At 45.0% G+C, this 144,179-nt stretch overlaps 1 protein-coding gene across 2 annotated transcripts; it reads right to left on the bottom strand.

Annotated features, from left to right (window-relative positions):
* Window positions 1–34,754: 34,754 nt before the first annotated feature.
* CIMIP1 (ciliary microtubule inner protein 1) lies at window positions 34,755–91,835 on the bottom strand. 2 transcript variants are annotated; one of them, XM_083145426.1, is made up of 4 exons: window positions 91,610–91,835; window positions 41,445–41,526; window positions 35,718–35,813; window positions 34,755–35,131 (listed from the first exon to the last, which is right to left on the bottom strand). In XM_083145426.1, the coding sequence occupies exons 1-4, from the start codon at window positions 91,639–91,641 to the stop codon at window positions 34,976–34,978; spliced, it is 366 nt and encodes a 121-aa protein (XP_083001552.1). In that variant the 5' UTR covers window positions 91,642–91,835; the 3' UTR covers window positions 34,755–34,975. The 2 variants fall into 2 exon arrangements, with proteins under 2 accessions (XP_083001552.1, XP_083001551.1); XM_083145425.1 differs by lacking the exon at window positions 91,610–91,835 and adding an exon at window positions 47,359–47,507.
* Window positions 91,836–144,179: the final 52,344 nt, after the last annotated feature.

Genomic DNA, 144,179 nt, shown 5'->3' with positions numbered 1-144,179 from the left:
AGCCCTCACTTCACAAATATGTCAAGTGCCATTCAGATATAAGAAATGAAATGGCACTAGTATAACATGCAGTACAGATGTGTAACATGTTTCGCTTCCTCTGCTGATGAAACGGTTAATCTCTCAGAGTAATTTCCTTGCTGTAATACTTGGGGGCAGGTATTGTCTTTATTCATTAAACTGTAAAATGTAAAACTTGTCACTGTGACCGGAAGGGTTGAGATAGAGAGGAGAAAAAAATCCAGAAAGGCCATTTTTATCTCAGGGGACGGAATTTTAATTTTCTGCCTGTCAGAAAGTGACACTTCACATATTTTACTGTTCTGCCTCCCAAACTTGAGTACTAAATTTAAATGTGATTGTCCTCGGGATGGACCATCGTCTCGTGCACTGAGTAACAGGCCCCCAGGATTGGTAGCGTGCCATTGCAGATTCTTCCCGGATCGAGGGTGCACAGTGGCAGCTGTGTGCCAGGATGGGTCTTTTTTGGGGGAGGGAGGTTTACAGTAGTTTACATAAAATGCAGTGAATATTAAATATTCTAAAGTCCTCTGTTTGCTACAACAGTGATGTGTGATTCTTGGGTCAGGTGGCTCATACCTTTGGTGACTGCAATGCCAGCACCCCCCTGCTGCCGCTCTTCCTGGTCCATGATGACAGTGGCTGGGACTCACACATGCGCAGTACCAACCTCTGTACTGAGCATGCGGCCAGCTTCTCTGGGCTGCTTCGGCAACAGCTCATAGAAGTGAAATCGTGGTCCCGGCGCCTGTACAATACAGATGACAGGCACTGGAACCAGTGCATGACCAGTACCGATATAGGCACTGTGCATGCACAGACCCCGTATTTTATGGATTGCCGCACAGCCCATAGAGAGGCGTCACTGAGAGATGGAACTCCTCCCAATGGGACTGCCTTGGTAACAGGCAGGTTGGACTTCCAATAGGAAGTCACTGCCAGTCACAGTGAAGCCAGTGCAGTCTCACAGACTGCACTGGCTTCACTACAGTGGCAGATTTTACCTGAGGGGGCTGCAGTGTTGCAGCTCATAGGTTAAAACCACCACTAGTTAGGACCCAAACAAACTGTCCAAATCTAGACACTTTATATTTACACTGCAATTTTATATTTGCTTTTAGACACTTCCCCCTCACATCTAATCTCTGTGGGCATTTTAAATATCCCCCACCTGCAGGTACACAGTTACTTTCTTTTATTGCTTTACTCCTTACTCCATTCCCAGTATGAGCAGTGTGACTTATTGTATTCATAGAGCACTGGGGTACTGCTGTACTATTGGCTGTTTGAAAAGTACATCTAGCAAAAACCCTGGCCAATAGGAAACCTGGAAGAAACATATCCATGGAAATGGACTCTCTGCAGCCCTTTTTAGATGAGCAAAGACAATGACAGAGGCCATTGTGCTCACAGACTGGCCATCAATACCTAAAGACCTATATGTTGCAGAAGATAGACCTTTTCCAGGGACCACCATACACTGCAGAGGGCATATTAGTGACCACCCCACAATAGAAAGAGCATCCTAGTGACAACCATTCCATAAACAAAACAGAGACCACCCTAGTGACTGATTTACAATACAGAGCATATTCTAGAAACAGCCACATAATATATGGCAGGTATAAGGCAAACTCGGATACAGAGATACTGCAAGATTGGCAATATACTGACATTTACCTTTCTTATCATGAATTTCCCCCATGTTGCTTTGCTTTCCCCTCTTACATCATCTAATGGCTGTTTTCCTCTCAACCTAGACATATAGCTAGGAAGGTGTCATGGCACCTAGATAAAACACATGCATTAATGCCCCTCTAATATTAAACCCATCTGGCCCCTTCTGTAATCAGTTCCACTCTCCCAGATTCTGAGCCAATGCCTAGCATAAACTTCTGGGCTCAGTGCTGGAGTCTCCAGCTCTCAGTTTGCCAATGAAAAGATTCAAGTTTGAGGCCATGGACAGCGCTGGTTACAGACACTGTTTTATTTAATGGCTTTAATGGTCAAATTTCTGGCAACTCCAGCTTACAATATATGCGTGTATTTTTGCTTGACCTTCTATTATTATTATTGCATTCCTGTGTCACTGTTCTGGGCATGACCAGTGACTATTTTTTTTTAAATTAGGGAAAGTATGAAATAAGTGCCAACATATTTTTATAATGAGACAAGAAACAGAAAGAGGGTACAGATGCCAAACAGTATAGCCTTTGTGTGTACCAAGTCACGAGTGTAGCATACCTCCACGTCCTTGAATTACGTGAAGCCATTGAGCTGAGCAGTGTGCCCAGTCTGAGTGTCTCACAAGATTAGGAAGTCATCATCTCTGAAGAGTAAAAGCTCCACAGCTTTATTTTTGTATTGACAGACAGCCTGAAATCGGATTGGTTGCCAAGCTGTCTGGAATGTACAGTAATGCACAGTATTGGGGCCGCCCCTTGCCCATTGTATCATTGAGTAAGCCTATGGTCACGCAGACTGGATGGTAGCAATAGTGGCACCATGTTTCTCTACGTATGTGATTGCACCTAAAGGCAGATCCATGCAGCAAAATTGTCATGATAGGAAGAGCAGCTGCTATGGGGCCCAGATGGTAGGGGCCACCTTCCCTGTCAAAGATACATGTTAAATACATTTTTCACCATTTGTAGTTACAAACTTTTGCCTTGAGGTCTACAATATATCAAGTTATGCCACTGGACCTGCTTATTGTAATTTGGTATACAATGAACTGATCGGCATTATGTCACATAATATGAATAACGGGCTGTTTAATGTGGCATAATATGAATTGGGGACACTGTGAATTTGAATTGGAGGTACTGCATGGCATAAAGTGTACTGTCAGCCCTACAATGTGATATAACATGAGCTAGCGCACCATTATGGTACAGAATATAAACTAGAACACTGTTATGGAGCATAACATTAATAACTGCTGTTTAGAGGTGTCTCTCAAGAAGCAATGGAACAGGGGTACTGTCAATCAACTTGCATATGGCTAGCGATCAAAAGACGCTGGTATGTATCACTGTATGGCCTTGTGCATGTGCGCTTTGCATGAGCAATCGTCGTCCTGCGAATTTGTAGCCCAGCAATCTGGTATAAATAAGCCCCACATCCAGGAACCATTGCCATTGCAATGTTGTGATATGTAAACTGAATTAGATCAGTACAATGACATAAAGCCTTCTAAATAAACATTAGAGCTTACAATCTATCCATGTATTTCACCGACCACAATCATTTATATTAAATGTCAGTAATTCTGTAAGTAATGCTAATCTGTGCCTGTTTAGATGCCTCTGTGTACTAACGCAGAGAGCCGGTGTCTCTCACAAGGGCAGAAAGGACTCAGGGATTTGTACTGCCTGTCAGATAAAGCAGTGACTTATATTTGCAGAGACTGCAGCACCCTCCCACTGACTGCCCGATGCTTGCTGTTGTGTCTGGCACAGGCGGAGAATTTCACCGCATTAACCATCCTGCATCTCTCGCTTGTCTGGAGTGTGGGGGAACTATACAGGCTGCAGAGGGAAAGGCTGTCAGGTAGAGCACAGCAGGGTATGTTAGCCAGACTGGCAGCCTGCAGGCATTGAGGAGGAGGCTAGACTGACGCTCTGTCACACATCATAAATGTCCATAAACTCTGTGACCTTTAGCAGGGAACACTCTGGGGATTCAGCTCAATACATCTGCAAATGACCCAGATGAACTTGTCACAATTGCACAATATACCTGCAATGGCTGTATGCAAGAAACAATGTACATATTATACATGATGACAAATCATGATATCAGTATTAATAAAGCATCAACATAACATACATTCTATAAGTGGATAAAAAATGTAAAAGGAATTCAAACTTTTTGTGGTGATAATATAAGTTGACATATTAGGCCACTAGGACCAAACTGATCCAATATGATAAAACATTTACAGCGCTATAGAATTGGATTGGAGTTTGTTGGCTAACCCAGTGGTTTACATACAAATCCTATTACACGTGCAGAATGGGTGCTGCGAGATTGTGCGCAGTCCCATTAGCCGCAGCATAATTGACCAATCAGCTACTGGGTCCATTTTACAAAACTGGGGGCATGGCCTCCTTGTTTTGTAGGTGTGTCAGTTCTGATGAGTAAAGGCCCATACACACTGGGCGATTTTGAGCTGAAAGCCGCTCAAAACAGCAAGTTTGAGTGGCTTTAAGCTCAATGCCGCTCAGTGTGTATGGCCCAGCGATGAAGGGTGAACGCTGCTGCTGGCTCCCGCATCATTGCAGGTAAAGCTGCTCATCTGCTGGTATTACCATCAAATGTGCGGCTTTGTGGACAGATTTGCATAGCGCTGCGCTATGCAAAGCTGTCCCCCCCAGCTGACAGCTCTGGGCAGGGGGAAAGCGACTCAGTATGTATGCACTGAGCAGCTTTTCCCCAGCAATGACAGGGGTCATCGCTGCCCATACACGCTGGCCATAATCGCCCAGTGTGTATGGACCTTAACTTCCACTTATGCAGACTAGCTGAGTGCTATAACCATCCTAACAGATGCATGGTGATGCTATTTCTTTGGATGCAGCAGTCGGACCTTGTAGATGCTGGCAGGAGGTGTCTCTCATCTGCCATCATCTGCGAGATGTGTATGGTATTGTTCAGCCGTGGCCCATGGTACGGATTCAGTATTAAATCCCGGCGGTCGGGATCCCGGCGTTCAGAATCCTGATGCTGGAATCCCGATCGCTGAAATCCCGACAAGTGGGGGACGTGGATCGCCCCCCCTTGCGGGCTCGCTGCGCTCACCCGGTGCCTCGCTACGCTCGGCACACTAATTTATTCTCCCTCCGGGGGTGTCGTGGACACCCCCGGAGGGAGAAAGTGTCGGGATTTCGGCCGTCGGGATTCTGAACGCCGGGATCCCGACCGCCGGGATTTACACTGCATCCCCATGGTACAACATACAAACATAGAATTTTGACAGCAGATAAGAACCTTTGGCCCATCTAATCTGTGCTAAGTACATATACAGTCACACACTTATACAGTAGAGAGGAAACTGGAGAGAAAGAAGATACCTCAAGGATACCAGTGGCAATTGCAGGATTTTTAGAAGGGGGTTTCCAAATGTAATCCAAAATCTCCCACTCTGCAGCGCATTGGAGTAAGTACGGGAGTCTGGGGGGAGCGTTAACAGTCCTGAAAATTTATTTATTTTTATTTATATATGGGAAGAGGGGGGCCCTAGACTGCACACCCTTTTTATTTATATACACTGGGTACTGTATGGAATACAGTAGTAATATTAATAATTAATTAATTATTGATATTAAACAATACAGATGGTCTATAGTACAGGCTGTTTCAAACATTTAGTGGTTAAACATGTAATAAATAAATAAATAAATACATAAACATAATAGAACCAGTACTGCACTTTATAAGCTCACAATCTCCCACTATATGGTAAGGCTCCTGTCTCTTCCTTCTGGCAGCTACTCTCTGGTCAATTGTGATGTTTGAGAGCTCATATCCACACATACAGTAAATGTGGTAGAAGAAGCTGGTACACTAGGCATGTGCAGCAGCTTTGCTCTGTACCTTACACTGCATGATGTGGTGGCGGTTCTATTGATTGTATTATATACCAATGTCATCATTTAAGACACTTGCCATGTGGAGCAGGGTTTCCAGGCAACCAGAACCACCTTTACGTTTGCCTATGCATACCCATGAAACCATGGGGAGAATATACAAACTCCACACAATTAGGGCCATGGTGGGAGTTGTGCCCCTGACCTCACTGCTGTGAAGCAGTAATGCTAACCATTACACCGTCCGTGCACTGCAAATAGTCTGTTTGGTGGGTTAAACAGCAATGAGCTTACAATATTCCTAATGACATCATTGAGACACGAGATGTAATATGTGGACAGTGGTACTATTTGATTTTGTGTATAATGCAGGAGACACTTGAAATATAGGAACACTTTGTAAATCATGGGAAAACTTTCCATATGATTTACCGGACCTAAAAGCTGGATAATTAGGTTCCATAATCTGTATGTTCCCAATGCAGAGAGCACTCCCATACTGGCTTCCATCATTTCCAAATCTAATGATTTCATTGGATATAAATATTTTTGGAGGAGTCACGGTGTTGGCCACTTCTGAGGACAGGGCCCATTCATTATTCCTTAATATTACTTTACGATGACTTTTCTTCTGCTTTTATAGGAAGGATGTAATGAGGCCATTCATTATAATGGTAAAGCAGAAGATGCTGTAGAAAAGTCATGTTTGCCTTGTTGTCCAGATATAGGGGGTTATGCAGACCTGAGAGCTGCCCTGCTCCCAATAAATGGGCGGTTACCACTCACAAACCCCCACTTCCTGTCAAACGACTTGCATATGACTAGCGATATAAAAAGATGCTGGATCACAAGATGGCCTCGCACATGTGTACTGCGAGCAATACAAGGTCATTTCATAATCACCGGGCCTGCTAATTCACACCCAGAGGTCAGGTCTGAATAACCCCTATGATCTCCTGTCCCCATAAACTAGGGTTATGGGTCCTAGGGTTGATAGTAATTAGCTTGGTAGTCAATAGGTCAACACATGTGTCGACCCTTTGCCTGTCGACCAATAGTGGTCGACCTATTGGGTGGTATTTAATGCCGTCGGCGGGGGGGTTTGTACGGCGATGATGGGGTTTTCAAACCCTCAAACTGCGAGGTTCACTGCAAATGCAGCAAGTCTACCACATTTTGTGGCGTGCCCCACTATTTTAATGGCCACACTCGCCGTTTCCACCTCGCCTCAGGCAAGGAGGCAAACGGCGAGTGAACCAGATTTGTTGAATACCTTGATGGTGAGCTATCAGCACTTCTATGTGCCCATAGCTCGCCGTCAGGGCATTGAATACCGCTCTTTGACTGCCGACCTAATTACTGTTGACTGCATACCCTAAACTAGCATGTGGACCAACTGAATATTCATCAGACTGCAGGAGCCCCTCTTCGTTCCTATGGAAAGGAAGTCAGGGCGCAAAGAGGAACCCTTTGACTTCCCTCTAGCCCTGCATCTCCTCCAGCAGTGCACATATCTGAACTCAGTGCTAATTACTTCTAGGGTTAACATTGTTGGGAGCCAGTTAACCTACCAGTATATTTTTGGATTGTGGGAGGAAACCGGAGCACCCGGAGGAAACCCACCCAAGCACAGAGAGAATATACAAACTCCGCACAGTTAGGGCCCAGAGTAGTATTGAATTACTTCAGTAATTTGCTATCTGCCACCACAGCTTGTAGAAAGTTGGATACTACAGTAATGGGGGAATATTGACCATAGGCTCGTCAGTAACTAGATCATCCCCAATAGGCTGAAATGGGAAAAAGGTCATACAGAAATGACTGACACATGAAAAAATTGACATGAATTTTTTGCATATTTTTGGTGCTAATTTCTACATTGGAGCCCATGGACATCCCCACACTTTGGCCAGTTATTCAGTTGTAGTCCATGTGGATGGCAAAGAGTGAAATAGTTTTCTATTGATCTTTCCATGTGTCGACCATTAACATGTCAACCTTTTGCTTGTGTCGACCTATTGCCCATGTTGACTAATGCTGGCCACACATCAATATCAGCCTTCCTCTGTCAATATCTGTCTGTTATTATCCAGTTTTGTTCTATTACTGTTGTTCCAGTTGTAAAGTGCAACAAAATATGCTGTGCTATATAAGAAACTGTCAATATAATAATAATAATAATAATAATAATAATAATAATAATAATAATAATAATAGTGATGAAATATTGGTGCTATACATTTCATTTTACAACCAGCAGGTGTCACTGTTGTTACTACTGTCTGCGAAAATATTTACTCTGACTAAAAGCTTTGGGCCTTATTTTGGTTCATTCTTTCTGACAAAATCCTTCTTAGATGGACAAAACCATGTGCACTGCAGGGGGGCAGATGTAACATGTGCAGAGAGAATTAGATTTGGGTGAGTTATTTTGTTTCTGTGCAGGGTAAATACTGGCTGCTTTATTTTTACACTGCAATATAGATCTCACTTTGAAGTAAAACCCCACCCAAATCTAATTCTCTCTGCAAAAGTAACACCTGCCCCACCTGCAGTGCACATGGTTTTGTCCATCTAAGAAGGATTTTGTCAGAAAGAATGAACCAAAATAAGGCCCTTTACCACAGATAAGGGTCATCTCTTTCTTGCTATTTGTAATACATTTTTGTCACAAAATATATTGCTAAATTGGATTTTTGTTTAGACATGGTTTTAAGAGTATTTTAGGGATGCTTATCATGCCGTAAACATATTTGACGACTGAATAAGTTGCAGAGGAACAGGTAGTATAGTATGAAAATCAGTGGTCCCAATATAAATGGGATAGAGTTCCTAAGACCATGTCTAATGTACCTACAGTGTATACACAAGTTCATAAAACTCGTAGGGGGCTATTTCTAAATTTAATCTTTGCAGGATGTCACCTGAAAACACCCATTTTCATTAGAGATGTGCGGCGGCCACTTTTTGGGGTTTTGGTTTTGGATCTGGATCTCCCTTCGTGTTTTGGATCTGGATTGGTTTTGGCAAAACCACCCTTGTGGGTTTTGGTTTTGGATCTGGATTTTTATGAAAAAATGCTAAAAATGGCTAAAATAACAGAATTTGGGCCTGTTTTTGCCCCTAAAGTATTATTAACCTCAATAACATTAGTTTCCACTAATTTCTAGTCAATTTTGATCACTTCACAGCTTACAAAATTGTTTTCATTTACTGTAGTTGGGCCAAAAGGGTATACCGAGGTAGCTGGATGACTAAGTGACAGCAGTGGGCATCACATACTGTACATGTGGACCTTACACTTCCAACCTGGCACATCTTGAAAGCAGAGCGGCACTGCAGGGGCAGACAGGGTGGCAGTTTAATAAACTATCCCAAAAAAAGAGAAATGCTTTAAAGAGCAAAAAATACAAAGAGGTATCGACCTTGTCATGACTGGTGGTAGCAGCTTCAGCACTTCTATCAGGTTGCTGATCTCCCACTATTTTCTCCTCCATCATCCTCCAAAAATGTGTTTTTATTTTATTTATTACTTTTATTTATTTTTCTTACTTACACTGGACACAGCCTGTCACACTGGACAGCCCCTTGGACACTGGACACTGCCCCTGGACACAGCCCCTGGACACTGCCCCTGGACACTGGACACAGCCCGTCACCCTGGACACAGCCCCTGGACAATGGACACAGCCTCTTGACACAGCTCCTGTACACTGGACACAGCCGTCACACTGGACACAGCCCCTGGACAATGGACACAGCCTCTGGACACAGCTCCTGTACACTGGACACAGCCGTCACACTGGACACAGCCTCTGGACACCGCCCCTGGACACAGCTCCTGTACACTGGACACAGCCGTCACACTGGACACTGCCCCCGGACACAGCCCGTCACCCTGGACACAGCCCCTGGACAATGGACACAGCCTGTCACCCTGGACACAGCCTCTGGACAATGGACACAGCCTCTGGACACCCCCCCCCCCCCCCTGGACACAGCTCCTGTACACTGGACACAGCCGTCACACTGGACACTGCCCCTGGACCTTGCCCCTGGACACTGGACACAGCCCGTCACCCTGGACACAGCCCCTGGACAATGGACACAGCCCGTTACCCTGTACACAGACCCTGGACACAGCCTCTGGACACCGCCCCGGGACACAGCTCCTGTACACTGGACACAGCCGTCACCCTGGACACTGCCCCTGGACACAGCCCCTGGACACTGGACACAGCTCCTGTACACTGGAAACAACCCCTGTACACTGGACACAACCCCTGTACACAGCCCCTGTACACTGGACACAGCCCCTGTCACACTGGACACAGGCCCTGTACCCAGCCCCTGTACACTGGACACTGCCCCTGGACACAAACCCTGTACACTGGACACAGACCCTGTCACACTGTACACAGGCCCTGTCACACTGGACACAAGCCCTGTCACACTGAACACAGCCCCTGTACAGCCCCTTGTACACTGGCCACTGCAGCCCCTGTACACTGGACTTGTGTACAGCAGCCCCTGCAGACCCTAATCGAGGGAGCAGCAGCAAAATAATATATTATTATTATAGCACAGCACACAGCACAGAGCACAACCACCCTCTTCCCTCTCCTATGCTGGAGTAAAGATGGCGGTGCGCGCGTGCGTCTTATATAGAATCCAGATCCTGCGAGAATCCGACAGCGCGATGATGACGTTTTGCCTCGTTTTCGGTCCGGAATTTAGGCCGGAACTCCCGAGCCGGCTCGGATCCAGACTCGGATCGCGATATTCGGATCTGTCAGATCCCGGAGATCCGGACCCGCTCATCTCTAATTTTCATGCGTTACCCGCAAATATTAAGGATCCCTGGGATTTACTTTGGAGTAATCGGATATCTATGTCTATCCGTTTCCAACCTAAAAGCGGCCCCCATAGATTTTTATATGTATCACATCTGCATAAAAAATGTGAACTGTGATAAATATGCCACATTGGGGCAGATGTATTAAGCCTTAACAAGTGATAAACGAGTATATTCAATTAATGCCGGATCCATTCTGACATTCTTTTGCCGGAATGGATCCGGTATCCATTATTCATTTCAGTGGCCAAATCCGGATGTTGGATTTGGCCGATGATTGACACTCACCCGGCCAGCGCTCGGACTGGATGAGCGCAGCAGCGGGAGAAGGCGGGAGAAGGTGGGAGATGGCGTGAGGCAGCGGGAACCTGAGAGGAAGTCTGGATGGAGCCGGGTGAGCTGCTCTCACCTGGCTTGCGGCGGGTATGTACGGGAGTCGGTGGGAGGGTGTTGGAGGGATCGGGCAGCGGCGCGAGGGTGCGGGCTGCAGCGTACTTGAGCAAAGACGGCAGTTTTTGCTGCTGCTCACACGGCCCCGTCCTCCCTGCCTCGATACGGCATCTTGTTATGCCGGATTGAGAATGATGGAAACACAGCCAAAACATTTCGACATGCGGGGAAAAAAAGAGCTATGATTGAATAGATCGGAACCCCTTCCATAAACGTCCAGCCAATTAGCTAGGCTTAGTACATCTGCCCCATTGACACAAATTGGAGTTCTACAGTATTTCACATGGGATGTTGCTATGGGATCCAACATCCCATGTGAAATAGAACTACCATCTTAGTACATTTCCTCCATATTTTTGAATGAGGTTTAACAGATAAAAGCATTTCCCACACTGCTTTATCAAAATATATATATTTTTTTGGTTCTTGAAGTGTCATATTTAAATAAGTACTTTGTAATCAAATTCCAAGAATAAAACACAGAAAAGCTAATGTAACTGCTACAAACAGAATCACTGTAAAAGATTGGGCCATTAACTGATTATAATATCATAATCATTTTCCTATAAGGGCCATTTGTGATTGGCTAGTGGCTAGGGGAAGTCTGTTGCCTTGGTTATTCAGTGACCGATGCTTAAAGAAAGCAGTTGCTTCACTTCAATTTTGTGTTTGTTTCTGTCACTAGATTTTAAACAGAAGAATTGTACAATATGGCAGGAAAAACAATTTTTTAGCCCATATGTACTGTATGTATATAAAAATACATGAATTCAGGACATCAAGGCAAGTTTTGATGCCATTGCTGGGGTTTACACGCTGTTGCAATGGTAGCTCACTTGTGTGTGTGTGGGGGCAAGTTAATTGGATTGACCCTTAATGCCCCCCCCCCCCCCCCACACACACACACACACACAGTAGAAACCGGGACATCAAAAATTTACACTGTAATGCCAATTACACATTATGCCACACTTCATAATGCCCATTACACATTAGGTCACGCACCTTAATGCCCATTACACATATTAGGGGCCTTATTTTGATTCACTCTTTCTGACAAAATCCTTCTTAGATGGACAAAACCATGTGCACTGCAGGGGGGCAGATGTAACATGTGCAGAGAGAATTAGATTTGGGTGAGTAATTTTGTTTCTGTGCAGGGAAAATACTGGCTGCTTTATTTTTACACTTCAATATAGATCTCACTTTGAAGTAAAACCCCACCCAAATCTAACTCTCTCTGCACATTTTGCATATGCTCCCCTGCAGTGCACATGGTTTTGTCCATCTAAGAAGGATTTTGTCAGAAAGAGTGAACCAAAATAAGGCCCCTAGGTCACATTCCGTAATCCCCATTAAACATTATGCCACACATGAAGTTACATGCTCATTTCTAGGGTGAGTTACATGCCCATTGTTAGGGTGAGTTACATGCCCATTGTTAGGGTGAGTTACATGCTCATTGTTAGGGTGAGTTACATGCTCATTGTTAGGGTGAGTTACATGCTCATTGCTAGGGTGAGTTACATGCTCATTGCTAGGGTGAGTTACATGCCAATTGCTAGGGTGATTTACATGCTTGTTGCTAGGGTGCATTACATGTTTGTTGGCCATTGAGGAGGGACATGCTTGTTGTCAAGGGGACTTACATGCTCATTACCAAGGGGACTTACATGCTTGTTGCTAGGGGGGGACATAAAGACTCATTGCCAAGGGGACTTCTCATTGGCCAGTAGGGTTACATGCTCATTGCCAAGGGGACATACATGCTTGGTGCTAAGAGGGACTTACATGCTTGTTGCTAAGGGGACTGCTCATTGCCCAGGGGGGAGTTACATGTTCATTGCCAAGGGGACTTACTTGCTCATTGCTATGGGGACTTACATGCTTGTTGTCAAGGGGACTTAAATGCTTGTTACCAAGGAGATTGCTCATTGCCAAGGGGACCTTCATGTTCGTTGCAAGGGGGGACTTACATTCTCCTTGCCAAGGGGACTGCTTGTTGCCCAGGGGAGTCCTTTAACAGCTCCCCAGTCAGCGGCGTAGCTACGCCCCCCGCCGCCCATTCAAACCCCCCCAATCCCCTGCAGCCTTACCTTTCGCGCTGGTCCCGGCGGCTCCGTTCTTCTGCTGAGGACCACCACAAAATGGCCGCCCCCATACAGCAGACAGTTTCAGAGAACTGTGTGCTATATGGGGGCGGCCATTTTGTGGTGGTCCTCAGCAGAAGAACGGAGCCGCCGGGACCAGCGAAATAGGTAAGCCTGCGGGGATTGGGGGGAGGTGTAACTATAGCACCGCAGCCCCTAGCGCCCCCATATGCACAGCGCTGCGGTGCTATAGTTACGCCAGTGTCCCCAGTGCTACTGGGATATGCATTTCCAGGTAGCGCTGTGCTGGGCACGCTGTGCTCCTCTGACAGACACTACAGGTAATGCCGACCTCTAGCGTTTGTCTCCTATCATCTTTGAAGTGGCCTCTGCAGACAGATCACAGCGCCTGCTCCCTGCAGCTGCCTATCAGGGTGATTGAGCAGGGAGTTGCTCATTAGGGGTGATGCTCATTGCATATGTTCTGACAGATACGATGAGCAATGTAAAGGGCAGCTCTTCCGATAAGAGTTGTCCTTTGCAATCCCTGCAACTGTACAGACTTCCAGTTCTGTGAGACACTGGCGACACTGGAGACACATGTCAAATTGCAATCATACTCCATTCATACCCTCTTAACACTAAAATAAAAACACAGACAACTGTAAATGCGGTGAAAGGGGTCAGCTTATTTATTTTGTGAGGAAGGCCTATTTGAAACTAAACTAAAATACAAAATTTCCTTCTAACTAATGTGGCAGGGAAAAGAACGGTTGCATAAAATTATAGAACTGTAAAAACAAATGTTACTTGTGTAGTTTCACGGCGACAGCTTACCTTACGTTTGAAGCTAGGCTAAAAGCGTAGCCCAACGGCTGCCTTACTTGTGTAGTTTCACGGCGGCAGCCTAAGCTACAGATGGGTCTTGTCCCATCTTGGCAGGGGATGGCGCTGGCGTCGCCAGCCGCCATCCCTCGCCAGCGCCATGGCGATGGTGAGAAGGGGACGCGCGCGCACGAGAGGCGCGCGCGTCCCCTTCCGACGGCGCTTCCATCCGTTCCCCCGGGTCCCCGCCGGCTTGCCGGCGGTAACCCGGGGTCCCCGCCGCCTGCCCGCACCCCCCCCTAACCCCATCTGTACGTTATCAGCGTAGGCTGCCACCGTGAAACTACACAAGTAACTACCGTAGTGTTTCCGGGAACTGTATCTCTGTCCCCGGTGTCCCTGGCAACTCTAGTCATCGCCTCTCTCACACCGCCAGCGACAGCCGGTGGAGTGGGGATCATGCTGGCGCCGGCGGAGAGGCACTCCATCTGTTTGAGACACAGGAGCGTCTCAGACGCTCCAGCAATGAGACGCTCCTGCGTCTGAGTAGCTATTGCGGCAGGGTACAGCAACCCTGCCGACAGGGTTAGGGGTTCTGTAGCGCGTGTGTCTCCTGTCCAAAGAGGGTGTGCGGACGCAAGTGCGTCTCATTCACAGTGAAGGAGGCATTTGCCAGTGCTCAATGTTACATACTGGCAAATGCCTCCATTTGAAACCCCCACTATCCACGGCAGCCCAAAGCATGGGAGGCATTTGCCAGAGTTCCATGTTCCATACCGGCAAATGCCTCCTTTTCAAACCCCCACTATCCACGGCAGCCCGAAGTGTGGCGCGCGCAGCGCCCCCCCCAACCTTTTCATACCCCCACTATCCCAGGGCCGGTGCAAGGCACCGGAGCGCCCCAGGCAAGTCGGGGTGGGGGCGCCCCGGTGTCTGCCGCCCGGGTACCTGTCCTGCGGCGCTGTGCATATATAAAGCTGGTGGCGGCAGCGGGGGGTCCCTGCAGTCAATAAGAAATAACGAGCGCTATCCGCCGGGCTATGCGGAAGCGCTTCTGTTTTGGAAACACTTACCAATCAGCATGCGGCCAGTGTTTCCAAAACAAGCGTTTCCGCATAGCCCGGCGGATAGCGCTCGTTATTTCTTATTGACTGCAGGGACCCCCCGCTGCCGCCGCCGCCAGCTTTATATACGCACAGCGCCGCAGGATAGGTACCCGGGCGGCAAGGGGGACGAAATACCGCCCTCCAGTGGCCGGCGCCCTAGGCAAATGCCTAGATTTGCCTAGTGGTGGCACCGGCCCTGCACTATCCACGTCGGCGTGGAGTTGATTTTATAGTGCATTGAGTGTATTTAGAGCCACTGAGCCCGAAGCGTGGCGAGCGGACGTGGATTACATGTAAGGTCATCCGTGTCCGCTCGCCGCGCTTTGGGCTCGGTGGCTCGCTGCGCTCGCCACACTTTATAAAATCAACTCCACGCCAACGTGGATAGTGGGGGTATGAAAAGGTCGGGAGGACACGTAAGGCGTCCCCTCACGGGGCTGGCTGCGCTTGCCACGTTTTGGGCTGCCCTGGATAGTGAGGGTGTTTCAGGAACACATTCACACCTGCCATATCATACATCTGAGACAGTAATGACAAAATGTGTTGACTTGTAACTGGATTTTGGTTAATAATAATAAAAATTAAAGTAACTTAACACATTACGGTACAATCATCAAGAATAAATAACATCAGTAATTAATCACAATCAGCATTGACAGAAACTGCAGCAGAGGTGGATGCAGTTGTCTCTGCATCTGTGTCATCGCCTTTGCCAGTCTGTGGGAGCAGAGAAAGGGCATAAAGAATCCTTTCGCCAGATGAATACCTGTAAGTAGGAGTCGAGATTCTGGTGCGCAGTTCCCCTTTGGCGTTTGTTGCGCCACTTACAGGATCCCCAAAGGCGTTCGATGTTCTGTGTGTGAACCTCAGTCTCCGGATCAACAAAGTTGTACCTGTGGTTCACCCGAACATGGTGGTACCCTGCCTGCTCCAGCCAGGGCTGCTGACAGGGGGGTGCCTGGGGTGCAACTGTCCCAGGCCCCCAGCCTCTGGAGGGGCCCGGGCAGCTGCCCACAGTGGCACGGCACCTCCCCCCCGCCGCACCCGCACAAATGCCCCCACCCGGCACCGGCGGCCAGGCTCGCACAATACACATTGCAGCCTGCAGAGCGCCGAGCCGAGGATACAGAGGGGCTCGGCGCACTGCAGGCTGCACTGTGCAGTGAGTGCTCTGAGCACCGAGTCCTGGGAGAAGATGCTGCTGCACCGCCGACACCACCACTGGTGTGCGCGGGGGGGGGGGGGGTGCCACTGGGGGCCTGGGCTGAAGGTCAGTCCCGGGCCCCAACATTAGTAGTGGCGGCCCTGGCTCCAGCTGCTCAGTGTTATAGGCACGCCAGAAATCAGAGTAGATAGTTGTCCCCAGTTCAATGTACTGGTTGATGGCGGCCATCAGGGTGCTGGCGTCACGCCTTTCTACCGGTGTCACAAAGCACTCACCAGTGTCTCTGGAAATGCCTCCGAATATCAACTGTTGACGCAGCATCCATCCCACATGGCTTTTCCTCTACACAAAGAGGCTCTCATCAACCTCCACAATATTCCCTAGACCGTCAATCCTGCCTTGGGGTTTAGACAAAACATGATGCTGGTTAATTCCTCCGCCCAACAAAACACAAAGCGTAGAAGCGTCATGAATGTGAGATGGCTTCCAGTAAACCACTGTGCGGCCTGGACGCTAACCTTTTTGCCACAGCTTCTGATGTGGCAGTGTCACATCCGCTCCTTCACATTCAGATGCATTGGATGACCATTAGGACACGTCTTGGTCTCAGGGAGAAAGTGGTGAAGCTGTAAATAACTCACTGACTCCTCTGTCTGCAGCAGGTTAAATATAGTTAATTTGTCGGAAGCCATAACTCATATAATGTTCTGCTGACTGACTACAATACCGCTGACTGACTACGGATATTGGTCTGACAGGGACGCTTAAGCGGCCGCGGGAACACTACGCTACTTCTGACTGAGTGCGCTAACTATGCTGCACACTACGCTAATTCTGACAGGGACGCTTCGCTGACGGCATAACAGCCGCCGTGAAACTACACAAGTACCAAACAAACTTATAATGAAAATAGGAAAAATTCTAAAATAAAAATATCTTCAGGGCCTCCTGCCCTTCATCACAGTGATGGACCTACTACCTCCATCCCCAATTCCATCAGCAACTTGTAAGTGCCAAGTTCTCCACCCTGCATATATGGGGATCACTCAAAATCAACAGTTTGGACCAACCGTCCAGCTTCCTTAACTTAAGGGACAACTACCTAGGGACCCACCTGGTCCAGTGATGTCCCTAGAGGTAAAACTAGCACTAAAAACTTTAACCACTTTCTTCAAATGAGCTGGCCCTCAGGGAAAATTCACTAGACCAAATCGGATATTGACTGACTGTTCTGAACCCAGCCACATCAAAGCCGACACTGAAACAACATCAACCACTACACCCCACTAAGGGAGGAAGGGCAAAAGCCTACTGGCAAAGAGGCATAATTTCTCAGCTGCTTCCCTGACCTACATCCATGTAGCTCCTCCCCTCAATATCTACCAATCAAAAACCCTCAAAAGAAATGATGCATTCCTCCCAAGTCAAAAGTTAACCTCCCCAGGTATACCTTGAAAAAGGGCCAATTGAGGCCCGAAACGCATCGGTTTTTAAGGCTGACTACCTGGCATCACCCATCCTTAAGCTTTATTTCAACTTGGAGTTACCACCTTCCTATAAAAACCTGGATGAGTGGAGGTGTTCTGGATGCAGTGATGTTTGGGGACCATCCTTCTTTTTCCTTTTTATTGATATTTGCTTGTCAACATTTTTAATATTTTGTGGACTTTTGGAATAAATTTTTACGTGTCACCAAGTCTGGATTCAGAATGCCTTATCTGCGGAATTCTAAAGAAAAGAAACCTTTCAGTTAAAATAGGGCATTGCCTAAAAGTGAGCTTACATTGCATAGGAATTGAAACGCATGATGTCCTAAAAGATACCTTTATAGGCATATAGGGCCTGTGATACAAGTCAGTGTAAAGAAATACCCTTTCCATCAAAGAATACTTTAAAGTGGAATTTTCTTTTGATTTCCTTTTCTCTCTATTTCTTCTTGGTGTGGGTACTCACCTGTGGAGAAACATCCATCCGACAAAAGAGGAATAGAGGCCATACTTTTAGTTACAGACAGCGCATCAGTGTCCACCTTCTGGCTTTTTTGTATACGTGTATGTGGGGTTGGTATCCCTTGGTGGTACACAGTGCAACAGCCTGTGTTGGCGCGGCTATACCTTTACAGAAAAATTGTTTTTGTTTTTTTCATTTTAGCCACTGCCAGGAGGTTTATGTCACGTCGGTGACATGTGATTGCTCTCAGTGATCTTTCTTTAGTACATCCCACCCTCTGTGTGGTGTTTCAATAGGTGAGTTTCTATATGGAGCCTGAGTTTGGCATCCTTATATTTGTTGTCTGGTACGGTGAGTTTCAGAAGTCCCTGCTGGCCCAATGCGGGAGACTACAGAGGCTGTGGGGCCGGGGTGTGGCTTGTGAAGCGAGGACAGTGCAGCAAGAAATGCTGAGGGAACTGGTGTGCTGGGGGAAATGCTCAAAAAGCCTGACTGCAAGGACATGGGGCCTAATTCAGATCTGATCGCAGGGCACATGTTGTTTGCAAATGGACAAAACCATGTGCACTGCAGGTGCAGAGAGAGTTAAGTTGGGTACACACCTACCGATTTATTTGTCTCTGAGCCAGCCCTAACCAGTTTGATGCCCTAGGAAGATTTTGGATGGTGCTCCCTACCACCACCTCTAGTTCCGCTTTGATTCAGCACCCCTCTATCAGTAAAGCACCCATCACAGAGCAGCTCACAGCAGCCAACAACACACCCCACAACCATAGCAATCCTCATTTTGGTGCCCCATGCCAGCAAAAGCATTGGTGCCCTCACCCCGATATTTGAAATAGGGACAGTGCACGCTGAAAACAAGCGGGCCTAAAAGGGGTGTGTTCTTGCTGGAAAAGGGTGTGGTCACACAGCAGTAACCCAATTCAAAATATGCCACACAATAATGTAATCTTATTCACATATTATTACATGATAGTATCCATTATTCACATTAGGTCACACAGTAGTGTCTGTTATTCACATTACACCACACCATATCACCCCTTATTCACATTGCACTACACTGTATCACTTCTAATTCACATTACACTGCATTGTAGTTACATGCACCCCGTTTCGCCACTTATTCACATTATATAGCACTGTATCACTCCTTATTCACATTACGCCACACCGTATTACCCCTTATTCACATTATGCCACATTGTATTGTTCATTATTCACATTAAACTGCACTGTATCACTTCTTATTCACAATACCTGCCACCATATCACTCCATATTTACATTGCACCGCACCGTATTGGCTCCTTATTTACATTGCACCACATCTTATTAACCTTTATTCACATTGCACATTCCAAGTGAAACCCTCTGCTCATTTAGGGGTGCAGTGAGTAGCCCATAGGCTACAATATGCTACATCATTTCAAGATGGTGGTAACTCCAGGGGCAGTATCGGGATATTGGTAAATTTGCCAGCATCACATCCCCCATAGAAAGTTATAAGGGTTGCAACTGGTGGCAGTAATGGAGGGATCACTGCTGTCCCTCTGTCATACATACCAGTGGTAAATAATATTTGTGGCTAACCCCTCAAAACTGATGTTTTTAGGGGGTATAGACACAAACATACTTTGATAAATGGGCCCCCCATGTGGACAAACGTAAAAACCAGTGCAACCCCCAACTTAGACACCCAAGCACACACAGTACATTTACCTTCTAAAATACATCAATCTCACATAGCACAGATGCTACTTACTATTAGTCACAGTGTGTGCATCAGAGCTGATTGGTGGCTGTCTGCAAGGTGCGTGGGTCAGAGTGTATACAATGCTGCTGACCGCTGGACTCGGGCACTGTCTCTCCTGGCCACCAAGTTATGCCCCTGAGAGGCTCCGCATGCTGCTGCCATCACTGTCAGGGGTAGATTTATTAAGCTCAGTGAAATGATAAAGTGTCTGGTTTTTATCACTGGCTAATCAGCTCTAACCTGTCATTTTTCAAAACAAGCCTGTAACTTCACAGTTAGGAGCTGATTGGCTGGTGATAAAAAACAGAAACTTTATTACTTCCCCACGCTTAATAAATCTGCCCCTCAGTCCGGGGCTTCTGCTACTGCTGGCCCTGGGTACTGCCTCTCCCGGCTGCTAACCCATGCCCCTCAGATGCTCTGCAAGCTGCTGACATCACACTGTCCGGGGCTTCTGCTGCTGTTGGTACGGAGTACTGTCTTTTCCGGCTGCTAAGCCATGCCCCTCAGAGGTGCTGCACGCCGCTGCCTTCATTGTTCAGGCCTTCTGCCGCTGCCGGCTACATGAGCTGGCCCTGGATCAAAGCTCAGAGCACCATTCACGGTAGGAAGCCACTGACACCATCCCCAAAACCCTTTTATTGCAAGCTTAGCTAGCCTTAGGCATGGAAGGCATGTCACTAGGCATTTGCCTAGTTACCTATGCCCAGGGCCGGCTCTGATTTGTCCAACCTGTCTGGTGAGAACAAAAAACTGGTAATGTAAAGGAGCATACGACAAACAACCATTTGCTCCCTAATGCTGAAGAATGGATAAAAATAATTGTGATAAATTTGTTAAATTAAAGGGATTTATCCAATTTGACTGAATACCTATGGTTTAATTTCCAGTGTTTGGGAGCAAATGTTGAATTCTCATGCCTAGGTCGACCACTAATGGTCAACAGTGACGGTCAACACCTAAGAATGGTTGACATACCCTAGATCCACATTGACAGAACACAAGCTTAACCCCTTCCCGACATTTGACGTACATTTACGTCATGGTCGGGATGTACTTCCCGACACATGACATAAATGTACGTCATGCCATTAAACTGTCACCGCGTCTATAGACGCAGTGACAGAGGGACGATATCTGCTGTCCCTGACAGCAGACATCTTCCCTCATTGCCCAGGGGGGGCAGCGATGCCCCCACCCATCGGCGATCGCTGTGATTGGCTGTTCAATGTGAACAGCCAATTACAGCGTTTTCTGTGTACCGGCGAATAACGTTCGCCGGTGACACAGGGATCGGTGGTGATTGGTGCTGTTAAGTACAGCACCAATCACCACCGGGTGTAAGGGTGTCACTGGTGGTCACCCCACCTCACCCCACCTGCCCCCAAAGGCTGTGATTGGTCCGTCGGACCGACGGACCAATCACAGCCATTTCACCTCAAATGAAATAACGGAGACAGCCCTGCAGCCGCCATTCCGGTCAAGAACAGCGTGCAGAGCGGTCTCCGTGCCCATCTGTGCCCTATACTGACCTGATCAGCGTTGGTGGCATCCGTGCTGCCAGCTCCTGCTGTGACTTCCTGGTGCTTGTGCTGTTGGTGCTGCTGCTGCTGCTGCAGCAGCGTCATTGTGTCAGAGATTTATAATTGTGTGATATAATTTTGTATCTGCTGCCCCCTGCTGCCCTCCTTTTGTGCTGATCAGTGTAAACTAACTGATCAGCATTTTTTTTTGGGGTGCAGGTTTTTTTTTTTATATATATACCCTGTCAGGTTGCACCCACAGCTGTGTGCCTGCTGCCCCTCACTGCTAATCAGTGTTGCATCACTGATCAGCAGTTTTTTTTTTTTGAGGGTGCTGTGGGTTTTTTTAAAAAAAAAATTTTTTACACCCACGGTGATTTTGTGGGTGTCCTGTGGCCGCAGAGCGCTGATCAGTGACGTACATCACTGATCAGCATTTTTTATCTAATTTTTTTTTTGGATCAAATTCCTGTTGTCTTTGACTCATCAGAAGTTTTTTTTAATTTTTTTTTTTGGGAGGGTGCTGTGGAGTCTTTTTTTTTAAATTTTTTTACACCCACGGTGCTTTTGTGGGTGTCCTGTGCCCGCTGAGCGCTGATCAGTGACGTACATCACTGATCAGCATTTTTTATCTAATTTTATTTTTTTGGATCAAATTCCTGTTGTCTTTGACTCATCAGAAGTTTTTTTTTATTTATTTTTTTGGAGGGTGCTGTGGAGTCTTTTTTTTTAATTTTTTTTACACCCACGGTGCTTTTGTGGGTGTCCTGTGCCCGCTGAGCGCTGATCAGTGACGGACGTTACTGACCAACATCTGTGCTCAATTTTTGGCGCAGGAGCTTTTTTCTTTTCTTTTAACTTACACGTGTTAAAGCACTACATACACACTACATACCCCCCGTGTTGAAATAAAGTTTGTACCCCCCCCTACACTATACACGCATACACAAAAATAATAAAAATGTCCCAATCATCGCAAAGACAGTTTTCAGCGGAGGAGGCATATGCCCTTATTGCCTCTGACACTGACACAGCCAGTAATGCAAGCGATGAATTTGCATTCGCCTTAAGCTCCTCTTCCTCCTCTAGTGATGAGGGACCCCCTCAAAGACGCCCCCGTAGAGCAGCTGAGACCCCCCCCCCCAATGATTGATCTCGTATGGACCCCACCACCAGACAATTTTGAGCCCCAGGTTCCTGAGTTTTTGGCCAACCCAGGAATCCAATTTGATACTACAGGCCTCAAAGAAATTGACTTTTTCAAAGTCTTTTTCTCTGATGATTTTATAAATTTAATGGTGGACCAAAGTAATTTATATGCCCAGCAGTTTATTGCCCAAAACCCCACGTCATCATTTGCTAGGTGGACCCCTGTAAATGCAGTAGAGATGATGACGTTTTGGGGTCTGGTGTTACATATGGGCATAGTTAAAAAGCCAGAAATTAGGCAATATTGGAGTACAGATGTTCTGTACAGCACCCCACTTCATCGTATGGCCATGACCCGGACTCGTTTTGAGACGATCCTTAAATTTTTGCATTACAACGATAATGCACAGTGCCCACCCAGAGATGATCCCACCTTTGACCGGCTATTCAAAGTCAGGCCGGTCATTGATCATTTCAGCGCCATATTTGCTGAGATGTACATCCCCCAAAAATTCATTTGTGTAGACGAGTCACTTATACATTTTAAAGGAAGGGTTAAATTCCGCCAGTACCTTCCCAATAAGAGGGCAAGGTATGGCATAAAAATGTATAAGCTGTGCGAAAGTACCTCAGGGTACACCCACAGGTTTAGGGTATATGAAGGGATGGACACAAGAATTGAACCGCCAGAATGCCCCCCCTCCCTCGTAGGTGTTAGTGGAAAGATTGTCTGGGATTTAGTGCACCCCTTCCTGGATAAGGGTTATCACCTCTATGTGGATACCTTTTACACCAGCATCCCCCTGTTTAAGGCCCTTGGTTCAAGAGGTACAGCAGCTTGCGGTACTGTGCGCAAGAACCAAAGAGGCCTCCCAAAAACGCACATTGCCCAATTACTGAGAAAGGGTGAAAGCAGGGGAATATGCACCGAAAATATGTTGTTGGTCAAATATAAGGACAAGAGGGATGTCCTTATACTGACAACAATTCACGGAGACAGTACCACCTCCGTCCCTGTACGAGGTACCAGTACCCACACCTCAAAACCTATTTGTATCCTAGATTACAATAAGTACATGGGCGGAGTGGATCTTTCAGATCAGGTACTGAAGCCGTACAGTGCCCTGCGGAAAACAAAAATATGGTATAAGAAGCTGGCCGTGTATATCATCCAGATGGCACTGTATAACGCTTACGTACTATTCCGTTCTACCAGCCAGACGGGGACATTTATGCACTTTCAAGAGGAAGTCATAAAGGGCCTAATATTTGGGAACCAGCAGGCAGAGGGCCCCAGTACCTCTAGTACTGGCCCCAGTACTTCTAGTACTGGCCCCCGTATTGTATCAGGGCAGCATTTTCCTAACGAAATCCCCTCCACTGGAAAAAAGGGCCGGACACAAAAAAGGTGCAAAGTTTGCTATAAAAAGGGAATACGAAAGCAAACTATTTTCCACTGTGAAACTTGCCCCGACAAACCCGGCCTATGTATGAAGGAGTGCTTTAAAATATACCACACATCTAAGGATTATTAGGTTCATCATTTCACCGTGCTTTGGGGGTCTTGCTAATGCGACATAGCACCCACCATTCATTCCACCAGAATCTGTGCTGCAAAATCCAAATATCACTCCTTCCCTTCTGAGTCCTGCCATGCACCCAAATGGTATTTTTTGGTCACATATGAGGCATTGCCGTACTCTGGAGAAATTGGGGCACAGATTTTGGGGTGCTTTGTCTCCTTCATTCCTTGTGAAAATGAAAAATTTTGAGCCAGAACTGCATTTTTGTGTAAAAAATTTAATTTTTCATTTTCACAGCCCAGTTGTACCAAAATTGGTGAAACCCCTGGGGGTTTGCAATGTACACTATACCCCTAGATGAATTCCCTGAGGGGTGTAGTTTGCAAAATGGGGTCACTTGTGGGGGGGTTCCACTGTATTGGTGCTTCGTGGGTCTTGCTAATGCGACATAGCACCCACCATTCATTCCACCAGAATCTGTGCTGCAAAATCCAAATATCACTCCTTCCCTTCTGAGTCCTGCCATGCACCCAAATGGTATTTTTTGGTCACATATGAGGCATTGCCGTACTCGGGAGAAATTGCGGCACAGATTTTGGGGTGCTTTGTCTCCTTCATTCCTTGTGAAAATGAAAAATTTTGAGCCAGAACGGCATTTTTGTGTAAAAAAATGTAATTTTTCATTTTCACAGCCCAGTTGTACCAAAATTGGTGAAACCCCTGGGGGTTTGAAATGTACACTATACCCCTAGATGAATTCCCTGAGGGATGTAGTTTGCAAAATGGGGTCACTTGTGGGGGGGTTCCACTGTATTGGTTCTTCGGGGGTCTTGCTAATGCGACATAGCACCCACCATTCATTCCACCAGAATCTGTGCTGCAAAGTCCAAATATCACTCCTTCCCTTCTGAGTCCTGCCATGCACCCAAATGGTATTTTTTGGTCACATATGAGGCATTGTCGTACTCGGGAGAAATTGGGGCACAGATTTTGGGGTGCTTTGTCTCCTTCATTCCTTGTGAAAATGAAAAATTTTGAGCCAGAACGGCATTTTTGTGTAAAAAATGTAATTTTTCATTTTCACAGCCCAGTTGTACCAAAATTGGTGAAACCCCTGGGGGTTTGAAATGTACACTATACCCCTAGATGAATTCCCTGAGGGGTGTAGTTTGCAAAATGGGGTCACTTGTGGGGGGGTTCCACTGTATTGGTGCTTCGGGGGTCTTGCTAATGCGACATAGCACCCACCATTCATTCCACCAGAATCTGTGCTGCAAAATCCAAATATCACTCCTTCCCTTCTGAGTCCTGCCATGCACCCAAATGGTATTTTTTGGTCACATATGAGGCATTGCCGTACTCGGGAGAAATTGCGGCACAGATTTTGGGGTGCTTTGTCTCCTTCATTCCTTGTGAAAATGAAAAATTTTGAGCCAGAACTGCATTTTTGTGTAAAAAAAATGTAATTTTTCATTTTCACAGCCCAGTTGTACCAAAATTGGTGAAACCCCTGGGGGTTTGAAATGTACACTATACCCCTAGATTAATTCCTTGAGGGGTGTAGTTTGCAAAATGGGGTCACTTGTGGGGGGGTTCCTAACTTTTAGCATCTTATGGTGCCTAGAAACCTACATGGTCCCTAAAAAATAGTCTCATAAAAAGGAGGCTCCAAAATCAAGTAGGTGCTCCTTCTATTATGAAGCCTGTGGTTTGGTCAACGTGCACACTAGGGCCACATATAGGATATTTATGAAAACAAAAGACTTGGGGGAATCAATTTTTAGTCACATTTCTCTAGTAAAATCTACTGTGTACTGTGTATTAAAATTGAAAATCTGCAAAAAAAATGAAATGAAATTTCACCTACACTTTGTTTTAATTCCTGTGAAACACCTAAAGGGTTAACAAACTTCCAAAATGCTGTTTTGAATACTGTGAGGGGTGCAGTTTTTGAAATGGCATCATTTATGGGGGTGTCTCACATACAAGTCCCTCAAAGTCACATCAGAACTGAACTGGTCCCTAAAAAAATCAGTGTTTGAAATTGCTTTTCATATTTTAAGCCTCCTAGTGTCCAAAAAAATTAAAAGGAGGTTGAAATAATGATGGAAACATAAAGTAGACATATGGTCTATGTTAGTTATTAACTATTTTGAGTGGTATGATTATTTGTCTCACAAGCAGAAAATTTAACATTTTGCAAATTGCAAAATTTTCAATTTTTTTACGACATTTTGGTATTTTTCACAAAAAAACACAGACTGTATCGACCAAAATTTACCACTAACTTGAAGTACAATGTGTCACGAGAAAACAATCTCAAAATCACTGGGATAAGTAAAAGCAAAAAAAAGTTATCCCCACTTAAGTGATACATGTCAGATTTGAAAAAAAGGGCTCTGTCAGGAAGGCAAAAACAGGCTGCGTCGGTAAGGGGTTAAGGTCAACATGACATGGTCAACAGGAATAAGGTCAACATGTGGTTTTTACGTGTTTTTCTTAAAGGTGTTTTTTTCATACTTTACTATCCAAGTGGGCATAGAGTGGGAACTGCAGAGCCATGGGAGGGAATGCAGTAGGTGTCCATGTCGCCATAGACCAAAAAAGTGGAAAAACTTGCGTCGCCATGTCCATGTTGACTTAAAGCTTGTGTCGACCTTCTGTCAATGTTCCAATTCCAACAAAAGTGTGTAAATAGGTTATTGGTGATGTACAAACAGACAAGTAAAGAATAGGTTAGCCTTATATTGACTGACATGAGAGTGATGAGAGTAGTAATTATTACAAAAAGTAATAAAGAGAAAACAAAGAGTGAAAATGAGAGTAGTAATTATTACAAAAAGGAAAATGATGTACAAATAAATAGTCAAAAATATCTAAATTGTTATAGTTTAAAATAAGAAATGATCATAGAATTTTGTCTGCTAGACACAGTGGAGGTAAATTTCATGGACCAAATCAACGTTCATAAGAATGCTGCCTCCGATCTCACAAATGTTGTTTATTTATTAACAGGATTATAAATTGCGCAGCAAATTCTGTTGGGCTTTATAAATGGAAACAGTGATAAAACAAACTAGGAAGGCCCTGCTCACAAGTTTACAGTCTATAGGGAAATAGGCATTGATACACAAGGATAGGTGTTATCTATTGCATAGTGCTCCAACAGATTGCAAAGGTTCATGCTAGGCTGTATGATACAGCAACAGTGGCAAACGCAGGATTTTCAGAAGGGGGTTTCCAGAGGGGTGGAGCAAAGCACGGAGATGGACACTTAGGTGACCCAGTATATGCCGGGTCAGTTAAAGTATTATAGATAGACCAAATGTATATAAATAATAATAATAATAATAAAATAAAAATTTATATATATATATATATATATATATGTATATATACATACATACAGGGGTGTCAACAGCAATGTAGACCCCTGGGCATAGCAATGTATTGGGGCCCCTACCGATCCTCCAGCGGTAGGGGTGGGGGAAGCTTTGATATCCTGCGGGTGGTAGGGGTTGTTATATCAACCGCTCTGCATGTAGGGCCTGGATCAGTAATTTCCACTAATTACCCCTTTACTGCACAGATGGTGGGAGATGGAATGGGAGAAGGGGGCATTGGGCTGAATGAAGGGGCCCTGATACATAACTTACAGGGTGGTAGAGGATGTTTAATATGCAGAGGAGGGGTGTATAGTGGAGTGGGCTTATTATTCATAATTTTCTGGTGGGAGGACAGCTTGCTTGACTGCAGATATCTCCAGTATCCGGAAATAGATTTCTTAGATTTTAATGGAATTAAAAACAAGAGAATCCCACCTACCAAATGATATTTGGGACCAGGGGATCAAAGTTCAGGAGGTAGAGCAATCCGCCAACGAAAATATAAAACTACATACCAGGTGTGTGCAGCTGGAGCAGTAACCAGCTGCTGGAAGGCTGATATCTCTGGTTTTGGGAAAAGTAGAGATAAGCTACTAGTGTCCCTCAAAGGGGGAGAGTCCCAGCTTTTGGAATATACCCTCAGAAAAACTCTAAGTCAGAGAGAACCTGAAATATCTGACTGGGAAGAGCAATTAACAGGCTTGGATGGGGACCACTGCTTTGAAGTCAGATATCTCCGGTTCCCAAGGGCCGATTTTTACAATTCTTTCAGCTTTCAGATGAGGGCCCTTAGACTCCTGGGGGGGGGGGGGGTTCTGGGTACTCAGAAACCCCCCCACCTGTGTGCGCTACTGAGCAATGTTGGCGTGAGGACAGGAGGATGGAAAGGTGAGAGAGAAAAAAATGAGGTATATGTTTGGTCTGTATAGGGGGGAAGTAATTGATAGGAAAGATTTATGAAGGGTATTTGGGTGGTACTGGAATTAGGTAAACTTGCCCGAGGAGAGGAGTTTACAAGGAATGCTTAAAGGTTTGCAGACTGGAGGAGACTCTACACATGGGAGATATTCCACAAAGTCTGCAGCCTCAAGAAAGTCCTGCAATAGTGAGTGGGGGTAAATAATGAGTGTGGATGAGAGACATAAATCTTGTGATGAGTAAAGAGGTTTGGTTTGGAGATATTTTGAGATAAGCGAAAAGATGTACGTTGGTGTAGTTCTGTTATGGCCTTATGTGTAAGTAAAATTATTTAGTATTGAGTACAATAGAATACAGGTAGCTCTTGGGGTAGAATTGATTGTTGTGTTCTCAACAGTCATAGATATATCAAGTTGGTAACTAGTATTGGTTTGTGGAAATTTAATTAATTATGTTTTTTAAACATTAATTTTGAGGTGGCGTTTTGACATTCAAGGTGAAACAGCAGAAAGTCATTCAGTGACATGGACCAATACATATGGTGATAAATCTGTAGAGGATAGGTAGATTTGAGTATCGTCCACATACAGTTGTTACTGAAATCCAAAAGAGATGTGGTATAGATTGAGAAAAGCAGAGGACCCAAGACAGCCCTGAGGTACTCCAACTGATAAATTCTCTATTCAAGCACCTTGGGAAAATCTGAATATTTTGCTGGAATATTTACAGAAACCTTTTTTATATATTTGCCGTAAGAAACATCAACTATAATAAAGTAGAATTTTATATTAATTCATGCTAAAACTTCACAGCATTTTTTGGCTTCCTGATTGTTCAAAAAGAAGAAGATTCTCTTTAAAGATATATTATTGATCAGTCATTTTCTCCCCGCATGTATTTTCTAAGTTATTCTAACAGTTGATGTTTACCAGTATAAACAAATCTTCCTCCAGGCTTCGTCACGCAGGAGGATGAGTGAGACACACACATTATTGTGTTTTCCTGCTCTTCAAACAAAACGCAGGAAAACTGCCGAAGATATCAGCAAAATAGCTTCTTGCTGTGTGCAAAGGAAAGAGATTTCTAAGAGGAAGGAAACACAGAAGTGCTCCAGCGTTCGCAACCTTTTATCGAACCAGCTACCGACTGAGGAAAAATAACCCACAAAAACGAATTTGTACTGAAGAAATTAAAGTTTCTGTCAATTAATATTTCAAACAGTGTCTTTACTTTCTTTAGAGAAGATGGTAATTCTATATGCCCTTACTATTTCATTCCATGGAGAATTGAATAAGGGGGTTGATAAAGTCTCTATTAAAAACTATATAATGATATATATATTACATGCAAATTATACAACATTCACGGTTGCTGTGTCACCCCAAAAATATTTATTGTTGTGTAACATTGGTAAGGTAATGGGCAGGGGCAAATTGGTATCGATATTCGGGCCGGGAAAAATCCTGAAGCAGCCCGGGGGTGGGAGTGGTGGTGGCAGGGTGTCTAGGGGCACGCGGGCTACTGCCCAGGAGGGGGGTGGGGTTTGCGCTACTGCCTGGGAGGGGGCGTGTTACTGATCGGGCTTCATGTTTCTCAGGTGACGCCACCCACCAGCGGCCGCAACCTGATCACATAGAAGGGCAGCATAGCCCAAAACAAATATGGCCATGGCCACTGCATAGGATGACACCAGCACTGGTCCTGATAGCACCGGCCCGGCCCGGTTTTCCGGCAGGCCAATCCGCCCCTGGTAATGGGATATCTCAAGAGCTGGGTCTCACATTTTACACCACAGCAGAGAGGCAAGGGTATTTTACTCACATACAAACAGTAAATAAGACAAGAGTGCTGTAAATATTTGCTACAAACAAAGCAAAAATATCTAGATATATAATAGCTAGATGGTATATTTGTGATCAGTCCTTTTTCTATGCATAAATATGATAAATCCTCATGATTTTCAATTAGCCATTCTATTTGTAGTTATTAATAGGTAAAGTAAAATCAATCTGTATTTTTTTAAGTCATACTGGTACCTAACAGGACTGTTGGGGAAGATGATGATTTTGACAGCCTGGTGAAGGGGTTTTAGAGAAATATTGGGCAATCCTTTGGGGTTTCACTCAGCATCAATTGGATTTCCCCATTCCCGCCTCCCACCCCCCCGTGTGTAGTGGCCGTGTAGGTCAATACTTACTCAGTGGCTGCGATGATCCTGGAGTCTTCGAGTCCAGCGTTGATGTCAGTGATCCTCTCTTGCAACGGCCGGGTCGGCCTGCGTTTGTCGTCACTCTCAGAAAACGGGCAGGTGACGCCTCAAAACCGGTCGGCTGTCAATCATCTTGCGAACGCCCAGCGATAAAATGCCATTGCTGGCTTTGTTCGCATGGGGACCTGGTACCGTATGTACCGTGCACATGCGAAGTCTCCCAATAATCGACAGGGCTGCGAATTCACAGCCCTGCAAATAGGTCTGAATCAGGACCATTGTCTTTTGTGCAATACAAGTGTATTTGTGTATAGTTGCATCTCACCCAACAACAGGTTTCCACAGAGATGCAGCTCTCCTTCTAGTACAATGGACATACCTGCCACTGGAACACTTGCACTGGTTGTGGCACTACAAGGAGGTATCTGGAAATACTGTAAAATGAAAGCTTATTTCCTTCCATGCCTTCAGTGGTCAGAGAGCTTGTTCCAAAGCAACCGGCCACCACACAGCTTGTGTTCTGCCAGTTTTGAGGTGATGTTGATGGGAAAGATATGCCCCTGAATGCAGGGCCGGTGTAAGGCTTCTAAGCACCCTAGACAAAACTTCAACCTACTGCCTCTCCCACCACCCCCCCCCCCATACTGCCACCAATAACCATTTTCCAACCCCGTAATGCATACTTGCCTAACATTCTGGAATGGCAGGTAACCTCCCAAAAATGTTGTGGTCCACCCAGCCCCCCAGGAAGGTGGGTAAGACCCCTGCTTTCCCTGGAGGCCCCCAACACCCTCCCCTTTGCCACACATAACAGAGTACAGGAAGAGAGGGCAGTAACGTAGGGAAGTATGCCTCAAGAGAAAGTATGGAGATGAGGTCTTAGAGGTTCCACAGCAGCCACCTGCATTAAGTACAACAAGGATCGTCACTGACATTCTTGATTTTTTGATAGGCAGGCTTGGTGGCGCCCCCCTAGATCGTGGCGCCCTAGGCAGCTGCCTAAAGCTGCCTAGTGGTAGAGCCGGCCCTGCCTGGATGGTGCTGCTAGTAATGTAACCTGTGGATAAACCCTTTATTTTATGTACATTGTTCTACAGTGTTACCTGGGTTGGCTGGAGAGCTACATGTGATTATCTTTAAGGTGCGTACACACGGGTGCAATTTCAGCACATATCGCTGGGAATATGGTCGCTGAGCATAGCTGCAGACTGGTCAGGGTGTCCATGTTGACCCCCAATGCCAAAAGCTCCTAACATGGGCAAGTACTCATCAGATGTAGACCATGCAAAAATGTTATAAGGTTACCTAGTCTGATGACTGGCTCACAGCACTGAGGTCATAGGTCCGATTCCCACCATAGCCCTTCCTGTGCGGAGTTTGTATATTCTCCCTGTGCTTGTGTGGGTTTCCCTGGGTACTCAGGAGCCAATTAATCTACCATCTAAAAATATACTGGTAGATTAATTGGCTCCAACAAAAATTAACCCTAGAATGAATGTGTATGCTGTGCATGTATATGTGGTAGGTAATGTTCAAACATTGTCTGTAAACTGCAGCGGAATATGAATATATATATATAAACTGATCAATCATAACATTAAAATCGCCTGCCTAATATTGAGTAGAGTGTACGTCCTTCTAGTACCACATAAATAGCTCTGGTTTCTTGAGGTAGCTGGCACCAAGTCCTGTAGTTGAGAGGTCGACCATACCTACATGACTAATGGTGTGTACACACAGGTACAATCAGCATGAGATTTTGACTATATATTGCATATAGATCGCACAAGTTTTTTACCTTGTGATCCCGGTGCGCACTCACGTGGCGGCACAAATCGAAACTCAGATAGACAGGGCAGCAATGAATTGTATGTAAATAGTACAGAGTTAGCAAAGATTGCATGGCACTCGAATCTAAAGTCAAATAGCAAGGGAATCTCACCGTGTGAACACACCATAAGACAGAGGGCCAAATGTAATAGGGTGAGAGTTTCAGAAAGTGAGAGATTTTGGGAGAGTTTTCCTATGTTTTTTAAAGCAGCAATCAATTGCATGGCAAAATCAACCTGGTTTTGCAGTGTAATTGATTGCTGCTTTAAAAAAAGGGGAAAACTCTCCCAAAATCTCTCACTTTCTGAAACTCTCACCCTATTACATTTGGCCCAGAGTTTTTACAGTACATCCCTCAGTTACCAAATTGGATTGAGATCTGGGTAATTTGGAGGCTAAGTCAACATCTTCAACTCTTTGTTCTTGTTCCACAGTCAATTCCTGAGCAATTTTTGCAGTACGAAAGGTGTGATATCCAACTTAAAGAAGCCACTGCTATCAGGGAATACCAAACAAGCTGCAATTCATTGTGTGTGTTCTGAAACCTCACAGCAAGCAAAAACTTCTGAGCAATTTGTACTCAAGTGTGTCAGTGAACCTTTGGTATCTATAATTTGCATGTCTCTGCAGTATATCTGCAAGTCTTTCTATATTCCACAAGCAAAAAACCCTATTATTATTGGCAATGACAGATGGTATGTGATATCATACAGATGCAGTTGGCCTTGTCCAGCGGGGTTCTGGCGATCGGATCGTCAACCGCCAGCCGCCGGAAGGGGCCGCTCTCGCGTTCCCTTCTAACGGAGCCTACTGCTGCCATCCGCCACCTCAACGCCGTTCCCCGCAGCCCCTCGCACCCCCCTAACTCTGCCCGTCTCCCTGAAGCGGAGCCGAGCAGGGTTTCCGTCCCCCGCCTCCGAAAACCTGGGACGTGCGGGCGTGTGAGATGCTCGCACGTCCCAGTCAGATATAGCACCTCTCCGCCGGCAATTGCCAGTGGGGGCATTCTGGTGATCCCCGGTGCTGAATGAGAGGCGCTCCATCTGTATTATGGCTTCATTTGCATGCTTTACTTTTTCTTAATATACTAAACCAGGCATGTCCAACGTTGGCCCTCCAGATGTTGTGAAACTACACATCCCAGCATGCTTTGCCACAGTTTTGCTATTAGAGAATGCTAAAACTGTGGCAAAGCATGCTGGGATGTGTAGTTTCACAACATCTGGAGGGCCACCGTTGGACATGCCTGTACTAAACTATAGTGTTAGCCACGTCCTACAGTATGTGGGCTGACAACGGGCAGATGATTAAATGACTCAATACAGTGTTGTGGCACCACACACACATACTACTATGTGGGCCCCTAGCCATACGCTCTTCTGGTGGGCACTTTATATCTCAGTCTGACACTGGCAGAATGCCACAGCCATGCTCCTAATGCAGATAATGTGTTTTTGCCAAAATACAACTACACCCACACTTTGCTTATCAATTGGTTCAACAAAGCTAATCCTGATCAACATTTTGTAGGGATATATAGTATATAGATTGGGCTAAAACATAAGATTGGGTGGGTGATGATCACAATAACGGTGCGCCCTGTTGGATACAAGTTTATGGCCAGACTCTGGCAGAGACCTGGCCATTTGGCATTGTTTAAATTCAGACACACAATCCATATATAAAAAGCTAACTACTCCTCACCTCTATGAGGTGAAGTATCACCACTGACCACTAGAGGCCACTCAAACGTACTCCTTTGTGAACTAAAAGATGTCATAACAGAAAGCAAAATCAATTTTGGGAGGGACACTGATCTGTTTCACACGTGCTGTATGTGGAGAGAGGGAGCTGTGAAGACAGACATTGGAGGTAGGAGCAGATAGAGACTGGGGTGGGGTGGGGTTGAGAGTTTGTGGGCCACAAACGGTCACAGCTCAAAGTGAAAGCAAAAACGGTCACAGCTCAAAGTAAAAGTACATTGCAGAATCCGATATATTGGCAGTCGTTTAACTAGTCACACACATACTGTAAACTAAAGAAAAAATAGTTTTGTATGCAACTGGCCAAACATAACTCTTCTGATCATGTCATGCTAGGCAACAGCTTGGTCAAACTAGTGCTGCAATATAAAGTTCCTTTGTTTACAGCCGGTTCCTGGGGTTTCCAAGAAGTGATACTGAACACAGAATGTGTAGGCGCACATGAGTTAATATAATCATGTGTAGGGTTAGTAACAGCACTGATACTGTTATTTCCTTGGAAACACATTTCTGAATATTTTGACTTGCAGGAGACAAGCGTTAAACTCTCCGCTTGGAGCTTCATTTCAATCAACATACAGCTGTACTAACCTTTAATGCGATAATGTAAATAGTACAAAATAACAGGCTGGAGGCGAAGCAGACCGTAAATCAGCTTTTATGGTACAATGTTTGCACTCGGTACTTATTTTCTATGCATAGCTTTAACTTTTAGAGATAGTCTTAAATTTGTTTTTCCCATCTTGCTGCCGACAGAGCAAAAATCCTGCTATTTCCATTTTAACCTAATTTTTTACAACTTCTCCAAAGTTTGTTTGGGCTGACAACACATGGTGGAGTCTGTGCTGGCTCCTTACAGGACATTAGTCTAACCCTTCCGCTGGCCAGTTCATTGACTTGCAGAAGTCTCCCTTCAGGTGTTTGGGTCCGCCATAGCGTTCAAGTTGCAGCTCAGCAATGGTGGATCTCCATCCTATTAAGCCCTGAGTGGTTTGGGGAATAGCTGGTGATGGGCCAATCTAGGAATGGGTGGGATAATACAAAAAAAAAGTATTTAGATGAGACAAAGAGAAATATTCATGAATAAAATGTGCATCAGAATTTAAGTGCCTTTTTTGTTCATATGCCACAACTTAGAATTTTCCTTAACATTTGGGGCCTTATTCAGATTTCATCGGTACTGCGCGCATTCGATGTTTCTGCGCATGTGCAGGTGCATGGTGCGTGCACCCACGGCGACCTTTCGGATCGCCGGGTGCACGCACCCATGGCAGCAAGGGGGGGGGGCGGAGATGGGCGGGGAGCGCTGGGCTGCTCCATTACCATATGGGAACGCCCAGCATTCCATGGGCGTTTCCATGAGAACGCTGGGCGTTCTCATGGTAATGAGGCAGTGACGCGGGTGTGGGGGGCGGGTGGCTGACATCACCGGATGTCAGCTGCCCGCCCATATCACGCCAGCGTGCACGCAAATGTAAGTAACTCAAAAGTCACTTATATAAGCGTGCACGCTAAACATCATTCGATGGTCACCGAAAGGCTTTGTTACATAAAATGCATTTCAGTGTTGTCATCGGTATCTTCATAGCTACACAGGTGTCTGACCTTGATGTAGGTTTCCACTGGGGTCAACGGACGAACCTGAAGGTGTTCTGGAACTTTTAATTGGACCTTATTTTCTTCATTCTTAGTTTCCACAAACTGAAATGACAAGCTATGCATTAAAATACAGCTAATTTCCTCTGTTGGGATGCAGTCAAAATCCCGACGGTCAAAATCCCGACGGTCAAAATACCGACAGCAATTGACAGAAAGTCAAAATCCCGACATGGTCAAAATCCCGACATTTAAAATCCCGACATGGTCAAAATACCGACAAGGTCAAAATACCGACATTTCAAATCCCGACAAGTTCAAAATACCGACACATAGAATGTAGACAGGTGAAAAAGTCAACATGACTTTCGGGCGACAGGTCGCGAGGTCGACATGGGTTTTTCACTGTTTCTTGACCCGACATGTGCCGACAGGCGGTATTTCATGCCCTACCATCCACTAGGGCGTGGTGGGAGAATAAAATAGTGTGCCGAGCGTAGCGAGGCACCGTGCCCGAAGCATTGCGAGCGCAGCGAGCTATGCGAGGGGCTGCGGTTGACTTCCAACTGTGTCCATGTCGACTGTGTCGACATTCAGGTAAAAAAACTGTGAAAAGCCCATATCAACCTCGCGAGCTGTCGCCCGAAAGTCATGTTGACTTTTTCACCTGTCTACATTCTATGTGTCGGTATTTTGAACTTGTCGGGATTTTAAATGTCGGTATTTTGACCTTGTCGGTATTTTGACCATGTCGGGATTTTAAATGTCGGGATTTTGACCATGTCGGGATTTTGACTTTCTGTCAATTGCTGTCGGTATTATGACCGTCGGGATTTTGACCGTCGGGATTTCATACCGAATCCCCTCTGTTATATATGTCCTAAGTAATGGTAACACAGAACAGAACAGTAGTATTTTATTTATGGTATACCCCTAAAATGATCAGATGATGTGAGACATCAGCATATAGTTATATTTAAACTAGCTACTTGTGAGCTGGAAATGCCAAAAAATTCTAAACATTTGAATTATGAATCAACATAAAACATTGCCCCATATCGGTTAATATACACGCCCCTTTCAGACACAAATTCTGGGTCCATCCGAACATAATGAATATGTCACCATGAAGATGAACAATGGTTCCGGTTGGTCAACAGACAATAGGTCGACATGTGAAAAAGGTTTACATATAAAAAAAGGTCGACATCGAAACACAAGAAAATTGCCACCATGTTAGTGACTGACACCTGAAAAAGTCGACATGCATTTTTCATTATTATTTTTTTCTTTAAACCGACTTTTTCTTACGTCTCTATTCACGTTGGCATAGAGGGAGAATAGAGAGAGTGTGCCGAGTGTAGAACCTAAAGCGAGGGGACATGCTACACTCATTGGGGTCCATGACAACATATGTCAATGCAGACAAAAGTTGTGGGGAAAAATTGTGTCAACGTTTTCCTGTGTTGGCCATTTCCACCTTTTGCTTGTGCTGACCTTTTCTCTATGCCAACCTATTGCTTGTCGACCTTTTCCACGTGTCAACCTATTGACTGTCGACCTAGACGCTGTTGACCTTCCACACTGCACTTCTGTCTGTCCTACATAATCATATTGAGTCATTAAAGGTGGATCCAATGAGCTCCTTGGGACGTAACCTGACCAGAATAACCAGGGAACACCTTTTCAGACTGCAGCCGGGAAAAACCTTGGCAGAAGCAGGGTCACGAACCCAGGTCATGTGACCTGGCTTGACTCATTTACACTGTCATGACATGGATTTTTCTGGGGGCTGTCGGGGTATAAGCTAATATATCAAAGATTTGGCTTTCACATCATTAATAAATGGAGTCACTGCTGGCAATAGCTCTACTGGTACTATGGGCCTTGCAAACAGGTCAGCGCCGCCCCGCCAAATGCCCCCTCGCCCACATTGCCCGCATCCCCTTGGTAGCAAGTGGCCAGACCATGTTACACAGTGGCGTAACTACCGATGGTGCAGGGGGTGCAGCTGCTATGGGGCCCGGACTGTCCCAGGGGCCCGCTGCATCCCCTGCACCCTGTCACACCAGACCAGCGGGCGTGCAGAGCAGAGCGCAGGAGCGTGCTGTTGAGGGGTCCGGCTAGGACATGGAGAGACAAGCCTGCTCTCCTGCTGCAGCGCACAGAACGCTCTCTGCGGCAGGCTCAGCACTGTAGGGGGAAGCGGTATTAGAGGAAGATTTGGCGTGAAGCAGCAGCGGGGCCACTAAGAGGAGCCAGCCCTCAGAAGATGGATGTGCCGTGCCGGTAATTTGAAATGTTAGGGCAGCAGCAGCGCGGACTGGACTCCAGTGCTCAGCGTTTTTTAAGCTCTGTCCACTGACCGCAGGACCTGCAGTTAGTGGACAGGGCCTCTAATGCTGAGCGCTGGAGTCCCATCCATGCTGTTGCAGCATTGTTAATGTAACAAAGCCTTTTCTTAATACTCAAATCTCCACCGTTTTCATCCGCTTTATTAATATGTGCCAAGTGATTCCTCATCCCTGCAGTTAAAGGCAGGTGGCACATAAGAGGTTAAAGACGGGCAGGGTACCTTGTTTATTTTGTGATAATTGCAGTATTGGGCAATAATGTATTTTATGTTGGTCTGTCTCTATACCTCACTGTCTGTCTCTCTCCCCTTCGCTGTTCCTCCTTCTGTCTCTCCCTGTTGCTGTCCCTCCTCTCTCTCTCCCCATCTCTGTCACCTTCTCACCCCATCGCTGTCTCTCTCTCCCCCCAATGCTCTCACCCTCTCTCCCCAATACTGGACCTCCCTGTCTTTCTCCCCATCAATATCCCTCCTTCTTTTTCTCCCCGACATTGTCCCTGGGGGGGGGGGGGCCCTTTCAGTATTTAGCTATGGGGCCCATGAAGTTCTAGTTACGCCTCTGCATGTGCATATACGCGCATGCGCAGACCCCCTACAAACGGGTCTGAATTGAAAATGATGAGGTAACCCGCAAAGTAGCGAAACAATGGCTCTGCCATTTAATTATAGCGCTAACCAAAGAAAAGCACTGGAGGAAATATATCGCTGAAACAATTATCACAGCTGGTCTTTTGTAAATTATAAAGAGTTCATTATGTTTCTGTGATCTACTGTACTGTATCCACTACTTTATTACTTTCATATTTGCTAACTGTTCCGGAATGTACAGGTGACTTTCAAATTTCGGGGCATTCTCAGGGACTCCCTGGAGAATCTGGGCCATGCTCACTACCTTATTTAGATGAAGCTGTAATTCATAATTGACTCTGCCATATTGTGACTGACACGATGGCATTGCACGGTGGCGGGCCGGGGACGTGCTGACCTGCACTTGCGCTTTCCATTTTGGGACAAAAGTAGGCAAGTATGATTTTCATGTATTTATAAACACTGTTAAAAATTAAAAGAGTCTATATATAAAATTTGGGGCCAGACGTACTAAGCTTGACAAGTGATAAAATGGAGAGTGATAAACCACCAACCAATTAGCTCCTAACTTCCACGTTACAGACTGGGTTTGAAAAATAGAGCTGTTTAACTGGTGGTTTATCTGGATATACAGATGGAGCCACTCTCATTAGATCGGCTCCTGATGATGCCTTCGCCGTCCGCCAGGAAGAGGAGTGCGCGGATGAGACACGTCCCCACTCCCTGCCCGTCTCCCCACTCTGCTCGCTCCCTGCCCGTCTCCCTTAATGCAGCAATGGGGAAGTACCCAGACCCAGCTCCCTGACGCCCAGCTGATGCGCGAGTGAGTGGGACATTCACGCCTCCCTGCCCAGCCATCTGCTGTCCGCCAGCTCTGCCAGAAACATTGCCATAGCGAGCTGGCAGCATGGCTGAGAGGGGCTACATCTGTATATTTGCTGCTGCATCTATCAGTACATATACATTCTTAGCTGTAAGCACAGATAAATAATAATAAGTGACCCTCAACATTCACTTAGCTGACACCTACTATAGTGTATATTAATACATAGATAGATCTCACATCACGCAAGGTGGCAATAGAAAATCTTATCACTGCATATTATTAATTAGTCCTCGCAGTGTGACTTGTTCCCTATTCATCAGGGTTGTTAAGCAACGGCTTCTCTGCTGCAATAAGGCTTTCATTACTTTGCAGTACAGTCATTGCAACAAAGTACAAAACTAGCGCTAGTTCTGGCTGTCTGCCAGGTTGTAGGGTAATATTTGGGGGGGGAATGTATACAATCTTTGCAAAACTACAACTGAAGTAGTGTACACACGGTGCGGTTTAATTTCTATTCAATCCCGATTCCTGGCGCCATGTGTACATTCGATTTAGACTATACAGATCTGTACTATATAGCCTTCCCTTCACATTCTATTTTTCGATTTTGATGCCACGGGGCCACACATCGGGATCGAAAATGATAAGCAAAGTCCAGAAATACACTACATCGAACAATATGTACAGTGGCGTAACTATGAAATATCCCCCCCCCTGTCGCAAATTTTGGCAGCGCATGCCGGGTCCTACTTGCCACGCTAAAAAGCAAACACTTTGCTACACAGTGAAAATGCTCAGATGTTTAGGGTAGTCCCCTGCCTGCACAGCCTAGCTGTAAAGGCAGGTGCAGAACCGCCCTGTGATGTATTGGCCTGTACATATACTGTTGAATTATAGCCATTTTTGAAATTGCCCTGTGCTTTCCAGCCATGCATTATGCAGTTGTTGGATACAGCTTCTTACTAGATACAACTTTGGCCTAATTCAGAACTGCTCGCTAAACAGTGTACACTCACTAAGACACCATCAAATAATTTCTCCTACCATCGGTAATAAAAGTCAGTCTAAACTTACATTTATTACAGCCGCTATCCGCCGAAAAGGAATTGGGCGCTGACATCATGTGACGTCAGCCGCCCGCCCTGAGCAGAGATCGGCCCACTTGTGCTCCCAGGGGAAAGCCCAGCGTTTTTATGGGGAGGCTCATAAAATGCTGGGCGTTCCCCTTTTGCCACCCCCTGGTTTCTCCCTCCCCTACCCGTGCAAATGCTTCGGTGAGTGTGATACTTGCTGAGGCCATTTGCATGGGGGTCTGCACATGCGCAGACCCCCCACCATCGGAACGGGGCCGATTTCATTCCCGTCCACTGGGACCTGAATTAGGCCCTTTTTTGCAATGTAGAGAACAGCACAAAGTTGTACATTTTCCCAAAGCAATGACATTAAGGGTAAATAAATATATCATTTTTATTATAGAATTAAATATTAATGTTTCATTAACATGTACTACAATTAGCACTACCAATTTATGATTTGAAACCAATATTACAGTATGTTCTAAATAATATATTTATCTAGGTTTACAGATAAAAAAGAAGTGTAACTTAGAAACTTATGGCATAGGCTGTCAGGATCCAAAAATATCTTTAAACATTAAAGGCTCTGGAAGTTTGTTTCTGTACATTTCAGCACAAATGAAACCCTGCAATGCATGAATAATTCAGATAATCAGTGGGGCCCCTTGACTTTCCTGGCCTGCTTCGTTATGCTGTCTGCATTGCTTAATGACCAGCGCCCCCTGCTGGCTTTTCTATGGACAAGTCCATTGAACCAGCCGTGACATCCAGCTGTCTAAATTGAAGATGGTGGGTGTAGCACTTTCTTGAACACCATGCATCAAAACAGCCCTAGACAATATATACATTAGAACAATATCTGCTTTACATCGTTTTCATATAAGGATGTGTACCTCGTTAGGAGATGTTTTTAAAAATCCCCAATTATCAGGCCACAGTTTGGCAGTTTCCACCTCTGACTTGACATGTGATTTCCTAAAACAGATAACACAAAGAAAGCATTAGAGTTTTATTATTTTAAATTGTTTCTGTTTAAAAGTAAATCTTAACACAGGTAGTGGGTGGATATAATGCTTACATACAGTACATACAGTATACTGTATTGCGAGTGCGACAGCCACAGACATTTGCTTTGATTTGTTACAGCACAGCACTGTCCACTTTTAAACGATGATTAAGGGATATACATTTGCATATATTATCCATGTCTGACTTTCACTTCTGGAATAAAAGGTTTAAATGATTTGTCCTTAGATGTACTCTAGATGAGAATACAAGTGTCTCTGCAACCCCCGCACAGTGGTCACTGCTCGCATTCTGCAAGTTACCGTGGGTACTGCTAATGGCAGGGTCGTCAGTACACTGTGGTTCTGCTAACTGGAGCCTTTGGTGAAAAAAAACAAAACCTAATACACAGCAGTTCTGTTCTATGTTCCTTTTTACATAGTTACAATCTCCTATAAACAGATTGCAATGTTTACTCATAAAAAATATATATTATTGCAATAGTAATGGTCAAACCGTTCCTCCCAACTACCCATAGTTGCCTACCCTCCTGCATTCTGCAGGAGACTCCCTGAAATAACACCAATCTCCCTCTCTCCCTCATTAGTCTACCAATCTCCCTCATTTCACCTAGCCCACATTACATGGTTACATTTTTTGGGGAAAAAGGAATGAGAGATAGATACATTTACATTGAATCATCAGTACCATTTCCCAGCACTTTACCAAGTATAGTAGCTCTTACTAACTGCTTTGGGGCTCATCTACATTTGGATATAAGCCATTTTAAAAGATTCCTCTCAGATGTAGCAGTACACACCCACACTTCTTGATGCCTCTTTGACAATCTCTCTTCACAATCTCTCCATATTTGGAACAAGACACGCCCTTTGGGTGGAGCATGACATGCCCCCTCAATGAGGCGCTGCGCAAAATTATCCTACCAATTCTAATCTCCCTCAAACTAGTTTTCAAAAGAAGGCAAGTATGCAACTACCCCATTTCTTGTGACTGTCCCACTGTGGGTCCTATTCAGTAACGATCGTTCCCAGGCATATTCGCACTGGGGATCAATGTTTTTGCTCTGTGCGTATATGCTAAAATGTGCATGGCTGCTGTGTGGACTTCTGCAACTTGCACAGTTTCCGAGGCAATTGCATGAGGGGTGGGGGGGGGAAGGATGGAGGCAGTCAGGGGGGTGGCTTATGGGGGAGCCCAGCTTATGCTGGATGTGCCAGCAAAAACGGTAGGTGCTGGACTTTCCCATGCGAGCACAGACAGGCGTGGGCGGCTGATGTTGCATGATGTCAGTGCCCGCCCCATTCTCAGAGCCGAACACCGCAAATATAGGTCAGTCATGACTGACATATTTGCGAACAAGGGAAAAAATAATTAAATGGTCGACAACCATCAAATGATTTAGTCCCTTCTGTGCGAATATGATGTTTATGCTAAACATCCATTCACAATGCGGCTGGGATGTTCACGTGGAGGTCAGGCATTTGCTCGCTTAACGCTAGATGGCTTTCTAAGCAGTGAATTTACGCTGCTTACGAGTCAATGTGAATCAGGCCCAATGTATGTAGGTTTGGTGGGGGAAGCGCCACCACTGCACTGCAGATCAGCATATGAATAAATGGCGTGTCATGTGCATGGTATCTATTTACAGAGCAGTGAGCACCTGGCGGTTGCTCAGCAGCCCGAGAGCGATTGGCTTGCCCCCACATTAATGGATACAGTGGTTTGACATGAGACAACAATCCTTCAAAATGAAGATCCACCCCATCACCTCGAGCCCATGCCCCCATTTAGTGGCGCATACGTCTTCGGCAAAGGGGAGATGATGCTTTCATGATAAGCAATGTTGGGAGGTATGGGCAAACCCCTGCAAAATGTACTGTTATACATGCACACGTTGTGATGTCATTTGTGATGATGGCATTATTAGCTTCATGGCTTTAGGAACTTTTTCTGATATTTTGGGTCTGATTTAGAGTCACACACAAAGCAGACTTATACACAGTCACACATCTACATGGGTGTCACTGCAAGGTAATGGGGTGTATGCATAGGACACCAATATAATTGTTAAATAGTGTTTAGGCCACACAGTGAACCTTAACCAGGCTTATTGTGGAGTAGCAGTAACAGTGGTAAATGCAGCAACATGTACAGGATCATAACTACAGATGGAGCGCCTGTCAGCCAGCGTCAGCACGTCCCAGTCAGCACGGCGGCGGGGAGTGGATTCCCTGCCCGTGTCCACTTCAGGGAGACAGCAGGGCGAGTGGGGGCTACGGGGGAGCCGTAGGGAGCCGGCAGGCTCCGACAGAACGGGACACACGAGCGTCTCATGCTCACGCGCCCCCTTCTGTCGGCGATTGATTCTATCATCAGGAGCTGCTCCATTGAGAGCTGCTCCATCTGTAGGGTGGAGCAGATGGTGCTTAGAACATGGCATATTAGCCATGCGAGTGCACATAGATTGGGCCTGATTCACTAAGCTGCTTATGATTGCAGCCTAGCGAACAGGTAAATGCTGCCCACTGCCTGGCCGAACGCCTGCCCCCCCCACCGCGCGAACCCCTCCTTGTACGGTAACACATGGCCTAGCATGTGGCTGCACCGCCGAAATATCATTCGATGGTTGCTCCCCATCAAATGATTTTTCTGCCATTTGCTAATAAATGTCAGTCTAAACTGACTTTTATTATGCCCGCAGATCGCCAAAAATGGGATGGGCACTGTCGTCATGTGGCGTCAGCCATCCTCCCCGAGAAGGCTTCTCCATGCCTGCGTGTGCAGTGGAACGACCAGCGTTTTAATGGGGGCACCCATAAAGCGCTGGGCTGTTCCCCTGCTGATGGCCTGTATGCCTGCCTCCTTCCTTTTCTTCCTCAAACAAATGGCTTGGCGAGTGTGAAACTTGCGGAAGCCTTTCGCTCAGGGTTTGCGCATGTACAGACCCCTGAATTCAGACCTGAACTAATGGGTCTGAATTGGCCCCATTGTTCACTGACAGTTCTCCCGACGCCACACACACGCACATACACATACACACTGCTCACACAACATTACCACCTGGGGGGGGGGGGGGGGGGTGTGTGGAGCTCTACCTTGTATAATGGGGGTTATTCTATTTTATTTGCAAAGGCACAATCACTCTCTTATGGACAAAACCATATGCACTGCAGGTGGGACTGATGTAACATGTGCAGAGAGAGTTAGATTTCGGTGTTTTATTGTTTATGTGCAGGGTAAATACTGGCTGCTGATATCAGTTTGAAGTACAAATCCCACCTAAATCTAATTCTCTCTGCACATGTAACATCTGCCCCACCTGAGTGCATATGGTTTTGTCCATTAGAGAGTGATTGTGCCTTTGTGAGTGAACCAGAACAACCCCCAATGTGTATAAGGGACTCTTCTGTGGCATAATGTGTAACAGGGTCTATGCAGAGAAGATCATTGGGGCAGACCTTCCCTCTTTCCAGGACCTGTACCTGTCCAGAGCAAAAAATGCGGGCAACGAAGATCGTTAAGGACCAGCTACATCCTGGCCATGGCTTGTTTAACCTGCTGCCATCAGGCAGAAGCTACAGGGCCATTCCCACCAGCTCCTCCAGGGAAGTTTCTTCCCTCAGGCGGTTCACCTGCTGACACGTGAACTCCTGAACAACTCACTGTCTAGTCACGCTATAACCCTCTGCACATAATCTAACACTGTGTCCCCTCGGAATATCTTTCTGTATGACTGTCTGTGTCCCCCCACATGTTTATATTGTATACTGTATACTTGTAACCCTCCTGGCTGTTGCTCAGCAAACTGAAAACAAATTCCTAGTATACGCAAGTATACCAGGCCGATAAAGCTGATACTGTGTACACTGTGTGGTGTAATGTGAATAACTATTCACCGTGCGGTGTAATGTTAATTGGCACTATTCTGTGGCATGCCCCTTCCCCATAAAGCGATACCTCCTATATTTGTGACGAGCACCATTAGTGCACACTGTTCGGATTTTAAATATGTGGTTGGAACCAATTATCTTTCTGGTGCAGGGCACCAAAATGACTGCTTATAGCTCTGGTACGCAGTGGTAGGACCAACCAATATTAATGGTTTCCCAATGCAAAAGTGACCATTGATGATCACTTAAAATTTTGACATTGATGGCAACCATCGATAGTGAGAGCAATCTAAAAATGAAGTGGGGATGTTGCCCATAGCAACCAATCAAAGTCTACTTATCATTTCACTATTGCCTCCTAGAAAATGGGTAGAGCATAGAAATAATCTGATTGGTTGCTATGGGCAAAATCCCCACTTTTCACTTTTGAAACCTTTGGTAAATGTATCCCTTAGTGAATGTGCAATTATGATCTATGCAAATGAGTTTAAGAGTCTTTGTAATAAATAAAACCACATCATTATATGTATATCATTACTGACATTTGTCAGGGCTGGGCACTACAATTCTCCTCTTGACAGCTCCTTGCTGACATTTTTCAAACACAGGGCGAAATGCACTAAACAAAAAATGCGTTAAACCCCCTGGTTTCTCGGTTTTTACCGCATTTTCATATGCAGTAAAGCCCCAACTTTGCTGCAGGGGGTTACGCCAGCTCTAGCTGGCATAACCCCATAGAAGCCTATTGGCTTCCTTTCGCATTCCCCTGCCGTCCCACCCTGCACCACTCCCTCCTCACCTCTGTCCAGGCAGCCTACTGCTGTGCTGCCCGGACCAGTGACCTCTTCCTCCCTGCACCTCTTCCGGGTGCAGGGAGGAGGAGGCGGAGCCTGGCAGCCCCTGCAGCCATCTCAGCATGGAGCTGCAGGGCAGGAGAATGGGGGAGAGCCACCAGGGACTGCACACACGTCGCCGGGCACATCGCAAAGGGAAGCTGTAAACACAAGAGATGTCCTTTGCATTAATAATGGCATATGTTAGTGTATACTGTATGCGATTATTAACAATGCGAATGCCGACGATGTGTGGGGGAGGACGTTAGTGCATCCCGCCCACAGTCTTTGACTTCGAATCTTATTACATCATACTATTTCATGTTTTAAATATTCCTACTGTTTAAATAACATACTACTGTGTTTCCCCGATTATAAGACCTACCCTGAAAATGAGCCCTACACTTGGTTATGGAAACTGGTCCAAAATAAGCCCTAAGCCGAAAATAAGCCCTATCAAAATCCCCATTATCTGAGTCCGTGCACTAAATTCAATTCCGCTGCAGTAATGTATCACCTCTGGGACCCGCTCCCGGTTCCAGGGATGCATTGCGCCTGATGTCACCGCACACATACATGCGGCTTCTGTACACAGGTGGGAGTGCAGTAAATCAGCAGCAGTGGAAAGCATGAAAAACTAGTGAGGAGCAGGTCTGGGGGCATGGTGGCTATAAAAGCATGACTGGGGACATGGTGGGCATGTAAATTAAAATAAGCCCTACCCCGAAAATAAGCCCTAGGGAGTTTTTTGTTAAAAAAATAACAGTGTCTTATTATCGGGGAAACACTGCAAAAGGCAATTAAAAGAATAAACAAATAATTAATTCTGTACTATACATAAATAGAGATATTTCCTAGAACAAAACACTATATACTGTTACTGTATACACAAATCATCCTAAAACGCTTTATAAACAGAGCTATCTGCCTTCTGTGAGTACAGTAAATATGTTTTACGGTCTCTATGTACACATATAGAATCCACTGAACTGTGTGCATACACTCCCCCTGCATGATGTACACAGATAAGATGTAGCATTAGAGACATAGGAATTTACCAGATCATATCCTGTGCCACAAAGTTGATCTCTTTGGCTGGCTGAGGGCTGTGCTGTGGAGCTGCCATGTATGTAGGTGCACACTGCTTCTTGTTCCCTGCAACCTAGACAGCTGAGAGGTGTTTACAATCATATTGCCAGGCAACAGGTGTCAGGCAGCCACATGTCAAAGGGGAACTCATTGCGTGGGTGGGCTGTGCCATTTATGTTTTTAGATACTTTTATTTAATTAGCTGTGAGGTTTTTATGAACTGCATACCTTTCTAATTATTATTGTGAGTAAAAGCTATACAGTTATTTCACTTTGTTTTTGTGAGAGCAACGACAACACTGATTTTGTTGGTTCAGGTGTCATTCAATAGGGGTTGTGATCTATATGTGAAATAAGGTTGCAGAATTCTGATACGTTGTCAGGTTGTTGGAGAATAAAGTGTCAAAGTTGTCGGACAGAGTGGGCGTTATATGGGCATATTGAAGGGCGTGGTTATAAAAGTGGGCAAAAGTGCTGGGCGGTGACCTCGCTCGACTGAGAGAGCTTAGGGCCGATAGACCTCACAAACATTCGGCAAAAAAAATAGGTATTACATCTCAAAACCTAGCCAGCTCTGCTGGTCTGCATTCGCTCGGACAATCCGCACTCACCATAGCGAAAATACTTTCACCTGTATGCAATACTAACCCATGCAATGCTCAATTTGCTCTCATTAAACAAGTAAGCAACTGCAAGCCACACACACCTCAAGGTGCGTACACACGGGGGCGATTTTGTGTAATATCGCGGGAAATATGGTCGCTAAGCGTCCATATTGCCCGCGATGGGAGTGTGCACCGGCGATATATCGCCGGGTGCGCGCTCCAGTTTTTACCCCTGTAGTGATCGCTGGTCGCAGGAACATGCTCCTGCGACCAGCTGATTACCACTGCCGGGCTCCCCCGGCAGTTTCTTTTTCATCAGCGAACATCTCTGGTCGCTGATGAAAAGGAGAAACTGAGCAATATATTGCTCAGCCATATATTGCTAGCAATATATGGCTGAGCAATATATCTCCCCCGTGTGTACGGGGCTTTACACCACACATTTCCTGGTCAATTTTACACAATTGTTTCCACTGGCACAATTACAGTCAAAACTTTAATAGGACACAGTGTGATAAAACTATATTAAGTGTAGTAATGCATAACTTTAGAACATTAGTGCAAGTCTCTCTTTGTTTACCCACTATATCATTGGTACTCTTTACCTAGCACAGCGCCCATCGCGGGCATCGCGGCCCTCGCATGCACTAAAAAACGGGTGCGACGCGATGGACTTCCCCCTGAAGTCTGAAATGGCCCCCACAATTGTTAACGCCACCCCACGATCAACGTGAACCCGAAGCGTGGCGAGCGCAGCGAGCCCGCGAGGGGCGGCGGTACGCGTCCTCCGACCTTTTCATACCCCCACTATCCACGTCGGCGTGGAGTTGAGAATAGAATAGTGTGGCGAGCGCAGCGAGCCACCGAGCCCCGCGAGGGGACGCGGATACCTTCACAGGTAAACGCGTCCCTTCGCGGGCTTCACAGGTGTCCGCGTCCCCTCGCGGGGCTCGCTGCGCTCGCCACGCTTCGGGCTCGGTGGCTCGCTGCGCTCGCCACACTATTCTATTCTCAACTCCACGCCGACGTGGATAGTGGGGGTATGAAAAGGTCGGAGGACGCGTACCGCCGCCCCTCGCGGGCTCGCTGCGCTCGCCACGCTTCGGGTTCACGTTGATCGTGGGGTGGCGTTAACAATTGTGGGGGCCATTTCAGACTTCAGGGGGACTATTAGGGCTCTGTCGCCCATTTAACATTGTTTCCTATGGACAAATCGCGGGCATTGAGGCATTGAACACAAAAATCGCGTCCATTGACACTTTTAACATTGATCCCTATGGGAAATCGCGGCCATTGCGTCGCACCCGTTTTTTTAGTGCATGCGATGGCCGCGATTTTTTACCCCCAATGACCGCGATGCCAATCGCGGGCGCCGTGCTAGGTAAAGAGTACCATATCATTAACTATGCATGCTCCCGAGCATCATTAGTGACCCCCCCCTTCCCCTGTCATCTGTACATGCACCTCAATCTGTCAATATAGTAAGAGCGTGTGTAAGGAGTGGAGGGCGAGTGACATCATGATATTGGTCAGTGTGTATGCGCTATATCGTTCTTTCCGCCGATATTTTTTTTACAATATCGGAGGTGCCGGGGATCGCTAAGGGTCAGATGTATCAAGCTTCAAAAAGTGATAACATGGAAAGTGATAAACAACCAGCCAATCAGCTCCTTACTACCATGCTACAGGCTGGGTTTGAAACACAACAGATAGAAGCTGATTGGCTGGTTGTTTAGCACTCTCCACTTGTGAGTGTGTACCCAGTTTAGTCATTAGATGAACGCATTGTAGAACACACAATTGTTTTTTCCTACCTTTACATGTGAATTTGCCCTTTAATATATGTAAGTGGATCAGCAATGTATGAAAGCCTTTGTGCATTAGCTCAGTTGTAGCAGCAGTGACAATTTCTGCCAGATTTGTGGTGAGCACCTTCTGCAACTGGAAACTATTAATTAACTTATTTATTATCCGGGCCTCTCTCTGTTGGCAGCTGTGCAGCATTATAGAATATGAGCCCTAGAGGTCCCCACACATTATGGCGTCTTCTCCCCTCGCAGAAGTTGCTTGCAATGTCCCCTTGAGCCAGGAGCAAGGATATCATGCGGGTCTTTTGCATACGATATATCCAGGGAGCCGATAGGTTGTCCAGGCCCCTAAAAATGGAGCATGGCCACTGGTGTGGGAGAGGCCACACCCCCAGGAAAAAATAAACAAGAAGAAGAGAGATGGCAGGCTGCCGTTGCAGCTGTCTCTCTCCCCAGCTTAGAACACGGCACTGAGCAGCATGTGCTGAGCTGGGGAGAGAGGCTGTGCTGCGGCGGCAGCCTGTCATCTCTCTCCCCACTGCCTGGCTCCCTGCAATGGAGGAGGGGGAAGCGGGACCCAGGCCCATCCAACAGACCCAGGCCTGTGTAAAAATTACACCCTCCCCCCTCGATGCCACTGGATATATTGCATACAATCCCAGCCAAGCCTACCAGGCTTGGAAGCAATCCTGCAGATTGTTTCTCTAGCTGGTGTGACTCGGAGCTGCGGTGCGCTGCACATGAGACCGTGCATCACATCAGACCTCCTGTTATCACCTGCAGTTTGGGCTCTTCTCCTGTGATTGATTCCTGCAATTGCAGGAAAAGAGCCCAAATTGCGGGTGAATGACCCAGTGTATGGACTCTAAATGCACATATGCAAAGCTCCAGAAAGATGTTGGCATGGACCCAATGAGTGTAACGTGTGTCCTCTCATGGCTCGCTTCGTCATGCTTCGGGATCACATGGATCGGAAACTACAGTATGAACAAATGATCTGAGTGAGAAAAATTGTGACACACTCATGTAAACCCTTTCATGCGTCGACCATTGACAAGTCGACCTATTGACTGTGTCAACCTTTTGTCAGTCAACCAAGTGCATGTAGAACTTTTGCCTATCGATCAATAGTGGTCGACCAATTGACTGTCGACCTAACAACCAGAACTACGTGCCAGATGATTATTGGGACAGTAGGACAGTTTCCTCAAATAAACAATTGTTATGCACTTATACTGCAAAAACAAAACTGTAAAAGCTGTGAAACTTCCATAGGACTAACCTAATGATTTTCACATATATTCACGTTCACATACAGGACCAGATGCTCTAAGCTTCAAAAGTGATAAAATTGAGAGTGATAAACAACCATCCAATCAGCTGCAACCTGTCATATTTCAAACACAGTCTGTAACATGTCAGACAGGAGCTGATTGGCCGGCTGTTTATCACTCTCCATTTTATCACTTTTTGAAGCTTAGTGCATCTGGCCCACATTCTGTATAATATTACAGATAATTATATGACAGTTTCAGTCTTGACTCTTCAAACTAATGAAAGAAAACTTCTAATTGGTTTCCATAAGAGATCACTTTCCTTGCTAAAGTCTAGGTACATAACCTAACCACATCTATCTTTCCAGAGCTGTTTTCTGTAAATTCACTCATTTCCAAAAATCCTAACCCCTGATCTTCTCTTCTTTGTTGAGGTAAACACATTTATATGTGCATTGTGCAGAAATAATTACCTTTCTAGCCAAGCTTCCTTTAGGCTAATGCCAATCATGCCTAATGCTAAATGCCAGGCTTGGTTGCTATGGGTTACGACTCAGCATGCTATCTGTACTGACATTGTACATCACGCTTGGCTGAGACTGCATATTCTTTTGTTGAAGGTACAAAATCTTAATAGCTTAAGAGCACAGGAAAAATGTTTTATTTATTCAGTAGACATCTGTGCTCCTGTGTGCTCAGAGATAACAATTGTAATTACTATTCAGCATCTTGGAGATCAGTAAACCTATTTCAATAACACAGAACTTGTTGTTTTCACCCAGGTGCTGTGACCTATTGGAGTTTCAATTACCAATTAGCCAGCAATTAAATTAGTACCGTCTCTAATCGGGCTCAGCAAATGTTATTCATTGTCCTATTTATGTGATCGCGGCCATTTCTTGGTGGTATTAATCTTGCAAAATAGTTTTTAATATTTCTTAAATGCTCAATAATGAAATGGGATGTATTATTGAAAAAGATAATTAAATCTCTTGATGAACCAGAAAAAAGGACGTGAAACTTTTGTAATATATAGATGTGGAACAGGTGCTACCCCATGGGTATTCCGGGTTCCCGACGGCCACCGGCTATTTTCCCTCGTGGGGGTCCACGACCCCCATAGAGGGAGAATAGATTAGGTGCCCGCAGCGTGGCAAGCGCAGCAAGCCCGCAAGGGGCTTAGTTGCGCTCACCATGCTGTCTGGGTCCGGCCAGTCGGGATTCTGACTGTCGGACCCCTGTACCACACCCCTACCCTATAGTGTAGGGTACTCTACAGGTAGGGAGCAGTATAGTAGGACAGGGCAGGGCTGGTGCAAGGTTTTTGGGCACCCTTCAGCTTACTGCGCCTGCCACCCCTACACCAATACCGACTTTCCAGAACCTCAGGTGAAAGTGTGGAGGCGGCGTCTTAGAGGTTGGACACCTGCCATTTGCATTAAGTTCAACAAAGTTCTCTCATCCTTAATTTTTTGATAGTCAGACTTGGGGACACCCCCTAGATCCAGCAGCCCCTATACAGCAAAGCTGCCTAATGGTGGAGCCGGCCCTGGACAGGGACTACAGTCTTATAGCCCCCCCCTTAGTTTGGGGAATTTTACAGTTCATATCACTATCGTTCACTATTGTTCTATTAAAACCCTATGATTATAGCCAGGGGTATTTTGATTGGCCCCTACCCCTGGGTCTGTTCTGTGCTTGTGTTAGGTAGCTGGCAGTTCCCTTGCTAAGCAGCAAAACCAAATGACCCTTCACCCCCTTAATGATTAATGGTTTAAGTTGCAAACAGAAGAGTCCTGGGGCTGGCTTGTCCTGATGGGACTGAGCTAGTGAAAATTAGGGACCTGGGGCAGTCTTACTAGTGGCGGAGGGGTTGAAAGAGCTTTGGCTGCAGGGTAGAAGGAAGCACTGTTGGATAGTACTGACCTAAGTACTGGCTGATAAGGACTCTGAAAGGCTACCAAGGAGTCCCCTTCCCCAAGTCATGGATTTACACCATCTGGCTGTAGGGGTTTGGTATGAAATTCTTGCAGCCGAGGTCAGAAGACCAGTAGCGGGATCCCAAAGACCTGAATCCCAATGGATCTCAGTATTATCAGTAACAGTAAGTATTTTTACCCTACCCCTAAACCACCCCTCCAGCCTCCTAACCTTAACCTCCACATCATAAATCTAACCCTAACCTTCCCCCTAATGCCTAAGCCTAACCCCTAGGCAAATACTTATCATCGGCTCCATTGGGATCCAGCTGTCTTCATTCTGGTTGTCAGAATTCTCCCAGCATCCTGTCAAAAGACAGATGTTGTGGTGACCCTAGGGCCTGGTTTCCTTGAAAGCCAAGAAAGGAATGGCATTGGCTCTGCACAGGCCAGAATCCCATTGGCTTCAAGACCAGCAGCACTCCGTCATTGGACTACAGGATGCAGCACCCTGAGGAATCCAAGGGTTCTAGTGGAGAGCTATAATGTGATGTAGATCTAGTGGAGATGATGATCCCCTGCTTCTTGTTCTGGACAGTGCAGGCACTGGTGATAATGGCTTACTGGCTTCAGGATCCAAGAAGAATCCCAATACAGCGCAGGATTAAAAGATCTGGCTGCAGAATGTTACTGAAAAATCCCAGAGGGACCCCAGCAGAGTAGATTGTAGGACCTGGCTCCAGGAATCTGAAGGATGTCCCAGCTGTGACAAGCGAAGCGGCAAAGGCACAGATACAGCATACTGAACAATGGTGGAGGACTATAATCCTCACATTCCTACTTAGGTTCCACTCAACTGGCATGGTCGCATAAGTTGTGATGGTAGCCAGTTGTGCTAATACTGACAAAGTTGCATCCTATTGTCCTTCAGCTCTTAATGAGGACTTATTTGTTAATTTAGGGGTCCAGTAGAAAAAAGCCAAATACTAAATTAACATGGGCCCCTTTTCAACTAGAAATGTCTTGAAATATAATACCAGGGATTTATATTTTACGGCTGGAGAGAAATGGACAAATGCAACTACAGTATGTTAAAAGTTAGTGGAGTAGACACTAGATGGTAGAAGCTACTTGATGGCAATACAAAGTAAAAATCCATGGAGATTTGGTATGCTCCTTTATTCCACTAAGCCTCAGAATTTATATACGGGGCACTTTTTTCTTGAAATCGCAAAAGCAGCCTCCATATAAAACTTTGAAGTCTGCATATATGTCTAATTTACCAAGCATGAAGCTTTATTTATTTATTAACAGTTTCTTATATAGCGCAGCATATTCCGTTGCGCTTTACAAAAGGAGACAGTGATACAACAAACATTGTATTTACAGACAATCAAAAGTTAGTGCTGCAGATCACAGAAGGTACATAAAATGGATTTGAAAGATTCCTCCCTGGCACCCTCTACTAGTGCATGAGTGATCAGCATTAACGATCACTTCTGCTACAGGTACACAACGAGCACTGTGCCGGAATTTTGCCAGACTAACAGTGGTTAGGTAATACAGTACTAATTTTGTAATACGCCTCTGAGCTACTAACTATGTACCAACAGCATTTCTAAAGCATTGTAGATTAATAGAAATGTTTCTGCAAGCCATAACTGTGTGTCATTTGCCGGAATGTTCAAATTACTACAAACGCCACCCAACACCACCAAGTGGCCACGCAGCAACCTAAGCTGGGAAATATGTCTGAATTAATAGAGGCGTTAGACCGTAAATTGCCAGAAAATCAGTTGTGTACCTGTACTTTAGTACATTTGGATGATCTTTAATTCCTTATTGTCATGATAAGCATTGAGAATAAATTATAATTATTGGATCTAGAAAGTAATAATTAATGAATATGTCCATTATTCTTTTAAGAAGCCAGAAGCAATGTATGCATAGAGATTTCTACATCAGAACTAAAGTGGAATAATTTGAAAGATGTAAGTAGAGACACTGTACCTCCCCCCAAGGAGAAATAAACAAAGTAACTGGGAGGTGTGAAGTACTTTGATACTTTGATAATTGGCTGGAAAGTGTACATAATTAGTATTCAAGGGAGCCTGGTAAAAGCGTACAAATCTAGATGCAAATGTTAAACTCAGGAGCAATGCTCTGGAGCATTGCGTGCAATGGTGTAGCTAGGTGCCACGGTGCCCGGAGCAAGGGCATGTTTCGCGCCCCCACCGATTTGTAGTAGGCGGGGCTCTCGCACGGCAGCCTAACATTATACCACACACCGGGATGCCCATTGCACATGTTAACAAACTTTGTAATACCAATTACATAAAGCCACACACCATAATGCCAATTACACATAAGTCCACACATGATTCCCAATATATACTATATAACAAACTGTAATTCCCATTACACATTTGACACATAATTGCCATTTACCTACATGCTCATTGCTAGAAACTTCATGCTCAATGCCAGGGGCTTCATGCTCGATGCCAAGGGGCTTCATGCTCCAAGCCAAGAGGGACTGAAATAGCTCGTTGCCAAGAGGGACTGAAATAGCTTGTTGCCAAAGGGTACTGAAATTGCTCGTTGCCAAGGGGGACTGAAATAGCTCATTGCCAAGGAGGAATGCAGCCCGTTCCCCCGCCCTCCCAGCTCTCCCGCTCCCAACTCCCTGATGTGCCCGGCTGAGCCAGTGTCCGTTGCTATTTTCAATTTTCAAGTCTCCCGCTGGACCGCTAGCCAATAGGTGTTCGCAGTCCAGCAGCCAATGCTGCTTCTGATTGGCTGCTGGACCACAAGTGCCTATTGGTTAGCGGTCCAGTGGGAGACTTTAATTGAAAATAGTGGCGGACTCCAGCCGGCAGTCTGGCACAGCGGGGAACAGGGAGCGGGCGAGCTGGGGGAGGGGGCAAGCAGGGGAGTGGGTGAGCAGGGTGGGGGAGCTGGCGGCAGGGTGCACGGCTCCTCTGTAATATTTCAGCACTGGAGCTCGTGCTCCGCCGGCTCTGCCCTTCCTACACCGCTTGCGTGTGACTTCTCGGGGGGGAGAAGTCATCACAATATATGGGGTTCTTAATAAATATCTGTGTACACCCTGAGCAAGACTTCTTTGCAAGTCGAAATAAATAGGTGGAGAAGTGTGGTAGGACTTGTGGATCATTGACATCTGGCATCCAGGGAAAGTGTTGCTTAGGACCTGGGACCTTTTCCAACACTAACTGCTGATCAATAGCCTTGATTATGAGGCCTTATACAGTACCAAGCGATTTGCTCTTCATTGTTGTTTCCTATGTCTAATAAATGAAGGTTTTACACGGAATAATTTTTTATATTTCTGAGGTAAATTGGAGGCCTGCATGTAAATATATTTTCCAGGAGACACTCCAGAGGAGTTTTCGATCACACACTGTTTTCTTGAGGCCTAAGGGAAGGCTCCAAAACAGCACAAGTACTTACACCACTCACTGTCATTATTCTTCATCGACACGATATGTGTTACTGCTCTGCGCTATGAGAAGTGGTTTTGTCCTTTTTATATTTTTGAGGTATTGAACCTGATAAATGATACAAGTTTAGTCAACATCTTCCAAGAATAAGGACACTAAAATTGAACTTTGGAGATGTTTTTGATTGTATGGTAGTGAATTATTCCAATTTGGGGAGTGCAGGTTCTGTTCTTTCTTTTTCACGTTCTATATTCAATAGATGGTGACTACTTTAGAACAGGGCCGGATTAAGGGGGGGGGGGGGGCACAGGGGGTCAGTACCCCTGGGCCCCCCTCAAGCAAGGGTCCCCCTGTGGTCAGCATGTTTTTTTTAATTAAAAAAATAAAACTTTTTTCTTTTTTTTATTTAGCTAAAGGTTTTGTGCATGGAAGTGGCGTAGTGCTGCAGCTTCACCTATCTGCCAATGTGACAATGATTAATGGTGCTGAGCATCAGGAGCTGAGGCACACTGACTGCAGTAGTGTGCAGTGTATTACTGGGAGTCAGGGCTGGTGCTAGGGTGTCTGGCGCCCTCCTGCAAACCATAATTTTTGCGCCCTTTCACATTGCCATTGCAACAAGCTGCAGCCCGATTGTGGGAGTGTATGCAACATGCGATCCTATGGAGGATCTCGGGTGCATGTACATGTATGCATACACCATCTCAGTGCTGTGTCCGCAAAATGTTGCAGGCACTAAAGGTGCCCATACACGCTGCGAGAATCGCATACGTTGTGGGCTAGATCGCATCGCACGGCATGCATGAAATGTGTGTGATGCGATCCGAAAGCAGTACAAAAAGTATGTGCAGCACATACTTTTTGTACTGTGCGATGCGATCCCCGCGGGAGCGCACATCGTATTGCACGCTTCTACTGCAGGAGGCAGTGACAGTGAGGGCTGAGGCAGCTTTAGCAGAGCAGGGAGGGAGACAGCGCCTTTTCAGCATGGCGCCTCCCTGCTTTGCAGGAGCTGCTGAGTGGGTAGCGCCGGCCCTGCTGGGAGTTGACTAAGTTCAATGACACTTTGCACAAGAGGGCAGAGGCTGAGAAGTTTGCACTGAGCTCTAATTGGTGGAGCTCATCACATGCTTCTCAGGTCCATGGAGGACAGCAGCAGCAGTCTCATCATTTGTTACCCATTGACCAATTTTATACTGCCTTTACTCTAATGTGACCCGGGTCCCCGTAGGCTTAATCCGGTCCTGCTTAAGAATCTAGCTCCCTATTTGGAGCACAATGATCAACTAAAGTGACATAATTTCTCGGCAACAGTAAACATTTGTGTTTGTAACTTAAAATGTTTAATAATTCCTGGTTTCTCAATGTACAGTCACTTCCATAGTTTGATGTAGTTTTACACCATCCTAGTAGTTTCAGGAGATTGACTAATAAAGGTCCATTATTCAGCATAAAATTGCTTGGGTTCTCCATTTACGTGCTAAAATCCGAGTTCATGAAAAAAATAAGTTTTTGTTTTGTAAAAAAGATCTTTTGTTTGAGAAATCGTTTGTTCTTTGTCTTCTATGTGCAATTAACAAATTTGTCGGAATCATTGGAATCCAGGATCTCAAACAAATTGCCTCTTGTTAATTTACTTTTATTCCTTGTAAATATGACGAAATGGTTTGCTCTTTTTAATTTAATACTTTAACTACAAAAAATGAGTTAAAGATTAGCAATAATTTTAGATTAGGAATAATTAATTGCTAAGGATGAGTCCTATAATCTTATGTGACACTCAATTGTAAATCACTTTAATGACCTCAATTTCTTGTGATGTACTGTATACATATGCTACTTCTACAAATGTCCTCTAGTAGAACACTGTAAGGAGAAAATTAAATCCCTTTAGTTATTCTACTCCTTGTAAAATGCCTGGCGAAACATACTTAGTGCAGTAATTTAATATGTAATTAAGTTGTCTGTACTGAAAATCAATGTTTGCAAACTGGATGAGATGTATTTCCCATGAGATATTACACAAGTACGTATAAACAGGATTGTCAGTTGGTGACAGCTCAAACCTGCAGATCTGCTCTTTATTGCAGGGAACTGATACACAAAGGTATCTCCAAGTCCAACATTTTCTTTAATTTCTTTCAAACAGTGGGATTACATTTTAAATGTCTATTATTCATGACATGCTGCTCATAACTAGCCTTTAGTCTGAGGCGTCTGGCTGGGGACAGAGGAGGAAGAGGAGGCAATGGAAACGCCCCGCTTCTCATTGGTTTCCTTCAGAATGGTCAAGGCCATGCCTCCTGAATCAAGCCATGCCTCCTGCAACATGTTGGCCCACTGCAGGGTAAATTTACTAAGGTGGGAGTCCTATTGAAGATGGGATGAACCAATCAGATCTATCTATTATCTTCCAGAAGGGGCTAAATAAGTATAAAGTAGAATCTGATTGGTTGCTATGGGCAACATCCCATCTTCAATGGAATTCCCATCTTAGTAAATCGCAGCCATGCAAGTCAAGCAGAATAAGGGTCACAGTGGGAAAGAAGCATATATATAATTCAAAACCGACTTCTGCTTTTGGTCATCTTGTCTGAGTGACAGTGAGTGATCAATTTGAGTGTTGTTTATGTTTTGAAATAATCTATACCTAAAGGTACTGCATCTGCTATTGGCAAATTACCCCACTTACAGTACTTGGTATTCCTTGGTGGTCTCCCTACCAGGTACTCACCAAGCCCAACACAGATGGGTTTAGGCCAGGGATAGGGAACCTTGGCTCTACAGATGTTGAACTACACACCCTGGCGCTTGCATGCAAATACACAGCATCGGATGCACAACGGTCGCTTCACATGGTTGCTGGAGTGTCTGTCAGAATATTGTTGATGGGGCCAGTGAAACTGCTAATAAGGATGCAGTGGCTGGCTGTGACATGCCCACAAAATGGTTACCCCCAACAAATGGTCAGCCAACTGCAAAAAATATCAGAAATGCACCCTCCTCTGAATGAGTCCCTCTATCTCTATTTGACTGCTTCAATTATGTGATAGTCATAGACATAGGGGAATATAAGGGGTGGTCCAGGGGTGCACCAGACCACCCATTAGACCGCCGGCCACGCCGCACACACAATTTAAAGAAATGACAGCCGGGCAGAAAAGAGCTGTGCGCTGCCTGGCTGTATATAGTCACTGGCTAACTAAGTTCTAGCAAACCAGCAGCTCTGTCCCCGTCAATACTGTCAATGCTCCCACTGGACCGCGAGCCAATAGGAGCTTGCGGTCCGGCAGCCAATCAGGAGCAGCGACCAATACCACCAATGCCGCTCCTGACTGTCTGTCGGCTGCAAGCTCCTGGCTCGCAGTCCAGCGGGAGTATTAAATGAAGATATCGACAGGGACGAAGCTGCTGCTTTGCTTAGAAGTTATACAGTGACTATACAGCCGGGCAGCGCACTGCCCTTTCTACCTGGCTGTCATATCTCTATAAATTGTGTGCACGCGGTGTCACTCCCCCTTGACAACCAGCAATACCCTGCCCCTTGGCAAAGAGCAATTCCCTCCACCTTGGCAATGAGCAATTCCCACCCACCCTTGGCAAGGAGCAATTTCACTCCCCTCTGACAACGAGCAATCCCCCTCCCCCTTGGCAATGAGCAATTCTCCCCCAACGAGCAAATTCACCCCCCTTTCGCAATGAGCATTCAACTCCCCCTAGGCTAGGAACAATTCACTCCCTCTTGGCAACAAGCATGTATTCCCCTTTAGCAACAAGCAATCCCCACTCCCCCTTTGCAATGAACATTTAACTCCTCCCTCTTGGCAACAAGCATGTATTCCCCCTTGTCAATGAGCATGAAGCCCCCTTGGCATAGAGCATGAAGCCCCTGGCATAGAGCATGAAGCCTCTGGCATAAAGCAAGAACCCCCTAGCAATGAACTTGAAGGAAAACAGCAAGTGGAAAGTGTCAAATATGTAATGGGCATTACGGTTTGTTATATAGTATGTAATGGGCATCAAGATGTGTGGCACAATGTGTAATTGGCATTACGGCAAGTGGCTTTATTTGTAATGGGTATTACGGAGTTTGCTAAAATGTGTAATGGGCATTACGGTGTGTGGTCTAATGTGTAATACCACGCCGCTTTTTGTGATGACATGCCTCCTTTCCATAAGGCCACACCCTCTTTTCGCTGAGTGGCTTCACCGCGCAAAGGTCCAACCTGCTTCAGTATTTGGATCCGGGACCAACCATTACCATATTTCTAGATTTGCCTTTGGTCATAAACCATGCTCCTTAAGAGGGCTCCAATTTCTGGAAGACTTTTGTTGAATCACCACCCCGGATACTCAATTTTGAATGCAGATTTTTGTCTAGTACTGAGCTGGAGAGCTGGGTTTCCACCTTGGGTATTCAATGACAACAACCTTTGAGGTGGGAGACATCTTGCCTATTTCAGGCAAGATTTAGATTACAAGGGTGGAAATGAATTACAGTATATGCGAAGGAGGCGAGTCAGTTGTTTCAATGTATATAAGTGTAAGTGAATCCTCCATGTGCCTAAGTGAACACCCACCCCCCCCCCATAATGAAGGTATGATGTCTACTGTCTGTGACATCTCACTTAAGTTTTGATTATTAATGGTCTGATAGCAATGGTGATGGTTTCACCATTAATAAAAGGCCATTTATTGTAAAAGTTGGTGGCTGATTCCCATGGCCATAATTAGTGGGGTGCATAGAGTGAAACCGGACATAGTGATGCATGGTAGGGGTGCTGTTGCAGACAATTGTAAATGATCTACAGTATTTGAATTACTTTCACTTGTACAGTAGCTTCCATCCTCTTTGATGCCGTACATCTCCTGACCACCTCTTTCACCTTACCCACCCCTTCGTCACCAATAACTATACAATCATCATGAATTTAACTTGAGAGCTCTTTGTTATTCCAGCACACTTTTTTTTTTTTTTTACATTTTAAGATGCTGATATAATTGAGATTCGAACCCAGCACATGTGGCATTGCAGACTGGATAAAGTCCTCAAGTAAAGTGGATGTAAGCGTAGTATAAAGATGATTTGTGTACAAATTTGTTTTCTTGCAGTGTTCTATACATGTTTGGGTTTAATATATATATATATATATATATATATATATATATATATATATATATATAATGTGGGAAGGGGTATTATAGCATGGGCTTTCTCTGGAATCAGATTTGTCATGCTCTAATGGACATGCACATAGACAAACCATCAATGTCTCAACCGTTAATGGTTTCTTTTCAATGATCTAAAACCATTGACCATCAATGACAGAGTAGTCAATGGTCATTGATATTTCCATGTACATTTATTCCTGAATCCTTGCATTTGTTTAAAGTAAACTGCTGTTACCTGCTCGTCTCATTGCATAATTCTGAATAACAGTTACCTGTTAATTTCAATGCAGAGCCTGAACTACAGATACTGTTCTTATGTATACACTGAAGACTGGGCTGTGTTTTGTTGTGGACACGCAATAAAGTTATTGGGGTAAATTTACTGAGATGTGAGTTCTGCTGAAGATGGCAGAATTAAAAAAAATTCTATTCAAAGGACTGGGCGGTCGCTGATTGGCTGTGAAAGCTCTGTCAGCCAATCAAAGGCCTCCTATTCGGGTGGCCACTGATTGGCTTTGAGAGCTCTCTCAGCCAATCAGCAGACGTTCAGTCTTTTTAATATGTTTTTTAAATTCTCCCCATTGCACCACATTCGCCGGCTGCCGCACCCCGATCCCCGCCCACTGCACCGTATCGGATGCAGAACATTGCTGGTGTTTAGCATCCACGATGTTCTGCTGATGGTTACACAGAAGATTCTACTATATCTTTTTAATTGCACCTGGGTCTCTCTCCTTGGCCATTCATATTCTGCTATAACTTTTACATTTGGAATCCTCAGTCTAAAATCCTGTGCTTGGCCCATAATTTTGTTGCCTGGAAAATCAGAAGTTAATGCCTTACAGAATTTCAAGACCTATTTAAGGCTAAAACACATCCTGCTCATTCTATTATGTGGAACAATGTGTCTGCAAAGAAAAAAAAAAAATCTGCATTACACTTAATGCTTTAAATTAAAAAGCACGGGAGGCAGGGTGCCTGAGAGACTTTTAATAGCCTGAACGTTCTTCTCCCAAAATACATTACACCGGAACAATAGTTTGCTACGCAGGAAAGTTTTCTGGGATGATTAGAAATGGATTTAAAAATGTGTTTCAAGTTTTAATTTTATGCATAGAGAATTAATGATCAGCACTCCTCAGAGACTTACTGTCAGCTTAACATATTCACAATGATTTAAAACACAGATGTTATTACGACTAAACCCTTTCGCTATGATAGGAGCAGTCATTTTTTTTTTCTAGCGAACATGTCAAGAGATGGATTTTGCTGAAAAAATAAAATAAAAAAAGAATCATTTTTGTTCACTCTGAGAAGTGAGTCTCCTGTGTCCTGAGAGGACATCTGATAAAATGTGACGATCGTAAAAACTTCAGCTTTATAAACCTCTATAATCTTGGAGAAAATATCAAGGATAGTAAACTCACAAAAATATTAAGGCTTGCCACTGCAGCACTATTATTGAAGTGTCATGCTATCATGTTGTTTCGCAGTGGTTGACACAATCTTTCTTGTCCTGGGATAAAATAAAATAATTTTTCCTGGAATCCCCCCCCCCCCTCCCCCCCTAAGATAACTGCATAGATTGTGTGAGGCACTTTAGGTGCATACACTCTAGATCAGGAATGGGGAACCTTGGGTCTCCAGCTGTTGTTGAATTACACATCCCAGCATGCCCTGCTACAGTTTTGCTATTTGGTCATGCTAAAACTGCTGCAGGGCATGCTGGGATGTGTAGTTCAACAACAGTTAGAGAGCCAAGGTTCTCCATCCCTGCACTAGATGATATATTAAACGCTATGCACGATAACAATCATCGTTAACAATATTTTTGTGCTAGTGTGTAATATAGTGTAATATTTGTGTGGTCTAGTGTGTATATGGAGTATTTAATTAATGATGCACGCTTCTGCAGGTTGATAATAGTCTGTACATGAAGGATGTTGGACCATATTGCTAGCGAGAGCAGCATGGCCATGCTTGTCGCCAGTGCTTAAAGTGGTCCAAGGGAGGTGGTGGAACTCACCCCTCTACACCCACCCTTGTGGGCCACACCCCTAGCACCTCCCACCTGACCAAAGCCACACCCATAACTCCACCCCTTTAAGTATATTCATTGTTTACCCATTTGCTGTTGGACTTTAAATTATATCCACGCAGTATGAGGATCCCACACTACCACAAAACTCGGACTTCAATACAGCTTACCCTTTGTGTGGGTATGCATAGGTATTACACACCCAATATAGCTTTTAAAACACTAGCAGTCACCCACAAATAAATAAAATACACATCACCCATTTAAAACACACTAAGGGCCTTATTAAGGTTCACTCAGAATGAGGTAAATTTGGTGCGTTTCCGATGTGTGCTGTTAGCTTCAAGGAGGGACGGCCAAACAGGACAGCAGGAACAGGGCTCACCTATGGGAATGCCCTGCGTTTTATGGGTGTCCCCATGAAAACTCTAGGCATTCCCATGGGAACGCAGGCCCTGACTTCTATATGCAAAGGCAGGAGAAATCATTTAATCGTCCATGATCATTAAATAATTTCCCCTGCTAGTGGATGCATGTAAGGGTATGTGTTCAGGGCAGTTTATCAGGTGCTCAGTAAGCTGACCCCTCCCTGACCCCTCCCTGACCCCTCTATACCCAATACTACATTACTAACCCCTCTATACCTCACACTACATCACTGACCCCTCTATACCCACCACTACATTACTGACCCCTCTATACCCTACACTACATTACTGACCCCTCTATACCCTACACTACATTACTGACCCCTGTATACCCACCACTACATCACTGACCCCTCTATACCCAATACTACATTACTGACCCCTCTATACCCGCCACCACATTACTGACCCCTCTGTACCCACCACTACATCAATGACCCCTCTATACCCAATACTACATCACTGACCTCTCTATACCCACCACTACATTACATACCCATCTGCACCCTATGCTACTGAACTCATATACTGTACATAGGAACACATAGTGTATATTAATATATATATATATAGGTACGTATATAAACACAAACACTCATATATTGGAATGTACAGATTGTACAGACATACAATGATCAGAAACACATATACAAATGGCACATATACACACACACACACACACACACACACACACACACACACACACACACACACACACACACACACACACACACACACACACACACACACATAACTATACCAGATATATATAGCTACAGATGCTAATGCTAATACTGATACTGTAACAACAGCCCCCCCCCCCCCACACACACACACAAAACACTGACATGTATTTTTCCACACAATCACATGCAGACGCACACACACACACACACACACACACACACACACACACACACACACACACACACACACACACATTTAATGAAAGTAACAGGGCCCACTCAAATATGAACTTAAGTTACACATAGTCCATTCCACACACATTAATAAAGAGGAAATTCCCCCAGCACTGATACATGTTTTTAACATAACTATTATATGGCATATGCCCAACCATGTCCCCTCACCAAAGCACTTACCCAGGCCAGCAGGCAGCTCCTGCGTGATAATTGATTCAATCACTGGATCATGGAGAAGGGAGGAAGCAGGTTTGAAGCTGCCCGGGAGGAGAGAAGAGGAGGAGCCTGAGGTCAGGTCGGACACAGGTGGGGAGGGGCTAGGCTACGTGAGCACAGCTCATTGGTGGCTGTCCCAGGGAAAGGGACTGTACAGCTTTGTAGGCTGAGGCTCCTGTCATGCCTGTGTGCACTGTGCACTGTGTCTCTCCACTGTCGGCTGTCAGAGCAGTCGGCAGCACACGCTGATATGCCTCCCGGCCACAGGTACATATGCACCAAACAGTTCTATTGCACTGGCCTAGGGGGGCAGCTGGCACCCTGCCTAGCCCACCACTGACGCTGACATCCCCGCCCCCTGGCTCATGGAGCCGCGCTGGCTGCTGCTAGTGCTAGAGGAGTAGGCGGGGCAGCATCGGAAGAGGAGGACAGCGGGCGGGAGGAGCCTGCATTCAGCAGCGAGGCAGCTGCTGATATATTACACGGGGAGGAGACTGTACTTCGGCGGCCTCGCTATGATCGGCCTCCCGGGAATCTTCCCGGTGGAGGCAATGGCCAATCCGCCCCTGGTCTCACGGCACTGACGGCAGCACCCGCATCGGTGCATCAGTGTGTCCCCCCGTCCCCGCATTGAGAGTTCCAGATACAGGATTCTCGGCGGGGAGGCAGCAGCAGCAGGCTGGCTGAAGGAGGCGGAACTGAGTTCCGGCTTCAATTTGAACTGCCGGAACTCTGTTCCGGCGCGTTCCGGCCCACTTTAACCCCTGCTTGTCGCTCTTGGCATCGGCAAGTGTGTGCGCACACAGCAAGTGTGATCACCCCAACCAGCAGACTAGGGTCCAAGCTGGGCCCCTTTACCAAGTCAGGTAATTAGAATATGCACCCCCTCACTTGTCTGTCCAGCTTACAGTGTCCCAAATGCCACAGCATTTTGTATATACTGCTGCCAGTTAGGGTTGCTGATGGGCAGGGGCGGATTTAGGGAGGAGGGCGCCCCTAGGCACAACAATAATGTTTACTAAGTAGGACAGTTTATAGGGGCAGTATCTGCATGTCCTATCCATTTACACTCTATTTAAGATGGAATATAGTACAGTACAGTGGATATTTTGCAGTTATTGGTACATTTTGGGCTGACAGTACTATCACAGGCATCCAAGTGCCGCCCCCAAACATGTGCCGCCCCTAGGCCGGTTCCCTAACGTGCCTAATGGGAAATTCGGCTCTGCTGATGGGGAGTGTTCAATAAATGAGGGTGTCTGACCAATTTTCTGGGCATGCTGATGCTATTGGCCGCATCCGTGGACACAGCTACCCTGGCATCAGCAGGGTGATTTCACCAGATATCCTGAGTAACCCAACGGTCGTGTAGTTGATCCAATGTTGCATCTATGGATCAGGGAAGCCAGCAGTGGGTGTCTCTTTACTTACAATGCCTCCGGCATACAATTTCACAGCAGCTGAGCTACATCGTATACTTTCGACTCAGCCCCTGATATTTGCATTGTCACGTTTGAGGTCCATCTGGGGGAAGCAGTGGCGTAAGTTCGACGCAGTTGCCCGGAGGCAAGATAAAAATTGGTGCCCCCCCCCCCCCAACACACACACACACACCATCTTATATAAATATATGTATGCATGTATGTATGTTATGGATATTATGTTTAGAATAAAGAGAGTGTGACAATTATGACCCTGCTCGGAGGAGGAGTCAGCCACAGAAACGATATCAACGGCTTTCAATTAACTTATTCACACTTACAGGGGAGGAGAGGTGCCCCCCTGGGAGCAGGAGCCCGGCGGCAGATGACTCCATTGCCTCCCAGAGTTCTGCCTCTGCGAGGAAGCTTCATTTGGGGTTTAATTTCACACTTTTTTTTTTTATCCCAACATTGCAGAGCTTGCAGGTTTAATGTGGTTTTACTTATTGCCTGAGGGATTCCGTAATCATTTGGGAGATAATGGGAAAACTAATCTGACAAATAATACAGCTTTTGGGCATACCGGTCAGCTGGAAAAGCAAAAGAGCACATCATGACACCTGTTATCTTGACAACCCACTGGCAGTGAATGCATATTACATCTAGGTGATTGATTGGAGGATGACTGTTACACTTATCTATCCATAGAATTTGTCCATCCACACTTTCAGCAAAAGCTCAGTATATTGCTACATTTGTAACAATAAAGTAAATGGAAGAGACAATCCATTCATAGCTCTTCAATAGAACCCACTTAATCGGCTTTATAGGATTCAGCAATTAAGACACATAAGAGACATACAATCAATTTGTATCTAAAACACTATTGAATCTAAGCATGACATTTACTTTCTGACAACTTCTTGAATGTAATGCTATACTTAGCTTCAACAGTCATTTGGACACAAAGAATGTATCCTGCAATTATCTGAGCTTAAAATGTCTCTATCTATACATCCATTTGTCTGTCTGAGCTAGTATTGAGAACTGCTGGATATATTTCGATGTGGTTTTCATAGTTTTATAGAACATTTGTTGAGGAAAGTTGAGGTGCATAAAACATTAATCTATGACAAAAAGTGAGCTGAGCAATGATGATTTTAGTAAGCATGACAATTTCAGAAAGAGAAGAGTTGTAGTGCTCTATAGTGTACACAATGGCCAAGAGCGGTACTTCAGTAGTGCACTCAAAGAAGGCTTCAAGCTTTAGGCTTGAGGAAATCATCACAACTAATCCCTCACATATGTCCCTGCCCCAAATGGGTACACTGCCTCACCTGCCAAAGACTTTTTACTCCACAGTTTTGACTATAGCTTTTATTAGAATAATAAAAATAAGATTTTTTTAAATATATTCTTTGTATTTTTTACATACTTTACAAACTCAAAACTTCGACGTATACATAAGTATAACAGGAAACACTGTGCCTCACCCCACCGCACGCATCTGTTCCCCACACCTTCGCTGCCAGTGTAATCCTGGATGTACACGTTATTGCGCGATGGTGTCAGATGTCTGTGACGCACTGCATGTGTGATGTCATCACTGCCGGCATTGGCCAAGCAACAATATACACTCCCCCATGAACATGTGACATGAAAAACAACAATGTAATGTTTTAAATATCATAACACATACTGTAAACCATTGAACAGTAAATTCTACATGGATCCCTTCTCATCCAGCACGTCTCTGATAATGCTGGCAAGGATATACTAATCTGGGCAACATTTCCATTATTTTCCAAAATAGAGATCTATTATCAATATCATTACACTCTATGAAAACCCCAAAAAGTTGTAGGTTACAATAATTTGTCTACACTCAAACCTAATTCCCAAGTCCACACATGTTTAATAGTTTTGTTTATACAGAAAGTACAATAGAAAATAGAAAAAAAAAGTGATTTACTATTTTATTTTATTATTGAATCGAAAACTGGCAGGAAGGTGGCGAATTAAATGGGTCTGTTCTCAGCAATAAGTGCAGATATCTATAATCTTAGGCAAGATAACAAATATTTCTCTGGGAACATTTAGTCTGCTGGAAAGCAGCATTAAGAAGGAACTGATGTTTCCTAGTGGAAATGGATCTGTTTCCCCCCACCTCTCTCCCCTTGTGTCTGCCGTACCGGCTTTTTAATGATTTAACAGATGGATGCGGCACATGTGAGGTCTGCACGATGCGTCTGTCTCATTTTTCCAGTCTGCGGATTTTCTAACAGCATTAGGAGATGGGATTGTAGCAAAAAAAGCATTGGATCCCAGGGAGGATGTGGCCATCTAATGCATAATGTCTGTTCAGCAGGGGATGTGATTCTCCCAGCTAAAGGTTGAGCAAAGGGACAGAGCATGAGCTGAATGTGTGGAAGGGGAAGAGGTCTGTTATACAGCTGAGCGGCTGATATTACATCAGCATATCAATGGTTTCCGGATTTACAGAATATCTGTCTAATCTAGGGCAGATATTGTTCGCTCTGGGTGGCCAGTCCATGGAAACATTTTACCAACAATTTTGGAAATAATGACTCCGTGAACTCATTTCTAGTGACATAATATTCATATAATGTAAAAATAAATCTAAAAGTAGATAAAAGTCCATATAAAAGCATTAACAAAGCACTATCTACCCTGATCGTAGTATGCAGACACATGGTGGAAGGTGAAATGAGGACACGTTCGAAATCCCAACAAACCACCATATTGCAGGATAATGAAGCTGTAGGATGATTAGAAATAATAAATGCATGTGCTTTGTTAATCATATCTTTAAAATGAACATGGAACAGACAAGGATGCACTCTAGAAACGGGAAAATGTTGTCAACCAATATTTTAACCATTGATGTATCTACATACTTACGCCTCCGAAGCAATGTTCCCTCTAACGAAGGCTGTGTGTGGCAAAAGATTTTGGCTGTGCAACTTTGGAAGGAAATTTAATTATTTGTGCGTCACTTATATATAACTGGAAAATGACGTTCAGCATTTGTGTTAACTTTACTTCAAAATGATATTAAACATTTAAATATTCAAAACACAGCACACAATGTAGTTAATGGGTGAAACACACATTAATTGAGTCCACAACTGCAAAAAGGGACCACTGCTGCTTTGTGCGCTCTGTTGTAATCTCTGTGTGCACGCTCGTCGAGTTGTGTGCGTGCGCACGTGCGCACAGCTTAGAGGGAACACTGCTCCGGAGTCCCATGTCAGTGCTGCAGAAATCACTGGGAAAATGGTGCTACTTTATTAGTGATTTACACATGCATAATATATAAATCACCAGGAAAATGGCATGGGCGCCATGTTCATAGAGATCCTCACATGCATAGTAGACTCTGGCACAGTGCTAGAGTCTACTCGCAACTGCGCAGTGGAGAGAGGAGGGGCCCGCATGGAGGCTGTGCATTGGCTCCATCCACTCTTCAGCTGTCTCTAGTATTAAAAAGAGCAAACAAAAACTATTAAGGCAATGGCGCCCTTGGCTTGCCCCTCCTGGGAGTGTTGAAAGACTAGGTTATTAAATATGCTGGGTGAAGTGCAATAGGGTGTGAGTGTTTGTGCAAGTGCAAACTCGCACTTTATTGTGGATAACCTGTTAGTAATAGACTCTCTGGGGGCTATCCATTTAGCCCCGAAAAGCCGATGGCGCTCCATGGCGCCTCAGGCAAGCAAAGCAAAATCCCAGAAAGCAGCCCTGTTTTCTCGTGCCACTGAACCTGTGTGTTTTCGGGAGTGCTACTGCATTATATCGGGTGATCAAAATAGGATAAAAACATTGGTAAATCTTTGGTAAAAAGTGGGAAGAACAGTAGTTTTTTGCACTCTGTGTTTTATAATAGGATACTGCTGTCTTTGTGAGATTCAGGGTGGTGCTGTAACGCACACGTGACACAATGGGAGATTTAAGCAGTATAGGTACTGTTTCTTGACATATTTACTAAGCTTTGGAATGTGACGCATTTTATAAAATAGCCCCTATTGTTTGATGATGCCAGGTTTGCACATTATTTTCATGTAATGTTTAACTTAACATAAGCTTTCATTACACTGTGAGATTTCAAAGCAGCAAATGCAGGTTACCAACAGTTAGCCCAAAGGCTATTAGAAGCGCTGGTGATATGTATCTAAGATCCCTTGTTGCTATACACTTTTGCAGCCCCTTGTTAGAGGTTGTGTACCTCAAGCAGAACAAGGAAAGGTAAAGCTCACGTAGTTTGCACTAACATGGGCTTCCAAGGGGCGCAGTTGTGTTAGCTCAATAATAGACAATGATTTCAATAAAAATGTATTTTTTATTTTAAAAAGGAAATAACAATATCCAAATACGAAGTGCACTTCAATGATAAAACAAGACAATACAAGACAAGACATACAACATATAAAAAACAGAGGCTAATTCAATTAGTTAGAAATATCTGGTATGAGGCTTAAACTAATCAGGCATCCATCAATTGGTTTTGATATACAGGCATCTGCAGCATATATATAGTTACCAGTCCCGCATGTGTATTCGAAAAAACTGCTGTCTTGGGAACTCTGGGCTCCTGTGATGGACAGTCCAACCTCTAATTCAATGGAGGTGCTCCCCTGATGTATAGTGGGAGGGAGACAGTTCCTCAGATTTATCAATGGCCGTTTTTTGCTGGGTGGCTTTTTCCGGCAATCTTTACAGCAATCACTGAGTGCAGGTACTGTGGCACAGCAACAAAACGCGTTTCTCCGCCTGGATCAAAGTCAGTGGCTTCCTCAGTTTTGCTGTCACCTTCAACAGACTGCCTTTTTATAACAGTCCCGTTCGCGGGGTTTCATTCCACCGCGCTTCCGGGTTTGCGCTTCAAGCCTCGTTTTGGATAGCTCTTATTTATACATTTCTGCGGCCATCTTTATTTTGCGTTTCAAGCCTCGTTTTCGACATTATGGGCTGATAATCTCTTGCGACCATTTTTAAATGTGTTCCAAGCCTCGGTCTCATGGCTGGTATTTCACAGTCTTTCACGGCCATGAGCATTCCAAGCCTCCGTTTCCGTTTTTTATATATATTTATATCCATAGACCTCAGCGGCCATGTTTTTTCCAATCTCCAAGCCTCATTTTTGTTTCTGTGAAGCAAGCCTCATACCATTATTATGCATTTCAAGCCTCATTTTGAAAACGCTGTTTTACCACAGCTCTTAGGCTTGGAACACATTTAAAAATGGCCGCAAGAGATTATCAGCCCATAATGTCGAAAACGAGGCTTGAAACGCAAAATAAAGATGGCCGCTGAAATGTATAAATAAGAGCTATCCAAAACGAGGCTTGAAGCGCAAACCCGGAAGTGCGGTGGAATGAAACCCCGAGAACGGGACTGTTATAAAAAGGCAGTCTGTTGAAGGTGACAGCACAACTGAGGAAGCCGCTGACTTTGATCCAGGCGGAGAAACGCGTTTTGTTGCTGTGCCACAGTACCTGCACCCAGTGATTGCTGTAAAGATTGCCGGAAAAAGCCACCCAGCAAAAAACGGCCATTGATAAATCTGAGGAACTGTCTCCCTCCTACTATACATCAGGGGAGCACCTCCATTGAATTAGAGGTTGGACTGTCCATCACAGGAGCCCAGAGTTCCCAAGACAGCAGTTTTTTCGAATACACATGCGGGACTGGTAACTATATATATGCTGCAGATGCCTGTATATCAAAACCAATTGATGGATGCCTGATTAGTTTAAGCCTCATACCAGATATTTCTAACTAATTGAATTAGCCTCTGTTTGTTATATGTTGTATGTCTTGTATTGTCTTGTTTTATCATTGAAGTGCACTTCGTATTTGGATATTGTTATTTCCTTTTTAAAATAAAAAATACATTTTTATTGAAATCATTGTCTATTATTGTGCTAACACAACTGCGCCCCTTGGAAGCCCATGTTAGTGCAAACTACGTGAGCTTTACCTTTCCTTGAAATGCAGGTTACCACTGACAGTCCTCAGCATATCAACAAGAACCCCAGGTTCGCTTTAACAGAAGAGGTTGATTCGTGTGCAAAAAACGGGTTGGTCTTGGTCCACTCCCCTCCTCTCCATGGAGCAGTAAGCTCTGCCATTGTGCCAGAGTGTACTGTGCATGCGCAGGTCTCCGGAAATGTGGCGCCTGCCATGTTCTGGAGACTAATTTCATGGCATAAAAAATGTACTGGAAATGTACCGGGCATTTCTGGACAGTGATTGGATATTGGCTATTCAGAAAAACAGAGATGGTCCATTTTATGTGTGTGTTATGGGCATATCGGGGGAGTGTTGCTGTAGTGGTTGTGCACACACATGCTTAATTGCTCACACTGAAGGCCATACTCAGATGGAAAATCCTGACGCAGCATAGGGCTGCTGTAACTCAATGGTGTGACTGCTTGTGATGGCTGCAGACACTGGTTGGAAGACAATCAAAGTGGGCATCTTAGTCTTAGCAGAGTCATACATATGTTTGTACACAGTGGCGTAGCTTGGTTTGTGGCGCCCCCCCGCCGTTAATGGAGGGGCGCCCCACTGGTCGCCTGTGCCCCCGCTCATTGCCGCAGGCTTACCTGTCTGCGCGTCCCGGCTCCCCTCCTGGCTTCAATTAATTCTATGCAGACGGACCACGATAAAATGGTTGCCCCCATACCGCAGACAGTTTCAGAGTACTGCGGGGGCTGCGGTGCTATAGTTACGCCACTGCTTGTACACCAGTGAAGGGCTGATACCAGCAGCAATAGAATAAGCATAGGCATGCTCACAAGGAGTACTGGGGGTGACCAGGCAACCCCTAATGACCAGTACACCTAGGGTGGGACCATCCGTTACATGGACTACACAGGAGAGTAAGGCGCCAAAGTAATCAGGGCACTGACCATGTCCTCTCCATTGTTCCCTGCGCCCTGGTTACTATAGCACCTTTCTGGGCGCTGCCGCTCATGGTAACAGGGAGACGGGGACAGCCGGGCACACCGGCTTGTGAACCAATTGGAGCTTTCGGTCCGGCAGCCAATCAGGAGCAGAAGTATTTGCTCCTGATTGGCTGCCAGACCACAAGCTCCAATTGGCGCGAGATTTGAAATAGCAATGAATCTGCTCTGATACAGCTGGGCTGCCCACTGCTCTCTGCCTGGCTCTCACCACTCTGCGAAAATGTAACTCCCCATGGCAATGAACATGTAATCCTCCTTGGCAACAAGCATTTAACTCCCCTGTGTCAAGGAGCATGCAATAACCCTTTGAAATGAGCATTTCACTCCCCTATGGCATTTAACTCCCCCGTGGCAACGAGCATTTAACTTCCCCATGGCAAGGAGCATTTTACTCCTCCATGGCAAGGAGCATTTAACTCCTCAGTGGCAATGAGCATTTAACTCCTCTGTGGCAATGAGCATTTAACTCTCCCATGGCACAGAGCATGTATTTCCCTGTGGCATTGAGCATGAAACCTCTGGCAGCGAGCATGTAACCCCGACATTTATGTGGCATAATATTTAATAGCCATTCCTATGTGTGGTATAAAACGTAATGTGCATCATGGTGTGACAATGTGTGTAATGGCATTATGGTGTGTGGCATTATGTATAATGGGCATTATGGTGTGTGACATTATATGTAATGGGCATTACAGTGTAAAATTTTGCAGCGCGCCTTTGGTGTGCACGGTCTCTATTTCTAGTGTTTGTGTGTCTGTGGGGGGGAATAATTAATTCTGAACCTCATATACATAAATAAGTCACCTTCTATTTAGTTTGCATTGATGCCCAATAGGCGGTGAAAGACACGTCCCTCCAATGGTGCACCCCTAATAAAATGGGCTGCGCATGCCTATGACCATAAAGTCACATACATGAATACAGAAATGTTCTCTATGTTGTCCACAAAGCACATTTCATTGTGCACACTTCTTCATGGTCTATGAAAGCACGTATATAAAAACAGTGTGAGCTTACATTTACATTTATAGGTTGTGAGTGGACGGAAAATATGCAGTGTGGAAACGGCAAAAATATCACACTGAAATCCAAGCTATTACCATTTAGGGATTTACTAAGGAGTGTATTGTCATAGCCATTGATCATCAGTGGCTATGACAGATGGTTGTAAAATGGCAATAGAAATAAATGCTAAACCAGCCTTGCTTAGTATTAATTGCCGCTCTATTATTATAAATCAAAACCACCAATGATCTGCAACTTTGACTACCAGCTCATTAGTACATCCACCCCTTAAGGACCACCTCCATTGTTATTTATTTAAGCTTTCACATTTTTCTGCTGTCAGAAAAGATTGTATCTAACTGAGCAGTATAAAAGCCCTTCCCACAATACATCATACACCTTCCTGTCATGTTAGCCCTACCCACTATACACCATCCTGTCATGTAAGCCCTGCCCACAATACATCATTGCGTCATGTTAGCCCTGCCCACAATGCTCAATCCACCATCCCATCATGTTAGCCCTGCCCACTATACACCATACACTATCCCATCATGTTAGCCCTGCCCACAATACACCATCCCGTCATGTAAGCCCTGTCCACTATACACCATACACCATCCTGTCATGTTAGCCCTGCCCACTATACACCATACACCATCCTGTCATGTTAGCCCTGCCCACTATGCACAATACACCATTCTCTCATGTTAGCCCTGCCCACAATACACAATACACCATCCCATCATGTTAGCCCTGCCCACAATACACCATTCCGTCATGTAAGCCCTGACGACAATACACCATACACCATCCTGTCATGTTAGCCCTGCCCACTATACACCATCCTGTCATGTTAGCCCTGCCCACTATACACAATACACCATCCCGTCATGTTAGCCCTGCCCACTATACACCATACACCAGGGCTGGGAAACACCGGCCCTCCAGATGTTAATGAACTACACATCCCAGGATGCTTTGCATTAGTTTTGCTATGTGGCCATGCTGAAATTGATGCAAGGCATGCTGGGATGTGTAGTTCATCAACATCTGGAGGGCCGGTGTTGCCCAGCCCTGCCATACACCATCCCATCATGTTAGCCCTGCTCACAATACACCATCCCGTCATATTAGCCCTGCCCACTATACACCATACACCATCCTGTCATGTTAGCCCTGCCCACTATACACAATACACCATTCTCTCATGTTAGCCCTGCTTACTATACACAATACACCATCCCATCATGTTAGCACTGCCCACAATTCACAATACACCATCCCTTCATGTTAGCCCTGCCCACTATACGCCATACACCCTCCCATCATGTTATCCCTGCCCACAATACACCATCCCGTCATGTTAGCCCTGCCCACTATACACCATACACCATCCTGTGATGTTAGCCCTGCCCACAATACACCATCCCGTCATGTTAGCCCTGCCCACTATACACCATACACCATCCTGTGATGTTAGCCCTGCCCACAATACACCATCCCGTCATGTTAGCCCTGCCCACTATACACCATACACCATCCTGTCATGTTAGCCCTGCCCACAATACACCATACACTATCCTGTCATGTTAGCCCTGCCCACTATACACCATACACCATCCTGTCATGTTAGCCCTGCCCACTATACACAATACACCATCCCATCATGTTAGCCCTGCCCACAATACACAATACACCATTCTGTCATGTTAGCACTGCCCACAATACACCATCCCGTCATGTTAGCCCTGCCCACTATACACCATCCGCTCATGTTAGCCCTGCCCACAATACACCATACACCATCCCATCATGCCTTTCAAATGACCTCTCCCCAATTCTGTTTTAACCTTTCCATTGCGTCTTAGTTAATTATTGCGGCCCCCAAAGTGCATTTGTAAAGGATGTAGTTAAGTATCGTACAATATCGAAAATTGGTAAATGCAGTATAATTATGAATTTACATTAGGGGAATAGACTTTGTGAAACCCCTGTTCAAACATTCTTATTTAGACTTCGTGCAAAAACTTTTTATTTAGTGGCGATAAAATGGTTAACAGTTCTGAGGACACTTCACAAATTAATCATGGTTGATTTGTAATGTCTGAGAGCTCAGCGCTCTTCAGTTAGTTAAAAGGAAAATAAAATACTGTACACGACGATAACACCAAGACAGAATTAGGCCGGATAGATAGTACATTTAAAATATTGGCATTTTTATGTTAGCGTTCAGCCTACGTGCCTAAAATAAGAGTAGCAATTGGTAAAACCTAAATACATTGGATGCCTTTTAGGTTTATTAGCCATAAAATAAAAGTCTAATCTTTTTTTTCAGTAGGTAATCTGAAATGGGCCATTTGAGCTGTTTATTAAGAGAGTTCGCTGTTCCTATCGGCACATTATTACACTCAGATATCCTCGAAGAGAACACAATCTAGAGGTATTAACTGTGGTCTGTCACTAATATTTATATAAATGGTTTGTATTTTAACCATGCAAATATATTGTTATGTACTTTACCATTATTTTAACTGATGGGCCTGTTTTTAGAGACTTTGGTAAACAACTGCAATCTTGGTTCAATAATGCACTTATGGGCTTAATGCTGTTTCATACAATGTAAATACTTCTACGTCTGTGGGGCTTTTATTAGCATATGTCAATAAATAGATGTGATCACTTAAAATGTATTATTTCTAGAAGGTGATTTTTGGTGACGATCCATTTTTCTCCCTTCCCTTCATACCAAAATCAATAAATGAGGGACCATTTTAAAGATTAAGCGGGTTATTCTGGTTGGTTTGCAAAAGTAAACTCCTTTAATGGAGAAAACCATGTGCATTGCAGGTGGGGCAGATGTAACAAGTGCAGAGTTACATTTGGGTGATTTATTTTGTTTCTGTCTGTGCAGGGTAAATACTGGCTTCTTTATTCGGTACTCTTTACCTAGCACGGCGCCCATCGCAGGCATCGCGGCCATCAAATGCACTAAAAAACGGGTGCGACGCGATGCCCGCGATGCCCGCGATTTCCCATAGGGAACAATGTTAAAAGTGTGATTGGACGCGATTTTACTGTTCAATGCCTCAATGCCCGCGATTTTTCCATAGGAAACAATGTTAAATGGGCCACAGAGCCCAAATAGTCCCCCTGAAGTCTGAAATGGCCCCCACAATTGTTAACGCCACCCCACGATCAACGTGAACCCGAAGCGTGGCGAGCGCAGCGAGCCCGCGAGGGGCGGCGGTACGCGTCCTCCGACCTTTTCATACCCCCACTATCCACGTCGGCGTGGAGTTGAGAATAGAATAGTGTGGCGAGCGCAGCGAGCCACTGAGCCCGAAGCGTGGCGAGCGCAGCAAGCTCCGCGAGGGGACGCGGATCCCTTCACAGGTAAACGCGTCCCTTCGCGGGCTTCACAGGTATCCGCGTCCCCTCGCCGCGCTTCGGGCTCGGTGGCTCGCTGCGCTCGCCACACTATTCTATTCTCAACTCCACGCCGACGTGGATAGTGGGGGTATGAAAAGGTCGGAGGACGCGTACCGCCGCCCCTCGCGGGCTCGCTGCGCTCGCCACGCTTCGGGTTCACGTTGATCGTGGGGTGGCGTTAACAATTGTGGGGGCCATTTAAGACTTCAGGGGGACTATTAGGGCTCTGTGGCCCATTTAACATTGTTTCCTATGGAAAAATCGCGGGCATTGAGGCATTGAACAGTAAAATCGCGTCCAATCACACTTTTAACATTGATCCCTATGGGAAATCGCGGGCATCGCGGGCATCGCATCGCACCCGTTTTTTTTAGTGCATGCGATGGCCGCGATGCCCGCGATTTTTTACCCCCCGATGACCGCGATGGACATCGTGGGCGCCGTGCTAGGTAAAGAGTACCCTTTATTCTTACACTGCAATTTAGATTTCCGTTTGAACACACCCCACCCAAATGTAACTGTCTCTGCACATGTTGCATCAGCCCCACCTGCAGTGCACATGGTTTTGTCCATTAAAGAAGGAGCATAGGTGTGCGCAGCACATTTTATTAGGGCCTGAACCGTCAAAGGAGTGTGTCTAGCACCACCTATTCTGTGTGTCTAACACCGCCCATTGGGTGTCTAATCGGGCATGTCTAACGTCATCTATTGGCACTTACTACAGTATAAAACATCTCTCAGCCACACCATAATCTCCTGCCTATTTCAGTTCTAATCTTCTAATTACTCTCTGTAACCGAAAAATAAACTCAAAAACATACATGGATGACACAGGTATGTAGTAATATGACAATGGTCTAGTACAATTAACAATGCAAACCACACATAACTGATTGATGTCCACTTCTTTTAATGGAATACAGTTGTAAAAAGCAAAAGTCTTTGATGAAAGGTACTGTATACAGAGGCAGAACTCTGGGAGGCAATGGAGTCATCTGCCGCCGGGCTCCTGCTCTCAAGGGGGCACCTCTCCACCACTGCCAGTTTAAATCCATTAATTGAAAGCCATCAAAATCGCTTCTGTGGCTGGGTTCGGAAATATATATGTGTTCTCCCTCTTTTTCTGTATATACATACAGCATATAATATATATTTCATAACAGACTATATATATTTTGAATAACGTTGTGTGAGTGTGTGTGTGTGTGTGTGTGTGTGTGTGTGTGTGTGTGTGGGGGGGGGGGGGCACCAATATTCATCTTGCCTCTGGGCAACTGGGATGAACTTACGCCACTGACTGTATAGCTGGTATTGCTAGTGGCAGAGGTATTTATAAGTTTGGGCACAGCATTAGAATAGTGCCTGTGCACCTCTAATACCCAATGTGCGCACACTATGAGAAGGAGTTCTCCACTTCTGATGAATTAAGAATTGCACATTGTATTGTTTATTTAAAAATAGAAGTTAAAAATAGACTTTTGGCCCTAGACCTCTTTCCCTGAATGCATTGCTATGGCAAGGCTAAGATGATCAGTATTTCCCCACTACTTGAAATGGCTACAAATGAACCGGTGCTTCTTTTATCCTACTACAAACCTCCAACCTCGCTATAAAATTGATCTTATTTTGGGCCTGATTCAGTACACTTGCTAAGCATCGGTCGTTTGCTTAACGCCGCCCGCCGGGCAAAAGTACACCCACCTCCCGCTGCCCTGCAAATCCCCTCAGTACCATGCTAAGGGATGTACGCGAACACATCCCCTCGCATGCGGCCAAAGGGGAGAGAAGTAATTCAATGGTCGCCGGCCATAGAGTGATTTCTCTCACCTTTGGAAATAAAACTCAGTGAAATCTGACTTTTATTTCCTGAAGACTGGGCGGGTGCTGACATCATGCAGGGAATGCCACTCCTGTTTTCCCAGGGGAATGCATACCATTTTCATGAAGACGCCCATAAAACACTGGGCGTTCCCCTCCAGCTGCCCCCTGCCCACCCCCTCCCTCCCTTACCCGTGCAATTGCCTTGGCAAGTGTGATACTAGACAAAGGCGTTCACACGGAGGGGCTGCACATGTGAAAATACGCTCATGCACATGCTCAGACCCTCCACCATCTTAATGGGGCCGAATTATCAGCATGCTAAATTTTCACACGGGCCACCTAGTATACTGTAATATAGAAAGAAAAACAAGTTTAACCTACAAATTAGATTTCCTATACAAATACTTGCCTTCTATCCTGCTGTCTGAATTTTGTGGATTTTCCCAGGAATCCCAGTAGGCCGCACTCCTTCAAAATACTCTAGTGAAGCTGGAAGGCTCTTGATGACATGGTGTACTGTGATGTACATACACCATGTACAGAACATGGACGCTCAAGCGTCTCACATGTTTGTGCGTCCATTGCTGAGAATCGGGCTTGCAAGTGTCATCTGTTTTAATCATTTTGAAAAATGAACATGCATGTCACATGGCACATTATACTGCTTAAGTAGCCATTAGAAAAATGTACAGAGAGTGGCCATAAATCATGCACATTTCAAGTTGTTAGAACTAGTGTGTACGGAACCCTGTTGTGGAAGTATACTGTCCTGGTGGCCTCCTGCAGGCTAAGGCTTCACCTCTAACAGCCACGTTTGAGGGGCTAAATTAGGTTCACCCCAACCCAGGTGCCGCCAGGACTTATGGATGACAAGGCTGCTGCAGGAGGTAGAGAGCCGCAAGATGGGAATAAACAGGCTTAGAGAACACACACCTTACCAATGCGGGTTGAACCTACTAATGCAACAATGCATATGATGTTACCTGGGAAAAATCCCAACTGACTGAATGTGTAACAATACACAAGCTGACACAAAAAATACCTAGAGAATGACTATCAAATGCAACAATGCAGAAAGATGACACCATCAAGAAAATAATATACAGAGGCTGTTAACCCCTGACTTATCTAAGATAGAGGACCACAGACCAGACCAGTACAGGTGTGAGTACGGCAAGCTGACAGGCAGGCTGGGACAAGCACTAGAGACCACCAACACGCTGACTGAGGCACCACCGTAGGAGGGCACACAGGATGCTGGAACTCCAGGAGCTGGCAGGCAGGTACGAGACACTAGATTAACAGGAGCAAACGAACCAGGGACACCAGGGGCTAGCTATATAGCTTACAATCTGCTATCACCAGTGTCTTTGTGAAAGGCAGCCTATGAGATAAAAGGACCATTCCCAATCAGAATAGCTAAGGCTGACAAGCTCCCTTAATGAGGAGACTTACAACAGGTGAGCAGCCTGACACACAAGGCCCAGGGCTAATGGTCTAATTATACAGCAGCTGAACTGCACATTGAGGACACAGGAGTCATGCTGCAGCTCCAGAGTATCAAAACCATATACGGTATGCAAACAGACAGAAATACGTAACAGGAATGACCCACTGCTGTGGCTCATAACACAAGTGAAAATTCCCTAAACCATTAGACCTCCTCCAGCCTGAACCATTGACACAAAGCAGAATGGATCCATGGATTTATCCACTTTAAAGTTAACCCACCCCAAAACGCAATCACAGTCAGAGACGCTCTACTCCAGTCCTCAACGGTTCCCACTAAAATCCTCCATTCATACTGGAGTCTAAACTATTAACAAAACTGGCATTAGACATCGCTGAAGAAGTCTTTCCCAGAATGAAATGCTTGGAACTGGAATGCTATCTCCCACAACACTAACTACCCACCCACTCTGCTACCTTGCTGAAGTGCACTTTTTGATGCCAGCTGCCACAACGTGCATCTGTCAACTTGTATGACAGGCAGTAGCACCAACAGTGTGAAGATCATCTGCTGATAATGTCCTCGTCACCACACATCACATTGGGCTTCCCTTTACAGAGGCTGAGTGGTATCGGCAAACTTACTGCAGCTGTTACATTTGACAGTTGTGGCACAGATACCACCAAGAGTAACATAAAGCGATGTGCGTGGGCGGTGTGGTAAGTCATGAGCATGACATGGACAGCTCAGGGCTCGGTACTCGGGCCAGTAAAATACTGTACTAGAGTGGTACTGTCACATTCTGCACTTTGCCTAATATTGACTCTGAGTGCTGTTCTATCTAGTAGCAGGAAGCGTAGACAGAGAGCACAGCACTTGATGAGTATGCCACCTTCCGAGTGCAGCAGCTGTCAATGAGGGGTATGCAATGCGGCTGGCGAGGGGGTTTGTACGGCGAGGATGGCATTTCCATGCCAAAAACAAGCCATCTTCGCCGTCAAACCCCCTCGCCGTTCCCTCCCCATATTCATGGTATGGGACAAATCCTTGCCGTGAGGATCCTCTTAAATGGTGAGGTTCCCCTCAAATGCAGCGAGTCCCCTGGTTTTACTGCACAAACATTTCCACCTTGTCTCAGGGAACAGATGCAGCGAGTCCACCGCATCTGTGGTGAGTCCCACCGTTTTAATGGTCATGCTCGCCGTTTCAACCTCACCTCAGGGTACAAGCGAGGTGGAAACGGCGAATGAATGGGAGTGAGTTGAATACACCGATGTGAGCTATTGCACTTCTTGCCGTCATAGCTCACTGCTATCGAAGGCGAGAAGTGCAGATAGCTCGCCATCAAGTATTCAACTCACTCCCCTTCACTTGCCGTTTCGACCTCGCTTGTTCCCTGAGGCGAGGTGGAAACGGTGAGTGTGGCCATTAAAACGGTGGGGCTCTACACAAATGCGCTGGACCGTTGAATATACCCAATTGAGTGTAATAGTCATCAGGAAACAGTCTGGCATACAGTGACATGTGTCAGTAAGAATGCAGCAGCAGTATGTACGAAGGTAGGCACATACTGTAGCTGTGGTATGAATATTCTCAGTGCAGAATAGAACCTATTTCATTTCCTTGAAGGACATATGGAAAAGTCGAGAATAAGTTTCAAGAATGGTGAAATGGATTTTATATACTTTTTTTTTTTACATTTGTGAATTGAACAGCTGGGTTTGCAACTACAGCTGCTTTTATACTGTAGCTCAGAATTGAAGGCATTTACATGAATGAAGCGCTCCCATCTGTCTCTGTGTGAAACTGATCATCAGGCCAAATTCAGACCTGATCGCAGGACAAATTTGTTCTCAAATGGGCAAAACCATGTGCACTGCAGGTGGGGCAAACTTAGCATGCAGAGAGAGTTAGATTTGGGTGGGGTGCGTTCAAACTGAAATCTAAGCTGCAGTGTAAAAATCCAGTTGATAAATCTACAGTAAAGAATAGATAGGTCGACCCCACATAGTTGACATACAAAAAGTCAACATTGTTAAAAAGTCAGCAAGGTCAAAAGGAAAACAGTGCATAAGGTTGAAAGGTTCAAAAGGTTGACAGGTTTAAAAGATAAACATGACAATGGTCAACATCCAATATTGTTGACACAAGTTTTTTTTTAATACATTTCTTAAACTTTTCCATAATTTATCATCCATGTGGACTATGATAGGAAATAGTAACTTATGCCGAATGCAGCAAGGGAAGCATGTCCGTGAGGTTTTGGCATTTACACGACTTTGGCTCAGATATGGTGAAGCACACAATAAGACAAAAAAACATGAAAAAAATATGCGTCATTTTTGTGTCGTCTATTGTCTTGTAAACATTTTGACCTTGGGCCAGATGCACACAGCTTCACAAAGTGACAAAATGGAGAGTGATAACCAACCAATCAGCTCCTGCCTCACATTTTTCAAACCCAGTCTGTGACATGGCAGGTAGGAGCTGATTGTCTGGTTGTTTATATAGTAACTCTCCATTTTATCAATAATATGTTCATCTTGCCAGGGCCGCCAATAGGTGGGTGCTGTGGGTACAGCTGTCCCGGGCCCCGGCCTCTCGAAGGGCCCCAGTAGCTCATTTTTCCCACCGCAACCCCCCCTCCCAACTGAATGCAAAAAAATGTGTATTTGCAGGGCGCCAACTAAGCAATTTGCTTAGTGGGCTATTCTGCGTAAGAAAATCGCATCGCATCCCATGTCCCGTTTTAGTGGCGTGCAATGTGATTTTCCTATGTAATTTATTCACTGCTCTCTTGCTGCGGGCGGAGGCAGAGGCCTCCTCTAGCATCCTTAAAAACGGTCTGCTGTATAGGGGCAGCCATTTTCTATGTGTCACTTTTCATTAGCAACAGAAGCCGGGAGAACCGGTATCGGCATGATGCCGAGGGGTAAGGGGGTTGGGGAGTTGTGAACCGTACTGGGAAGTTGTTAACCCTACTGGGGGGGGCGCTGCCAAAATTTGCAGCAGGGTGGCGAATATTTAATAGTTACACCACTGGTTAGATATTCTGGTCATAGTGACACAGGGTGGGATGCTCTAGACCATAATGCAGTAAAAGCCCAGTTTTCCATCGGGGCAGTGCTGCGGTGGGATACTGTGGCTGGGCCGTCACTCTGTGTATGTGCAGAGGGACTCCCAGGTCTCAGACCTGGAAGACTGGGGACGGCAACGCATCGCAAAGGACAGCTCTTATCACAAGAGCTGTCCTTTACGTTACTAATCGCATATGTTAGTGCATATGCGATTAGTAAGAATGCAGTAGCCGGTGGAAAGGGGTGGCGGATCATAGAGCATCCCACCCACAGAGTGGTAAGAGTTAACTTACTACTTTGTCAACACAGACTCTTCATAAATCTGCATGCACAGTGACTCTGAAAGCTTAAGGTGGCCATACACACACAGATTTATCTGCAGATCTGTCTGGTTGGAACAAAAACATGGTTATGGATGAGAGCAAATGACAGTTGACCATTTGCTTGGAAATGCTGGAAAACTGCCAAACTGTCACTCATCCATAACCATGTTTTTGTTCCAACCAGCCAGATCTGCAGATAAATCTTACTAGTGTATGGGCACCTTTAGATTTGGGTTTTTTAATTCTACTTATGTGAAGAAATAAAAGATTTATGTATAAATAATTTTAAAACTTTTGTCCATTGCAAAAAATGGGTTATTTATTTATTTAATGTAATTTATTTTAGCTTGTAATCAGCATCCTAATTGTGGTACTGTAGACTCACAATTTTGAGTAATTCTTGGCTTCCCCAGAAGAGTGGCCAGATCTCCTCATCCCACCTGTAATGAAGCGGGCAGGATAGGAAGATAACACTGGGAGACATGATAGCCTTGTCTTGACCAAGAAGTTGCCTACAGCATTTCCCAAAGATGAGTCTGTAAAAGTATGTGATAAAAGAAATGGTGGCTCGTACCTTGCTGTAGCCCGATGCTGGCACCCCCCCTTGCCGCTCCTCCTTCTGGTCCCTGCCGTTCCTCCTGATCTCCTCTCCTGGACTCCCCGCCGGCGCCGATGCTGCAGTCCTGGTGCCTGTACAATGATGACAGGCACCGGGAACAGCGCAAGCCCAGAATTGATCTCTGTACTGCGCATACCCATGCGGCCAGCTTCTATGGGCTGCTTTGGCAGCAGCCCATAGAAGGGAAATCACAGTCCCGGTGCCTGAACAATACAGATGACAGGCACCAGGATCGGCGCATGCACAGTTCCAACGTAGGCACTGCGCATGCCCTGGGCATCCCAGAGAATGGGATCACCTCCCAATGGAACTGCCTTGGGTGACTGGCAGGTCAGACTTCCAATAGGAAGTCCCTGCCAGTCACAATCACTTAGGCAGAGCACAGTGGCGAAGTTTACCTGAGGGCAGCCCATAGGTAAAAACCACCACTGGATAGCACTGGTATTTGTATGCGGTACATGTAACACTGTAATGTTTGGTAAAATAGGCTTTTTGTGCTGCCACAAATTCCACAACTCCTAAGTAGAAGCTGGCATATGGATTGGGGTCTGCATTTAGCCTTCTTTGACAAGGCACATATTTTACAGAACATACAGATGGGGTAGGTCCCATCCTTGCCGCCAGGCCGCCATGGCGGAGGTTCTGGCGCTCCGATATTCTTCTTGCGCCGGCGTCCGCCAAGGGGCGTGGGTTCACGCCATGCAATACAATCCGCCACCACTGGGTGGCTAATGCTCCATCAAGCTAGAGTCGGAGTGGTATACTGCAATGTGCCAATGGAAACCAGCTATTCGCCGTACGGAGCGCGCTTACAGTATGAGACGCTCGTGCGCGATGAGCCGCTCATAGGAAATGAGACGCTCGTGCAAATGAGTCGCTCGTGAACATCGGAGCGCGCAAAAGGGCTGTGTAGTGTCATGATCCTATACAAACATTTACCTTCACGTAGCCGATGCTGAATATTTTGAACTGTTGGTACTGTGCATAATGTGTATGCAGCTGAAGTCAACTGCCTCCTCCCTTTCCAGGGGTGGAGGGGGTCGACTTGACCTGAAATACAGTACAGTACATCAAATCACATTACAGCGCTAATTCATTAAAGGACCGTCTCAGACGCTGCCGGGACTCGGGTTTCGCCACTGGGGCTGCGGATGCCACAGATTATTATATCAGCACTCTACCGACCATACACATCACTGTGTTGCGTAGTGTACTGTGTAGCTGCACGCGTCTTCATGCAGGAGACCCGTGTTCGATTACGGTGTCAATTTTTTTTTTCTTTTATTCGAATATTTTGTAGAGTGATATTTCTTAAAGCTAGACCATGAAATGTAACAGTTTTAACAAAACTAGACAAATAAAACAGTTAATGTTTTACAGGTCTCCTCACAGATCATACTGTAAGTGAAGTAATTAGCTCCACCTGTGGATCATTTATAATGTGTCAGTCAGTAACGAGTACACCTGTGCCCCAGCTACTGTAGGTGTTCATGAAGTGTTGGTACTGTAGAGTAAGAGGACTTGATTTGGCTACAGTACAGTACCATTGCACTATTGTCTCTTCCAGGGAGTAATGTGTACTGTATGCTGCTGAAGTCAACCGCCTCCTCCCCTCCCCCCAGGGGTGGAGGGGGGTTGAACTGACCTGAAATACATTACAGGACATTACACTACACCGTCTCCTGCAGCGCTAATCCACGATTAGGGGCGGGCCGTCTCAGACGCTGGTCTCGCCAAGGGTAATGTACTGTACTACAGTATACAGTAGCAGCTGAATGACCACTGATAAAAACCAGACATTGTATAACTTCAACGAACTTACTAAATCTACAGTTCCACTGTATACTGTACATGACTGTAACAGTACTGTGTGTAAAGGTAAAATGATCCCTATACGAATCAGTAACTACTGTGAATGTCATAACGGTACTTCTGTAGTTTCACGGTGCCAGTATGGTGCCGTGCGTCGTCATTAACACCAAAATGTGGTGACCGTTAGAACATATACTGAGACGCATTAGCGTCCGTGCCGCTCCAGTATAGTACCCGTGCAGACGCTCAAGCGCCCATGCAAATTTAGACGCCAAGAAAGCCTTATTGGTAACCGGAATTTTTTATGTGTGTTAAAACTACAATACTGTACTAGCCAAAGGCCAGCACCTTTCAACAAAACCAATGAGACGTACAATACAGTACAGTATAATTTAATGTAATGATTCTGTACGCAATGCAATGTAATTTTATTTATTAGTGTGTACACTATCTATAGAACAGTACAGCTTGCTGGATACAGCACAATAGTAGTAAAGTACTTTACTGTAGTACCCTGCTGTAATAACAACTCAGACGCAAAAGCGTCTCATTACTGGAACGACTGTGCAACTGGGTCGCAAGAGCGTCCGTCAGAGACGCTCCTTCGTGTCAAACAAATGCAGCGCCTCTCCGCCCGCGTCAGCATGATCCTCTCCTCCAAAGAGACAGGATCATGCTCGTGCCGGCTGTGTGAGAGAGGCGCTGACTAGGCTTGCCAGGGACAATAAATTATTTACTGTAGTTCCTGCGCTTCATGCACACGCTGCAACATAAATTTTACGCATGCGCAAAGAGGTTTTCAAAAGTGACATCTGGTGGATGATCACTGGTATTGCACTCATCCGGAGACGCCACGGCGAATCGCCAAGCATTTAAAATGTATTGCGATGGCGGGCGCCGTGGCCAGCCATGGCCAGCTGGCGAAACTCTCGCCATAGGTTGCAAGGATGGGACCTGCTCCATCTGTACCTGCCAAACTGGCCTAGCAGGGCTCTCATGCAAGTGAGCATGCTGTGCCATCCCCCCAGCAGTGTCACCCCTAGGCACATGCCTCAGTGAGAAAGCCACCACTGATTTTGCAGTTACATGCTGTAGTTTTTACTAATTGAATGCAGTTATAACCCTTTAACACCATAGCAATAACCCAGGTTGGGTCACTGCTTGGTGTAAATGGGGTAAAAAAAAACCTGGGTCCTGATACCCGGTAATTCAACCGGGGAAATTTTCCGGATTGAACACAGGTGAGACCCGGGTTCAGGGGCAGTGTAAACAGGTAACCCGGGTCATCCGACCTGGGACCTGTTTCCATTAATGGCAACCTCCCAAACCTCCCAATTGCAGCGTCCTTAGGTCAATCCGGAGGTTGAGCAGGGGGCGCATATAGCCTCCGCCGCTGTCCACTGTACTATGCAGACAGCAGCAGATCCGGGGATGAGGTGAATGGGTGTCTGTGTGCGGCATCCATTCCCCTGACGGACGGAGGCTGGGGGCAGCCCAGCAGCATGCCCGCAGCATGTCGATGGAGCCGCAGGGGTCCCAGCTGGGGGATTTCCCCACAGCCTCCGACATCTCCTGCAAGACATTATGCCGGGTGGGGATGCTGCTGCAAATAGGTTGTAGATGCCAGGTTGGGTAGGTTGGGGATTCCGGGTTGGAGCCGGGTCCAAAAACCCAGGTGCGACCCGGTGTTCTGGTGTAAAAACGGTATTGCTGGTTCTTTCTTTTCAGTCATGTCCTTCAGCAGAGAGCTGATTATTGGCGTTGCTCTGGGGAATCATCACAAAGCTGCTCTTTGGCTACAACTGTACCAAATGCTAAGAGCACAGTAGTGCTGAATCATTTCCCAGGGCAATGAAAATAAACAGCTCTATCTGGTGATAAAATGCATGATTGAAGAGCACAGACGGAAGCTACAAGAGTAAAGAAATGTATTTATTCTACAGTTGCAGGAGAGCATTTTAGGAACCAATGAATTAAAATCATTTGCAGGTGAACACCTCCTCGAATCATATTGAGGGATCCATAGGGGTATTGAAGGCTGAAGCATGATTTTTTTATCCCTCAGTATTTAGTCAATGTTTGAATATTTAATGTAGCTTTGTGATAGCGTTGTTTTGATCAGCATATGTTTATCTTCCAGTAATTCCCAGTCAGCCTAATTAGGATGCACATGCAGCTTGGCCCTGGGCGCTTACTCATCACACCAGACAGCAGCTGGAAATATCAGCAATGTCTATCCTTCTCCGAGCTTTTCCTTACTCAGCAAATGCAATGTAGAAATGACTCCAGTCATGAACATCTTTTATAATGTTACTGCATCCACCAGTAATAACTACAGCATTTTATTCCGAATTACAAACCATAAGTAACGCCTGCACTCTGTCATCTACAGAAGTGCTGCTCATTACTACCATCTACTGGTCATCTTTGGTTTTATCTTTAGGTTGCAGGTCACAGACATGAAACATGCCATCCAGCCTTTCATGTGCCTGCTTACTGTAGTGTAGCCTGGAGATCTATATTTTTGGGATCATTAGAACCTCAGTTTGTTCTGATTTTAGTCGTTGTCAAATGCGGGATCTGATTTCAAACACAAGGGCTCAGTTTCTAAAAACAGGAAAATGGCTCCCGGATACAGCCACTAGCCAAGCCTCTAGCAATCCCAAGAGTACTGTGCTGTCACTGTCTGCAGCACATGCTATACAGTATGCAGAGCAAGACTCGCACAGAACTCTTCCAAGGTTTATATATACACATATATTTTTTTTTTTATTATTAATCATGAAAATGTGTATAGTATTTACAGTAAAATAAAAAAAATAAAAAAGGGTAGCATTGGGGGACCCTTTTAACATGGTCAGCAGCAGTACACAGAGGGATCCTACTATGGTCCTGTAATCTAAATGATTACTAATTTTGAAAACTAGTTTAAGGATTTTAGCTGCTAGTAAAATCTCCCTGAAGCTAGTTTTCAAAAGTAGGATGCCCCCGCGAGGCCATGCTCCCATTTTTGCTGCTGTGGGGGCATGCCCAGCGTCTCTGTGAGTTGCTGGACATGCCCCCTGTGCACAGTGTCTATTCACGTGTGACAGGAGGGACTTTAAACAACCCCCCCAAGGGCGTAACTACCATAGGTGCAGGGGGGCAGCTGCTATGGGGCCCAAAGCTGAGAGGGGCCCACTTTGCATGTCAAAGTATCATGTGCTATATGCATTTTTCAGAATTAGGTGATGAATCGGGGCCCTTACAAACTTTTGCTATGGGGCCTACATGTATCTAGTTACGCCACTGCGGGCCCCCCCCCCCGACCCACCGTGGAACACTGCCGGCTGTCTCCCATGTAGGCCCCGCCCCCTGACATTTCCGGATGTGCATATGTGCGGTCTGAATTTTAATTGAGAGGTCCCCAGAAACTGGGAGGACTGGGTGGGTTTGAGGGGCAGCAGGAGAGTTTTGTAAAAGCCTGATCTAAATTGCAGTGTAAAAATAAAGCAGCCAGTATTTACCCTGCACAGAAACAAAAGTTCTGACCTAATACATGTCTAAGGGTTAACATGTATTAGGTCGACAGTAAATAGGCTGATCACCGTTGATAGACATGGATTAGGTCCACATGAGCAATTGGTCAATACCATCAAAAGTTAAACATTGCAGTGGTCGACACAGGAAAAGGTCAACATGAGTTTTTCAAGAGTTTTTTTAATCTTTTCATTACCACACACATGGACTATGGTTGGGCCCAAAGCATGTTATTTCAAGCGAGCCATGCGAGGGGCCACTATTTATTTATTAACAGTTTCTTATATAGTGCACACATATTCCGCAGCCCTTTACAGAGGATATTTGAACATTCACATCAGTTATATTTCAAACCTCCCAGCGCTGGTGAATTGAAGGAAAACAGTGACTTTTCGTACTCCCTACTTTCACATTATACGGCTTGGAGAAATGGGAGGAGGAGAGAAGGAATGTCTGTTGTGCATTTTTTTTATCTGTTTAACATTTTTTGGGGTCATTTTCATTTTTTTAACGAAGTGTTCTTTGTCTTTTGTCTGTGGCATGAGTATCAGAGATTGTTCTTAACTTATTTTTGTCTTTTTCTGTTTTGCCTGTCCTATTTGTTTCTATTTGTCAGAATAGCTAGTGGCATGAAAGGGGATGAGGACAGAGATAGTGAGGAGGAGGTAGACGTTCCCTCAAGGAAGCAGAGGAGGGGGCGGGGGGGGGATTTAGGATGTCAGGTCACTAGCCTATATGGAAATACAAAATCCAGCTGCAATGTCTCTTTCTTTTCTGAGGAAAATTGTGCTCTAGTATCCAGCATTACAGTATATTATATGAAGAAATAACACTGTAAGTTTGGTTTTAGCATGACTTATTATAGGTGACTGTCAAGATCCAGATAATTAAACAGACATTCTTACCAGCAAAGTGCCTGTCCAGACTCTCCCTGCATCTCAAGCCAGGGCGCTGTCAGCGTTCTTTGTGCTGTGCGGCTGTCTCACAATCTTCACTGTGTTCATCAGGCACCGCTGAGTCCGCGGCTGTGCAGAATGTCTCCCCTCTCTTGCTGGCTGGCAGTTCTCAGCTCCCTGTGGCCTCCCAGTCCACCGCCATTGCTCCTGGCCACAAGCATGGTGTGTACAAACAAACTTTCCTGCCAGAGCCAAACATGGGGGCTGCCATGTTTTCTACAGTCACCTGTTCTTCTGAGCCAATCATGTGAGATCTATTTCCCTGTCATACTTTCTCAGCCAATCCCTGCTTCCCAGTGGATATAAGTATGCTGGGAAATCTAGACCTAATTGCTAGTGCTTCAGTTGTCTCCTGCTGGTATAGTTGTGTCTCTCAGATTCAGTGCGCTTACTTCTAGGTATTCCAGCTCCTGTGATCCTCTGCCCAGAGAAGACACTTACCTCAGCGCAGTCCTGCATAGCTATCGAAGTTCCGCTATCGTTCTTGAGCTATTGATGTTCCGCCATCATTCCTGAGCTACCGATGTTCTGCCATCGTTCCTGAGCGATCAATGTTCTGCCATTACACTCGTCATTGGTTATACCATTGTTCCTGCATTCATCTCTGGAACCCACACTAACGTACTCCTCTGCATACTGTGCTTAGCGGCTGCTGCCACATTAAAGAACTGCATCAGTGTTATCACTGCACCTGTTACCATACCAGTGTATGCAGCTATTGTGTCACCAATATCTGAATGTGTGACTGAACATTACTCTGTATTCAAATTGCCAAGATACAAATCTTTCACTGCTGCTACCATCTGATTGCGTGACTAATAAAAGACTGTGCTTTTTCCAACTGCTTCCTCCGTTCTGGTTATGCCACTGGTCTAACGCCAAGTACCATATTCTGGTTTCATGCACAAAGGTCTCATTAAACCTCCCCGGTTTATATATTGGTCAGAACCAACGCCTGTGGTCTTCATCACTCATACTCAGACCGCAGGCATGACAGTGACAATATAATGTGCTGTACCACAAGCCAGGTTTCGGATGTTTGCAGGGGTTCTGGTATAAATGGTAGACAAAAGGTCAACAGTGAGTAGGTCAACACCTAAAAATGGTCAGCATTGGGATTGCCTTGGGGCCCCAAAAAAACCCAGGCCCCATAGCAGTTGCATACTCCGCACCCTCTGTATGGTTGCTATAGATCTTTGCCCTTAAGTTAAAATCATTTAGCCTAACAAGGTGAAGATTTAATTAGCCATGGGGTTTAACACCTGGAGCTACTCAATTATTAGCTAAGTTCCCTGTGAAGTAAACCCATGGCTAATGCGCATTATCCCTGTGAGGGTGCATGAACACAGATTTTTCCTCACAGCTCCTGAGGCTTGAGTATTATTATAATTATCATCATCATCATCAACATCAGCATCAGAAAGCGTAAATTATTTTTTTGCTGTAAAGATACACATTAGCATAGACTGTACCACCTATAGTATAACATTCCACTGGTGTTAATGGACTTAACCCAGGTGTTAAAGCGGAGGGGAACTGGGTGGAACTGATAAACAACCAGCCAATCAGCTCCTACCAGTCATTTTTCAAACCCAGCCTGTAACATGGCAGGTAGGAGCTGATTAGCTGGTTGTTTATCACTCTCCATTTTATCACTTTTTGAAGCTTTGTACATCTGCCCAAGGTGAGAGGCAGAGACACAAAGAGGTGGGGATGCTGCTGGAGGGACACAGGGCCTGGAGCTACTATGTGTATAAGCAGGACTAGGGAAGCCAATCCCGGAGCATTTTTTCAATCCCGGAATTCGGGATTGAAAAATGCCCAATCCCGGGATTCCCGGGATCCCGGGATTGGCTTCCCTAATTTAAAAAAACCCGCCCGGGCCGCCCCGCATATACACTTACATGGGCGGTGCGGCCGGGGAGCCGGGTGGCTGGGCAGCTGGGCGGCTGGTACGGGAGGGCGGCTGGTACGGGAGGGCGGCTGGGCGGCTGGGCGGCTGGTACGGGAGGAAGGGAGGGTGGGCGCAGCAGCAGCTGGGAGGGCGGGAGGGATGCCGGAAGCGCGGGTGGACGTTCTGGTTGGCCTGCGCAGCATGACCTTTGACTTCGTCATGCTGCGCAGAGACGCTGAGACGCAGAGACGCTGCCCGGGACGGGAGAAGCCGGGCAGCGTCTGAGAACAGGCTCAGACGCTGCCCGGCATTAGATCCTGAAATCCCGGGATTGGAAACTCCAATCCCGGGATTGAAATCCCGGTGTTTTTAAGGCCAAATCCCGGGATCCCGCCGATCCCGATCCCGGGATTGGCCACACTAAGCAGGACTACTAGTGTTTGCATTATTTGTTTAAGCGGCACTACTAAAGTGGAAATTATGTGTAAGTTGCACTACTACTGTGGGCATTGTGTATATGTGACACTATTGTGTGTCATTCATGTATAAGGAGTACTACTGTTTAGCGTAACATGAAAAAGGGACAATACTGAGTGACATAATGTGAAAAAGGTACACTACTAAGTCATAAAGTGAATAAAGGACACTACTATGTGGTGTAATATGAATCAGGGGCACTGCATGTGGCCTGATGTTGGGGGTACTATTGTATGATGATTCCCCTTCCTTGAAAGACCACTGTCCCTTTATAAAGTATGGGAAATAGGACACAAATGTAGAGCATGGCCTGGGCTTCAGTTAATGAGGGGTGGTGGCCAGGAAATGAGTCCCATCACCTCTCCAGGATCAATTTAAGCCCTGGCTTAGCCTATTAGAAAATAGTACTATCCTAAGATAATAGATGTTCTCCAGTTTATCAGAAATGGACAATGAGTTCTACTGATATCACCACTGCGATAATTTTTGTATTAAGAAAAGAAGTACAGCCTCATGCTTTTATATGGCCATATAACCTCATGATGATGTTTATTCCCCTGTAATATAATATAAAGCCCTATCTCTTATATTAGGCATATAGGTGTATATGCAAGGATAAATCACATACTGTATATTGATTTTTGGCTTTGATAGGTAAAAACGATCATAAATAATCGTTCTACCCTTTGCAGAATAACTATAGCACAAAGTCCTGCTGTGACTGTGGATAATTGTTGCAGCAGCTTCAAAGGCCGACAGCAGCTGAAATGTACCAGTCGGATAATAGAGCAACAGGCGGCATTATTCAGCCAGATTGTGTTCTGTAACCAGTTAGACAAAAGCACAAACGCCGACACAAAGACCTGTTATTTTATTCCCAGTAGACACAAAGCATAAAAATGACTTCAGCCCCTTGAGCCGATTTAGCACAGAGTTATAATTAATGGAAACAAAGGAGCTTAACTGCAGTCTAACAACAAGAACTGTATTGTCATTTCAGAGACAGCATGAGGCGGCTTTTGTGCTAAGAATGGCTGTGCGTGGCAGGGGAGGGGTTAATGTCTTGAAAACCCCAGTCGCTGAGCTGCTGTTGCACTTATTGAACACTTTGATTTTTGGTTCTATATCAACATTAACTTTTACCATCAAGCATCAGTCAATCTGATATAAAAAGGCATGAGGGTATATTTATAGGGAAGCTTTTTGTTATCTATAGGCCTTGTGCAGCTGTGATCCCATAAGCAGCCGACATGTGAAAATATGCTAATGCTGTCGCTGTCGGAAATGTATTAAACCGCCCATACAAGCAACTGCATCCAGATATAGGGGTACATTTACTAAGATGGGAGTTCTATTGAAGATGTTGCCCATAACAACCAATCAGATTCTATTATCTTCTAGAATTTGCTTAATAAATGAGAAGTAGAATCTGATTGGTTGCTATTGGCAACATCCCATCTTCCATATAAGTCCCAGTAAATTTACTCCATAGTGTTGGTCTTGGATCCTTCGATAATTCATGGTAACGCAAAATGTACATGGAGAGTCAAGGCGCTGGTGCCATGTTTTATGTTTACCACTGTTTTTCATATGCCTGCTTGGCGATCTAACTTCATGCACTGTCTACTTAAACTGGCGATGGTGAAGTGCCGGACCGTGAATCGCCATCACTATAGGGGGTACACATAGAGCGATCCGTGCTTAATTTCTAAGCGATCATGTCAGGTGGCTTAGAAATTAGGCAAAAATCACTAGTTGCGTAGGGACCTTAACTTTTATTTTGCTCAGCTAATCATTACCAGAACATGCAATTCAATTGGAGAAAGTATTCAACTAATTATTATAGCTTCTATTGGTGTGTGTATCTATCCTATCTATCTATCTATCTATCTATCTATCTATCTATCTATCTATCTATCTATCTATCTATCTATCTATCGATCAATAGAAGCTTCAAAAGTTATTATAATGAAGTTTATTTTTGTGTATTCTGTTCTTTAAATGTTTTACTTGCATTTTTTTGATACTGGAACTGTTTATTATTTTGCTTTAGTCATTTACTTTGTTTCAATACATACTGCAGTAACACAGATTGTTTTGCTACCACAATTTTTCAATGTTGCAACCCTAATGCAACATAAAGTAACAATGGCTGCAAAGTCTCCTGCCCATTTTTCTCAAATGTTGGCTGTTCTTCTAAAGAGCAGCAGAATCATGGATCCAATAGTGAGCATGCACAATGCAGTGCCATATGAGATCAGAATCAGCTTTATTGGCCAGGTATACTTGCGTATACTAGGAATTTTATTTGTATGGCGTTATGTTTAGCTCCATCTGCAAAAAGCATATTTATTCATAAATTGTTAAATTGGACATAGCGGTCCCCATAGTGGGCTATTAGGCTGCGATGCAAATCCTCAACGGTTTCCCTCATCTTAGAGAGAAGCAGTGATAACTCTTTTTCCAACAAAAACTCTAGAACATTTAGTTATCACTGCTTAATAAATAGACTCTTAAATCAGTTGAAGATAGCCCATGCTCAGCGGAAGGTTTGGTCTGATGCCATGTCCCGTATAATCAACGTAGTATTAGTAAATCCTGCAGCTGTCTAGGCAACATCACCACATTGCAGATCACCCAATGGAATCAGAGGCTAGGGGCGCACTGCCCTTTATCACTGCCTGCTAGCCTCCATTCACCCATTCCTTGCTGAGCTCTAGTTGTATGTGCCACCTGTTCACCAATGTGAAGTGGACTGAGTAGATCTACTACAACTTCTAAAACAGACAAGGTGGGGGTGTTGCCCAACCAAATTCTATCATTTTTATAATGCATTCTAGAAAATCACAGACAACCAATCTGATTGGTTGCTATGATAAACACCACCACTTGTCTCTTTTTAAATCTTTAGTAAATCTACCCCCGTTGATGAATAGTAATAACTTATGAACGAATAGGTGCAAGCCTTCAAATCAGCACAAGGCAAGGCCACCCACATGCCAAGCCAGCCGACTTTACAATTGGCGCGTTTCACTACCAGTGATACCAGTGACTACCAGTGATCCGTTTCCTCAGTCCCATTTATTGTGCTGCTAACTAGTCTTTATTTTGCCTTCAGTGTCCTACACATGTTGAATTACATGTTTGCTGCATAGGCATTTACATTGAAGTTCAATTGTTCACGGACTTAATCAATTAAAATAAATGATCTAATATCCCTCATGCTCTTTTGTTCGTTTTAATAAAATAGTCTCTCATGACACACTTCTTTTCCCACCCTGTTTCTGCCTATACATTTTGTTTGGAGAGCAGAGAGATTATATGAGAATTTAGTATAGAGTAGAACATTGATGCGCCTTTCGATATTCTAAGATAGCATACTGAAAAAAAAATGAGCTACAGGAAACTTTTGTCCTTTCCATTTATCTTTATTTCATCTGCCTAGCTCGCAAGATAAACATTTGTGAATTGCGACAAAGAATAATTTAGTCTTCTTATAGCAAATCTTTTCCCTTTGTGTTAAAAAATGTTTTTTTCTTGCTTATTCTATCATTTTGTGTTTGTAATAAAACCACTATGTATTGTAGGCAGGGCCGCCAATAGGGCGGTGCTGTGGGTACAGCTGTCCCAGGCCCTGGCCTCTGGAAGGGCCCGGGCAGCTCAATTTGCCGACCGCAACCCCTCGACTGTCTCTGCTGCACTGAACAAAGCAGGTCCCGGAGTTTAGGCTTGTTCAACCCAGGATGCTGGCTGGTAATTAAAATGCTGCGCCAGCTTCTGAGCCAATCAGAGCTTGCGTACTGGCAGCCAATCAGAGCGGCCGCCGGTACGTGAGCTCTGATTGGCTCACCAGCCGATGCTGCATTTTAATTGGCCGTCGGCATTCTGAGTTGAAGAAGCTTGCACTCTGGGACCTCCGGGCTGCAGCTCAGCAGAAGAGGAGATGGGGGAGCAGGAGCTGGGTTACGGTAAGTCAAGTGAGGAGGGGGGAGCCTGGGGCCCAGACTGGTAATTAGTCTTGGGCCCCAAAATTCCTGATGGCGGGCCTGATTGTAGGTTTTATTTTAAGATAATGCTACTTGTACCTGTTTGTAGGAGGGAGCTGCCACTAACCGGACCTGGAATCCTGGTTAGCTGGCTCCCGTAACCTGCACAATGGACCTGGGAAGGCATCAGGACCAGTGGGAAGCCATAAATGGAAATAATCCATGATCGATCAAGCTATTTAAATCTGAATACCTGTGTGACACAAAAAAAACCCCAACATGTGTAGAATAATGATTTCAAGATTGGAGATTGGTTGGCTGGACACTACATAATTAGATTCAAAACACACGTGTATCTTTCTAATGAAAATACCAATACTGGTACTAAAAAGCATCATCTTATGTCACCATTGGGTGTATGTTTTTTTTATCACTTATATTATTTGTGCTGACTCACAATAACATTGATTGTTTACCTTCACAAATAGAAAGGGACCAGTGAAAATCTATAGAAACTTTATAAACATATGTGCGCTTGCACTTGGCCTAATTAAACAGTAAAGATTTAAGGACCCAGAATAGAGATAAGGACTGGCCAGCATACCCAGGGACCAGTCAGGATGTTTGTAGCCTTGCTTCCTGTCTCCTAGCAGGGTGTGTTGTGGCATGGGCCACAGTGCAGGGCTGTTAGGGGTCAAGGGTGCAGGTGGAGGAGGGAGAGGACTACTTTGCCCATTCTCTCTACCTGCTGCCTTATGTTCTGACCATCCCTGCCATGCTCACTTCTTGCCTTCAGGTCTCCTTACCTGCTAACTCTCTGCCTTCAGGTCTTCTTACCTGCACCTTATGTCACCTGTCTGTCTCCCCCTCCCTCTAGACTGTAAGCTCCTTGGAGCAAAGCCCTTTTCCCTCCTGTTCTCATAGCACCCTTCTTGCATTTCAATTACAGCTCTTACTCACCTACAATCTATACCTGCATCTCTTCTCACTCACTTCCCTATATCTCAGCTGTATTGTGTACTAAGAATTGTGCTGCTAATTGTTAATTGTGTTCTGTTTTAGTTCTTCTGTTGCTGTTATGTTTAGTTCTGTGTACCCTGTACTGTTCTAATGTGTTCTGTATGTACTGCGCTGTGTACTACTTGTGGAGCCTTATAAATAAAAATATAATAATAATAACAGTAATATATCATAATGACATAAGTTTCTGCCGTTGGACACTTTTATTTTGACTACATTTATTACACCATATAATTACAATAATCATTATGCAAATGCTTCACCTACATGGTATCTACTATATCTTACCACACATGCTTTGTATGCTATTGTGTGATTAATCAAATATATATTTATGATTGTAACTGATAGTTTGATACTATGATAATCCTGGTTTACAGCACCATTTTATTGCTTAATTTATTTATTTATTTTAAATAACTTTACTAGAATAGTTAAAATGGTTATAAATTAAAAATGACCTTACTTCTAGTAGTCATGATTTTACATTCTTGTTAAAATTAAGGCCCAAAGCACACCTATAATGTATGGGGGATGGGTTTGTCGGGAAACTTGCACTGTGGACTTTGTGTCAGGTATAAGAGCAGCAAGAGTGTGGAGGTATACTACTAATACCTCTAGTTTCACAGGTATGGGGGGGTTTACACCTTGCGGTGTTACTCTGCGCTATGGAAATACCTGTCAATAGTGAATTATATGTTATACTTATAGTGAAATGAAGAAGCGACTACTTCTGATTTAAAATATATGGTGATATTTATTTATAAATAATGAAAAAATGCACTAGTAACCCCTTATCCGATATACAGACAAACGGCTTCAAAACAGTTTCTTTAAAAACTCAATGGCAGGTATTTAATGCTGTTTGCGAGTGGTGACAGCGAGCAGGGCTTCCTGCTCGCTGTCACCACTCACCCTGACAGCATTCAACACAGCCTCCGCATCCGCCAATTCCCCCTCGCTCCGTTTTTTGAGCGAGGGGGAATTGGCGGATGCGGCTCCAGAAGCAGCGAGACCCGCGGCTAAAAACTGCGAGTTTTCTGCAGCAGCCGCGTGTCTCGCTGTTTTGGGGAATTCTCGCCGTGACGAGGATTTCCCCAGTACGTGGAATAGAGCGAGCGGCCGGCGCGGGGGTTAAACAGCGAGGATCGCTGGTTTTCAGCAATCCTCGCTGTTTAACCCCCTCGCCGGCCGCACGCTGCGGCATTGAATACCCCTCATTGAGTTTTGTTGGATGCAAATAAGATACTAGTATCAATGCACATGTACATGAATAGAAAAAAATAAATAAAAAAAAAATAAAAAATAAAAAAAGGAATAGAAATAATCAATATACACTATAAATTCTCCCTAGTACCGGTATACACATACACAGGGAGGGTAAGGGAAAGGAATACGTAGGGAAAAATCCCCAGTGTACGTATTACTTTCCCTTACCCTCCCTGTGTATGTGTTTGTGGTCCTCCGACCTTTTCATACCCCCACTATCCACGCCGGCGTGGAGTTGATTTTATATAGTGTGGCGAGCACAGCGAGCCACCGAGCCCGAAGCTGTGAAGTAATGCGCGTCCGCTCGCCACGCTTCGGGCTTGGTGGCTCGCTGCGCTCGCCACACTATGTAAAATAAACTCCGCGCCGACGTGGATAGTAGGGGGTATGCCCGCCTAGAACCTTGATGCCTAACCATGACACTCTAGCTGTTGTTGATCTACACATCCCATCATGCTCTGCTTTAGTTTTGCTATTTGGCCATGAGAAATCTGATGCAGATCTTGCTGGGATGTGTAGTTCAACAACAGCTGGAGTGTCGTTATCCATCAAGGGCCTAGAATCACATTTCTGTCTTCTAGAATTTTTTTTTTATATTTGGCTTCTATACATACAAAATTTGTCCATAGTTCTAAAAGAAGCATTGCTAAATAGTTTCCGTAATAACTCCTGGTACGACTTTGAAGTGATTCCCAACTGTCAATAAATTTATATATAAAAAAAAACTTAGTCCTTTTACAAAAAAGACTAAACATTAAGATAAATATAAATATAATCTGTTAAAATGCCAAATAAGGTATCGTAGATATTTTGTAATATATTATTTAATTTTGTGGCATTCCGATTAGGCAAAGTGCTATATTTAAGTAAGGAAATAGTTTTTGCTATTATTATTCTCTAATAGCGACAGGCGTACCGCTGCGATCTTTGTTGAGTTGGCTTCCCATCGCTTTGCACAGTGCAGTTTATAACTGTTTTGCAGGTGAGTCTTTATAATAGCTTTTAGAATGCAGGAGGAGGCAGGACTCATTAATCACTATGACTTCTACATTAAAACCGCAACGTACCTTCTCACTTCAGGATGGCAAAACAAAACCACAAAATGTGAATGAGCTCGGAGAGCTGAAATCAGTGAAGTGATGACCTATTTTACAGACCTGAAGCAGCCCATCCAATATGTTATGGTTTCACAGTGACTTTTTTTAAAGTGGAGAATGACCTTTTCCTATTGCGGCTCGATTACAGTCTTGTGATTACCGCGGTATCAATTACAGAAACCAAAACAGAACATTCTTTATGAGTGAAGCATGTATCATGTCATTTGAAATTAATTATTCCTAATGAAATGACTTCTCCTATGAGCTGTAAAGACTTTGCTCTTTAATATTTAATAGGCAGGAGACAGATCTCAAATGAATATAAACTAGTTTTACTGATGCCGCTGTTTATGTGCTCAGTAATTGTTCCGCTCCTTATTGACTTGTGATTCTGTTTTTTTTTTCTTTTCCATAAAAATGCAGTAAAAAGCAAACATTCTCTGGTTGGAGAAAAAGAAAAGTGTGCACTTCAGGGAGCTCCTTGTCAGAATCATCAACTATTCATAACTGGAAGAATTGTATGTGGATATTATATACAGACATATCCTTTTATATTAATGCCTCTTATTAACTGGAAATGATGATGCTCTGTCTGAAACGGGTAAGTAGTGTGTGTAATATGTGGCATATAATGAGAATAAAGAAAATCTTTAAAAAAAATAACTTTTGACTTTGTTACACGAGATATAAACAGTAAAGGCCCCCATACATTAGGCCGGCTTGTCCTTAGGACAAGTCCGACCCAATTCTCCTGTGAGCTGCCCGGCAGCTCCCCGGGAGGGCTCACATACAATTTGGCACTTGATGGGCTATTTTTTACATGTGATAAATCCAGGGTTGCCAACCCTCCCGGAATGGCCGAGAGGATCCCGAAAATCGGGTCCCCCGGAAAGGTGGGCCACCCTCCCAGATTCCGGCAGACCCCCTTCCGCGCCCTAACGTACCTGTGGGTAGAAGCTATAAATTGCCGCGATTTGCGGCTTACCGACGGAAGGGGTGGGGCTGAATATGCTAATCATGCATATTTAGCCCCGCCCCCTCATTGGAGACCCGCATATTGCGGTATTTGCATCACTGGGGGCAGGGACTGATGATGTCTCCATCAGGCCCTGCCCTCAGAAGTAATGCTGACAGTCTTCTCTCCGGGCTTCTCCGGGAGAGGAGACTGTGAAAGTCGGCAACCGTGGATAAATCACTTGTGATTTATCACATGTAACGGGGACTTGCAGTGGGTAGTAAGGAGCAGGGGACGGGCGGTGATCATCATCTGCGAGACACCGGGGCATGCAGCAGGAGCTGAGTGCTTTCACTAGCGGGCGGTGATCGCAGATATCATCAGCGGGATGGGCAGTGCAGTGGCGGTATTAAAATAACCTGTCAGCCAATCACAGAACGGCCAGTCATTTGACAGGTTATTTTAAAAATCTAATACCCGCCACTGCACTGCCCGTCCCACTGATGATATCTGCGACTACCGGTCATCAGGTCAGACTAGTGAAAGCACTTGCCGCCCGCTGCACGCTATACAGGGAGGTTGGATGTGATCTTATGTGCTGACCGTCCGACCTCCCTGATCCGGTCTGATGTGCACGGGACCACGCATCGGATCGGATGTCACACACCTGCGATTTTGGGCCGATTTCACCCGGTTATTGGCCCGAAGTGCCGAAATCGGATGAAATCGGCCCAAAATCGCTTAGTAAAGTGAGATATCTTCTGTTACGACTTGTCTTTCAATTTTGTTATCTAAGGTACTGGTGGATCTAAGGTACTGGTGGATCTAAGGTACTGGTGGAAGCATGTACTGTACTGAGCAACTTCTGGGTGCTTCAATTGATATGTTTGCTTTCAGGTATTCTCTACTCCATGGGTGGTGTCGATTCCAGAGTTTCAAGATAGAGTCATCTTATCCTACAAATTTACAGTCCTTTTCAGTCCTCCTAAATGGACCAATACTAAAAGTCCTGTCATAGCTAGTTTCTTCAAGTAAGCAGTGATGCCATTAATTCACTTTATGGTTCTCAATGCTATAAAACTGAACAAGAACCAACAGTACAGGTACGGATATCTAGAGATCCATGATGGAGCGAGGACTAACAAAGTGGGCATATCCTTTACGCAATGCACATGGTTTTGCCCATTTTCAAAACAAATTTGTCCTGTGATTAAGTCTGAATTAGGCCCAAATTTCAACTTTATTTTAACCTCTAAAAACAAACATTGAAATAGCAGATTGGCAACACTTTAGTGATGTATTGCCTGTCTTGTAAATAGGGTGGATTCCTTAGCCTTTGGGCAGTATTCAACGAGAAAAATTCTCTGTGTTTTATGGAGAATTTGTGCTTTTTTCGCGTTGGACGGAAAATTTTGGTCTCAAAAAGCAAGCAACCCTATTCAATGTGATATTTTCGCCGTCTTTCTAAGTGATTTTCGCTGTGTCTCTCCATGTAGCAATTCTCCATCTTTTCATGAAGAAGTGGAATGTGAACTTTTAAAATAAAAGTTTTTTTTTTTTTAATTTTGGTGTCAAAAAATCAGGAATTTTATTCTGAGAAGGGGCATGCTATTTTTATTCATGTGCTTTTAGCACATGAATATATATATTTTTACACATAACAGCCAGCAGGGGGCCGGAGCCGAGAGCCGCTCATTAGATATTCACATATTCACTGCACCCGATCATTACATATGCACGATGTTGAGCAGTGAATATACCCGGTCCCCTGCTGGCTCTGGGGGGGGCAGCCTGTGCTGCCTGGGTCCCGGGGAGCCCTCCTCCCCTCCACATACGTTCTGGGGCAGGCAGGGAGACTTCAATCTCCATGCCTGCCACCGTCCTTCAGCTAAGATTTGCCGCGAGGGGCAACGAGCCCCTGCGACATTGAATAGTGTATAAAGACCCGTAACGGAGAATCTCCAAACATGGAGAATCTCCGTAAAAACATGGCGAGTGCATGGCGAGAGAAAAAAACCTCTCGCCATGCACGGAGAATATTCTCATTGAATACTGCCCTTTGACTAGACACACATGGACAGGAACCATGTTAAGTAGAGATACTCGGCTGGTCAGCCATTTGCTGGTAAGGAGTTTTATATTAGAAGGGTTTTATGCAAAAGGGTTATGTACAGTAATATAACAAAATTCAGCACTCATTCAGGGCTTAAACAGGACAAAAACAGATGGAAACGTCCACCTTTGTGGCTAAGTAACAACCATAAAATACCCTGTCTTTCACCATCCGTTTTATTCACCTGTTTATGTATCTTTCATTTTTTAATCAACACACTGTTTGATTCTAGACTGGTATTTGCTACATCATTAATCCTAAATAATTCTGGTTTATTTTATGACGGTTGGGATCCCAACTGTCAGGCAGTATTCAGCACCGCATCTCTCTCCATGGTATTGCCATAAAAAACATTCATAAACCTTCTACAGCTACACTTATCTCTCTTTCCTGCTTCTATTAGCTGGTGACATTTTACCGACCTAGGACCTACCTGTTTGCCCCACTCACAGACAACTAACTTGCAGCAACATATAAACCCAGATAACCTCATAAACATCACGGGTGACATATAATAGCATGCATTTTTTCTGCACTTCATGAAATCGTACTTTATCGCACATCTGAAATGTGCAATTTTTTTCAGGAAATTCACACACTTACTAGGGTGCTTTCTAGGAAAGTGTCTACAGTGCTAGGGAAAGCTAATGTGTGGTGTACAATCCAGCAGCCACCACGATGGAGGAATGCCAACCTCCAAAACTTGAAAAGGAGTATAGGAAGAACAAGCGGCGCTTAATTGTACAGCCAGGAACAATTGAATAAAAAAAAAAAACAGTTTATTAATGTCACAAGACAAATTAACACAAATAAAACTTGTTTTTATTCAATATAATCTGTATAATTAAGCACCCCGCGTTCTTCCTATACTCCTTTTCATGTAATAGAGTGTTTTTTTTTGGGAGACCAGGACCAGCTCAAAGAGCCCGAGGCTGTTTATGATCTTGCACCATTTTTCTTTACATTTTTACTTTTATATACTTTTTTGGACAGAACCATGCACAGATCTCCATGATCTGTGCATGGTTCCGTCAATCTTGCCTGCCAGATGCAGGTCTATATTTCTTGCATTTTTGGTAAGGTTAGGGTGCAATTTAACAACCCATAATATGTATGATCCATTTCAGTCAGTATTCAGGAGAAGACATAGCACTAAAACAACCCTGGTATATGATCAATTATCTTTTGATGTCAAGAGACAGAGGTGACTGTTCAATCTTTATCCTTCTAGTTCTCTCTGCAGCATTCGAAACTGTGGACCATGGGCTTTTAATTGACCGCCTGTAAAAACTCTATGGACTGAGGGCCTTATTCTAGTTCACTCTTTCTGACAAAATCCTTCTTAGATGGACAAAACCATGTGCACTGCAGGGGGGCAGATCTGAAATGTGCAGAGAAATTGAGATTTGGGTGAGTTATTTTGTTTCTGTGCAGGGTAAATACTGGCTGCTTTATTTTTACACTGCAATATAGATCTCACTTTGAAGTAAAACACCACCCAAATCTAATTACATCTGCACAAGTAACATCTGCCCCACCTGCAGTGCACAGGGTTTTGTCCATCTAAGAAGGATTTTGTCAGAAAGAGTGAACTAGAATAACCCCCTGAATGTCACATTACTAAGCTGGTTTAAATAATTTCTCACTGGAAGGTCACAGAGTGTCATCTGGAATATACTCATCACCATTGTTGTCACTGTTATGTGGTGTCCCACAAGGTTCTGTACTATCCCCCATGTTTTTTTGCAGTGTACATGCTACCACTGGTTGAAATAATTAGGCACCACTGCCTGGTCTACCATTGCTATACAGATGATACACAACCTTACTTTTCCTTCGCTCCAGGTACTGAGAACACAATAAAAACCCAAAATTGCTGTCTAGCTGAGCTCCAGGAGTGATAGGGCCTCAACATCAAAGCACAAGACTGCAACAGAGCCAACCAACTGGACTGACACTTGGGGGTACAGAATTAGAAAACTCTGATCATGTGTAGAATGTTGATGTTGTGCTGGATGGTAGTTTGATATATCAGAAATAAGCCACCATTAAATCCTCATTGTTTCTTCTGAGGAACATAGCCAGAATTAAATACTTAATTCACTCTGAAGATCTGCAAAAAATCATATATGCATTTATATGATCTCAATTAGATTACTGCAATGCCCTCTACCAGCAAACAAATTGCACCGATTACAAGTGGTACAAAACACAGCTGCCAAGCTGTTAACCAACCAGCTCTGTTCAGCCACATGACACCCATTCTCTACTCCCTCCACTAGCTGCCTATAAGATGGCCAATCATATTCAACTTACTAAGTTTCAGAGCCCTACATGACCAGGGCCCAAGGTACCCGAAGCAGCTTCTGATTCCATACTGTCCCACCTGATTACTGCAATCTGTAGATGAAGGACTTTTAGCAGTACAGGTTGAGTATCCCTTATCCATATATCCTTTATCCAAATTATTCCGAAAACCATAGTTTGCAGAATTTTTTTTTTGCTAAAAGCATTGCTGGGTACATCTGTAACTGGTACTACTGGGGACATTTGTAACTGGCACTACTGGGGACATCTGTACCTGGCACTACTAGGGACATGATATGTAACTGGCACTAAATATGTGCAAGTAAATGATTGCTTGGCATTCAAATTTAGTGGCTGAGGTAGTACACAAACTTTGTTTCATGTTTTGAAACCTTGTTTCTTGTTAAAATAAAATAATGTTTGTGTATTTCATGTGATTAATAATGTTATACAACATAAATGCAAGATACCTCAATGAAATATAAAAATATTTCGAAATACAGAATAATGCCTTATCCAAAATACTTCTTGTCCCGAACATTTTGGATAAGGAATACTCCACCTGTACCTTGAATAACCCGGAATTCATCTGGGGGTCGAACTATTAGCCATGCGACTCCAACTCTATGTAACTCACTTCCCCACACAGTTTGAGAGGCCCCACCTCTAGAATCCTTCAAAAACAGACTCCGGACTTTCCTGTTTACTCAAGCATCTACGTAATTCCCTTAAGTATCTCTATGCTCTCTGTAGTTTTTGAAAAGCTTTTCTGTACTTCATTGTTCCTGTATTGTATTACGTTCATTCTATCTGTTAATCACCTTGAGTCTTATTGTGCTATATAAATAAAAGGTACTCTTTACCTAGAAGGGCGCCCGTCGTGGTGATCGCGGGTACATTTCTGTCTGGCCGCGACGCGACCGACGCGATGCCCGCGATTTCCCATTGAAACCCATGTTAAACATGGAAATCGCGTCGGTCGCGTCGCGGCCGTCCATAAATGTACCCGCGATGCCCGCGACGCGATGCACCCGATTTCCCATAGGAATCAATGTTAAATGGCCCGACCGACGCGATTTTACTGTTAAATGCCTCAATGGACCCGATTTGGCCATAGGAATCAATGTTAAATGGGCTACAGAGCCCAAATAGGCACAATTAACCCTTAAATGTCCCCCCAAATTTTTAACGCCACCCCACGATCCACGCCAACCCGAAGCGTGGCGAGCGCAGCGAGGCCGCGAGGGGCGGCGGTACGCGTCCTCCGACCTTTTCATGCCCTACTATCCACGTCGGCGTGGAGTTGAGAATAGAATAGTGTGGCGAGCGCAGCGAGCCACGGAGCCCGAAGCGTGGCGTGCGCAGCGCGCCCCGCGAGGGGACGCGGATACCTTCACAGTTATACGCGTCCCCTCGCGGGCTTCACAGGTGTCCGTGGCGACGCGGACACCTGTGAAGCCCACGAGGGGACGCGTTTACCTGTGAAGGTATCCGCGTCCCCTCGCGGGGCTCGCTGCGCTCGCCACGCTTCGGGCTCGGTGGCTCGCTGCGCTCGCCACACTATTCTATTCTCAACTCCACGCCGACGTGGATAGTAGGGCATGAAAAGGTCGGAGGACGCGTACCGCCGCCACGCTTCGGGTTGGCGTGGATTGTGGGGTGGCGTTAAAAATTTGGGGGGACATTTAAGGGTTAATTGTGCCTATTTGGGCTCTGTAGCCCATTTAACATTGATTCCTATGGCCAAATCGCGGGCATTGAGGCATTTTACATGAAAATCGCGCTCAATCAGCCTTTTTAACATTGTTCCCTATGGGAAAATCGCGGTCATCGCGGGTAGCAGATTTTTATGTACCCGCGATTTACCCGCGATGCCCGCGATTTTTACCCCCGACGCCCGCGATTCCAATCGCTGGCGCCCATCTAGGTAAAGAGTACCAAATTGCAGAATTTTTTTTTTGCTAAAAGCATTGCTGGGTTCATCTGTAACTGGTACTACTGGGGACATTTGTAACTGGCACTACTAGGGACATCTGTACCTGGCACTACTAGGGACATGATATGTAAATGGCACTAAATATGTGCAAGTAAATGATTGCTTGGCATTCAAATTTAGTGGCTGAGGTAGTACACAAACTTTGTTTCATGTTTTGAAACCTTGTTTCTTGTTAAAATAAAATAATGTTTGTGTATTTCATGTGATTAATAATGTTATACAACATAAATGCAAGATACCTCAATGAAATATAAAAATATTTCGAAATACAGAATAATGCCTTATCCAAAATACTTCTTGTCCCAAACATTTTGGATAAGGAATACTCCACCTGTACCTTGAATAACCCGGAATTCATCTGGGGGTCGGACTATTAGCCATGCGACTCCAACTCTATGTAACTCACTTCACCACACAGTTTGAGAGGCCCCACCTCTAGAATCCTTCAAAAACAGACTCCGGACTTTCCTGTTTACTCAAGCATCTACGTAATTCCCTTAAGTATCTCTATGCTCTCTGTAGTTTTTGAAAAGCTTTTCTGTACTTCATTGTTCCTGTATTGTATTACGTTAATTCTATCTGTTAATCACCTTGAGTCTTATTGTGCTATATAAATAAAATTATTTATTGTTATTATTATTATTATTATTATTATTAGTAGTAGCATTAAGCAATCCTTGAAAACTCACCTCTCCAGGCAAGCTCATCAAATTCCAGAACTGCCCACATAACCTTCATAAACCTTTCCTATCCAATTACATTCCCACTGTACAAACCAAATATAGCCTCATTTATTTTCTCTCTCAGCTTTCCATCCTCCTGACCCCAGGCCAACATTGCTGGGTCATACAGCCCACCAAAAACCTTTGAAATCTGGTGAACCATTATGCAATAGATAACACCTGTCCTTGTGTATGAATCTCTGTTTACTTCTAGATTTTAAGCTTGCAAGCTTACAATGTTATAGTGCAACAGAATGTGCTGTGCTGTATAAGTGACTGCAAATAAATAAATAAAATATATGTCTATGTTTGTGGTAGGGACACTCTACCACTCTGAGAGAGATAATGTATTATATTTAGTTAGTGTCCATATAGGTTAAGATTGGATTTATTTATTGCTTTTTCCGCAATCAGTTTTTATTAAAGCTATTTATTGCTATATTTATACTGCACGATAAAACGATTACCGGCCCTGGACTAGAACCCTGGACTAGTGTGCTACCCTACCCTACTCTTCTCACACTATATATATATATATATATATATATATATATATATATATATATATATATATAGAAGACAGGTAATGGCTAAACTTGATGGACTTAGTGGTTTATTCATGAAAGGGTGATTACGAGTGAAGATGCCTTAGTACTAGAACTCTATATAACATAGGCGACAAAATGACAGTCTATAACTATGGGGCAGTGGTTCCAAAACTATTTGAATCACAGCGCCCTAGATTCAGCATTATTTTCATAGTACCACCAGGCCTACAGTTTGTTATGGAGAATTCAGAAAAAAATATGAACTTAAGGGTCCAAATTCGTCCTTGTGTCTGTTGGTGGGGGGAATATACACCTTCTTTCCAGGAGGGGCAGAATGGGGGCGAGCAGAGGGCGGCAGCAGGGGAACGTCTATATAAACCCTCAGCGTGGCCTCTACACATGCAGGTGTGTTGATGCCTGTGTGGGGCAGATGACCAATGTCACATGATGTCAGGGTCCGCCCCCTTTTTGTTGATCTACTTAGACTGACTTTTGGTGTACGACCATCAAATGATTTCTCTCCTGTTTGGCTGCATGCGAGGGGATGTGCTAGGGCAGTGGTTCCCAAACTGTGCGCCTAGGCTCCCTGGGGTGCCTCGGGACACTTGCAGGGGTGCCTCGGGTTGGTCGTCCAGGACCAATTCAAATTATTTATGATCAATTATTTCTGGACAAAACCAGTGCTGGTGGCTGCCAATCATAAAATGTGTCCAATCAGAAGCAAATCCTGCCCTTTACCACATAACTGAACCTAAGAAGCACATATAAACACAATCTACTTCATTTGATATATGTTTTTTGGGGCCTAGGGGTGCCGTGGAAACATTCTGATACTCTAGGGTGCCGTGATTAGAAAAAGATTGGGAACCCCTGTGCTAGGGAACACATCCCCTTGCATACTAGCAATGGGATTCGGGGTGGGGGGGAGGGCGGATGTCTGGCCGGGCAACATTTACCTGTTCACTAACCTGTGAACATGAGCAAACAGGTCTGAATTAGGCTCTAAATTCATGTATTTCCTAACTGGACTGGCACTGGCATGGATTGTTAAGACAAGATAAATCCAAATAACTCTGATGTGACTAAAGAGAACAAAGACTAATAATTCAAGAGAAATAACCGGGCACACAGGCTGCAGCTGTAGACTGAAGAGATATCATGCCTGAGGAGTAACCGTATTAACCAGACTGGACTGAAGACTGAAGACATAATTCCAGAGAGGAAACCGGATTGATCGGACTGGAGCTGAAGACTTATAGAAGATTGACACATCTGGAGCTGGTTCAGAACAGCTGACGGGAGCTCAGGACACTGCTGCAGACAAGCTGAAGGATAGTGATGTACTGGTGTCAGACCCTTGTGGAGTGAACACCTTAATACTCACTGATGTATTCTGATTGTCTCACAATGGCTGCAGATGGAATTGTTTGGTGCTGTCACATAATCCAAGATGGTGGCGCCCAGCCAACAGATTAATGAACCCTGAATGGCGACACCCGCCAGATTGGTCGGACTGTTAATCGCTGAATCATGATACCATCATTGTATTAATACAGCAAGGGTATTTTTATTATGTACAGTCAGTATGTGATCACACTGTTTGTAGAAAAGGGTATACAGGATTTGTTACACCATTGCCCCTTTTGCCACCTGAATGACACCAGAAATGGCACCCCTTTGTTACGTCACTTTGACCACAGTCCGCTAATTGTGAGAGCACACTTATCATAATGTTGTGAGAGAAATATGAACAGTAGGAGCAGGGGTGGTTTAAGAAGGGGGCCCATGTACAGACTCCACGCAAACCTCTACTGAACATGTGCAGTTCTTAAGGACAATGGCCACAGCGCCATTTTCTGCATGATTTACTGCAGCTGCAGTGCCAATGAGGGTCTCCAGAGAGTTAAGTACTGAGATTAAACAAGGGTACAGGGTGCACATAATTGATTAATGGAGTACATTTCTAAAAAGCCAAAGTCTTGCTGTGTGCACAGCATTAAAGTGTGCCTGTGCACCCCTAACACTTAGGGGGAAATTTACTAAAGGAAATTTGTAAAAAAAATTGGTGTATTTGTATCCAAAAATACACTTATTTTTGACATTTACTATCCCGAAAATACGGCAATTTGTAGTCGTATTATGTGCTATCAATACGAATACGAATGGCCGTATTTTCGGGATAGTAAGGGGGAAATTTACTAAAGAAAATTTGTAAAAAAATAGGTGTATTTGTATCCAGAAATACACTTATTTTTGACATTTACTATCCCGAAAATATGGCAATTCGTAGTCATATTGATATGCTATCAATACGAATACGAATTGCCGTATTTTCGGGATAGTAAATGTCAAAAATAAGTGTATTTCTGGATACAAATACACCTATTTTTTACAAATTTCCTTTAGTAAATTTCCCCCTTAATGTGCACACGCCTTTGTTCACCATAGAGGTAGGTATTCAATGGGGATTCTCGCGGGCGGCAGCGAATCCTGTGTAGGATTCGCTGCACTTTCGCCGCAATTCTCCCTGCAGGGCGATTTGCCGGGCAGCCGCCCGTTCGCCCTATTCAACGCGTCAGGGGCTCTCTGCCACTGGCGGCGAATTTTAACCCCCCCGGTGAATGCCGCCGGGGAGCTGGGGGACGGCTGCAGGCAGGTAGACGGAAGCCTCCCTGCCTGCGCCGGACACTGTGGGGGTGAAGGAGGGCTGTGGGGGACACAGGGAGAGCCCCCCAGAGCTGGCAGAGGGCTGTGCTAGGGAGCCGCTACACTCACTGGTCCCGATTGTGCATATGTAATGATCGGGACCAGTGTGCAGTAAATAAATGAATATTAATGAGCGGCTCCCGGCTCCCGCCCCCTGCTGGCGAATGTGTATAAAAAAAAAAAGTTTAAAAAAATAAAATATTTAATAAAAAATATATTCATGTGCTACAAGCACATGAATAAAAATAGCATGCCCCTTCACAGAAAAAAAAAATCGGATTTTTTTGACACACACAAAAAAAAACCGCTTTATGTTCACCTAAAAAAGATGACGAATGTAAAATGGAGAATCATGGCGAAAATCAATGGAGAAAGCAGTTCTCCATTTGAGCATTGAATACACTCTCGACGAATCCCAGTGAAAACCCCATTGAAATGCACCAGCGAATTGCAGCGAGCATGAAACGGAGAACTGTCCGGCATTCACTGTTCGCTTTCGGAGAACAGTGAATAGGATGAATCATATTTTCAGTGAAAAAAATTCACCGCAAGGAGTGAAAACAGCCCGATTCGCCGAAAAAACGGTGAATCGGGAGCATTGAATACTGGCCTTAGTGAGAGGAAGGATACTTCTATTATCTCTTATGTCTGTAATGTTCTGTGATTGATTAATGTGCACAGGAGCCCAAGGAGGCATGTTGAGAACTGTGAGGTAGGGGTGTAGTCTCTCAAAGAAGGGGTCTGGCCACACAATAGTACTGTCGATTCAAATTACACTACACAGTTGAGTAAAACGTATGTAATTATAAAGTTGATATTCTGAATGTCTACATGGTCTGTAAAATGTTAATGCGGTAAGAATGTCAAAAGCTAGAATGTTGACAAGATGGGTTTAGGATAGAGATGGCTCATTAGGCTACGATTAGGATACAAATGTAAGTCAATGCTAAATTGCATTATTGACAGTAACACTGACGATTATGACATTGACATTGGGAACATCGACATTTGACATATCACCATTCTTTCATTCCTAATGTTGACTCTATATACCACACCACGTCCCAGTAAAATAGTGTATGCATCCCATTATTTGCAATCTCGTCCTGTCGCATTGTGGCTTTATGTTACTAATCAGCATTTGTGCTACTTCTCAGCTTCCCATGTCCTAGATTTCACAAGTCTAGCTGCTAGGCCTCGCTGCCACTTATCTGCAGCACAAACGTGGAATCGATGTACCGAGCCAGCACAAAACAGATTATATTTTTATTAAAAAGACGAACACTCAAAGGACTTCTGTCTACATACAAATAGGGATCAAACATGCCGGCTGGCGGCAGAATAACACCTTCTCATTTCCAGGCAGCAGATGTGTTTCTGAAAACTCAGATGTACAGTACTTTTTATTTTTTTTTGGGTGTGCGTACAAAACAGCTCATGACAGAATAACAAGCTGCCTGTACCCTTGTGATCCACTTGTGGATCAGTGTGTCCAGGACCTAATTCCCCAGAGTGTTTAATCCCTCTTCTGGCAAGGAGATCTGAAATCTAATATCTCATTTAAAATGGAAAGTGTGAAAAGTGAATATATGTATGTATATGAAAAGAAACCCAATACTCCGAGATGCGCTAGTGTTTTTTTTTATACAATTGACCAATAAGTATGAGGGCTGCTTTACCACACAGTTCCCTGAGGGTTAGGAAACACACAATAGCATACAATCCCCAATAGTGGTGTAGCACCTATTTGTATCGAAAGTCCATATGCTTCCTTCCAAGTTCAATAAAACGTCAATTTTTCCAAGATAAAAGTTTTATTCTTCAATGAGTAGTCACAAGATGTTACAGCAGATCAATAAAGTTCAAGAAACATCTTGTGACTACTCATTGAAGAATAAAACTTTTATCTTGGAAAAATTGACGTTTTATTGAACTTGGAAGAACTTGGAAGGAAGCATATGGTGTACCCCTTGACAAAGGGGTTTGCTAACCCCGAAATGTTGGGATCACTAAAGATTGATTTATTTACAAAGACCTCTGGAGTGCCTCTGCCTGATTATTGGACTATTGCTATACTACTTCTACGAGAGGGCACCGGGGCTGGTGCAGACCCTTAGGGAGAGTGCCAGGCTGACCCTTGCTCTTATATATATATATATATATATATATATATATATCTATATATCTATATATCTATATATACATATAGATATATAGATATATATCTATATATAGCCAAGGTAGAGGTGCGGCACTCGGACTAACAAAACAGGTCGAATAAAGGAGATGACTACTCCATCTGAGGACGTTTCAGTTTATTAACTGTTCTCAAGTCACTTATATACATACATACACACACACACACGCACACACAATACCTTTGTCAAAACTTGGTAGACAACATTTCAGCACCTAAGTTTACCACACCATTTACCCCTTAAACAAATCATGCAACACAATAGTAACCCCCTTATACTGTACTTGCCTCATACACATTATGCCACATGAAACGAGCCAAAATTCACACCAACTGAGCCAAAATTCACACTATGGCACATGGATTTAGCCAAAATACACACTATACCAAATGAATTGAGCAAAAATTCACAATATGGGGGAAATTTACTAAAGGAAATTTGTAAAAAAAATAGGTGTATTTGTATCCAGAAATACACTTATTTTTCACATTTACTATCCCGAAAATACGGCAATTCGTATTTGTCTTGATGTGCTATCAATACGAATACGAATTGTCGTATTTTCGGGATATTAAATGTAAAAAATAAGTGTATTTCTGGATACAAATACACCTATTTTTTACAAATTTCCTTTAGTAAATTTCCCCCAATGCTTCATAAAAAGGGACATTGCGCACCAAAGGCGTGCATTAAAAATTTACACCATAATGCCCATTACATGTAAAGCCACACACCATAATGTTCATTACGTATTATGCCAAACACCATAATGCCTATTAAAAGCTATGCTACACTAGCGACCCGCCCGGCTTCGCACGGGAAGCACTAATTATCTATAGCCAGATGACTTCTGGTGGATGGATGGCGGCGGTCATGTGACGAAGTTTTAGCAGATATCTATGTACGGTGCCGATGGTCAATCTGGTTCCGTTGCAAAACTTTGGTGCGTTTAAGTTGCGAATAAGCATCACCGGTGATCCAGCCTTCAATGTTAATACGTGCGGTGGCATTCCGGGTGGTTCCAATGAATTCAAAAATTCAATCAGATAATTGATGGCTTGTTCTTCATCCATTACTGTGTCGATCGATTTGTATTTGACTCTTTTGCCGGGCAGTTTCAATTGAATTTGCTCATTGAGCTTGTTGACATCATCATTTTTTGGTGCCAAAATTGCACGTTCGCACAGCCAGTCCGGATTTTTGTAGTTGGTTGTTAGATTTGGGAATACTTGAATATTCAGTTGCATTTGACAGAAGTTCGGCAGGAACTAAATCACATTCGTGGCGCTATCAATTAATTGCCAAAAAGAAAAATTCTGTTGATCCGATCCCTACCAAACTTCAAAGGATCACCCGCTGGGCTAATCTGAAGATTGCCTGAAAATTTCATAAAAATTGGTCACGCCGTTTTTGAGTCCATAGGGAACATACACACATACACACATCGATTTTTATATATATAGATAAGTGCGGCTTACCTACATGCTCATTGCCAGGGGTTCCATGCTTGTTGCTATGAGGGATTACATGCTCATTGCCAAGGGAGAATACATGCTTGCGTTAACTTGCAGGACAGCCACCGCCAAGCAGAAGTGACAGCCATTGACAGCCCGGCAGAGAGCAGTGGGCTGCCCAGCTGTATTCAGAGCACTGCAGGTCCCAGCTATTTGAAATAATACCCCTTTCACACACACACACACACACACACACACACACACACACACACACACACACACACACACACACACACACACACACACACACACACACACACACACACACACACACAATGTAGGGACTTACCCAGGAATATGGTCCCAGGATCATGCAGGGACATTCCCGGGCTGGCCCCTTTTACACCAGCCTAGTCCCTGTATTTTCTGGTGTGAGGGGGAGAGAAAACCACCCCCTCCCCTCCCCCTTTAACCAACCGGCGATAGCTTTGGAACCAGGGCCGTTTTTAGAGGCGGACAAGCCGTGCAGCAGCCCGGGGCGCCGCACGGCTTGTCAGCCTCTGTTAAACAGCCGGGGCGCCTGGCAGTTACCCCCAGCGCCGCCTTTGCCCCCTCTCCCCGTCCGCGGCGCCACAGCTTTTTAATTTCCCAGGGGAGGGGAGGGGAGCGCATCGCGTCTCTCCTTCCCCTCGCTCCCTTGGCTGTCAGCCAATCAGAGCTCGCGGGCGGCAGCCAATCAGGAGCCAGCCCGCGAGCCTATGAATGGCTGACGGCTCAGGAAAACACTGTGAAGGCGAGGTGCATGATCATGTGCGCTCCGCTCCCCTCCCCTCCCCTCCGAGTCCCCAGGAAAGCAGCAGCAGCAGCAACGCAGCAGCAGCCCAGCAGCGCAGCAGCAGCAGCCAAGACACAGACAGTGAGTTGTGGGGGCATATATGTGTGGCACTGTGGGGGCATGCCACTGTGGGGGCATATATGTATGGCATTGTGGGGGCATATCTGTGGCACTGTGGGGGCATATTTGGCACTGTGGGTGCATATATGTATAATGTATGGCACTGTGGGGGCATATTTGGCACTGTGGGGGCATAGCTGTCACTGTGGGGGCATATGTGTGGCACTGTGAGGGCAAATCTGCCACTGTGGGGTCATATATGTTTGGCACTGTGGGGGCATATCTGTGGCACTGGGGGAATATTTGTCACTGTGGGGGCATATATGTGTGGTACTGTGGGGGCATATATGTATGGCACTGTGGGGGCATATATGTATGGCACTGTGGGGGGCGTATCTGTGGCTCTGTGGGGGCATATTTGGCACTGTGGGGGCATATGTGTGGCACTGTGGGTGCATAGCTGTCACTGTGGGGGCATATGTGTGACAATGTGGGTGTGTATCTGCCACTGTGGGGGCATATATATATGGCACTGTGGGGGCATATCTGGCACTGTGGGGGCATATTAGTAAACGGCGGCAGCGGTGCGTGGGGCAGAATGTGTGGTACTTATGTATTATCTGGGCGGCCAATTTTCTTCATCGCATGCGATGCGATTTTTCATTGTAAAGACCCGATTTTTCATTGTATAGCCACCCATGGGTGATTTCATACCCCCACTATCCAACTAAGCATGGAGTTGATCTTATATACTGTAGTGTGGCGAGCGGACGCAGATTACTTTACATGTATTCTGCGTCCCCTCGCGGGGCTCGCTGCACTCGCCACGCTTCCGGCTCGGTGGTTTGCTGCGCTCGCCACACTATATAAGATCAACTTCATGCATAGTTGGATAGTGGGGGTATGAAATCACCCATGGGTGACTATACAATTAAAAATCGGGTCTTTACAATGAAAAATCGCATCGCATGAATTGTATGCCACTATATTGCATGCGATGCGATGCGATGCAATACAATGAAAAAATCGGGCGCCCAGATATTACACAAGTACCGAATGTGTAATAGGCGTTACGGTGTGGGGAGTATTGCGTAATTGCCATCACAGTGTGGAGTGTAATGGGCATCACAGTGTGGGGTCTAATGGGCATCATGATGTGCGACATAATGTGTAATTGTCATCACGGTGTGCGACATAATGTGTAATTGTCATCATGGTGTGCGACATAAGGTGTAATTGTCATCACAGTGTGCTACGTAATGTGTTATTGGAATCACGGATAAATAGTGTATAATGATTTAAGTAGGCTGTCATTGGCCTTGATCTGTGAGGTGTACTAGGTCACTGTGTGGCCTTCAGCTGGCCAACTTAAGTGCGGGAGGACAATGACAATTCCTGCGGTAACCAATGTCTGGTCATGCAGGTCGCAAAAGTGAGATGTAAGGTAATTGTTGTCCTGCTAGACCAAACCCCTTATATTAAGCCATGCCCCTTTCGACAAATAAAACACACACATTATTTTGGCGTGCGCGCCTTCGGCGCGCGCAATTTCTTCTGTACCATGTTATATATTGGGGGGGGGGGGGGGGGCGCATTTTTATTTCTTTGCCCTGGGAGCTAAACTGTCTAGAAACGGCCCTGTTTGGAACCAATTGACCCATTTACATGAGACCATTATCATATTCGAATGATTTTGGTGCCATGAAACTGGGCCATTTGGTTCCAGAGAAATCTACCCCCAAACAACATGAACAGCCAGGGACCTGTCGGCTGTGACAGAAGCAGTGACCCGGCAGCTGTGGCAGAAGCAGTGACCCAGCGGCTGTGTTCTCAGAGATCACTCACAGCAGCGGAAGCTGGCCAGGGATCCAACGGCTACCGCGGGAGCAGGGACCCAGCAGCTGCCGGCACAGAGACCCTTTACTGCAGCATCAGCGGGACAGATTTCTGGTGAGAACAAGACTAGTGTCTTCTCCTTCTCATTGCACCCCCTCTGTCCCCATGTCACTTTTCCCCCTGTCATCTTATCCTGTTACCTCATCCTCTCTCACCTTGCCCCCTATTACATCCTCCTATCACTGACACTGCACCCCTTGACCCTGTCATCTCCTCCCCTGTCACCTCACCCTTTCTCACCATGCCCTAGTCACCCATGCCCCTCTCTATTGCTGTCATCTCATCTCATCTGTCATCTCATCCCCTGTCATCTTATACCCTGTCACCTCAGCCTCTCTCACAATGCTCAATGTTACCACATCTCATTTCACCCCCTGTCACCTCACCCCTCTCTCTCCCTGTCACCTCACCCCACATCCTCTAAGCCCCTGTCTTCACACACCCTCTCTCCATGCCTACTGTCACTTCACCCACTTTCTCCCCATCATCTCACAACCTAATACCATGCCTCCTATCACCTCATCCCCTCTCACCATGTCCCCTGTTCCCTCACCCCCTTCCTATCCCTGTCACCTCACCTCCTCTTTAATTCTATCTTACTCCTGCTCACACCCCTCCCTCTCTCTTGCTCGCCCTCCTTTTTCTCACTCCTCTCTCTTTCCCCATTTTCCATGAAGCCCTCTCTCTTCCTGACCACCTTCCCTCCCTCACACCTATCTCTTTTTCTTGCTCCTCTCTCTTTTTCTCTCTCTCTTTTTCCCTGACATTATTTGTCTACCACACCAATCAATTTTCCTTCTGGGAAGTGGAAAAATGGTTAGTGAATTAAATGAAAGGCATCAAAGCTGTTAATATGACTGGTTCTGGTGGTGTTTGCAATACACTGTAGTGCCCATTACACAATATGCCGCACACCTGTACAATGTGTAATGGGCATTACAGTGTGCATAATCCTGGTGCAGTGTGTCTAAGGGGCTCTTTCAGATCACTATCCCAGGTCGGACACAGGATTTTTACATTTGCGAAAACCAACCTACTATAAAATGATTTCTGAGCGCAGATTGTTATATTCCGCACTGCTGCTGTTTCAGATAAGGGGGATTACCAAACCCCTTCAGTGACTTGGTACACAAAAAAAAATAAAAAATTGAAACAGCGCTGTGCAAAATAATTCACTTATTTATTTATAAAAAACATACAATTAAAAAATAATAATATTAAAAGCCAGCAGTGACAAACAATTTAGGCACACATATACAGCTCTATTGTCCCCTTAATCTTCTATAATGGAGATTAGTGCATGCATGCAATTTGTCTCCAAACAATTTACTTCTGGATGGTTAGTATGTTAGTAAGCCGTTTTTGTTAGACTCAGTCCCACCTATGTGCACATGGTGTATAGTAAAGGTATACTTATGATGGTCTCAGCAGTGGGTAGAGATACCTGCCTCCAGACCCCGGTGGAACGCTCCGACCGCTGGTGCAGTCCAATTGTTTGTGGTCTTATCTAAGGGTATCCACGGGTTCCAGTTTGTAAGCTGCCGACAGTAGCTCCCGCTCTACTCTACGCGTTTCTCCGCATTACAGAATTCTCAGTGGCTTCCTCAGGAGGTAGATCTACCTCCTGAGGAAGCCACTAAGAATTCTGTAAGCGGTGGATACCAATTGGATAAGACCGCAAACAATTGAACTGCACCAGTCATTTATGATGAGACCATCATAAGTATACCTTTACTATACACCATGTGCACATAGGTGGGACTGAGTCTAACAAAAATGGCTTACTAACATACTAACCATCCAGAAGTAAATTGCTTGGATACAAATTGCATGCATGCACTAATCTCCATTATAGAAGATTAAGGGGACAATAGAGTTGTATATGTGTGCCTAAATTGGTTGTCACTGCTGGCTTTTAATATTATTATTTTTTTTTTATAAATAAATAAGTTAATTATTTTTGCTTTTTGTTTCAATTTTTGTTGTTTTTACATTTGAAGTAACAAAAATACACTGTTTTTTTTTTTTTTTTTGTATATGTGTTTGGGGAGGGGGCCCAAAGCATATTTTTGCACCTGGGCCCACAACTCGCTAGTACTGACAGCAGAGGTTATTTTATTGGCTTTCTTGAGCCAAGGTCAAAACTAGTCCTAGAGCTATCCCTTTGTTACATCAGCCTGCTTTATGAAATGGCACTTCAATGTTTGGTTGCTGCTTATGTGCTAGCCCTGTGTTCTTTCCCTCCAGATTAAAATTTGCCAGCCAGCCCCAGCAAAATGGTTCCCTTCACTGTGTCGGTAAAGAGTTTTACACCATGATTAGTTCTTCATAGAATATTTAGTATTAAACTTGTTATGTTTGGCAGCACAGTAAAATATATACAGTGAGAATGTGACCTGAAACTAAATCCATTTTTAGATAAAACACTTATCCAGGACACGACATATTTGGCAATTTTACAGAATTTGGCTAAAATGCACATACAGTATATTTTTCTTGCTTTAATAGGCCACACAACAATTTCAAGATGTGTCACAGCCATCCCGATTAAGGTTGAGTAGTTAAGGTTCCATTGTATTTGTGAGTGCTGAGTATCAATCACAAGCTGAATTCCCGGCCAACTTCTGATATAAAAGAAGTTATATGGGATTTGATTTATATGCGGGGCAGGACCGGTAGGACAGGTAGCATGGGTTTTCTGGATTGTGAAGCAGGACCAGCAGAACGGGTATCAAACCCCCCCTTTATTGGCTGATCAGCCCAGGCTGTCATGTTTTGGCCATACAGGGGGACCCCAGCTCCCCCCCCCCCTTCTGTATTTCTGCAGCAGGATAGGCTCAATGAGCCCTGGGCTGTTAATGGCCGGGAAGGGGCACAGCACATTGTTTTTTTTTAAATAATGTATTTTTCTATTTTTACACTGGGAAGCATTGCGCGGATCTGACCGATCCATGCGATGCTGCGGATCATATGTATTTGGCAACCTTAACGTATCTCAGTACGCAAGCCAGACCACGCGGCATTTAGAGGGAGCCACGGCTGGGAAGGTAACACTGTGGGAGCCGCCAGAGCAGGTAGGCTGGGGATGTGGTTTAGGCTGCCAAGAGCTATCCTCACTGTGACAAATGACTCAGCCGCATACCAGGAGCAATGGTCAGGTGACCTTGTGTATTGTATTCATCTTTATATTTGTAAAGTTTCCAGCACATTTGTGCTTGAATCCTTCTGTCACTGAAAGTTGAGACCTTGAATGTGATGAGCATATTGAAATAATGATTTCAGAAAGTTATGCCTGCAATAAATTGAATAGATTTAAGTTATTATGTAGGGAAATAATATGTAAACAAAGAGATCCTTTTACTTCGCTCAATAGAGAAAAGTAACCCCCCCCCCCAAAAAGTATTTAACAGTGTAAAGTGACACATTCCTTGTTTGCAGCCCCCCTCTTGAATCTGCGTATAGGCCCCAGTCATCTTCAAATGCACAATGCTACTGCTGTATGCTACATTTACCAGTGGCAAACGCAGGATTTTCAGAAGGGGGTTTCCAGAGGGGCGGAGCAAAGCACGGAGATGGACACTTAGGTGACCCAGTATATGCCGGGTCAGTTAAAGTATTATAGATAGACCAAATGTATATGAATAATAATAATAAATATACATATATATATATATACACACACACACACACACATATATATATATATATACATACAGGGGCGTCAACAGCAGTGTAGACCCCTGGGAATGGCAATGTATTGGGGCACCTACCGATCCTCCAGCGGTAGGGGTGGGGGAAGCTTTGATGTCCCGCAGGTGGTAGGGGGTATTATATCAACCGCTCAGCATGTAGGGCCTGGATCAGTAATTTCCACTAATTACACCTTTACTGCACAGATGGTGGGAGATGGGGTGGGAGAAGGGGGCATTGGGCTGAATGAAGGGGCCCTGATACATAACTTCCAGGGTGGTAGAGGATGTTTAATATGCAGAGGAGGGGTGTATAGTGGAGTAGGCTTATTATTCATAATTTCCTGGTGAGAGGACAGCTTGCTTGACTGCAGATATCTCCAGTTCCCAGAAATAGATTTATTAGATTTTAATGGAACTAAAAACTAGAGAATCCCACCTACCAAATGGTATTGGGGACTAGGGGATCAGAGTTCAGGAGGCAGAGCAATCTGCCAACGAGTATATAAAACTACATACCAGGTGTGTGGAGCTGGAGCAGTAACCAGCTGCTGGAAGGCTGATATCTCTAGTTTTGGTAACAGTAGAGACAAGCTACTAGTGTTCATCAAAGGGGGAGAGTCCCAGCTTTTGGAATATACCCTCAGAAAAACTCTAAGTCAGACAGAACCTGAAATATCTGACTGGGAAGAGCAATTAACAGGCTTGGATGGGGACCACTGCTTTGAAGTCAGATATCTCCGGTTCCCAAGGGCCGATTTTTAAAATTCTTGTACCCATGGAAAGAGGGGACCCTCAGCTTTAAGACTAGGGGCCATAGACACCTGGGGGGGTTTCTGGGTACTCAGAAACCCCCCCTGCGTGCGCTACTGTTTACCAACTTATGTAGCAAGCGCCTTGGGTCCTATTGGAGAAAGAGTGCAACATAATAAAACTATTATTATTTACTTCAAAGGCAAAAACACGTTGTTGCTTGTTTTTTGCATTCTTCACTAATAAATTACATTTTGTGGAGAAACAGCGAACTTCTAGTGGGTTAACAGAAATTGTCTCCCTAAATGGCTCCATTAGTTTTGCATAACAGGAGATTTCTACTTTTGTACATTGACGTTGGCCTACATAACCCGCCTGATTTACTCAGTGTGGCTCCTGAATGGAGTTTTTCTGGTGGTCTTTGTGACTTATGTCTGCATGTCTCTTTCAAGCCAAAGCAGTCAGCAGGGAAAGTTACTTTCCTCTTCCTGTAAATAACGTAGGAGGTGTGGGCTGCGAAAGCCTAGAACACTGTGTCACTGAGATAGACGTGTCAGTGGTTATCCGTGTAATGTAAACTGTCATTTCTGAGTGATACTGTCACGGAGGATTAAGTGTCAGGAGACGGCATGACTGTGGGTGACTGCGCCATGTGGCTTTAAATCGGTATTAACTAGCAAAACCTTTCATGCTTTTGTGGTGAATTTCAGAGAAAACTATAAACAAATCGCTTGTGAGTGTTGTCTGATGTTGGTTCTCTCCTGGCTGAGTCAGGATGATGAGTTTAGGGCAGTGTGCTGTGTGGTTAGCCCCTAGACAGACACTTCACATCTGTCTCATACAAAAATTCTGATACATGTCATCCAATAAGACAGGTGGAGCAGAGCCCCACAATACAACTACACTTGTCTGGAGAGTTTGGCTACAAATCTTGAAACCACGAGATGTCGATGAATCCATGGGGAATTTTTGTAAAAGGTCAAAACTCATAATAGTCTAACCCACATTTTTGAACAGCCTGTTTATTGTGAATGATCAGAGAGCTCTATGTTAAATTGGTTAGACAATCACCATATTAAAAAAAAAATATCCCGCCTATAGGGGGATATTTGAAATTAGCTTGGCCACAAGCTATGATTGGACCAGCAACCAATTAGAAACAGATGCAGAGAGCAACCATGGCTCACTGTGTCATCTTCTGATGGTGCCCGAGAAGTGGATTCTTCAGTTCAGCAGTGGTTGTCACCAGAGCCTTAGGCAAAGGCAAACTAGGCAATTGCCTAGGGCATTTGGAATGCCTAGGGGCACCAGCAGCTTCTGCTGATTAAAATGATATGCAGCATGCATATATTCTGTGTGTGAGAGAGACTATATCTGCATATGAAATAGTGTATTCATGGAAATCACTGTAACATAGCATTCCGTATGCAGGTACAGCCACAGTCGCACACAGAATATAGGCATGCCACATATCATTTTAATCATTGGATGCTCATTGTGTGCGCTGGTCATAACAATGCAAATAAGATGACTTTTCAGCAAAAAAGGCACCCAACGTTAGCAGAACTGGCCTGGAGCTGCACGGCTTATTGAGTCAAGATGTATGAGGAAACATCTGTATCCAAGCAGAGGCAGAGGTCACAGTGTTAGCGGCTGTGCGAGTGCTATCTGCGGCTGGGGTGCTTGTGCAATAGTGTTCGGCATATGTGTAAGGGGCATTATGTGTGTCATGTATAAATGCCTTAATAATGTGCGACATATGTGTAACAGGCATTATGTGTGTCATGTGTATAAGTGCATTAATAATGTGCAACATATGTGTAATGGGCATTATGTGTGTCATGGGTATAAGGGCACAGGGCCGGCGCCACCACTAGGCAAATCTAGGCATTTGCCTAGGGCGCCGGCCACTGGAGGGTGGTATTTCGCCCCCCCCTTGCCGCCCGGGTACCTGTCCTGCGGCGCATATGTGCATAAAAAGCTGGCGGCGGCAGCGGCAGCGGCAGCGGGGGGTCCCTGCAGTCAATAAGAAATAACGAGCGCTATCCGTCGGGCTATGCGGAAGCGCTTCTGTTTTGGAAACACTGGCCACACGCAGATTCAGCCAATCAGCGTGTGCCATGCGGCCAGTGTTTCCAAAACAGAAGCACTTCCGCATAGCCCGGCGGATAGCGCTCGTTATTTCTTATTGACTGCAGGGACCCCCCGCTGCCGCCGCCAGGTTTACAGCTCCGCAGGACAGGTACCCGGGCGGCAGACACAGGGGCACACCCACCCCGACTTGCCTTGCACCGGCCCTGTAAGGGCATTAATAATGTGCAACATATGTGTAAGGGGCATTATGTGTGTCATTATGTGTATGAAGGGCATTAATAAAGGTTGGCATAATGTGTAAGGGGCATTATGGTTATAAGGACATTAATAATGTGTGTCATGTGTAAGGGGCATTATTGTGTGGTAATATCAGGGGTACAGAGAGAAAGGGGTAGGGGGTACAAATTACCCAGGCCAAAGTCTGATGGAAGGGCCCAGTTGGAGCCCTGGACCCTCTCCCCTTAAGTGACAGCAGCAGCTGCAGCTCTTCTCCCCTGCCCAGCACACACTGCTTTCTGCTGGGTTGCAGTGTGGCCATGGAGGTGGTTAAAATACAATATTTTCTCAGGATTTTTTTCTAAGGGTATAATGTGAATAATGTGAGGAGTAATTTATATAAGGTAAAGTGGTACTACTGTGTGATGTAATGTGTATAAGGGACACCATCGCATGATATAATGTGAATAAAGTGGCATAATTTGAATTGGGGGCAGTAGTGCACGCAGGGGGGGGGGGGTTTCTGAGTACCCAGAAACCCCCCAGGAGTCTAAGGGCCCTCAGCTGAAAGCTGAGTGTCCCCTCTTTCTATGGGTGCAAGAACTGTAAAATTCCGCCCATGGGAACCGGAGATATCTGACTTCAAAGCGGTGGTCCCCATCCAAGCCTGTTAATTGCTCTTCCCAGTCAGATATTTCAGGTTCTGTCTGGCTTAGAGGTTTTTCTGAGGGTATATTCCAAAAGCTGGGACTCTCCCCCTTTGATGGACACTAGTAGCTTGTCTCTACTGTTCCTCAAACCAGAGATATCAGCCTTCCAGCAGCTGGTTACTGCTCCAGGTCCACACACCTGGTATGTAGTTTTATATACTCGTTGGAAGATTGCTCTGCCTCCTGAACTCTGATTCCCTAGTCCCCAATACAATTTGGTAGGTACGATTCTCTAGTTTTTAATTCCATTAAAATCTAAGAAATCTATTTCCGGAAACTGGAAATATCTGCAATCAAGCAAGCTGTCCTCCTACCAGAAAATTATGAATAATAAGCCCGCTCCACTATACACCCCTCCTCTGCATTTTAAACATCCTCTACCACCCTGGAAGTTATGTATCAGGGCCCCTTCATTCAGCCCAATGCCCCCTTCTCCCACCATCTGTGCAGTAAAGGGGTAATTAGTGGAAATTACTGATCCAGGCCCTACATGCGGAGCGGTTGATATAATACCCCCTACCACCCGCGGGACATCAAAGCTTCCCCCACCCCTACCACTGGAGGATCGGTAGGGGCCCCAATACATTGCTATGCCCAGGGGTCTACACTGCTGTTGACGCCCCTGTATGTGTGTGTGTGTGTGTGTGTGTATGTATATGTATGTATGTGTGTATATATATATATATATATATTTTATTATTATTTATATACAGTACATTTGGTCTATCTATAATACTTTAACTGACCCTTTAACTTTAACTGGGTCACCTAAGTGTCCATCTCCGTGCTTTGCTCCACCCCTCTGGAAACCCCCTTCTGAAAATCCTGCGTTTGCCACTGGGGGGTATTATTGTGTGGCCATGCCCCTTCCCAGCAAGAACACACCCCTGTTTGGGCTGAGCACAGAATGTGTGCACTGTTTCTATTAAAAATATTGCGGGTAGGAGCACCAAAATGATTACTGCTATGATGAGGGTTAATGGTGCTGGGAAAGGGGAGCAGGGTCAGAGGCGGAACTAGTGGCGGTGCTAGGGGGCACCAGCCTAAATCTTGCCTAGGGTGTCATTTAGGCTAGGGCCGGCTCTGGTTGTCACTGGAAAAAAAGATCAATTGGAGAGCTCTGGACGGCAGTAGAAGAGGCCAGCACTGGCCAGGGCGCAACAACTGTAGAAGAAAAATGATGATAACTGGACAGTGCGGTGGGAAACAAAGTGCTAAACAAAGCACCCACCTCAGCCTGACTCATCTTAGTGGTAGGTTAGGCTAATCTTCCTGGAAAGATGCTAATCGTCTGCTGATCCGCTCTGCCAGTCCTTCAATTGGTTGCCCATATTCTACCGTATTCAATATAAAATACTTCTACTCACATATGAAGCTACATCTTAACCACACTACACCAACATATATCTCTTTACTTATCTCAAAATTTCTTCGACCACTCCGCTCTGCACAAGATCTGCGTCTCTCTTCTGCACAGATCACTAGCTCCCATTCACTATTACAAGACTTTCATTAGCAGTTTTTCCTAGAGGTTGGGGGCATCACGGCACAGTCAGCCACAGGTGCATGATAAGCACACACCTGTACATACCCTACGAGTTGATATACCAGCCCAATCTTTAGTTGTTCAGTAAAAAAAAAAGTGCAATTAGACATTTTTCATTTTTACTAGCTGAGCATGAAAAAAGGAACTTCCCAAGAAGGATCTGACAAAATAGATTTCAGGTTTTCAGCACGCCTTATCCACATCATAAATTAATTGTCATTCTAAACATTTATTGGTAAAATGCTAACATCATTCAGTAGCATGCGGCGACTGGCATGAGAGAATTCTCTTGGGGAAAAGAGGTGCAGTGGGGGCAGCTCGCGGAAGTCGCCAATACAAACGAAAGGTCTACTTTGCTGTCTCGATTTCCAGCTTTTACTCTTTAAAGGCCCTTAAACCTGCATTTATTTTCCAGACCTCGCTGGGTAGAGCGAGCCGCGCAGAGCTGATTAATAAAGTCAAACAGCATGAACTGCTTTTGCTGGAAAGGAACTTAGCAAATCCCATCAGGGGGTCTGGGAACAAGAGGCTTCCAAAAAAACAAAACATTTTTACTGACACTTTTGAAATCAATGATAAAGCAGTTCTTCTCTAGGGAAGGTGGCAAAAAAGCCAGATTATCTTTATCATTGAAGTGCTTAGTTTGAAGGTGAATTTTGATATAATAACCATTATTTTCCAGGCTGAGTAAATTACCATAAGAAGCATAATATTTGAGAGATTTATCATACTTCAAAAGGCGTCAATCTTGCTGTAATATACGGCTGAAACCTTCTAAAGGTGTCATTTTAAATGTTAGAACATTAGAAGAGATATTGGGGGATATGTTATGAAAATGATCAGACAATATTATGCGGAAGTTGAATAGATTTGAGTAACGCTCCTTGTGGGTGTGACACATTTAAGAAGAGGAGTGCACAGATAAATGTGAGGGGTCTGAGAGACAGATCACTCATTTCAACGTAGTAGGTGAGTGTAAGCTCCTGGGACAAGTGACTAAAATTAGGATTAGGCAGCATGGCGTGTGTTAAGATTAGGCTGTGGGGATGGAGGATTAGGTATTGGTAAGTGTGTGTATGTGGGAGGGGGGCAGGTGGAGGGTAAGTTTAATTACTTGACCCCTGTTGGCATTCCCTCCATCGGGATGCCGGCGTTGGCATTCTGACTTCCGGAATCCCAACCGCTGGTCATCCGTATGTACTGTATACCAGTACCATGAGCTACGCCATGAGTGTTATCAAGTTTTATCCTTAGCAAGTATAGGGTTAATTTACTAAGTTGAGAGTTCTATTGAAGATGGGATGTTGCCCATAACAACCAATCAGATTCTATTATCTTCTAGGAGGTGCTAAACAAATAAGATGTAGGATGTGATTGGTTGCTATGAGCAACATCCCATCTCCAATAGAACTCCCATCTTAGTAAACTTACCCCTAAGTGTCTTGGAGAATATGCTTCCACAACACATTTATGCATAAGGACTACATCTTATTGGTTGATTGCTATGCACGTTTTGTACAATTATCGTTTCCTAAAGGCCAAGGCTGTATTCAGATCAGTGAGCCGAAAACTGAAATTTTGGGAGAAAGATTGAAAAACTGGACAATGGTAGAAGTTGTCCATAATATGCCCTGGCTAGAGGATTGTCCTGTACCAATCTTTCCAGTCTAGACAACCTGGCAGCATTGAATTCAGCCTCCTCAAACGCAGCAGTACTTTGCAGGCCTCTTCATGTGGCGTTTCTCCACATATCATTGGCCCTTATTCTGATCGGTGCGGATATTCCCGCATTCTTACGGTGCGGTCCGCACGCCACGGTGTTTTGCCGCGTGCGGCCATCGTCCGTAGAAACGCCCACGGGTCCTCCGCATTCGGACGGACTCACTCTTTAAGAACAGGGCGTGTTTACGGACGACATACAAAGCATGCGTGTGCAGGAGAAACACTCCGATTCGGCACGGTATTACAGAGTATTACAGAGTATGCTCGGGAATACCGCATCCGAACGGGAGCCAAGCGGTGCTACCGCACGTAAGCGGAGTATTTACGCCAAACAACCCACTATGAAGTATCTTCTGCTATACATCACATGACCCACTTATTCAATTACCTATCCTCATAAAAAAATGCTTATTTGGAATTGGAATCAATTAGATTCCAATATATCCTTACAAGCATGCCTAACACATGCATTGCACACATTAACCCTTACAGCAATGTAAGTGCAATGGTTTGTATTACACCCTGTGTAAAAGATTATAACCAATCTACACATATACTATTTAAAGTGCAAATAAAACCAACAACTGTAAACTTGCATAAAGAATTTATTTAAACAGACAATTAACAGAAATAAAAAAATATAAAATTATAAATTAAATAAGCAGGTCTTTGAGGTCCTGCAGGTCTGCTTGAAGGAGCCGCAGATGGTGCTCCGCTCGCAGGAGGGCCCCACGCACCCCCTCATCTGCCGGTGTGGTGTCATCTGTGGGCATGTCAAAGGGGCAAAAATTAGTCATGTTATTCTTGCATACATTTCACATACTGCGACATAAATTGCACAAATGCTAGGTGACATGTGTGTATATATATATATATATATCTATGTAGAGCATGGGTCCTCAAACTGCGGCCCTCCAGATGTTGTGAAACTACAAATCCCAGCATGCCTTGCCACAGTTTTGCTATAAGGAAGTGTTAAAACTGTGGCAAGGCATGGCGGGATTTGTAGTTTCACAACATCTGGAGGGCCGCAGTTTGAGGACCCATGATGTAGAGAGATAGAGACACACATAGATAAATAGATATGACACATACATATATACATACATGCTAACTTATTTACTACATACTGTATTTTTTGGCCTATACCCTTTACTCTGCAGAAGACATAACAGTCATATTGTTTCTTCTCAGTCACAACCCACCCATGACTAACCAATGACAACCAGGTCATGGCCTCCGTCAATAAGAACTTGTCACAATCTGCTCAGTCTAAGTTCAGTGATGGTTCGTGGCATGGGAGTTATGCAAATGTCAGGAATGCACAGTACACATCCTCAAAATCATAATTCTGTCTAAACCAACCTACAATTCTGTGAGGGCAAAAAAACAATCAGAACTACAGGGGGTGTTTAGGTAGAGGAGGCTCCTGGGACACTGGCAACTTCTGACTCCATTCCAAGGTAGGCCGGGCCATACTCCATTTATAGCATACATCCTATAAGTTTATAAATAACATTCACCAACAATATAGATTCCACTATTTGATGGGTCATAATCAACGCTTGCAGCAGGTGAATTTAATCCACAAATGATCCACTCATCCCTTTACTCCAGGATCCTGTTTAACTACAACGGTTATGTGGCAGTCAAAATGGAGCTCCAACCCATCCCACAAACCGGTGTAATTCAGAGGTGTCCTGGATGAAAGGGATGCCTTGGACACCCCATCTAACCCGTACCTGTATCTGTAGCTACCCACTTTGGGGTCTATATGAATAGTATGGGTCAAAAATTTTTTATCACCAGTGCAACATAACAAATACCAGTACAACTACTTCATGAATGATGCATTATGTTAACATACCGATCTGCTGGTATTCCGGGGCCTGGCACGCCTCCTCCCCATCGTCATCCGACTCCTCCGGGGCAACCGTGGCCTCCTCAGCCCCCTCCTCCGCCAGCTCCTCTGCAACAACAACCTCCTCCTCCAACTCCTCCTCCACCTCCTCCTCCTCCTCCTCCTCCTCCACCACCACCACCTCCTCCTCCACCTCCTCCTCCGCCACCAACACCTCCTCCTCCGCAACCAACTCCGCTTCCACATCCTCCTCCACCACCTCCTCACGCACCTCCTCCTCCTCCACCACCATCTCCTCCTCCTCCACTTCCTCCTCCTCCACCACCATCTCCTCCTCCTCCACTTCCTCCTCCTCCACCCTTGCCGCCACCTCCTCCTCCGGGTCTTGTGCCTCCTCCTGGCCCAGGGCTGCCTCCGCCTCTTCACGGGCCTGTCGTGCTTGGGCTCGTGCTGTGTGGTAGAAAAAAACATCATGGTCAATGTGGGGTCATTGGGGCACATGTATTAATCCATAACAAGACATACATGGAAGGGTGATAATGATGGCAAACGATGCAAGAAAGTAGCTCCTTACTGTTAATGGATTCCAAATTGTGACATTTAAATTAGTATGTGATTGGTAGTAATTTGTTCACACATTACAACCCAGGCATTTATCAATGTGTAACACATATTAGATCTGGCACATTGTATGCATCATAATCCTCAATGCTATGGCATTACATATAAAAGCCACATGACTGCATGTTAACCAGGAAGAAGCACACATAACAGTCTATGGACTTTTAAACCCATGGACACCCACTTATCATGAGACACATTTTATTGTTTATATATGCTATGTTGTAAGTGCGAAATTTCATAGCTAAAATACTCACAATCAGCAATTTCGCCCCTGAGTTGCTGGAGCAGCTGGGGCTGGCGCCTGCGGAGGTCCGACCACCGCCTCTCCAGCTGGCCGAGGGACCTACGCACCCGAGTGCGGGCGTAAATTCGGCGCCCTGCCGCAGCATAGGCCCTCCGCTTATGCCGGTTTGTGATAAAGGGCCCTGCACGGCCCAGCCTTGTCTCCATGACGGAGACAAGAACCCTCAGCTCCGCATGTGTGAAGGGTTCTGCCCTTCGTGTCTCCGCCATGTTGACAATGGCATCAATCAACCAATCAGGTGGTGGCATTGGTTGATCACAGTTATTTGTGTTAATAACTTTATTGTTCATCTTTACATGAACAGCGTCTCTGCGCCAACACAAATGGTGACAAATTCGCTTGCCTTCAAAACAGTAGTGTTGATGTATGGCAATGAACAAATCTGATATATATAAAACACAGTGTGTATGCACTTAGCAAATCCAATGACGCCTCGCTCCGCCAAGCAACGCGTGCTATAGCTTAGCAACGCATAGCTGTACTTAGCATTATTTACTCTATGCATCTATGTGTATGCGTACATTTATGTGTAAAAGACACATACACACACTTGCAGGTATCCTGAGACCAGCATTATACAACAGCCCTGCCTGCCTGCCTGCCTGCCTGCCTGCCTGGCTGCCTGCTCCTTGAAATGTTGAAACATGTGAATAAATTCTAATATCATATATATAGATATATATATATATATATATATATATATCTGCAAACAAATCAGACATCAACACATGAAAAAATCCCAAACACATTACAGAATAAATCAATGTACTCACCAGTCATCAGGGATAGTATCAACTACAATAATGAAGATATAACAAACACATAAGATCCCTTTAACAAGGTATAATAATTAGCACCAATATTTAACTTCCCCCAAAACTAAGCACATATGATAAATATCTCCTATTTCTTTGCCATTAGGAGGGCAGGCTGGCTAATTTTCGTGTTGTAACACTGACAACTAACACACTGTACTTATTTGAAGGGGTGATTTGTACAATAATTGGTGTGTTCTGTCAACTCGATAACATGTACCTGAAGTATCTTTGCGCCACAGAGTCCCGCAGCTGGTATCCCCTCCGGCATTCAGGGGCGCGGGATGGGCGCATGGGCGGATCTTGCGGCTCAGATGGTACCTCCCACTCATCAAAGGGTATCTCACGCCGCACAGCAATGTTGTGGAAAAATATACACAGGCCCACGATCCTCGACACCATTTCAGGCGCATATTGTAAGTCACCACCAGTGCGGTGGAGCACTCTAAATCGACCTTTTAAAAGGCCAATTGAGCGCTCCACCACTTGCCTGGTGGCAACATGCGCCCGATTGAATGCCTCCTGTGGGCCCGGTGCTGGGTAGCTGTACGGCGTAAGTAGCCAGGGCGTACATGGGTAACCGGAGTCACCCAGAACCCACGCATCACGGCCTTCCAGCTCTTGGAGTCTATGCCATATCCCGGTTTGTCGGATGACATGAGAGTCATGGGCACTTCCGGGAAACTTCGAGTTGAAGGCGAGAATCTCCATGGATGGGCCACATACCACCATCACGTTCAGTGAGTGGAACAATTTGCGGTTCCTATATATCTTCTCACTTCGAGATGGAGGCACAAATGGTACATGGGTGCCATCCACAGCCCCTATCACATTAGGGAAGCCAGCAATTTGATGGAAGGCCTGCTGGCTTCTGCGCAGGGTCTCGGTGGCAAATGTCATGGCCATGAAGTGCCCCTTGCGCCTGAACATGGCCGACGTCACACGCCTCAGGATTCGGCAGAAGGCCGGCTGAGATATTCCAGCAAGTACTGCCACTACTTGTTGGAATGATCCTGAGGCGCAGAAATGCAACACCGCCAGCAGCTGTGTGTGAGGCGGAATTGCTGTCGTGATCCCGTGTAGAGGTTCCAGATCGCTCTGAATTAAGGTGAGCAGATCCAGAATGACATGTGGCGGTAACCGGTACCTAGTAAGTACCTCATCATCGGGCATAGCAAACAGAGTCACCCGTGTGCGATAGATTCTAGCACGTCCTGGCCTCCTTGGCCGACGAGTGGGGAGAGCCGCAAGTGCCCTTAGCCTCCTCTCCATGTAGCGCATAATAGCTTCAGCAACCTATAAAGAAATGAACATAAATACTGATGCACCTATGCACATAATGGCCATATCCCACTACAAATAGATTTGTAGCCTTCAATACGTACAATAGATGGCCGCCCCGTGAAATCCCGCAGATCCATTTGACTCTCTAATGATGACACAATAATATGAACTCAATACACACGGTCCAAAACACACAGATAAAGGTGTCAGCATTTTTTGCCGACATCATGTACTATGACACATTTCATCTATTGCTGGGACATGTTGTCCTGCAATAGATGAACCCACACAGGTTGAAGACCTGTGAGTGAAATAGTGAACATGTGACATGTTGCAATAATGATACACCACTTTGCTGGCCCAACAATCTGTAGTCAGTGAGGCAATGGTGCATACATTCATACACTTACATTGTTAATGGATATCATATCTACAAGGAGCATGGAAGAGCTTACCTTAGACCCTGACAAGTCCAGATCTGGAGACAAATGATTCTAGCAGGAAGTCACTATTTATAGGGCTCTCACATGTGTGGTCTATAACAGTAGAGATGAGTATTGCATGACTTGTGGGCTGGATTCTCTAAGGGATTGGGCTACTTTTAGCTTGCACTAAAACGCCACAATACCACAGTAGTCATGAATGAAATGTCATGTCATGCTAGCAAATAGCATGTGTATTGTGCAATAGTCACAGGTGTATCAGAAGATTCTATGCAATGTTAGCATTGGTGACCAGTATTTCATGTAGAACTTTCGCCAGGTTTTACACAATGGAATTTCCGCCACCGTATGCGGCGCGAAAAAACAGCGACGTACGCTCACGCACGGAACGCAGCTGCCGCTGATGTCCGCCAAACAGATTACACAAACAGTATATAAAGGTGTATTAGAAGGTGACAATGTTGTTGCTAACATGGCTGGATCCCAACCAGAGGTGGACCCAGTGCTGCAGCAACTATTTGACCAGATGGACTCCAGCACCACCTATGTGCCACTGCACATGCGGCCAGTGGGTAATGAGGAGGCTGCTGCCCCTTCTACAGCAGGGGAACCTGCACCTGACCATTCTACAGCAGGGCAACCTACACCTGGCCCTTCTGCAGCAGGCCAACCTGCAGCTGGCTCATATCCACCATCAGCAGAATTGTTTGGAACACAACAGGGGACTTCACAAGGTAGTACCATGGCCAGCACTTCAAGTGCAGCGACTGGTGCCAGGGGGCGTGGCCAGGGACGTGGCAAGGGGCGAGCCAGTGCAACAGCGGAACCACCCAAAAAAAATAAGGCATATGAAGCACAGGAGCTGGCCATCCTGGTTCCCCGAGCACGTGATTGGATAGAGTGTCCATCCGAGAAGCTGACACACACACGCAGATGGAAGATTTGGGAACAGATAACGGCAGAGATTAATGAAGTAGCGCCACAAGTTCGTGAGACGGACCATGTGAAGAAGAGGCAAGTTGTTTTGTGATACATGTGGCCAGTAATAGCCAAGTAATGATTGAATTGATGCTTAGATGCATTTAGCAAATGGGCCGTGAGGTTGTTACGATACACATACATTATTGCCATGTTATTTCGTTGAGAGTTAGAGTAGGGTGATTGTGAATGTGTATTGTAACGGTTGATATCCTAGTTGCATGTAATATTATATATGGGACATTAATCACATGTTGTAATATGTAGCACAGAGCAATGGCTGCAACAGCTAACATTGGGAGTGACATGTATTAATATGTCAACTTACATTGCAGGTGGCAGGACTTCAAAACCAACCTGAAGAGGAAGCTGACCAAGCGGTGGGACCACAGCCAGACATCTGGGGCCGGCCCCATGCCATCAGGGCTAGAGCTCACCCCCCTGGAGGTGATGGCCGAGAGCTGTATATCAGTTGAGGAGATCAGGGGGGTGAGCACGATGGATAGCGAGGCCCCAGCTGAAGTGTTTGCGTCTTTTCTGGAAGGTAAATATTGGTCATGCCATAAACTTGTGCAAGTAATTATCGTAGAATGTCTCCTAATTGTGTTTATCTTTTCCCACAGACACCCCACCGCTTGGTGACGACTCTGTTCAGGAGGTGGAGGAGTCCGTGCCACCTGGCCCCAGAGGTAGGCCTGTGCAGCAGCAGGCATCGGGCCAAGCCGATTTGGCCGCCTTGGCCGAGGTGCTTGGGGACATCAACCAGCAGGGAGACTTGGCATCAGAACGGGTGCGTAGGACCGAGGAGATCCTGGCGAGCTTGGTCAGCACCCAGCAGTCCATGGCTGCGAGCATGCAGGCCATGGCTGCAAGTGCTCAGGTGCTGGCCGAGCAAGCCACCCGCCAAAATGATCTCCTCCTCCACCATAATGAGCTTATGGTGGAGCTGGTTACCAGCAACAGGGTCCTAATGGCATCCGTTTCTGGTGCATTACCAGCGGCAACACTCCCTGCTGGCAGGAGGGGTAGACCAGCCAACCCCTCCACATCATCTGCTCCACCTGCCCCAGCATCTGGCCGTCCCCGAAGAGCTGCTGCACAGGCCAAGGAGCCTACCAAGGCCAAACGTGGTCGGAAATGAACTTGTGGCTGCATTAATCTCCGCCGTTATGTGTTCCCAAATCTTCCATTGTGCTGTGTGTGTCAGCTTCTTGTGTCCAATCACGTGCTGAGGGGAACCAGCTGAGCCCTTGCTTCATATGTCCTTTGTGGTTCCCCTGTTGCCCTCTTTTGCCTGCCATTACTGTCAGCTGTACTTGAAGTGATGGCCATGGTACTATCTTGTGAAGTCCCCGGTTGTGTTCCAAATGATTCTGCTGATGGTGCATATGAGCCAGCTGCAGGTTGGCCTGCTGCAGAAGGGCCAGGTGTAGGGTGCCCTGCTGTTGAATGGTCAGGTGCAGCTTGCCCTGCTGTAGAAGGGCCAGCAGCCTCCTCATTTCCCACTGGCTGCATGTGCAGTGGCACATAGGAGGTGCTGGAGTCCATCTGTGTGCAATTATATTTGTTTTGTATTATTATTTATTTTGCGGCATTCCTGCCATGTTGTTTATTGTTTGTATGTATTATTTTATGGTCATTGCATCACACTGGCATTGACTGTGACATGAATATAAATAAATGTGTTTACTTTACCCAAAATGTGTGGTTTCATGAGTACATGTCAAATACACATGTGTATTGCTAGTATTAATATTCTGTCATGTCCATTGTTAGCAGTTTGAAAGTGTCTGACAAGTACAGCATATGTGGGTGTTTAGTACGGGTTCCTTGAAGCAGCAATGGTTTCAATTAAAGCACTGACAAGCGTCCTATTAGTGAGTAATGAGTAAAGGAGTCGATTCTATTGGGTTCAGGTGTTAATGGTTGTAGTCATTAGGCGTACGTTCGCCTACCGCATGAACGAGTGGTGTCCGCAAAGCAATAGTACACTTGTGGACACCGCACATTTCTGCCCTTTTTGATCGCGTGCATTCGGAGTGGTTTCCGAATGTACGCCCCCCAACATAAGTGTACTCCCCCGTGTCCGCCCATGTTTCCGCCCCGTTTTGCCCACTTTGAAACTACGCCCATGTGTCATTCCGCATGACGCCCATAATACGCCCCTATTTCCCGACTGATAGCGGTGAACAGTTTTGGACGGGATTTGCCCGAACTGGTACCGAGTCAAGGCGTGGCACATGCGAGTAGCGTTCTCCACGCATGCGCAGACGCCATAAAGACGCGATCCGTAAGTACGCGGTAAAGTCCGCGTCAATCAGAATAAGGGCCATTGAGCAGAGAACAGCACGCCAATACAACCCACTCAATTTTATCCACCCTGAGGTTGATAGCAGTGTGGAAGATGCGAAACCTCCCACACATGATCCCAAACGCATTTTCAACTCTGTGGTGGGCTCTTGATAGCCGATAGTTAAAAATATGTTTCTCATATGAGAGGTTTCGATGGGGGAAGGGCTTCATGATATGCTAATGAAGAGCAAAAGCTCGTCGACCACAAGAGGAGACATTCTTCTGCCTCCGGTAGGTTTCACGGATTACTCATCAGCCTTTCATAAAATGAAAAAGAAACTCCCCAGCCCTTTGAACTGCCCATTTTTATTTAAATGTGTTTTTTTCTTTTTTTTTTCTTGCTTAACTAAAATCTCCCATGCTTTAGTCAAGGGAAATGGCCATGCTAAAATCGCTCATGCTATGTCGTGGCACAAATCGCTATGTGTGTACTGTAGGCCCTATAAGTACAATTGCAGCCTGACAATTCTTCAGGTAACAGAAACAATATGTAAATGTGAACTCACTACTTTTGTAGTGTTCCCATGCATTGGAGGCCTGGATGAATAATATAATTGTACCATGTGCTTAGCTCTTTAATAAAGTAAAGATGGTCTGAGTTAAACAGTTGTCCTTATACAGGCTGGTGATGGTGGTAACATGCGCACTGTAGAGGCTTTTGCTGGCATTTATATATTATCCACATAATAAACCACTAAATGCCTTTTATCTGAGTAAATTCTTGGAAGTTAAACCAGGTTGATTTTGCCTTAAAAAAGATGATTTATATCCTGCTGCAAACTTTATATAAAAAAATAGGCACCTTTTCAAGCTCTAGACCTTATTACATTTAACCCTTTGTCAAAAAAGGCTCAGCCACTTACAGAACCCTCCAGCTCTACACGTTATCCAGCTTTACTTCCAAGTGGTTTGTTTAAGTCACATAAAGCGTGTTATAGGTATTACTTGAACCACTTTATCGTTGGCATACTGCCATCCCTAATGGAAGACAGTGGCAATTTGCATCCTATATTTCACTTATATTTTTTCTCACCACATTGCCACCTGCAGCACCTCCAGTTGGCTGGATGACCTAGACCAGTGGTTCCCAACCCTGATCCTCAAGTACCCCCAACAGTGCACGTTTTGCAGGTCTCTACACAGAATCAGTGAAATAATTAGCTCCACCTGTGGATCTTTTAAAATGTGCCTGAATAATGAGTGCACCTGCTGGGTGACCTGGAAAACATGCACTGTTGGGGGTACTTGAGGACCAGGGTTGGGAACCACTGACCTAGACCTACAGTCCCAGGGGGTCATCCCAATTAGAAAGCCTCATCTTCTAGAGAGTGAAAATTAAGACACTCGTATTGGAAGAGCAGTGCTTCTGACTTATGGAATGTGTGGAGTCCAGATGGATAACACAGAAGCTGCAGCCACTACGCTGCTCCCCATCTTGTAGATCAATTCTTGACTGGTGCACATATCCTGAAGTGCTTACACCAACATATTGAGTCATACAGACTATGGGGGGGTATGCAATGTGCCGACGCTGTTTCCGACGTGGGAAATAGCAGCGGCTCCCTATTCAATGCTGTCATTAACGACAGCATTGATGCGGTATCACGGCAGAACGGGCCCGACTTCAGAAGCTGTCGGGCCGGTTGTGCCGATAACGGCCATGGATTGTCGTTATCAGGGCCGCAGATCGATAATCCACGGCCGTTTTTATGGCCACTCCCCCTTTGCGCCCATCGACAGGCGGGACATTGAATCCCGTTTGTCACTATGCGGTCGATCTGACCACAAACGGGCCAGGATCATGGCTGTCGGCAGGGATCGACAGTCGTGATCCCAGATTGCATACCCCCCTATACCTCATATAAGTTTCCACAAAGTGGAAGTACAGTAGTCTCATATTGCCATATGCATAATGGTTGGTGCTTGCAAGAGTAGACTAAATAACAGCAGATCACATACATTTCCCCATAGTGTCGCTTTTTTTCAGTAATCATCTTCCCACTCACATTTGCCTCCTCCATTTATTCCAAACAATGCACCTTACTATATAGGCAATTCACACCATTGCTTTACACTAATCCCTTGCAACACCAATTTTAACTAACACCAGACACACCTAATACCCCAGTCCCCAACCCACTCACCACGACACACCATCTGCAAACTTATCCCCATACCTTTACATATGCCATCTGCTCCATCACTACTGTTCCATCACACCCTGCACATCACTCAACACAACACTCCTAGGGTTCTATTGAAGATGGGATGTTGGGCAAACAATCAGATTCTATCTAATATCTTCCAGAAGGTTCTAAATAAATAAGAAACACAGTCTGATTGGTTGCCCATAGCAACATCCCATCTTAGTAAAAAAAGAAAGTGTGAAATTTAATAGGATGAGAGATTCAGAAAGTGAGAAATTTGGTAAGAAATCTCCAGTTTTTTTTTTAAAGCGGCAATCATTTACACTGCAAAACCAGTTTGATTTTGCAGTGTAAATGATTGCCGCTTTAAAAAAACCTGGAGATTTCTTACCAAATCTCCCACTTTCTGAATCTCTCATCCTATTAAATTTCACCCAAAATATTGATACACACACAGGTCAGAATTTCTGTTGAGGAAGCCAGCTACCACTACAGTACTCACCTGCTCCCCACCCACCGCCCCTTCCACATAACACCACCAACCACACCAGTACCAATACCGGTTAAGTGCAAATACAATCCCTTCCAAAGACCTTATACATCATCAACTTATTTTTATATAAGGGCCTATGGGCGTTCCTTTTATGTGATCATGTACCAAACATTGATCAATAGACAGGAAAATTGAAATCCCATGTTATTGTATTCAAGATATGAAACCAGCCTTTACAATGCTGATCTGGTTCATTGCAAATGGATACATTATCTAAAACAAAGGGTAAAATGTATTCAGGAGGCATATAGGTCAGTTACTTTACTTCAGATAATATCCTGCCATTCCAAGCGTTATTTATTTTATTATTTATTTACAGTTTCTTTCCAAGCGTTAGAGCTTGAATGAAATGCGTAGTGTCTTAAGGCCCCCATATATCAGCCACAACCAATTCCCCGAACCACTGGCACTGCCAATTCACTGACCAGATCAACCGATCAGAGACCAACGATGATCAGTGATCCATAGTGGAATCAGGAAAATTAAACATGTTAAAAATGCCAGATTCCTGAAAATGGTTGGGGTAGGGAAACCAGAATGTTGAATATTTCCGAGGCCCCGATCAGGCCATTGGAGGATCTGGACATTGCCCCAATATATGTGTGATATATAAGGGGCCTTTACTCTCTGAGCAGATATTATTTTTCTCTCCTGAAATGCATATTCCTACTCATGATATATTTAATAACATTTTGATGGTTTTATTGATAACAGTTGGGTATATAGAAATGCCATTTTAAAATGCCTCATGTAATCTTCCCCACGTCCATATGTCTTTATTTCAGCATTGTCTTGAGATGTATTTAATCATAGACATAATACAAGTTTTATAGAGAAAAATGAAATATCTCAGATGAGAGTTTGGTCATAGGAAAGCTTTTCCTCATTGCACAATAGATGCCTGTAACTCTATTAATATACACTGCAGGGAGCCTTTAAATACTGTATCTAAAGATGAGTGAATCTTCTGTAGTTCAATAGACTATTATTTTCTTACTCTTTGCTATTATGACATATAATTACCTCTACTTTCTAGAAGGAGGTCATGTGACTTCCTATCATTGTTATTGGTTAGCCAAAATGACTGGTTAAACATTGGTTCGGATAATGGATTTGTTCTGACCTCAATAAAATGTTATTGTATTATTTTATTAAAATAGCTCAGTAGCTTTTTACTGGCATAGTCAGGGTTTATGGACTGTAGATGTTGCAACACTGCCCTCGCCAGCCGCCAGGCCCCCCCATCCGTGGGAAGGGGGCTCGAGCGCACGAGAAGCTCGCACTCCCAGTTCCGACGGAGCTCCCCACTGCCGTTCACTGCCTCCCCAACTGCCGTTGCTGGTCCCCACCCCCTCTAACCCTCCCTGTCTCCCTGAAGTGGAGGCGGGCAGGGATTACGCCACCCAGCCGCCGAGTGACTAGGACGCTCGTGCGTGTGAGATGCTTGCGCGTTCCAGTCTGATGGAGTGCCTCTCAGCCAGTGCTCACCAGTGGGGACATTCAAGGGGGTGCTGGGAATGAATGAGAGGGGATCCATCTGTATACCCCTTTCAGACTGCAGAAGCAGATTCGGACCCAGGTTTTGAACATGGATCAGACCTGGGTACGACCCGGGTCAGAGATGTTTATAACGAATTATTGACCCTGATTATTCCTGGGTTATTGCAAAGTTGGTGCATTTTTTACTCAACCTGGGTCACCCATGTTAAAACCAGTGTGATGTCATTTTTAAAAATAAATAAATACATTCAGTAAATAATAGGAATAAACAAGTGAACAAGGAAATGTTGTCTGTGAAGTTCTTCCAAACCCGACATCAGGTAACACATTTTAAAAATGGAGTACGAGTTATAGCATGATAGTAACCAAACATTTTCATCTCCTAATAAGTAATACAAGGTATATAACGCAGCTATTTAAGGGTATATACACGTATCTGTTAGTAGAGCTATAATAACAATGTGCTAGGGAGTAGTCAGTATATTATCTTCGGAAGCACAGTTGAGGTTACATTCCAGAAAAGATACATGTCAAACGGAATCATATCCTTAATAAGGTAATCGAAAAAGAAAAGAGGGGAGGAATGATGGACAGGTAAGGGGACACAAGACACAGGGGTACGGTAGACTGTGTAAACAACAACTTATGGGTGAACATGAGGGTTATCTTTGGCGGCCAATAGTACATGATCACACTTATAAAAGCAAGAGATAGTTAGTTCCTGGAAGGTAAGTATTTTAGGTTGAAGTGGTCAGCAAAGAAATATGAAGTAACAAAAACCATGTTGTGTTTTCAAATATTTTTTGGATTTAGACTTGAGTGGGTTGGTCGAGGCTCGCTATGAAGACCTCCCATTTAGAATAAAAGCAAACTACACCCTTCTTTATATCTTGTAAGGTAGCTTGGCGTTCAAAAAAAATAAAATCTTCAATTCGTTTAGGGATGGAGATACTCTAGATATCCAATGTATGTATAAGTTTTTCCGCAAATACAAGTATCACAGTAAGTAGTGGTATAATGGTACTTTATTAGGCCTCAGGTCCCAGACATGAAAGTGTATGAATAAACAAGGTACAGATGGAGCGCACTCCATCTAGCGGGGGTCTGGCAGTCAGATTGGCATGGCGCCAGCTCCCGGAAGGGGACGCGCACCGATGAGACATGAGACAATGGAGCTCCCTGCTGCCTTGCCGCCCGTCCAACGCCAATCGACCCCACCTCCCCATCCCCCCTAACCCTGCCCATCTCCCTGAGGTGGAGACGGGCAGGGTTCACGTCCCCCACTGCCCGGAAACTGGGACGTGTGTGTATGTGGGGCGCTCGTGCGTTCCAGTCAGGTGGAGCACCATCTTGCCAGCGGGGGCTGGCTGAGAGGCGCTCCATCTGTATGGGATT

This window comes from Crinia signifera, chromosome 6 (genome assembly GCF_055691185.1).
Source record: "Crinia signifera chromosome 6, ASM5569118v1, whole genome shotgun sequence".
Lineage (NCBI taxonomy): Eukaryota > Metazoa > Chordata > Amphibia > Anura > Myobatrachidae > Crinia > Crinia signifera.
This window is presented reverse-complemented; position numbering and strand designations above follow the sequence as displayed.

What these genes read in the sequence shown, in the direction of transcription:
- CIMIP1 (XM_083145425.1), bottom strand. Translation starts at nt 47,426, where the DNA reads ATGGCAGCTCCACAGCACAGCCCTCAGCCAGCCAAAGAGATCAACTTT. An exon ending in GTGGCACAGGATATGATCTG is followed by an intron (nt 41,527 to 47,358) that starts GTAAATTCCTAT and finishes TATCTGTTTTAG; the next exon opens with GAAATCACATGTCAAGTCAG. An exon ending in CAGTGGAAACCTACATCAAG is followed by an intron (nt 35,132 to 35,717) that starts GTCAGACACCTG and finishes ACCCATTCCTAG; the next exon opens with ATTGGCCCATCACCAGCTAT.